Source organism: Molossus molossus, unplaced genomic scaffold (assembly GCF_014108415.1).
Source record: "Molossus molossus isolate mMolMol1 unplaced genomic scaffold, mMolMol1.p scaffold_m16_p_10, whole genome shotgun sequence".
NCBI classification, from domain to species: domain Eukaryota; kingdom Metazoa; phylum Chordata; class Mammalia; order Chiroptera; family Molossidae; genus Molossus; species Molossus molossus.
In genome coordinates, this window is record NW_023425345.1 from 4,218,400 (window position 1) to 4,332,578 (window position 114,179).

At 57.5% G+C, this 114,179-nt stretch overlaps 1 protein-coding gene across 1 annotated transcript; it reads right to left on the reverse strand.

Moving 5' to 3' along the window:
• Positions 1-5,509: 5,509 nt before the first annotated feature.
• Positions 5,510-100,375, reverse strand: CACNA1I (calcium voltage-gated channel subunit alpha1 I). The gene is made up of 36 exons (XM_036251178.1): positions 100,146-100,375; positions 82,077-82,188; positions 80,467-80,600; positions 63,806-63,903; positions 51,189-51,348; positions 48,012-48,327; positions 46,819-46,911; positions 43,613-43,925; positions 40,791-41,212; positions 33,721-33,872; positions 32,896-33,081; positions 32,488-32,605; positions 31,572-31,727; positions 31,022-31,115; positions 30,208-30,407; positions 29,090-29,560; positions 28,630-28,730; positions 27,822-27,945; positions 27,473-27,541; positions 26,749-26,933; positions 26,202-26,328; positions 24,810-24,935; positions 22,345-22,434; positions 20,870-21,062; positions 20,169-20,320; positions 18,494-18,603; positions 17,761-17,894; positions 15,767-15,837; positions 12,415-12,493; positions 11,754-11,875; positions 10,994-11,332; positions 10,611-10,754; positions 10,126-10,248; positions 9,397-9,562; positions 7,132-7,328; positions 5,510-6,326 (listed from the first exon to the last, which is right to left on the reverse strand). The coding sequence occupies exons 1-36, from the start codon at positions 100,373-100,375 to the stop codon at positions 5,724-5,726; spliced, it is 6,510 nt and encodes a 2,169-aa protein (XP_036107071.1). The 3' UTR covers positions 5,510-5,723.
• Positions 100,376-114,179: the final 13,804 nt, after the last annotated feature.

Consider the following 114,179-nt stretch of genomic DNA (forward strand, 5'->3'; position numbering starts at 1 on the left):
CTGCTGCAGACCCGGGCCTCCCTCTGGCGGGCAACAGGACAAGGTGGCAGGCAGAGAGGACGGGGCTGTGAGGCCCGACGGTGAGAGGTTGACGAGGCCTGGGGAAGGGCAGCAAAGGAGGGGCTGGCCCCGAGGGTCATGCAAGAGCAGGGAGGCAGTGACAGCCTGGGGACAGAGAAAGCAGAGTAAGGCTGGAAGAGGCTGCAGGAAATGACACAGAAATGGGAGGGGTGAGCCAGGTGGGGGGTCTGGACTTCATCTCGGAGGCAGCCCAGATCCCTGGAAAGTTGGGGACTCTAAGGGTCTGGTGGGAACATGGTGCTGGCTGCGGGGGCTGTGGACTGGGGGGGGAGGGCTGGCCCTGACACTGGGAGGTCCGACAGTCCAGGGCCCCCGGGGTGAGGAGACCTGGGCGGGCAGCGGCTGAGGGAGGAGAGGGAGGACGCTCAGGAGACCCCTGCGGAAGGTGGAAGGGCAGGCTGGGCAATGTGCTGGAGGAGGCAACAGAGGGGGGAGTCGTGGCCAAGGCCCAGGTGTCCAGGAGGGGGTGGGTGCTGGGGGGAGGCCATCTCCAAGTTTTGGACACGTGGAGTCTGAGGCGCCGGGTGGAGGAACCCAAATGCTCTGTCTCAAGGGCTTGGGAGAGGAGGGGCTGAAGCTGGGGGTCTCCCCAGGGAGCCAGGGCTGGCTGGGACCCCTCTCGGCCATGAGATCCACAGCTGGGCAGCTAGACCAGGCCTGTGCTTGAGGAATGAGGCTCAGGATGGGGAGCGGCTGGCCCTGGGGCTCACAGGACTAGACCTCAGCCTGCTCTGCGGAGGCTCTTCCCTGCCTCAAGCTTCCTCATCTGAAAATGGGGGAGAGCCCGGATGGAGGCAGGCAACCCGGGAGCTGGGGCCAGGCCTGCTCCCCCGGACTGAGGCACCAGAGCAGCTGCTGGTGTCTACACACGAGTGCACACACGCGGCCAGGTTCGGCCTCTCTCCCGGCCCCACCGCTCCGTCTAGGGAGGCAGACAGCCAGGGAGAAAGGCCCCTAAGGGGTCTCCCTGGGACACACCAAGCAGGCAAGCCCGGCGCTCTGAGCAGTCCTCAGTCTGCCTGACCAAGGGGCCCAGATGGTTGCAGCGGTTTCTCCATCATCTCCGAGAGCTGCAGCGGCTGCCAGAAAAGGATCACAAGGCAAACAGGGGACGCAGGGACCAAAGGATGAAGGATGATGATGAGACAGGGTCACTCAGGGCTGGGGGTGGGGGTCAGGCCTTCCTGCAGGATGGCCTCAGTTCACTCGTTCTCCAGTGTGAGTCGGGCCTCAGAAAGGGAGCAGCGGCACTAGAGGTCCCACCTGGTGTCCCCAGTTCCCGCCCTGGCCATGCCCCTGAGGAGGGGGGAAAGGACGCACAAGGGGGACAGGAAGCCCAGATGAGGTTGGTGGGAGCCAGGCAGGACCTCTAGCCACCACCAGATGTCCAAGTGACAGTCTCTAGACCTCTCAGGCCACTTCCCTCACCCTGCCAGGCAGGAGGACAGCTGCCCTTCCCAGAGACAACGCCACAGGGAACTTAGCCGGAGGCGGGGAACCCCAGGCTGCGCTGCCTTCCCCGAGGTCACTCCTTCCTTCCAGCAAGCACACAGCAATTTCCCTCGGCAGTTTCTCCTTTTCCTGTTCTCAGGCAAAGGTGCAGGTGGGCCACCCCCATCTCTGGACCTAAGTTCAGGCCTGGCCCATCAGAGCATGGCAGATTTCATGGACTTTGCCAGACGGTCAGAAAGAGAAGCTCTCATTCACTTGGGAACTGGAGGACAGGCCTGAAGCTAGGTCTGCTGGTGGCCACTAGGAAAGGAGGGAAGCGAACGCAGAAGGAAGCAGAACCAAGAGGCAGGAGAGACGGTGTCCTAAGTGATAGCTGGAGCCCTTGATCCAACTGTACCTGAAGCCAGCACCACCTTGTGGCTCTTTAGCTACTTGAGTCATTTCCTTCTTCTTTCTTCCCACCTTCCTTTTTTCTCTCTGGCTCTTTCTTTCTTATTCTTAAAGTCCTTTGAGTTGGGTTTTTATCCTTTGCAGTCAAAAGTGTCCTGATAATATGCATAATACATAGTCAAGAAACAGTGCCAAAGATGAGTAGGTTATTATTCCTATGTGACCCTTTCACCCAGATCCAGCATCTTAGCTATAGAACCAGAGCATGAGAGCCGGGCCCTGCCTCCTCCCCAGCCCAGAGGACCCTGACCTATACCCCGGCCTTGAGAGGACCCTTCCATGAGGCACTTCTCTCGGTCAACACCCACCTGTGGAAAGAACAGCACAGACACAGAAATTCTGAAATAGGCTTCTGGGTTTTTATTCAGAACAACACTGGTGGCGGCTGCCACTTGGTTTCTCTATGCCCAGGCCATCTGGGCCAGCAGGGACCAGAGCCATCAGCAACTAGGAGGGAGGTTCATTCACACCATAGAAACTATACAGCGACTGGGAGTGCAGTAGTCACAGCAGCAGAGCCAGGCCGAAGGCTTCTCGGAGGAGGTGGCCTCTGCCTCCTCCTCGGCCCCAGCTCATCCTGGCTCCACCAGAAACACTGATTATTGCACAAAGACAAAAAGAGTATGTGTATCTGGGCTAAACAGCAACTTCTAAGACCCCAAGCCCTTACACAATGCAGCAAAAGGGACCCTGGAAACGGGAGGCTCCAGGAAGAGGACCCGAAGGGAAGACAGGCAGATGGACCGGCACTGTGCACGCTTCGTCTTTTGGGGTGCTGCCTGGTGCAGGAGAGAAATGGGCAGGTGACAGGAAGAGGCTCTGGCTGGGGTAGGCCACAGCCCCAGGTTGGTCTTACGTCCATCTATACAGATACCAAGGTGCCTGCCAGCCACCACACTGCAGAGCCCAGCAAATAAACAGACTGGGGTGTTCCACACCAGCATCTCCACTCGGCCAGGGCCAGGCCCACGTAGGTTAGGATAAGTTTGTGCTTTTGTGATGGACAGGCCATAGGATCAGGAAAGGCAGAGGAAACATTCACCCAGCCCTCTCCATGCCAGCTCGTCCTGGCCAGCCAATCACAGTTCCTGTGTCCCCCAGGTCTTGGAACAGCACTGGGGCCCTTCGGGAACCAGACCTGTCTCCCCTGACTCCCAGGCAACGTTTCTCTCCTCTGGGCTCAGCTAGTCCCATCTTAGACATGCTCTGCTCTCTCCCACACGCTCACCTTCACGCTTGCGCTCAGGTAAGCCCCTTTGCCAGGTGTCTGCTTGTTTCGGGACCACGAGGTTCAGGGTAAAGGGATGGCTTCAAGTCAGACACCCGGGCTGCGTTTTCTGCCCAGCTGCTTATAACTGGATGACCAGGAAGTCACATCCCTGGTCTGTGCAAACTGCTCTGGGTCGCCATGCATATTAAACAGGATGACACGGGCACCCAGAAAGTAGAAGCCGCTGGCCAGTGTCAGACGCTGTCTCCTTGAACCTGAGCCAAGTTACCCAGTTATGTTAACCCAGTTAATTTCTTCCATGTGGTCTTCCCAGGTCCTACTGGCCCTCCTCCAGGCTCCAGCACATGAGTCCCTCAAGGAACATGCTGACTAACATGTGTGCAGCTCCCCTCTAACTGACTGCTTAGAGACCCCGTGGTGCTGGTCGGGAGGACCAGTAGAGCCAGACAGGGCTCCCTGTGCCCTCTCCTTCCCCAGACGAGCGCCCCATAATGAACCGATCAGCAGAGCAAGGGAGGCCAGTCCAAAGCTCTCTGGAGCAGCAGCTCTGGACTTGTGCCCAGCCTCCCCCACCAGGTATGGGGCCACCCCAGGACAGAAGGTGACAAGACCCCAGGTCCCCTGCTCCCCAAGAGGGAGAACCCGGCCAACCGCTCACCCTGGAGGCTGCTGTCCCGGGAGGGAGCCCAGCGCTTGGGCAATACTTCTGTATCCTCACCAAGGCCTACCATCCACACTTTGGGGTGAGGAGAGAGAAGTTCTGGGGGTGCAGGGGCAAATCCAGGTCTGAATGCCATGCCAGCCCAACTCCATGGTACCACAGAGCCCCTCAGTTGGGCTCTGCCTTCTGAACCCACCCTCTTTGAACACAGGCTGGTTTTTCTCATTCCAGGTACTCAGGTGTTGGCCCCCAGGGTACCTCAGCCTCTTTGCTACCTGGGCCCTGAGGGATCTTAGGTTGGCCACTCTGCCTCTTCAGGCCTCGGTTTCCTCATCTGTAAAGTGGGCTTGATCACCCTTCCCCACCCCCACCACCAGCTATTAAGAGAAGGGCTTTGCAGGCCACTAAGCCTAAGTCACTAACCTCCTTTCTTTGCTCCAGTGCCCAGACCCCAAGGGTCCCCAGTCGGGGAGACACCTGTCCAAAGAGCCTACCCCCACAAACACCACCATGCTAGGCAGGGCCCAGCCAAACCACTGGAGATCTCAAAAGCAAAAGGCCGGGTTGTAGCTGAAGTGCTGTGTGTCCCAAGCCTGCAGCAGTTCCCACCCCACGACTCTGCCACCATGTCCCCAATCTTCTTTAAACTGACCTAGCCACTCTTAAAAATTTAGCCTCGACCTAAGCAATCTCTCTGTGAAGTCATGGGTTCAGTGTACTGCTTTTTTCCTAATAAATACTGAAATAAGTGCATAACGGTTGAAAGGAAAACCGCAGGTCAGCAGACCACTTGAGAAGCACGGCTGTAGTGAAACCTGACCTGCAGCCTCAGGACGGTGGGGGGGTGGGGGGTGGGGGCTGTATCCAGGTGACAGGCTATGAAGGAGCTGGCCCCAGGCCCCAGGCAGGTGCCCCAACCCTGATCCCACCTGCAGGGTAAAAGGCCAGAGCCAGCACAGACCAGGCGGCAGGTACCTTGACCTTGCCAGTATCACAGCTCAATCCTTCACTTTCCCGTCTCCTGCTGCCTCCATTCCTGCTTCCTGGGGCCAGGCCATAGCAGACCCCGCCCAGGGTGTGCCCACGGGGGCAGGGGCGTCACCTGGGGCAGAGCTCTCTGCCAGCCTCAGAGCTGCTATCCACCCCGCACCAGCCCTACGAAAATACAATCATCACCCCTGCTTTTTCTAAAGAAACACAGCTAACTGGTTGACTAAGAGCTTGTGGACTCTGGGCGCCTACAAGACTGTTCACACAACTAGACAGTCAGGAACAAGACAGACACCCCAATACGTGGAGGAAGGGAAGGGCGGGATCTTAGCAGCATTTCTTCTTTAAAGGAAAAAAAAAAAATGCACCCTGAATGACACCTTTTACTGGGTCTGTCTCCTGGCCCACGGGACCCACAGAGGCCTGAGAGCCCTCTCCAAGCTACTCCAAACCCAGGGGAGACACCAAAAAGTAGGGGTGCCAAGCCCAGCAGGACCATCTGCCCCGGGGCGGGTCTGGCCTGGGTCCTCAGCCTCAGGCAGAAAGCTGTCTGGGCCCCGGCCGCACTCCCCAACTTGAGCACTTACTTTCTGGAAGTCATAAGCTCTCAGTAAAAAAAATAAATATATATATGTCTGTCTCTCTATATGCATATATACACACACATGTGTCTGCACGGAAGGCCCGCGGCCAGGCCGCAGCGGGCGGGGGCCGCAGCGCAGCCGGACCGGGCTGCAGCTCGGGCCGGGCCGCGGCCCTGCGGGTCCAGCCTGCGGACGGGACGGGACGGTATTGCTGTCTGCCCCTGGCCCCTGAGGTAAGACGGCGAGACGGTGGGCGGCGGGCGGGCCGGCGGCCTCATCTCTTCCTCTTGCTGGCAGCGTCCGCGGGCGGCAGCTCTCCCGGCGGCTCGGCGGCGCCCCGCGGGTCCTTGCGGCGCTCGGCGGCCCAGGAGGGGCTCCGGGCCAGGCCGGGGGGCGCGGGGGCGGCGCGGGCGCGGCCGGGGCCGACGGCCAGGCTGCTGGTGCTGCTGAACCTCCTGGCGGGCGGCAGCCCCGGCGGCGCGGGCGGCGCGCAGAAGAGCGAGGTGAGCGAGAGGCTGCTGAGCGTCTCCGAGTGCTCGCTGCCCGCGCCCCCGCCCGCGCCGCCCCGGCCCGCGCCCTCCTCGTCCGACGGGTCCATGGAGTCGTGGTGGGTGCAGCCCGGGCTGGTGGAGCCCCCGCTGCTGTGGCTGCGCTGGTGCGCCCGCAGCCCGCGCCGGCTGAACAGGCCCCGGCCCCGCAGGCTGAGGCGGCGGCGGGCGGCGGGGGACAGGCCAGCGCGGGCGCCGGGCGCGGGCACGGGCGGCCCCAGGGCGCGCCGCGGGCTGTCGCTCAGGGTCAGGCTGTCCTCCAGCGTGGTCTGCAGGCTGCCCGCCGAGCTGCTGCGGCTGGCCTCCAGCGACGTGTCGCTCCCAGTGGCCTGCGGGGAGACACGGGGGTGGGGCTGCCCGGGGTCCCCCACCCTGCTCCTCCTGCAGCCTGCGGACCCCTCAGGTACTGCCTTCGCCACACCCGCAGCTCCCCGCGGCTTCTCCCCTCCGCCACCCACGCCCATCTGGGCTTCTGGGTGGCTCGCATGACAGTCACTGGAGCGGCCTCGGACTGGGCGCTCCAGCCCACCCTGCGCCCTGGTCCTCGGGGCAGCCAGGGTCATCCTACTCAAACGCAGACCCTGGCCTGAGGCCCTGCCCCACCCTCTGGGACCTCACTCCCCGCCCCCCACCTCTGCTCTGCCTGCTGCCTGCAAAGCTCCTGAACTACCCGCGCCGGCGCCCCCACAGACCCCTCTCCTGTGCACTGTTCTCCCGGTGCGTCACTGTCAAATAGGCTATACTTTGTATGCCCTGATGCTGGAACACACCACAAACTGTGAGCCCCAGGGGCAGGGGCTCTGGAGCTGCTGCGGCCTCTGTGCCTGGCACTCAGCCTGGCACATAGTCGGGGATGACAGCGACTGAGTGAACAAATGCCTGCGAGAGTCCTGGGCCCAGACCGGCCTCCACCGCTGTGTGATCTGGGGCAGCTCCCGCCTCTCCCTGAGCCCTGGACTGCGACCCACAGAATGGGGCTCTCAGGTCTGCAGGGCCCTCTGCGTGCCCAGCTGGTGGCCCTGGCCAATCCAACCTCCCATCCCCCAGGCCTGCCCCTCCACCTCCACCCAGAACTCCATTGCCCCATCAGGTGTCCCCCACCGGGGAGCTCCGGGAGTCAGGGGGGTGCCATACCTGCCGGAGGAGGGTGCAGTTGACACTCGGTGACCGCAGGGATGCCCAGGAGCCCTGCAGGGCAATCTTAGGGAGGATCCCAGCACCGGCCGCCTTCTCCTGCCCTTTCTGGCTGGCGGACACAGCAGGGTGGAAGAACTCCGCTGGCATGGGCAGGAGTGGGCTGGAGGCCTCTGGGGAGAAGGGGCTCGAAGGTGCTGCTGGGGAGGGAGGAGAGGGAGGTGGGGAGCAGGCTCGGGTTGGCAGGCCCCTGGAGGCTGGAGGGGAGGGGGCTACCTAACAAGCTGGCTGTGAGCTTATGGGCAAAGCTCCCTCTCTGAGCCTCGGTGTCCCCACTGTGAAAGCAAGAGAGAAATAGTGAGCCTGCCCTGTGACTCCTGGGAGGACAGGCACTGGGCAAAGGCAGCGCTTTTGGAGTGAAGTGGTCCCGGCTCAAGGGCCCCTAGGTTCCTGCCTCTGAGAAACAGGGACCAGATGCCTCCTGCAAGCGGTGGAGAGGAGGTTGTAAGAACCAGAGGCGGCTGTGCAGTTCCCTGCCCGGTGCCAGGAGCACAGCAGACATTATGAGTGCCACCCTCTAGGGCCTAACACCCCACAGGGTCCGGCCAGTTCTGGGGGGCCCATCTAGAACAGCAGATAGAGTGGGCTGAGCAGACACATTGCCACTGGATCTGTCTGGTCTGCTCCACTGGGGTGTGGAGACAGGCAAGGACAAGATGAAGGGAAAATGCAGGCTGGGCAGTGGGGATGGCCAGCAGCCTCTGCCCACAGTCCCTTCAGTCAGTGCCTTCGAGGGTGAGGGTGGCACGAAATAATTGGGGAATATGTACCCAAGGAAGCTGGACAGCATGAATATCCCCAGGTGCAAGGACTTCTATTCTATGTCATCTTATTATTTAAGGAAAATGGAAACCCAGGGGATGAGATTTCATTCAATCAGAATGACTCTTGGATCCTGTGCCCTGACTTTTGGTTCAGGATGTCTGTTTGGTTTAGGTCCTAGTACCTAAGCCACCATATCCAGTCGGGAAGCCACTGGTTTTAGGATAGGTCCTTGGAAAAGCCACTCGACCCCCAGCTCCAGGAAGGTGTTCAGTGCCAGGCCTCCCAGAAGAGTTTGAGGTAAGCTCAGGGTCTTGGGGACCCTTCTGCTGAGTTCATCTCTCTGTCCCCTTTCTCAGCCAGTGCTATCAAACCAGATTCCCGTCACCCTCCAAGAGGACTTGAGGTGAAGGTGAGCCCTATGATGGACAGACCAGCTCAGTCCTCTGTTCTGGGGCCGAAGCCAAGCCACGAGCCCGAAGCACAAACAGGATGCCGAGAATAGGGCCCAAGGATAAATGTCAGGACATTTTACAAAAGGACTAGAGAACCCTGGCCAGCTCGGCTCAGCAGTTAGTGTGTTGACCTGCAGACCAAAGGGTCATGGGTTTGATTCCCTGTCAAGGGCATGTACTTGGGTTGCAGGTTCGATCCCCAGCCCTGGTCGGGGTCATGTGGGACACAACCAGTCGGTATGTCTTTCACCTCAATGTTTCTCTCTCTCTCCCTCTCTCCCTCCCTTCCACTCTATCTAAAAATAATGGGAAAATATCCTTGGGTGAGGATTAACAACAACAAAAAAGTACTGGTAAGGTCAACAGGCTTTGTTGTTCAACATCATCTTGTGTGAAGATCTGTGGGATACACACGCCTCAAATTCAGCTCTAGAAAAGCATCTCAGTAATTCGGCAGCTTGCTTTTTGCTTGATGATGACAACTGTGTGCCAATCTGGTTTCCTTTCCACCATAGCTCCCGGGAACTCAGCGGGAAGCCTCCCTTAGCCCAGGTTTTTCATGTAATTTTTTTAATCCTCACCCAAGGATATATTTTTTTTTTATTGATTTTAGAGAAAGAAGAAGGGCTGCCTCCGGCGCACACCCCAACTGGGGATCGAACCCGCAACCTAGGTATGTGCTCTGACTGGTAATCAAACCTGCAACCTTTGGATGTATGGGATGATGCTCCACCCAACCGAGCCACCTGGCCAGGGTTTTGGTATAACTTTTGTCTCTCCTCTCTGCAGCATTTGGCTCTTGATCTTTCATCATTGTTATATCAGCCCTGAGGTTCCTCTCTATTATTGTTAGTTAGTTATCTGGTTTTTCCCCGACTCAACATAATAGTCTGGGGAAAAAATACTAAGGAAAAAACTCAACCAGCTGTCTCTGAAGCAGCCCCCCGAGAACAGGGCTGTGGGGAGCTGGTGGGTGCCTACTCCTCACCTTGGATGCTGTCATGTTTCAGCCAGGACCGGACGGGGTTGAATGAGATCGCCTCCATCTCGCACAGAAAGTTCTCTGGACTCGAGGATACGGCCGTGTTAGACAAGGGGAAGAAGCATTCACCCAGGTCCCCCACACGCGTGGGCTCAGGTGGATCTGGCTCGCCCTGCAGGAAAAGGGAGGTGGATGGGTTAGGATGGTGGAGAAGGAGGAGGGGCCAAGGCCCTCACAGCTGCCTTCATGCCCTTGATCCACAGTCCTTTGCTGGGCCGCACTCGGTGCCTGGGATGGCCTTCTCCTCGCCCTGTCCACCTGGCCAACAATGGGCATCTTCCAAAACCCAGGTGAAAGGGCCCCACCTCCAGGAAGCCTCCCTGATGTCCCAGGCAGGTCACAGTTGACTGCTCACTGCCCTCGACTCTGAGATCCTTGAGGACTGTGAAGGGTCTTCTTACTTGGATAAAAAGTATCCAAAGCAACAAGGAGCAGCAGAGGCCACAGGATGCCGTGATTGGGGTGCTGGCTGATTGTTGCTGTGTGACTTCAGGTAAATCACTCCACCTCTCTGAGCCCCACTGCCCTCATCTGACCAACAAGAGATGAGAGCCTGGCACACAGCAGGTGCTGCTTAAATGGTGCACTGGGAAGAAGCAGTGTCCTGGCAGAGCAGGACAGACTCAACCTGCAAGGACAGACTCGTCTGTCCAGGAGTCCACCAGGGCTGCTCACCTTGCTGTCTTTAGAGCGAAGTGGGCAGGCTGTCGGGTCCTCGAGACTCAAGTCATCGCCCAGCAGGATGGATGAGGACCTGTCTGAGTTCAGGGAGAAGGCCTCTGTCTCGGCCAGCTGTACCTGCAGGGAGAGGTGGCAGCCTCTAGTCACCCACGGGGCTGGTCCCTCAGAAAGATGCAGGATGGTGGTGAGAGAGGCTCAGATCTGCTGAGCATGGATGAGGGCATGCCCATCCTGGGAAGGGGCCCAGCCTAGGCGGGGTGCAGGAGTGGAGACATGATGGCGGCACAGCCAACAGAGTGCCAGGCCTGGGCCGAGCCAAGGGCACGCAGGTGCTATGAGCCATGAACTCCAAAGCCGGTCCACTTGCCCACAGACCAGTGTCCCTGGAGGCTGGCCATCATGAGCCTCGCTGGCGGCCAGGTCTCTGCCCAGAGCTGGGCTCTGGCCTCAGGCCAGCTCGCTGCAAGGCGCAGCCTTACCTCCTGCTTGTGCTGACACTTCCTGCAGCCAGCCGGGGAGGAGTAGTGGTGGAAGATGGAGCCAGACAGGTTGTCGATGATGGTCAGTTCCCCGTCCAAGGAGTCCTTGATGATTAAAGAGACGCTGTCCAGCCACAGGTTCTCCTAGGCGGACAGGACGGGTGGGGACAGGTGGGATTATCACTAGGTGGGGACTGCGGGGGCAGGGCACAGCGGCCCTCTGGTTCTCTGCACCTGTGGCCTGGGCCCGACCCACTTGTCACAGGGTCACACAATGCTGAGCAGGGTGGGGCCCCAAAAGACAGAAGTCTCTACCCGAGGCCACCTGGGCCAGCTTCCCTGCAGCCCAAGACCCCGCCTCAGCGACCCCAGCCCCTGCCCACCTGGGCTGGAGAGTAGCAGCGGCGGCACAGGCGGCCTTCTGAGTCACCCCCGCCGCCTGAGCCTCCTGGCCCTCGGCCCAGTGCCCCCGGGGAGCCGGCAGGCAGCCGTGGGCCGGGACCCAGGCCCTGGGCCATCTCGAGCTCAAGCTCTGCGTCCATCTCAGCGTCCTCCTGAGCCTCCTTGTTGCTGTCATCCAGGTGCTTCATGAGCACGGCCACCACCACGTTGATGAGCACGAACTGCGCCGTGAGCACAAAGCTGACGAAGTACAGCGGCGACACGAACTGCAGGCTGCTCAGGCAGCTGCGCTCGTCGTGGGTACAGTCCCGCAGCGTGTCCTGCGCCGGTGGGGAGGGCGGTGAGGACCCAGGGGCTGTCCTGCGGGAGCCCTTCTCCCCACCCCAGGCCGGAGCCAGGGGGCCTCCACGGGGTGATGGGCAGGCAGCCAATGCCAGGGCCCTGGCCCCAGGAGGAGCAGTGACTGCAGGCCCTGCCCGGGCTGCGGGCCCCAGTCCCCTCTGGCCCTGGCACCTGAGCACTGTCCAGCATTAAGGGGTGGACAGAGAGCCCGTTCTGGCCTCATCTGCACCTCGCTGTGCTTCCGGTCCCGGGCAGGGCCCTCTGCCTCTCTGGGCCCTGCCATGTGCAGTCGGGCGCTGGGCAGACAGAGGCTGGGAGCCCTGACCGTCAGGACTGTCACAGGCCCCTTGCTCTCAGAACCCAGCCTGAGCTCTCCCTCGCCAGCTTGCCCACAGGTACCTTCATGATCCCGTTCCAGTTGTCGCCGGTGGACACCTGGAAGAGCGTGAGGAAGGCCATGCCGAAGTTCTCAAAGGTGGCGTGCCGGCTCATGCCCTCACAGGGGTTCTCGTCGTTGCAGACTGAAAGGAGAGGTCAGCTGGCCTGCTGCAGAGCCCACCCGGCCTCCTCTTGGAATCCCCAGCCCCCAGGGGGAGAGACTGAGGCTCAGGGACGTGGCACAGAAGCTGGGCTCAGGCTCAGGTGAGTCTGGCTCCTCCCCAACTCAAGTATCAGTTTCGAAGGGAGAGGATGAGGTGTGAGGGCTGCCGTCGACGGAGCCCTGCCTCCTGGAGCTGGTCCTGTGCTGCCCTAGCTGTTCTGCTTGTGGGGATGCCCTGGCCCAGGGTGGGCACTGGCTCGTGGAGCCGGAGGAGGGGCTCCAAGTGGGGTCAACGTCATAGGCCTGGGGTGTACATGGACCCAGGCTAGCACCTCTCAAAAGCTCCAACTCACACGGGAGAGGGGTGTGGATGGTGGAGGGCTGCCCATCCATCCGCCCATGGCCTGCTGTGGGACCTCTCTCCAATACAAAGACCCTGATGTGACAGTCTGGAGGGTTCCCAGCCCCCCACCCCAAGGCCCTGGTCCAGACCAGCCCCCCCAAGCCCGCTTCACTCACCCAGCTTGCCGAAGAGCTCCACCCCCAGGGCGGCATAGATGAAGAAGAGCAGCATGAAGAGGAGGCCCAGGTTGCCCACCTGCGGAGACAGCGGGTGGGGCTGGGCAGGGCCTGGGGTGGGGAGCGAGGCTGCGAGGCCTGGGGGGGTTGGGGTGAGGGCGCGCAGGCCCCGGGCCCCTGCCTGAGGGTCAGGGCAGCGGTAACATTTCACCAGGCTCTGTGTCCATGTCTGCCACCCCCCGCAGGACCTCCAGGAGGGCAGGCTGGGCCCGGCACAGGGCACAGGATAATGGTAAAATGCTTGTGAAACCTTTACTGTCAGAGGCCTGGATTCAAGCACTTCTTATTTATTAGTTCACTTATCCCACATGATGAACCATAAACTCTCGTTCACCCCATTCCTCAGATGAACAAAGAAATGTACTGAGAGGTGAAATACCCAGGGTCACACCACTAGTACTAGGGTAGGACTGAGATTCAAACCCAGCCCACTGGCCCCGGGGTCCATGGACACAATCACTGCCCCATACTCAGGTGTGTGGTCAGTGCCATCCCCAGGTGAATACAGAGAGGAGGGGAAGACTGTCTCAGCAACACTGCCACCTCCTCCACGAAGCCTGCCCAGATTCCTCCAGGCAGTCTGGGATGCAGTCTGACAGTGTGAGTGTAACTGGCGTGTCTCTGTAGCTCTGGGAAGCCTTCGAGAGCAGGAACAGGGCTAGATTAAGCCAGGTCTGCTTCCTCCGACCAGCACAGAGCCTGGCCATGGACACAGGAATCATGCAGGACTGAGGGCCCCAGAAGCCTCCTGAATACCCAGCCACCCCTGCCCCACAGCTCCTGTGGGAGAAAAATGACCCAGATTCCACACCTGTGTCAAATCTACCCATGTGCTAGAGATGGCCTTTAACTCATGCTATGGATAAGATAAGGCTCGAACACATTCTTGCCCCAGAAATGTCTCCTAGATCCCTCAGAAGGCCTGCATGAGTAAGTCAGAAGGTGTTCACACTAATTGCTGAAAAGTAAAGCACGTTCATCAGAGCCTCTTAATGTGTTTCTGCTCCAGAGGAGGGTTCCCTTCCAAGCTGCTCTACAATCACCCCGACGGTGTCCGACTAATTAAATGATACTCATTCATTAATGAAATGAGCCCTTACTGAGCACCCACGAGGCAAGGTGGGAGGCCCTGGCAGCCGAGGGGATCGTGTGCGTGGCCCCAGCGGCATTTGTGCACAGGTCCCACCTCGCCTTTCCTCAGCCCGTCCTCCGCCCCCAGCCTGGTCCAGAGCTTGCCCGGCTGCAACCACCTCCTCACCCACCCCCCTGCCTCCAGCCTCTCCCGCCAACCCACTCTCGCCAACCCACTCTCCTCTGAGTCGCCAGAGCTGCCTCCTAAAAGGGCGAGGCCTCTCCTGTCCAGAACCTCCTGTGGTGCCCACTGCCTGCAGGACTAAGCTTGAGTTTGCTTCCTGGCATCAAGGGCCTGGCCTGGCCCTGCAGACCCTCCCAGCCTGCTCATCCAGCCGTAAGGAAAACAGACCCCGTTTGCATACTCTGTTCCCTCTGCCAGAAAGACCCTCTCTGTCTATGACTGGTAAATGCCCCCTCCTCACCCTCAAAGCCCAGGTCACCAGTCACCTCCCCCAAGTAGCCTTCCCTGATGCCTCCTCCCTCTGTGTAGGAGGGAAAGGGCCAAAGTTTCATTGTTATAGCACTTTACAGAGAGCCAAGGCAATGTCCAGGGTCAGCCAATAGATTTTGAGACGTAAGCGCCCCTCCATTATAGTTGTTGACGTAACTATAATTACTACCGAGCCAGGGACCACCTGGGTTCTTCATGTGCTCTGTGCAAACTCAGGGTTGCCCTGGGGAACCACCCAAGCATACCTCGGGGTCAGAACAAGGGGAAGGGGGGAGGGGAAGAAGGCCAGTACAGCTGGGGGCACACACTCACCACCCCGTCTCCATCCTTAGCAGACTCTTATGTGGCACTTCCTATGACCTAGGTCCCGTTCAGTACTTTATAACTCTCACTGTTTAAACCACACAACGCCCTTTGAGATAAACACTGTTATCCCCCATTTCATAGGCAAGGAAACCAAGGCATGAGAAGCTGAGTCATGCCCAAGGTCTCACAGGGAACGAGGCTTTGATCCCAGGCAGGGTGGCGACAGGCTGGGCTCCACGTGCTTCCTGCCTGCACAGCCTGAAAGCCCAGCCCTCACCTACATCTTCCACCCGGCACATTCTTTTGAAGGGATTTAGTATTAGGAAAAACCACATCTTTGTCCCGGCCAGTGTGGCTCAGTGGATGGAGCATTGTCGCATGGACTGAGAGGTCCCGGTTCAATTCCCGGTTCATGTCTGGGTTTTGGGGGGCACCTGATCAATGTTTCTCTCTCTCTCCCTTCCTCTCTCTCTCAAAACAAAAACAAAAAACCCACATCTCTTTGAATGAATGTTCCCGCTTTTAATCCAGACCTGGTGAGAGTCATGTCACTTTCCCTTTGCAACTGGGCTGCTGGGAAGCTCACACCAAACTCGAGAATGGAACTCAGTAACGCTTCTCGCCTACGTCACTGAGAACTAGCTTTGTTTTCGTCTTTGCGGAGCTGTTCATCTTCAATCCTCATTTTTAGTGTGCTGCATCTGTGCCTTTTATTTTAAGGTGCCTAAAGTTCCTTGAGACTAGATAAGTCAGAACGAATAAAGGAATGTGCATGAGGTCCACCTCAGCACGGAGGCCCCCCTGAGAGGAGGCAGCAGGGAGGCCTTAAGTTGTCAGGACAGCAGGGGAGGGAGAGGCTGGGCCTGCAACATTCCCAGGAGGATGAACGATGACCCCGCTGTGGCCCAGACCCTGCGTCCCTCCCACTGACCAGTGGGATGAGGGGTGAGGAGGTGGCAGCTTTGCTGACTTCACAGGATCTGCACCCAGTCCAGGGTCTCATGCTGCCCCTCCTAGATTGTCAAAACAGAACCTCTCTGTCCACATCGCCATCTCCTGCCAAGCCACCCTGCAAGGTCAAGCTCAAAGTCCCCTGACACCTGCCCTGATCTCCCCACACTGTCCTGAGGCATCTGTCTCCCCTACCAGCCTGGTGACCCCTGAGGGCAGAATGTGGGTCCCCAAGGGCCAGCCCAGGGCCTGATAAAGAGCAGGGTTGGAGAGGACATGGTGACATCAGGAAGAAGGAGGCGGAGGGGACCTGTTCCATCTCTCACAGCCCAGGCTCAAGCTGCTTCTCTGGAGACAAAATTCTTCGCTGGCTCAGGACAGGTTCAGGACAGGGCCCAGGGTGACAGCCGGCCACAGGCAGGAGGGGCTGCGGAAGGGAGCGGCTCTTACCTGGGGCAGAGCTTGCACCACGGTGTCCAGCAGGGCCCGCATCCCCGTGGCCATCTTCAGCAGCTTCAGCACTGCGGGTGAGACCCAGCCCAGCCCACTCAGCCCAGCCAGTGGGGACGTGCCATGCACGCGTGTGCACGTGTGTAAATGCCACAAGAACATGGGTGCAGCTACAGGGTGAGTGGGGGTGCGCACGAAAACATGCAGCACCAGGTGTGGACACTGGTATAAAAAAGACCAAGAGCCCTGGCTGGTTTGGCTCATTGGTTAGAGCATTGGCCTGCGGACCAAAGAGTCGCAGGTCCAATTCCGGTCAAGGGCACGTACCTCAGTTGTGGTTCATCCCCGGCCCTGGTTGGGGTCATGCGGGAGGCAACCAATCAATGTGTCCCTCTCATGCCTATGTTTCTCGTTCTCTCCTTCTCTCTCTCTCTCTCTCTCTCTCCCTCCCTCTCACTCTATCTGAAGATAAATAGAAAAATATCCTTGAGTGAGGATTAAAAAAAAAAGACCAAGAGACTCATACAACTCAACAAAAGGAAGACAAAGAATCCAATTAAAAATGGGTAGAGGACCTGAACAGACACTTCTGCAAACAGGACATACAAATGGCCAGGAGACATGAAAAAATGCTCAATGTCACTAATCACCAGAGAGATGCAAATTAAAACAACTATGAGGTATCACCTCACACCTGCCAGAATGGCTGCCATCAACAAATCATCAAACAAGTGCTGGCGAGGTTGTGGAGAAAAGGGAACCCTAGCACACTGCTGATGGGAATGCAGACTGGTGCAGACACTATGGAAAACAGTGTAGAGTTTCCTCAAAAAATTAGAAATGGAACTGCCATTTGACCCAGTGATCCCACTTCTAGGAATGTATCCTAAGAATCCCAAAACACCAGTTAGAAAGAATATATGCACCCCTATGTTCATAGCAGCGCTATTTACAATAGCTAAGATCTGGAAACAGCCCAAGTGCCCATCAGTAAATGAGTAGACAAAAAAGCTGTGGTACATATACACAATGGAATACTATACAGCTGTAAAGAAGGATTACCCTTTGAGACAACATGGAGACACCTGGAGATGATTATGCTAAATGAAATAAGCCAGTTAGAGTCAGGCAAATATTACATGATCTCACATATATGTGGGATCTAATAAACACAATAAACCAATGAATAAAATTGAACCAGAGGCAAAGAAACACAGAACAGACTGACGAATCTCAGGGGGAAGGGAGGAGGGAGTGCGTGGGAAGAGATTAACCAACAAATTTATATGCACGAACTGCCCATGAACACATACAGTAGGGTGTTGAAGGCCTGGGGTGAGGTGGTGAGGGACAAAGGGGGAAATAGGGGAAACACTAGTAATACTCTCAACAATAAAGATTTTTAAAAGACCAAGAGAAGGAGGGGACACCCAGTGGGAACTGAGGGATAAAAAGCATGTGAGAGAGAAAAAAAGCGTATGAGTGACTGCCTAATTCACCGCACGGAAGCAAAAATGACCAAGTAAGTGCCCTCGTCTCTTCCTGCGGTTCAAGAGGCTCCACACACCCATCCCCACCTCGGAATCTGCAGGCCACAGGCATGTGCAGGAGAAGAGTAAGAGGCACCTGGGTGAGCACTGAGGTAGGAGGATTTGGGAAGAAGTGTGGGGACAGCCTTGGGGTGAGAGGGAGGTCTGGGAGAAGAAAGGGGATCTGAAGAAGCATCGAGGCCCCTGTGTCCCAGCTGGTGTTGGAGAAACACCAGTGAGGAGCCCGTCATCCCAACCTGAGACTGGACCGCACGGGTTGTGGTGTGATAAGGGGGGAGGCGCTGTGTGCTGTACAGCTCAGCCTGTGGGCAAGGGCACAGGAATGTGTACACACAGGAGCGAGTGTATGTCGGGCATGCAGGCCTCCTGGCTTCTGTTCTCCCTGCTCAGCAGGAAGCCCACTGTGCCCACACTCCCCTCCCCCTGCCTGTCCTCTGCCCTCACCCCGGGCAATGCGCAGAACCCGCATGATGCGGATGATGGTGGGGTTGATGGGCAGTGCTGCGTTGATCTCAATCTCCTCCAGCGTGATGCCCATGACCGACAGCAGCACGATGGCCAAGTCCAGCTGGTTCCACCTGCTCAGGGGACACAGGAGGCCCGGAGTGGGAAACAACGTGAGAGCCACTCTAGTTTAGACACACTTCAGTTCGGAGGAGCTGCCCAGCTCTCCACCCTCCTGTGGCTGACGGGGATGTGTGGCCACCCTTCCAGCAAGCCCCTCAAGACCCCACTGAATCTAATTCCTTCCCTGCCCCTGGACAGCCTCCAATTCCTCAAGCAAGGGGCTAACCAGTCTGAATAAATATGTCTGTCTTCCTGCAGAAGAAAAGGGCTCTGACTTCTGGCTGTGTGGCCTAGGCCTAGTCCATCAAGCTCTCTGAACCTTGTCTGTTCCCTCTGAAAAGGAGTAAGGAATGCCCTGCTCTGCCTGTGGAGTATGGAGGACCCCCAGGAGATGTGCTGAGGAGACTTGGTAGGATACCCTGCACCCCTCAGGAAGGACCATATCTACTCCCTGCTCAGGGCTATAGGCAGCACCCAGGGGCCACTGGCCATCAGTCCTCAGACACATTAATTTCCCTCCTCTGGCTGCTCCAGGCTTCCTCGGGGATCAAGACTACTTCCTCTTCCTGTAGCCCCTTCTGTGCTGCCATGGCCTGGCCCAGCCACTCACCGGTCCTTGAAGAAGCGCCTCAGACCAAATGCCACCAGCTTCAGCACAGCCTCCAGCACAAAGACGGTGGTAAACATGTAGTTGCAGTACTTGAGGGCTGTCTCCAGGGACTATGGGGGGAGGGCAAAGAGAAGCATGATCCAGACCCTATGACCTGCCCCCCACTTTCCTCCAGTCAGATAGTCTCTGCCTTTTAAGAGGAGAATTTAATTAATCCATTCACTTTGAGTGCAATGACTTATGTATCTACTTATATTCCTTCCATCTTATGTAACGTGCACTATTTATTTCACCGCTATTTCCTTTTCCTTATTTCTGCTGGTTTGGCCCAGACACCCCTCTTTGGAAGTAGTGTTGGGTAATGGTTAAGGGACATGGTTAAGAACCAGACTGCCTAGATTTGAATCCTGGCTCAGCACTTACTCCTTGTTCACTATGACTTTGGGCAAGTCACTTGACCTCTCTGGGACTTCGTTTTCCAATCAGTTAACTGGGGACGATAATAGTACCTTACTCAGAAAATTACTGTGAAAATTAAATGAGCTAATGGCCCTGCACCAGACTGGACTACATACTTAAACACTTGGTAAATGTGAGCTATTATTATTCCATTTCTTCATGTTAATTTGGAAGTTCTACAAATACCATCCCTTTCTGCCAGTGGTTGCCTTCCTTTTCCCTGCATATATAACATTCCTCTCCTATCATTTAAAATGAGATACTGCCCTGGCCGGTTTGGCTCAGCGGTTAGAGCATCGGCCCGTGGACCAGAGAGTCCTGGGTTCGGTTACCGCTAAGGGCACGTACCTCGGTTGCCGTTTGTCCCCTGCCCTCATTGGGGTTGTGTGGGTGGCAGCCACTCTATGTGTCTCTCTCATATCAATGTTTCTCTCTCTCTCTTCCTCCCTCTCTATCTGAAGATAAATGCAAAAATAAAAGTGTCCTCAGGTGAGGATTAAAAATAATAATAATAAAATGAATGAAACGAGACACTAACTCCTCACCTGGAGGCTCTGCTCCCCTCCTCTTTCCCCCATCTCTGACAAGCCTTTGGAATGCACTTGACCCTCTGAGCCCCACACATGCCCCTCGTGCACACTGCCTGCAACTTGCTGGGAGCTGGTCACCCTCTCCCACCTCTGTGTTTGCCTCCAACAGTTCTGTCCGCTGGACTGCCCCTCCCCCAGACCCTACATGCCCAGATAGCAGTGAGGGCCACATGACAGTCCTTAAATGCAAATCAAAGTTCCAGACCTGGCTCCACTACTTACTGGCTGACTAACCAGAGCAGCATATTTTACCTCTCTGAGCCTCAGTTTCTTCACCTACAAAATCTGGAGAAAATCCCCTCCCCCACCTTAAGGTCAATATAAGGCTGAGAGAGTTAAAATCTGTAGCATGTTCGGCAAAAAGTCATATTAAACACACCACAGCTACTGTTCTCCGTATTCAAGGTGGGGTTCAAATGTCACCTCCCCACTCACCAGAAATGAGAGACCTTTATCTCTGGCCTTTCTCTTTCATTCATCTGTCCTACCAGGCCATGAGCTTCCTGGGCATAGGGCCCGGCATGGGGGGACTGCTCAGGTGCTGCCCCCTCCTGTCCCTGGAGTGGGGTCCTGCTGAGGTCCTGCTCCCCATGAAACCTCAGGCCAGGAATAGGACTGGGGCTCACCGGTGGCTGGTTGTAGTGCTCCAGGGACATGGTGACCACATTTAGGCAGATGATGAAGGTGATGAAAATGTCCAGGTAGTGGCTGGTGCACATGGAGTGAATGAACAGCCGGGTGGGACAGTAGGTGGCATAGTAGGGCAGCCGCTGGGCCTCTGCCAGGGGTACATGGGGGAAGGCACAGACCACAGAGGGTGGCCAAAGGAGGAACAGAACATGTGGAGGGAGAGGCAGAGGGAAGGGAGGAAGCAAAGGGGAGAGATGTCAGTCCATCCAGGCCCTAATCAGTTAGGTCCCTCCACCCAGCCAGGGGCCACAAGGGAAATGGGTAAGATGTAGCGTGGGAGGCAGAGAACAGGACACTGATTCTCTCCACCCACCCCGGAAGTGCCCCTGGCAGGAGCTCCTGGTCTGCTCTGGGAGGACAGGGGGCCCACAGCTCAGAGTCAGGCATCCAGGCTCTGCCTTTGCTCTGTGCCTGGACTGTGACACCTGATTGGCATTGGTGTCACCATCAAGCTCCAGGTGGACATGGATAGGGCTCAGGTCACCCAGACAAGCAGACGCTGGGGCAAGGGGCAGGACAGAGCCACAGGGGCTGTGTCCTTCATCCCTTCCAGCTCCAAAGGCCCAGAGGCTGGTGTTGGGCCCAGGCCCCCTGGAGGATCGGCGGCGGCAGCGGGCAGAGGCCGCCACCCACTCACTCCGGCGCTTCTTTTCCAGGCGCCGCAGCCGCTTCTCCTCGCGCCGCCGCGCCTCCTCGGCCTCCTGGTGCTGCCGGCACTTGTGGAAGTTCTCCACCACGACGCCCACGAACATGTTGAGCACGAAGAAGCTGACGATGAGCAGGAAGGAGATGAAGTACAGCAGCATCCAGGGGTTGTGGTTGGGCACGGGCTGCGGGGAGCCAGACAGGGCTGATGCAGGCGGACCAGCATCGCAGGGCCTGCGGTGGCCGGCAGGGGGCACCCTACCGCGCGGAGCCTCGGTGTGGTGGTGATACTAACACAGGGCCCGCCCTCTAGGCGGCCGTGAGGTTTGAAGGAGGAAGCAGAGAAAGTGCCCACCTGGGCCTGCCTGGCACAAGAAAGGTGCTCAGCAAAGACAGCCCCTCCCCTTCCCTGCTCCAGCTGCTGCCTCCTGGACACATATCCACCTGTTGTCTTCCTCTCACCCACCCATCCCCTTATTCATTTGTCCACCCATCATCCATTCATCTATTCATCCATCCATCCACCACCCACCCATTCACTTATTCATCCATCCATCCACTACCCACCCATCCACTTACCCATCTGTCCACTCATCATCCATCCATCTATTCATCCACCACCCACCCATCCACTTATTCATCCATCCATCCACCCATCCATCTACTTATTTATCCATCTAGAAATAAGGCAGCCAGCAGAAGGGAAAGCACATCCCTTGTGGAGTCCGTGTGTCTGTGTGTGTGGGGGGGGTGTATGTGTGTGGTTGGGGTGGTGGGCAGGAGGGGTACACAGACTAAGAAGTGGAGAAAGATGTCTCCCAGTGTTCTCATTCCCTACCTAGCCCCAGAAGGGACCCCTATTCTCAGGAGGATCTTGGGAGCAAGAGCTCAAGCCTCCTACCAGGCCCAATCACCTCCCTGACCCCCTTCTCCCATCCCACCCTCAGATCCATCCTCACCCAGCAGCACAAGAAGCTCCCACAAGCAGACCTGAGGTCACTCCCTTGCTAGAACACCTTCACCGACTCCCACTGCGCTCAGATGGACTCCAGCCCTTGCCATGCCCGGACCACCCAGTCCTGCTCGCCTCCTCCTCACCTCCTGCCGTTCTCCTCGCTCTGTACTCCCAGACCTCATCGCACGACTCCCTGAATGTGTCACGCTCTGGTCTCAGGCCTGCACCTGCTGTCTCCCTGTCAGCTGACTCAGCCCCTCTGCACTCACAAGGCAGGAGCAGCTTGGAGGAATGTCCCTACAGAGCAGGGGGCTTCGCGAAGCAAATGGAACAATGACTCTCACTACCCAGGGAGTGGCCCTACTGGCAAAGGATTCAGACCAGGATGGTGAGAAGCGGGCTGCGGCTGACAGTGGGAGACACTGGGCTGTGCTTGCGGACACCAGTCTCAGACCACTGGGCCCCAAAGCCACCGTGTCCCTTCCCCGCTGACTGGCCCCTGCCACACCCACCTGCTGGTCCACAGCGACAGCATCCAGGCCGTTGTACATGATGTTCACCCAGCCGTCCTTGGAGGCCAGGACAAAGAGGGACATCAGGGCCTGGAAGACATGGGGAGGGGAGGGGATAGAGGTGAGGAACACAGGCCACTCAGGCTGCATCCACCCCTCCTCAGCTCTCCATTTTTCTGCTTCTGGGAGGCAGAGGGACAAGAGGCCTTCCCCATATGGAGGACAGACCTGTGCCCTCAACTGACAAAGCTTTTCTGAGGACCTGTGTGCCTGCCACATACCCTGCAGGCACTGCTGCAGGAGGAGCACTGGGCCAGGAGTCCTGGGTTCCCGTCTCAGCTCTGAAATTAACTGAGCAAGAAAATTCATGAGTTCCTGCCCCTCGCCCACAGGATGGAGCTAATACTTAAGTGGCTGCCTGCCAGGTTTGCTGGCAGAGTCAGCTGAGAAACCGGAAGGTTCCTGATAAACATGAGGCCCCTGCTACCGCCACTCCAAGTTTGCCTCTAGCTCATGAGAGAAGTCAGAAGCCTGGGTCACAGCCCCAGCTCTGCCACTAAATGGCTGGTTGACTGGGGGAAAGTTCCTTGACGTCTCATCTTTCTTGTCTGTAAATGGCAGTAATTACTATCACTAATGTGAGGTTTTGAGGCAGAGGTGATCCACAGGAGACAGCAGCCAAGGCTCCTACACAGACGGCAGCCAAAGCATCCTCCTGTCCCTTCAACAGGGCTACGAAAGTTAGTGGGTTCACAAAGGGTCCTGGACCAGCAGGTATCGCCCGGCAGTCACACGCCCTCCTCTGCACACCTCTCCCCTCCCATGCTCCCACCACACTGCTCATTTTTTCTAGCTCAGGGCCCTGGGCAAGGAAATGGCGCTCTGGGACGGGTCTACTGCCTGCACTGACCTCTCCTTCCAGCAAAGACCCGTCCTCTTCCATTGCAGCCGGGCATGAGGCTAAGGGCTTCCAGGAGAGGGCTCGGGCCCAGGAGCAGGGCAGGGGCACAGAGGAAGCCCTCCTGGCCAGGGAGGCAGGCGAAGCCCTCACAGGCCAGGGGCAAATGCCTCTGTAAGCCCTTGGACCACAGAGGCCCGAAGCACAGAGAGCCTGAGACTGGGAGTCACAGATCTGCCATCGTCGTCTCCATTCATAGATGGGGACACTGAGGCACAGAGAGTGACTGGAACGTGCCTGGGGCACACAGCTGGGAGTAGCCTAGCAAGGAGACAAAGGCCCTGGGCTGGGCTGTAACCCTCTTTAGCTCTGCGTGCCGAGAGCACCCTACTTAGGGGCCCAGGGCATCAGCCTGGCATCGAGCATGCTCGAAATGGAAAGGGCTGGAATGCTCCATGGGAGCTGGGGCCTAGGCCTGGTGCTGGGGCCAGGGGTTAAGAGCAAAGTCATCAAAGGCCCCCACTGGCTTTCCCTCCGCTTCTTGGAACATCTTTTTTAAAACATCTATCTTTCCAGCCACCGAGTTGTCAATAGCTTGGAAAGGCACTGCTTCTGGAGAATCTGGAGCAGATGGGAGAGCGGCTGTGTCCCAGGTCCTGCCCCCTTCCCCAGCCACGCACTGCGTCTCTGTGGCCCGAGGGGTCTCTCTGAGAGGGCATGGGGAGTGGGTCTCTGGTCATGTGGGGTGAGTTCCGGTGGGAACCAGCTGGAGGGTCCCAGCAGAGGGGCAGGGCATGGGCCCTGGACTACTTGGACCTCGATCCTGCTCCTTCCCTGTGTGACCTGGGGAAGGCACTGCCCATCTGGTCATACTCAGCCACCTTGGTGGGCCTTCCAGAAACAGGAGCATTTGGGAGGGAGGGGGAAGTTTCTCTGTAGGCATCTAGCTGGGAATTCTCATCTGGGGCACTACCCAGATGACCACGCCTGGCAGGCCACCAGGAGGGGAGACCAACAGCAAGGCAGGAACTGGGCAGGGGCCTGCCTGTGACTGGAGAGACAGGAGGGCAGAGGAGATGGGTGGTGGGAGAGGAAACCCACCGTGGGCCAGGGGCTGGGCACACTTTCATCTCTACCCCAGACTGTCTGGTGGGCTATAACATTCCCATTGTCCAGATAAGGAAACTGAGGCTCAGAGAGGCCACACTGACAGTAAGTGTCAGAGCCAGGATTGACACCCATGTCTGGCTGACTTTAAAACCTCTGTCAGAGTCCCATGGGTGGGGGCTGGGGGCCGGGAACCAGGGTCACTGAAGCGCCTATGAAGCACCAGGCACCTGCTGGACACTGCACTCAGGATCCCTAATCCTCACGCCACCTGGACGGTGGTGCTACTCCTATCCATGCTACAGCAGGGGAGCTGAGGTTTGGAAAGGAGAAGTCACAGGGTCATTCCTGCAGGCAGGACTGGAGGCTGGTCTATAAGCCCAAGCTGGTGGTATTGAAGAGCTATCAGTCCTCCCACTGGGGTGACCAGGTAAGGAAGGGGTGGGTGGGTGGAGCTCACCTGGCCCAGGTTGTCAAAGTTGTACTTGTGATGGACCCAGCGGTAGTTGGCAGCCATGCAGTCAGAACGGTTGGTGATGTTGCGGGTGTCCACACCTAGACAGTGGTAGAACTTGCCCTTGAAGAGCTGGGGGGAAGGGACACAGGGTGAGTGACCGTCCTGCCAAGGCTCCAGGGTGGGGTAGGGTGTAAATCAGGACAGAGGCTGCTCCTCAGGAGACCTTCCTCTGTGCACAGCCAGGCCACGCACTCAACTACACCATCACCCCAAGTCCCCAGCACGAAGTGGGGCTACCTCACCCCATCTCACAGATGAGGAAACTAAAGCCCAGGGCTGACATGTCGTTTTCTCAAAGTCACTTGAGATTTAGGAAGTGGCAGAGCCAAGGTTCACACGCTGAGCTTTCCACAGACCCGAGATCAGACCCCGTACCTGCACTGGAGATCAGGGCAGGGACCCCACGGGGCAAAGATGCCTGCACATCCCCAGGGGGACAGACTCTCTCTCTCTCTCATCAGGGACCCAAGCCCTCTCTGCATCAACTGCCAGGAAGGGGCAGGGCTACTGTCCACGTGGGGTCCACTTCAAGCCCCTCCTGCCCAGGTGGCTCCACCATGAACCTCTCAGCAACCCCAAAGGACACCTGTGCCCAGGATCCTCACCAGCTCCAGTTCCAGATGCAGGGCCAGGCGAGAAGCCTGGGATCTCGGGTTCAGCCACTCAAGAGATAGCTCAGACCCCAGCAGACCCAGGTCACTCTGGCCATCCCCATCACACACTTTATAACCCAACCCCTCCTCCCTGTCCAGCCCTGAGGCCTATCTTATACCTGGGCTGAGCTCCAGGCCGAAATCCCAGTTAATTCAAGGCCCTGCCTGTGCCAGAGACCTTCCAGAGCCAAGTCCAGGAGACGCCAAGCCCCAACTCCCTAACGGCCATTCCAGGTCTTTCCCCATTTGACCCAGCCCACTGTCTGGCTCATCTCTCTATGCCAGTCTGAGCTCCTGGGCTCTCCTCCACACATGTGCCCATCCTCTCCTGAAACATCTTCCCCCACCATGACCTGTCAAAGTCACCTCTCCTTCAAGGCACAGTGCAAAGGTCACCTCCTTCAGGGTGCTCCAACATCGTCCCTGGCCCAGCCCCCTGTTCCTGTGTAGCTTGGACCCCATTCTCCAATTTACCCGGTCAGCCTTGCACTCAGCCATTTTGGCCATGTTTGTCTCCCTCCCTGGACTGGGAGCTCCCTGTTGACGGACATGGCTGCTCCACCAGGGCCACCTGAGTCCCCAGGTCAACCAGCACAGGGTTGGGGGAGCTGAGTGGGAGTGAGGAACCTCTCCTCCAACCTTGGAACTGACCCACTGCCTGCCCAGCCTGCACACCCCTCACCTGCACCCCCAAGATGCCGAAGATGATGAAGAAGGCACAGCAGATGAGGACGATGTTGCCGATGGGCTTAAGGGAGGAAATGAGTGTCTCTACCACCAGCTTCAGGCCAGGTGCCCGGCTGATGACACTGTAGAGAGAGGGACCAAAGGCACTGTTAGCCCTCAGCCAGGCCAGGAGACAGTCCCAGTTGTCCCAGAGCCACCAGGGCAGTGGCCCCCAGGCTCCAGATCTATATGCACAGCAGGGCACTGTGCCTTCACCCCACCCTTGGGGCCCACACACCTTCATGTAGAGACTGAGGCCCAGAGACACCTGTGAGCCAGCCAGGGCTACACAGAGAGGGGGTAGTCGTCCAGGTGCCACCTTCATCCTTGGTCTTCCAGAACACACACACACACACACACACACACACCCTTCCAGGCCTGGTCCGTGACCCTGCTCAGCTAGTGCTTGGTAATGCTAGCGGAGGCCAGAGTGGGTAGGGAGGGCAGGAGTGAGCGGTCCACTTAGACCCCAGGAGCTTCCCCAAATGCGGAGGAGTCCTCACCGCAGGGGTCGTAGGGTGCGCAAGAGCCGCAGGACCCGGAGGACTCCCAAGATCTTGGCTCCACCGGCAGAAGCCAGGGAAACCACGATGTCGATGATCGACACGAAGACCAGAAAGCCGTCCAGCACGTTCCAGCTGCTGCGCAGGTAGGCCTGCTCCCCGAAGTACAGACCCAGCGAGACCACCTGGAGGCGGGGTGACAGCGGGTCTGTTGGACTCCACCAAAGAAAGAGGTGGGGAGACGTCAGGGGGCGGGGGGTGGGGTCAGGCAGGTGGGAGTGGAGCCGGAGAGTGTGCAGGGGTCGCGTGCCCCGCCGTCTACTCAGAAGGTGGGCAGTGGGTAGGGACTGGAAGGTCTGGGCGCTTGGAGCCGCTTCCTGCAAAGCAGGCCCACGGCCTGCTCGGAGCAGCTCTCCCCGCACATCAGGCAAAGCTAACTCAAAGGCACGGCTCTGGGAAGTGGATAGAATCCTTCCCCTGCGCCCATGCCTCCAGCAGCTACCTCCTTTACACTGTAAATGTTTCCCTGCATTAGCCTTTCTGACCCGGTGTGACCCCCACCCCCTGGGTCCCAGTAGCCCAGTGAGGGTACCAAGCGGGCATGGGTCTACGGGGCCCCTGTGGAATGTTGCTGACCAGCAAGTGAGTGACAAACCGAGAGAGGGTTGGGCCAGGGCCAACCCCACTACCCACCATGGGGGTGGGAGATGAAGACCGTAGCTACCTTTAGTGTCATCTCGCCCACAAAGATGGCTGTGAAGATGTAGTTGGACACCGTGAGGAATATGCGTTCCTGAAAGAGCCAGGAGATGCCATGGGCCTGGGGCTCCCAGAACTGCCCGGTCACCTCTGCCTTTGGCCAAAGGACGTCCAAGGGAAGCTGCCATGTCACAGTCCAAGGAGGTGTCCCCCCACCCAGAGATAAGCTCCCTGCCTCACCTTCCTCCACAGTATGGATAGCCACCTCGCTGAGCTCTCCTAGCCCCCTTGGCCCTGCACCCTGTCCCACAGCAGGCCCCAGTGGCCTGTCCCCTACCTGTCCCTTGCCCTGCCCAAAGGCCCCAGCCACTCACAGTGCTGCCGGCCTCAATCTGGGGCCGCTCCAGGGCGATGGTGATGCAGTTGAGAAAAATGAAAGCCAGGACGACATAGTCAAAGAGCTTGTGGGCAATGATGGTCTGGCACAGGACCCGGAACCTAAGCAGAGTAGGCAGGGGCCATGAGTGTTGGTTTGCCCCTCACCGCCGCTAGGAGGAAGGCAAAGGGCTTAAGCCTGAGGATGGCCTAGAGGAAGCTGACCCTTCTATGGCCACACAACAGGTAGCACCTTTACATCTGCTCAGGGTACCCACCTGGAGCCACCTACCCAATCACACACCCACGGCAACTCCTACAGCCACAGGATGAAGGCCACCCCCTGCCCTGGCACGCAAGGGTTTCCAAACACTAGCCCAAATCCCTGAGCCCTGCCCTCCAGCCACACGGACAAACACTGCCTGTTACCCTAAGCTTCTGCCCCAGACCGCCCCTCAGACCGCTCCCCCCACCTGGGCCAGCCTCCACCTCTTCACAGCCCTGCTTCACCTACAGAGAGCTGCAAAGGCCTCCTCTCGCAGGGAGCCTGCTGATGCCCCCTTGAGCATCTGTCCAACCTGTTGCCCCGCACAGGGTACAGGGATGGCCTAGACTACAGGAGATCCCCAGAAAGTCCCCATTCAATCACTCCCCCTACCCTGCAGCACCTCTACCCCAGGGGCAGGAGGGTCCCCTGAAGTATAGGGGCACCACCCTCAATGGCCCTACCTGGCTCTGTAGAAATCTCTCCCTCCCAGACCTGTTCACCCCCTAGTCTAACCTCACCCCAAGCCTGGCCATGCCCACCTGTTCTCAGGGGAGAAGAGGTAGACAGACCAGTCCTCTCGGATCTCGCACCAGTCAGGTTTGTAGACGTCAATCATCTTGCGCACGCGGAAACACAGAGTCTGGCAAGGAGAGTAGGGGAGCAGACCGGTCAGCACTGACCGCTGCCCATCTGCACCCACTCTAGCCATCCAGCAAACTGGGGCCTCTGGGTGACCTCCGAACTCTCCCAGCAAGACCAGAACCCTCGCCCCACCCATGGCAGGGAGGAGGCCTTCTCTCCCAGGGGTGGGCCCAACTCAGGTGTGGGCAGCTTCAGCCAGCCTCCTGCTCACCCTCCTGAGGCCCTGTCCCCCTCGGCCACGCCCCTTGGGTCATCCCGGCCACCCCCTCCCTCTCTAGCCCCGCCCGCGGCCCCTCCTCTTTCTGTCTGAGCGGACCTTCCCTGGCCCGGCCTGGCCCCTCCGCGCAGCCAACTCACGTAGTCGACCTCCTCCTCATCCTCCCCGCGGTCCCGGCGGTCGTCCATCTGGGTGAAGACCTCCTTGGCGATGCTGGGCATCCTGCCATTGCAGTCCTCGTGCCCGGGGACCAGGCCCGCTGCCCTCCAGGCCGCCCGGGGGTGGGGGCCCACCGCGGGCCCCAGCTCCGCCAGGTCCACTGAGTCTCTGGTGTCGAGGGACAGTGTCCGGCGGTGGTGGCGGTGACGGTGCATCGGGTGGGGACCGTGATGCGCGTGGTAGGCGTGCGGCGTGTGCAGGGGCGGGGCCCGCGGCGGCCCTTCCTCCCGGGCGCCCTCGCGGGCCTGGGCCCCTCCGCCGCGCTCCGCCGAGAGCAGGGACTCGTGCTCCGCCGAGGGCGGCTTGTGCTTGAGGCTGTTCCAGCTGGAGCGGCGGCTGGCCCAGGCCCCGCTGCGGCCCCACGGCCCATAGTAGGAGCTCCGGGAGCTGGACTGGGAGGAAGCCGGGGCGCTGGTCAGTGCCGGCCACACACGCCCACGGTTGTGACTGAAGACCGTCTACGACCCGCTGAGTCCTAAAAGGGCCCCGGGCCAGTGGGTGCCAGAACCAGACTCCAGGGGCCTCCCCCAACCCAGCTTCTCACTCCATCACATCCACGGGCACATGGGCATGTCCACAGTGTGGTTTTATCTCCCCCTGACACCTCACTTCCTTTGAGGAAGGTACAGCAAGGTGGGCCCACTTTCCTCTTTACAGGTAAGGAAACTGAGGCTCAGGGAGGGCTGTAACTTACTCATGGCCACATGGCTTGGAATGTCAGAGCCTGGATTCAAGCTTGGATCTGCCTGACCACCCCAAGCCCAGCTCTATATCCTATACATTGGTGCCAACATAAAAACCCCATTCTCCACACCAGAGCCACTGGCCCCATTCATTCATTCATTCATTCATTCATTCATTCCTTGTTGCCGGGTCCCACTCTGGCACTGGGAACCCAGAAATGCAACAGGGATGCCTGGCTCTGGCTAGACACTCTGGTGCCCCAAGCCTGGGTACCAGTCTGACGCTGGACTGGCAGGTACTTCTCAGCACACACCCAGCAGGGAGCAGCCATCCAGAGCTCCCCACAAGGACTCACCAAGGAGCGCTGGTCATAGCTCATCCTCCCCAGTGACATGACACTGCTCTTGCGGGAGCCCAGGGCCACCAGCATAGGGTCTGGCTGCAGTGACAGGCGGGCAGGTGCTGCAGCCCCAGCAGGGCCCAGATGTCCACCCAGCGGAAGATTGAGGTCCAGGTGTCCATTGGGGGTCATGGGAATTGGGCAGAGCTTGGGATCTGGAAGGGTGAGATGGAGACAGAGGGAAGGACAGACGGAAAGCCAGAACAAGAGCATAAGAAGCCATGAGACAAAGAAACAGATACGGACAATAACAGAAATGGAGAGTTTTTCTGGGGAGAACTGCAGGGATCTCAGCTTATTTTTGGATAAGTGAAACCCTTGCCTTCTGTGTTCGGAGAAACCACCGAGCTTCACCCAGCATGAGAACCTCACTCCCATGCCCGCTGGGGAAAGCAAGGCAGAGATCGTCCAGCCTGGTTACCAAGGTCATGGTGTGGGTTGGGGAGGTTGCTCCAAGCTGCCCAGGGGTGCCAAGCAGGACCAAAACCCAGGCATCCTGAGGCCCACGGCTCTTCCTACCAGGCCACACTGCGTGGAGGGGTGAGGATGGGCTGCAGCTACCCCTGTGGCTAAAATTCAAGAGGGGCATGAAGGATACTGACTTTTTGAAATTTAGCATTCTTTCAATTATGGATGTAAACAACGGGCCACAGAAATTAGCAGTCACAGAGCCTGGGCTTGAGGGGAAACTGGGGGCTGTGCCCTTTGCCCACCTGGATCTCTTGGGAAGGGTCCTAGCCCCCTAGGTGAGAAGTGCAGGTCTGTTTACCTCCGCTGCTGTCCAGGCCCTCCTGGAGCTTGTCAAATTCCTCCATGTTGGATAAACTCTGGTCCTCGTCCGAGTAGGAGCGATTGGCGTCACCCTGGGAGACCATCCCTCACATTGGAACGCAAGTCAGCTCAGCCCTTCCCTCCCTCGTGAACTTTGCAATGGGTGCTCTCACCCTCGTTTTACAAATGTGGAAACTAGGGCTCAGGAAAGGAAAGTGAGAAGCTAGTGAGGACCAGCCCACAAACCTACATCTGCCTGACTGCAAATTCCCCAAAGCCTCCAAGGACGGAGGAGGCAGGATCCGGAATCCCAGATCTTGGGGACTTCAGAGTCTCAGAAATGGATAGGCTTTGTCTTACACCCCCAGGAGAGAGGCAGGGATCTCAGATGCTGCCTCCATTTGCATGCATCTCATTGGCACCCCCCTTCTCTGGAGACTCGCCTGCTAGATGTTTGAATTGCAGCCCTCCCCCATCCAGACCCCCTCCCCTCACCCAGTCTCCTGCAGGTCCCTTAGGGGTGCTTCCTCCACCAGGGTCACAGTCACCTCCGCCTGGAAGCCTTCCACCAGAATGGCCACCAGTAGATTGAAGAGCACATAGTTGCCAAAGGTCATGAGGGCAACAAAGTACAGGGAGGCCCAGGGGGAGGTGGAGGCCATGCCATTGTAGAGAACGACGTTCCAGTCCTCCTGGGTGAGGATCTACGGTGGGAGAAGCACTCAGCTCAGTACAAGTGAATCCTCAGGCCCCAACTCAGCCCAAGTGCTGAGGGAACCCAAGAGAGGCACAGCTACAGGCACACGGCAGCCCAGGCACATCCACAGCATCCTCACAGGTGCTCAGGCACACCCTGGGACCTCCAGTATCATGGCTCTAGCTGAGGGCGTGCCCACCTAGCAAAGCCTCAGACTCTTGCGTGTGTGTGCGCGCGCGCACACACACACACACACACACACACACTGCTCTGCCTGCTGTCCCTAGCTTGCTCATACCTTCAAGCCCATGTCACACACTCCTGCCCTGACATTCACTCCCCACTGAGCAGTACTCCGTCCTAGCGGCTCCCACAACCCCATCCTCTATCCTGCACATGCGACCCACCTGCACCCCCAGCACAAGCCCACCCTTCCTCCTCCCCCTGCTCCTTCCGCCCCCACACCACTGTGTATACACACTCATTCAACCATGTCCATGTTACAGAGAGAAACAGTCTCAGGGAAGACTCCTAGAGTCTCAGGGTCGGAGCGGAGGGAGCAGGGATGAGCACCGGACAGTCAGTCCAGCTCCCAGAGCCTGTCCTGCACCTGCCTAGCCACACCCCCAGACCTGCCCACTAAGCCAGAATTGTGGGGCCTCCCTGTCAGGCCATGCTGTTCTCTGGATCCTCCAAGGCTGGGGGCACCAACAAAAAGCGATCCTGGGTGGAACGCCTTCCCCTGTCACACATGGATGCGTGCTCACCTGGAACACTGTGACGATGGCCCACAGCAGGGAGTCGAAGTTCTTCCTGTCGGGAATTGTGTCTCCCGTGTCTGTGCGAAGGCTGAATTTGCAGCCAAACATGTGCATCCCGAGCATGCTGGGGGGGAGGGGGGCGGAGGTGGCTCAAGGGACTCGCTCACCAAGCCCTTGCCCATCCACCTTGCGCCATTCTCTGAACCCAGTAAGATGGGACGGGGCCACATTGGTCCCATTTTACAGAAGTGAACACTGAGGCTCAAAGAGGAAGTACTCGCCTAGTGCCACACGGGATTAAGTGATAGTGGCAGGATTCACACCCAGGTCCAGGGTGTGGCCCAGAGAACTCAACCAACCATGCTCCCAGCTACAGCCCCAGCAGGTGTGATCCTCAGGATAGGCAGGGCTCACCTGAAGATGAAGATGAAGAGCATGAGCAGCATGCAGAAGGTGGCCACGTTGTCCATGGTCTTCATGAGCACCACGAGCTGGCGCCGCAGTGCGGGCATAAAGCGCACCAGCTTCAGCACCCGCAGCAGCCGGAACGTCCGCAGCACCGACAGCCCACCATCCGCCTGCCCCACGATCTCCCAAATGCTGCACAGGGGGAGGGGTCCCACAGGGCAGAGAGGGGAGAGAGGCAGGAGGGGTCAGGGCAGAGGAAGAGATGGGAGTTTCATTCATTCATTCAGTCATTCAGTTATTCAGTCATTCATTCAACCAATAATGTTTCACAGGTCATTGCTGCTCCAGGGCACCCTAAGTTGGGAGATCTTAACCTGCAGTCCATGGACCCCTCCCCCAAGATGTCTATGAACAGAATTCAGGAGGCCCATGAAGGTCACTGAGCTCTTTTTGAGATTTAACATTCTTTTGATTATGAATGGGAACAACAAAATACAGAGAATTAGCAGTTCCTATGACCTCGTGGTTAGTAGGAATCGCTGCTTTCACATCACCTGATGGCTGATGCAGATATTTTTAATATAGTTTATGCTCACCCCTTCTTTGGGACAATGGTCACAGACCCACTGCTAGATCTCACTATTTCCTGCATTCATCCAGAAGCATGTATATGGCTAAATCATAAATTTTAAATATATTTGCTAACTGTATTTCAGTGTAACTGGTTTCCTTTGACCTTGTGTACTTCGTTTACAGTCTGGGTCAACCCCCTCCTCTTCCTTCGCTCTGCCTGTGGGCCCACAGCCTGGGATTTGGGGGGCGAGGGGATACCTGATGATGACGATGATGCTGTCGAAGATGTTGTAGGGGTTGCGCAGGTAGTCGAAGAGCCCAAAGGCGGCCAGTTTCAGGAGCATCTCCAGGGCAAACATGCTGGTGAAGACCACATTGCAGATCTCCAGGACGTTGGTCAGCTCCTCAGGCTGTGGGGTGTCGGGGCAGGGACAGGACCCGAGTCAGGCAGGAGGCAGCCATGGATCCCGATGGAAGCCATCGGCTCTACAACCCCCAGGGAGATGGCAAGACCTGTCTCTGCCTCCCTGGACACATGGCATGGCAGGTCAGTGTCCTCAGTGGAGCTCCATCTACCCTTTACACCATGGCCTCGAGGACTTTGTAGTTCTCTTGCTCCGGGCCCTGAGAGGTCCCCTGAAATTGGTGGGACCCCCCAGGGCTGACCTCCAAATTTGGAAATGGTGCTGTTGCTGCACACCGGGGGAAGCACTACAATACCCGTTTTACAGATGAGGAAACTGAGGCTCAGAAGCTGGTCTAAGGTCACATGATGCAGAGCAAAAAATAGGAAATGCCCATTTTGCAGATGAGGAAGCAGGTTCAGAGAAGGCCAGTCTGCTGCCTGAGGCTGCACAGCTAGTGAAGGGCAGAGCCAGGATTCAAACCCAGGCAGACTGGCTCTAGGGCTCCCACCCTTGACCCCTAGCTGTGCAGACCTCCCTACCCACCCTTCCCCTCTCTCCGTCCGCAGCAAGGCCATCTCAGGACTGTGGGGACTGGAGACCACTATGCCCTGTGAAGGGAGGATGGAGACCATGCAGCTACTGGGTGCCACATGGCTCTTCGTTAACTCAGCACCCTGGTCAGTGGGGCCTACTTCACCCATTTCCCATAGGAGGATGCTGGGGTCCAGGGAAGTTAACGGGTAAAGTCACCAGCTGGTCAGAAGGAGCCTGGCCCCCACTGGCCACAGACCTACCCTCTGCCCCTGGAGCTGTTCGCCTCCTGGTTTTTAGCAACAGGTGACACTCTTGTAGTTGGGGCCACCTGATTAGCCCCAGTGTATGAAATAGGCCACACAATAGGCCCTAACTGGGGGCAGAGTTCCAGGTCCACCCCACTCCTCCTCGGCCTCAGCTTCCTCTCCCATAACGTGAGGGGTAGTGAAGTGTCTGGTTTCTGCTCACCATGGGCCAGGTTGCTCCTATCTGAATCACAGACAAGGGAAGGGCCATGTGCTGGGCCTGACCACGCACCCATGCTGAGCTTGACACCCAGCACAACTACTGATGCCTCAGACAACCTGTGAGGCCACGGTAGGCGGCCTCATTTTACAGATGAGGAGACGGAGCCCGGACAAGTGGATGGACTTGCTCAGTGTCACCCAGCGAGGATGTGGCAGAGCCAGGCACTGAACCAAGTCCGACTCCCATCTGCTCCCCTGCTGCACACACCGCGACCCTACCTGAGCTCACCCTCTCCCTCCTCCATTCATTCCTCACCAGCCAGCGCACGCACTCCATGCACCGGAGCCTCCACTCTGTGCGGGCTTGTGCCACCCGGGTGCCCAGGGTGAGTGTCAGGCTCTGGTGGCAAAGCCCAACACAAGTTACCTAACACACCAGCCGGTAGGTGCTAAAAATAGGAAGCTGGAGGGGGCTGGGGAACAGTGACAGTGGAGTCAGGAGCAGCTTCCTGGAGGAAGGGACATGTCAGCAGAGACCCAAAGCTGAGGAGTGGGTGACAGGGAGAAGACAAGGTGTCCCGGCCACAGGACCAGCCAGCAGCAGGGCGGGAGGGTGCGAGGGCTGCTATCTATCAGCGCCACCCACCCCAGCCTAACCACCTACCTAGCGACAGGGCACCTAAGGGGCCTGACTTTGATTCCATTTGGGTTAAAAGGAGAAGGGAAAAAAAACTGCTTCCTGCCTGGTGCCTGGGAAATATAATAAAACTGCCAGCTCCGCTCTGGCCAGACGAAAGAGGAAGCCCCATTCCCATCTGTAATTACATTTGACTCGCAAAATGGTCTGGAGAGCGGAGTGGGTGATGGGACCCTGAGAGGGACCCCTCAGTGGGGACGGGCCGGGGCGCGGCATTCAGGGCTAAGTCAGGGCCCAGATGCATCTGAGAGCCACCAATTTCCCATCGGCCAAACGACATTCGACATTCGGGAGATGAAAAATGTGGACGCTGACAGCCCGTAATTGCACATCAGCCCCTCTGAGCCCCACACGCTGCACACGCACTCGGCCGCAGTAGATGGCAGAGCCCGCCGCGCTCCGGGAAAGGTCACCCACTCGCCTCCTCCCCCTGGCAACAGCTGTTTCTCTAGTCAAGTGCACACCTGTTAATCTTTTCCTAATGGACCATCCATCACTCCCACAAGCATTTTTCTGGGGAAGAAGCAGTGAGTAGGAGAGACAGACAGACAGACGAATATAGACACAGTGAGGGAGACCAAGTGGCGTATGTGGAAAGAAATGAGCAACCATCAGAGAGATGGGCAGAGAGACGGACAGACAGATAAATACAGGCACGGGGAGTAAGAAGCAAAGGCAGGGTGTGGAGAGACGACAGAAAAACAGATAAAAACATAATGGACCAAGATCATGATGCTGTGGGAGTCAGAGCCAGAAAGTGAGAGCGAGCAGGCAGTAGACAGAGGCTGAGTAATGTGGCTGGAGATGGCAAAGACCCCCCAGTGGAAGAGGAGATGCCAAGGGCAGAAAAACAGGTTAAACCAGAGGCCAGAGGATAGAGGGCAGGTGAGGAGGGGCTGAGGGAGGGGGCAGGGGCAGGGCCAGCTCCTCCTTGCCAATCCCAGGCTTGGGAGGCACCAGGCAGCCCAGTCTCTGGCCATTTCTGCAGGGGTAGGTAAAGGACCAGCTGGGCAGGAGTCTAAACTGCCCCCAGGAACCCTTGAGCCCAGTACCATCCCCATGATAATAATGGCAGCTGGTGTTAATATTTCCCACGTGCCAGGCAGTGCCAAGCACTTGCCATGAATTACTTCATCGAAGTCTCAAATGTTACCCTGAGGCTCAGAGAGGAGAAGTGGATGCCAGGGCCGTGGCCAGCCCACGGTGGAATCGGATCTCAAACCCAGGCCTCCTCCCTGTGGCCACCCCTCTGCATGGCCCAGGCACCTGCCCCACTTTTATGGCTTCAGCACAGACATGTCACTGCCCTGCTTACAAGCCTCCCATGGTTCCCCACTGCCAAAAGCACAGAGCCAGCCTCGAGACCCTTCATGGGTGGACAGCTCCCCCCGCCTCCAGGCTGTCTGCCGGCCCTGTGCGCACATCCTCCTGAGGACTCGGGGTGGAGGCCTATGCTCCTGGTCCCTGCTCCTGTCCCTCCTGTCTCGCTGATGAAATCCTAGTCATCCCTCAGAATCTGTCTCCAGTGTCACTGACTCCAGGAGCCTTCCATGACTGCAGCCCATGGGGTTGTCTCTCTCCCCCAAGCCTCCATAGAGCTGGAATGTTGGGCACTAAGCCACCCCATCCTCATCTTCCCAGGGTCACCCCAGACCTGGGTCAGCAGTGACTTGGGGGCTGCCGAAGGGAGGATAAAGCCTGCTTTCACCCATCCACTGATCTGGAGGGCTCGAACACAGTGCCCTGGGAGCTGGGGCCAGTGGACTTGCCCAGCCCGGGTCACCCCTGCCCCAGGAGGCGCCCTGTGCCCCTGTCTTGCTGCCCTCTCAGCCCCACCCTGTTTTTTGTCATCCAACTTGGTGACCACCCTCCAGCTCCAGGACAGTCTTGCCCAGCTAAGGAGGGGTCACCGGCCTGGAAAGGCCACTACAGGAGAGGGAGAAGTACTGTGACACTGCTCCCAGGGGCGGTGCCCCATCCACCTCCTGTCGGCTTTGTGGAACCTACAATTCAACCTCAGGGTCCAGAGCTCAGCTTTAGCGGCCGCTCACCATGTCACCTGGGGCAAGCCATCCCACCTCTCCGAGCCTCAGTTTCCCCATCTGCCCAGTGGGGAGAAGACACTCACTGTGCCTACCCCTCGGGGCTGCCGTGAGGATCACCCTGAGGAGAGATGTGACCAAACATGACAGCAGGTGATGATGGGGGATCCGGTGCCCAAGTTGACCCCACCCACCTGCTTGTCACGTAGCCTCGGTCACGGACAGTTCTGGGCCCACTCTCCTGACAGGATGAGGGGAGGGTAGACTTCTACACGTCTGACCACCTCGTGGGCACAAGCAGGCCCCTGCCTGGCTGACTCTCCCTTTAACCTGTCACTCTCCCAGGCCAGCCCCTGAAGGGAATGACACCCGTGGCCACGAGGAGCCCAGTGATGCTCCCTCGTGATTTTGGCAGCAGTGACCGCCTAAAGGCCACAGGTACCTGTGATCTCACGTCTCATTTGAGCACCTTGACCAGGCAGTGGTGGCCCCCTTTCCAGATGGAGTCGGGAAGTAGTGCCCAGGCTCTGTCTCCCTCACCACCTGCCACCGTGGTGGCCACACCAAGCTCCCTGCCAGCAGAGTGGGCAGCCGCAGCATGGTGGGGCCCCCAGGAAGCCTCCCCTCAAGGTCACCATCCCTGCAGCTGTGCTCCCCTCCATTCTCTCCTGCTCCCCTCCGTCCCTCCGCCTCCTGGAAGCCCTGGGCCACCTCGCTCTGCAGGCCCCTCAGCCAGGGCAGCTCAAAATAAACACGGGGCGAATGGTTTCCCACGGAGCAGCGTCTGGGCGGCAGCGGAGAGGGAGCACAAAGGCCAGCAGCCCGCAGGCAGGCCCGCCGAGCTCTGCCGAACAACTCGGAGCGGCTTTCAAAGGAGCATTTTAAAAATCCTCCCTCCTCCTCACTTTTTCCTTAATTAATTTTTTGAGGCTCCAGACAGAAAATGGTAAACCTACCCCAAAAGTGGTGGTGTAAGGCTCCAAGAAAAGATTCAAAAACAATTCCTAACTAGTGAGCACCCACGTGCCAGGCTTCTTAAGGCTTCTCGCCCTCCCAGCCGGCCGTGAGGTCTGGGGCTCGGCGCACCCCGCAGGCTCGGTTCATGGGAGCCGATCCCTACGAGAGCAGGGGCACAGAGCTGGGATGCCTGCCTCGCAGATAAAGACTCGAGGCAGACCCTGTGAAGGGGCAGGAGACTAGCCGGTGAGAAGAGCTCTCCCAGCCTGGCGGGGGCCCGGGGGTGCCTGCAGTGCCAGAAAGAGGAGGCTCCGCCATATCCGAGGCTAGAAAGCTTGCTGGGACGGGATATGGCAGGAGTGAGGAGGAGGAACAGGCCAGGCAGGGAGACCCTGCGGAGGCTTGAGCAGGGACCATGGCCTGGCCTGAGACTGGGGCCGACAGGTAGAGGGAGAGACTGGACCCAGAGGACGGAGCTGCCCCAGCTGCTGTGCTGCCCTGGAGGGGCAGCTGAAGAGACAGGGACCAGCAGAACACTGCAAACCGGTCTCTGAAGAATAACCCTGATTTGTAGCCTATGCCGACTTCCATGGTGTAAATGCTTCCACCGTGGCCATTTCAAGCTACCAACTGTTTATAACAAGGGCCTTGCAAAATTCCTCACTGTTAGAAAGTTGTCCTTGCAAGCTGGTTCCAGCAAGCCACTGGCAGGGACAGTGCCCAGGCTCTGCGGCAGGCCCCCTTGGTGCTGCCCCGCTTGAACCAGCACCCCCACAGCTCCTGTTCCCTGTGGGGCCTTCCCGGGACCGCTGGCCTCCTGCAGGTCTGGGCCAGGCAAAGGCCACAAGGCTGGACCCCGGGCGAAGGGGTCCAGGATGCCTGTCTCGCCAGCTGTATCCTGCGGAGAGCCTGCCCCAGCCCTCCCCAGAGACCTTTTTAATTAAGCCGGAATGGCTGGCAAACCAGCGGCTCTGAAGAGAGTGTCAGGGCAGCCCCAGGGGGCGCATTTAAGTAAATTGAATGGGGCCTGTGCTTGGCGAACTAATGAGAAGGGAAATGAGAGTGTGACCCACTGCAGGGCACAGCAGGTGGCGGGGCCTCTGCAGAAGGAGGGCAGCAGGGAAGCAAAGGGGGCATCCAAATCCTGCTCCCCGCGGGGCAGGCAGTGGGACCTTATGCCCGTGACATTCCCACCCTGGGCCTCAGGGTTGCCCGTGCCCTCCCAGGGCTGGGGTCACCTATGGGCTGGGGGCACTGGGAGCCAGAAAATAGTTTTTCCAAACGGAGCCAGGGCTGGAGTTGTCATCCAAGCTGTCACCTGGGTGTGACCTATGAGCTGGGGACAACTGGGCTACCCACCCCCCGCACAGCCTTCCATCCTGTGTCCCTACACATAGTCTCCTCAACCTCCCATGTTCCTGCCACCTCCTTGAAGCCATCCTCTCTTCCATGTGCTATTCCCCCTTGGGGACCCCTTTTCTGAACTCCTCTCATCTCTGAACCCCAGCTGTACCCTCGATGGCCTAAGGGGCTTGGGACAAACCATTCAATTCAGGCAACACCCCTTGTACCCCCTGCACTGGAGCTGAGGACAGAAGAAACCACAGGGTTGGCCAAGAGGGAGACGGGTGACAGGCTCTGCAGGGCGACCACAGGACCACCCCCGAGCCGCGGGCTGTGGGGAGGGCAGAGCAGTGGGGGTATCAGGGACAGGAGGATGCCCTGTCGGCTGAAAGAATATTGTGGGCACAAGGAGACTTGCATGCCAGTGGAAAAGTCTGTTTGTGCCAAGGGCAACGGGGAGCTGCAGAAGGTTGTGGGCAGGGGAGAGCCCAGTCTCCGGAAACATCTCTTCAGCTGTGTGGGGAGAATGGACAGGAGGGCCACATGGAGAAGCAGTGAATGGGAGCTGGATGGGTGCCCTGGTGTCCGTGCCGAGATGCTTACCAGGAAGGACCTGCATCTCCCTCATTCTCGTCCCAAGCAGGCCAGCCCTAGCCCTGCTCTCTCATCCACTCATGCACCCACTCAGCAGACACCCTGAGCTCCTCCCTCCTCTGCGCTTGGCTCCAAGGCCCCAGCGACGAATTGGATCCCATCCTGGTCAATGGGGGAGACAGACACATGTGGGTGTTCGACACACCCGGGCTGGATGGGGCTGGCTTGGGCGCCCCAGCCCTCCCCCACCGTGCCCAGCGAGGCCCTGGTGCCCACCCCCACTGGCCTGCTCGTGGTGCTCGATGCCCATGCTGACGGTGTTGACCAGGATGGCCATCATGATGCCGCGGTTGAAGTACTTGCTGTCCACGATGCCTCGCAGCTTGGCTCGAGTCTCCCGCCACACGTCCCCACAGAGCCGGGCGGCCCCATCTGCCTGCTCCTCCTCGTCCTCCTTCCCGAGCCCCGAAGAGGCCCCATCCTCGCTGCTCCGTGCTCCATCCCCATCGGCCTCTTCCTCCGCACCACCAGAGCCCCCCGACCCCGAGCCCTCCTGGCCCGAGTCAGTGCTGCCCAGGCCCAAGGGCTGGAGGCCTGCTCTGTGCTGGCAGCGGGGGCAGCTGGCGGGGTCGGAGGTCAGCATGGCAGAGATGGGCTGCACCAGCGTGTGGGGCGTCGGGTCCAGGGGGCTGTGTCTGGGGCACAGCTCTGAAAAGCAAACAGAGGGCAGGGTTGGTGCTGGGGTCACACTCAAGGGTCTCAGAGGAGGCAGCACCCGTCTGCCCCAGGCCCTGGCCTGGCCCGGGGACACCCGCATGTGTGCATCAGAGCTGCTGTTCCCACGGGGTCTGCCTGGCATGTGCGAGCCCCCACCCCGGAGGCCGAGTGGCCTGTGGTCCCTGAGGGAACGGTGTCACCTTCTGGGCTTTGTTTGCCCCTGTGCCAACGTGTCGGCCAGGAGCACCCACCACGCAGGGCCGTGGGTCTCTACCGGCTAATGTGCGTGATACGTCTAGAACAGTCCTGGGGCACACGTAATGCCAGCTGTCCTTGCTTCATCACTTCCTGGCCTGTGGCCCTGGGTTAGTCACTGAACAGACTCCCCCAAACCCCAGCCCCTCCCCCCATCCTGATTGCTGACATCATGGAGTTTGGGAAACGGGCCAAGAGGTTCTCAAAGAGCCCGGCCGGTGTGGAGGGCGGACGCCCCTCAGAGGAAGCCAAGTGGCCTCGGTGTTCCTCAATCCTTCCGCCCGCACATGGGAAGAGAAGGCGGCAGGAGCCCTGGGCAGGGAGCAAGCCCTCCCCAGAAGGCCCAGGACGTCCTCCCGCGAGCAGAGTCGGCTGGCTCGGGGCAGGAGGCAGGACAGGCCCCTGGGTAGACGGGGCGCGGGCAGGAGCTTCCTGGAGCTTCCACCCCTTCGCTGCCCAGGCTGCGTGTGAGAGGCTGGGCCAGGCTTGGACCTGAGTGATGTGATCTGTAAACCATCTCAAGGGAGTCAGAGGGGTGGTTTGGTTTCTTCTTTGTGTTTGTCTATATTTTCCTAGAATAAACACATTTTGCTTGTGTAAGAAAAAATAATGTTAAAGGGAAAGAAAAATATATAATGCCAGCCTTCATTTTCACACTTGCCTCCAAATATCTCCCAATGCCCTGGACCCAGACAAGGCCTCTGACTCATTCATCCTGGGAGCCAGGGCAGGTCAGAAGTGGGTCCCACCTCAGCTGGGGGACAGGGCAAAGCCCTTCCTCCTCCCCCAAGCCCCCTAGCTCCACATGTACTCTGGGCTAGGCTGCCAACACCTTGTGTTGCAGGGGAGGGGGAAGCGCAAAGGCCCAGGGGCAAAGAACAACACCTCTCTCCAGAAGCTCCCGACTTCCCTCCACACAGGTCCCCTGGAGAGGGTAGTGGGCAGGCCGGTATCCCCTTGCAGTAAACACCCCTCCCCATGCCACCCAAGAATGTCAGGTGCCAGGCTGCCCAGAACCCAGCTAGCTCCTTCATCTGAGTGCTGGGCCAGCCCATGGGCCACCTGGAGCCTGCTCCCAGACCACACCTGGACATGCGGTGCCCAGGCCGGGCCGCTCTGAACATGAGTTCTTTAGCTTGCCTCCTGAGAATCTCGGAGGCCTAGAACGTGAGAGCTACAGGAACAGGGCCTGGGGGTGCCTGACCCCACTGCACACGGCCTCATCCTCGCTTTTCAGGGGGATACTGAGGCCCACAGAGGGGCCAGGGCTATCCCAGGTCACACACCTGCACCTGCTCTGGGGCACAGTTCCGACACCTATTGACTTCCTTCTTGGTACCAACTGGGTCAGGACTGGGCCTGGGGAGGGGCCCAACTACTGTGGCACATTAGCCTCCTCCTGGGGCTCATTTCCCGCTGGAGGTGGCTCTGCTGAGCCAAAACTCTGACATCCTGACGATGAGGTCTTGTCACTGACACTGTGCTTCCTACAGTGACTGCCTCCATCCCTGGGACAGTGCAGCTCACCGCTCGCTGTGCCCCTCCCGTGTCTGAGCAGAGAGCCCTGTCTGAGCCTGAAGTGCTGACTCCCAGAAACAACCAGTGACAGTTGGGACGCGCAGAACTGGACCTGAGGCAGATCACGGAGTGGCACCGTGTCTGCACATGCACCCCTTTGCAGGGCCGCCCGCCCCTTTGCTCCGGGGCCAGGCATCACTGCTCAAGTGTGCTCGCAAGCGTGTGGTGACAGCAGGAACAGGAGGGGTGAGGCTGGCTGCAGTGGGGGTGGATTTGAGAGTTTCACAGGACCGAGGACAGACAATTGTTCATGTCTTTCAAGTGTGAATCCCAGGGGCAGAGCCTGAGTCCACGTGCGCATGCCAGATGGGGATGGAATCCCTCCAGCGCCAGGGCTGCGTCCCCTGAGCCCAGGGCCAGCTCAGGCAAGGCACTGACAGGTGGACAGGAAACCAGGAGGGAACAAGGGGTGCAGGCTGAAGCTCCCAGGGGAGACCTGGGTTCTCAACCTGCTAGACTGGCCAGCTCTGCTTGTGCTGGGGGGACAGGAAGACATGCTTGTGAACAGTGTCCTTTGGGGGTTCCCCTCTGGAGGCCACAGGAGGCAGGACCACTTACTGAAATGCCTGGGCTCCTTGGCGTGGGGTCCGGGCTTGGTGGAGGTGGGGACGCCTGGGCCAAGGGCCTGGCGCCGGCTCTGCAGGGCCTGGTAGAGGCCAAGGGCGCGGCGCTTGGCCTTGCGCAGGATGTGGCAGACGTACTGGAAGATCTCCTCGTAGCAGTCGCCCGGCTCGGCGTAGCTGGCCACCGTGCTGGAGGACAGGTAGCGCTGCCGCTGCTCCAGCATCAGCCGGTGCTCCCGCTGCTTGGTCTCCGAGAACTGGGTCGCTATGACAACGAGGCACAGGTTGATCATGAAGAAGGAGCCCACCTGTGACCAACGGGAGGAGAGGACAGGGACAGAGAGGACAGAGGGGCGGGGAGAGGCAGAAGTGAGGGTGGGGTAAGAGGGAGACGGAGAGATGCAGAGCGACAGGGACACAGAGATGGAGACGGAGTGACGAGGCAGGGCACGAAGCAGAAAGGAGGACAGGAGGAGGGGCAGGGACAGATAGGAGACAAAAGGGAAAGGACAGAGTGGGAGTCGGAGGACCAGAGTCGGCCAGGTGCAGAGACAGGAACAAGGAAAGACACCGAGAGAGAGTGAGCCGGGCTCAGAGGAGACAGACGAAGAGGGCACAGGAATGCAGAGGACAGGTGGAGGCAGGAGGCGAGAGAGGAGGGGGGTGCGGGCCCAGAGAGACGGAGAGGCACAGCACAGGTAGGGACAGGAAAAGAGCGCTGAGGCCCTGCTCCCGAGCAGCTCAGGCCGGGGCGGTGCCCAGGCAGCTCCCGGCTCCACGGGGCCTGCTCCAAGCCTACTCCTCTTCGACCCAGGCTCTGGCCACCTCTGCCCTCCCACCCGGACATCAGCACTGAGGCCAGGGAGGAAGGCACAGCCCCCCTCCGGCTGCCTGGCCCTGAGGCCCAGGCCAGCCTTGCCCTCTCTCCGACCTTGCCTTGGCCCCAGCTGGGCATCCAGACAAGAACAAGGAAGCATCCCGGAGAAAGGGTTTGCTCGTGTGGCTTGATCTGGACTTGGATGAGGGGGGGCTACCCAGTTAGCGCGGGGAGTCCTTGCTACCTCAAGTCCCAGGCTCAGCTCCCGGGGCCCCTCTGCTGGTTTCCAGAGGGTGGGCCCCTCTGCCCTGGTTTCCAGAGGGTGGGCCCCTCCCTGGCATTTTCTGAGCCTTTGCCTGGGCTCAGCCCCTGCCAGTGAGGGGTGGGTGGATGGCTTGTATTCCTCTTGCAGGCTGAGTCCTCCTTCCCTCCTGTCCCTACGGCAGGGCCAGGGAGCTGGGCTTCTGGGGTGGGGGCTTCCAGGCTGAGAGGACTCTGGGAAACTTCCCAGGGGAGGACATGCCCCACTCATTCACGGTCTCGGTCATCTCTCTCACAAGCATGCCCTGGAGACCTGCTCCACACCAGCCTGTGTGAGGGTTTGTGTGAGGGACACAGACCTGCCCTCTGGGCGCTCACACCCGTTAGTCTACCCTGCTTGCCGCTGCCCCTGGGGGACCCAGCAGCTCCCCACCCCCTCCGGACCTCATTCCCCCACCTGTAAAATGGAAGGTGCAGACAAGACCAGCCTAGAACTTTTCCAATCAGAGAGGGCACTGGGGATCCGGGGCTGAGGGCTGAGGACCTCTCCCGGGCCGGGCACCTCGCCTCCCTGGGGTGCAGGCCCTCACCTGAGGAACAGCAGCAGGTGACACTGCAAGGCCAGGGTTGCGGGGAAATGACAGCATGGTCACTCAGGCTCTGTCTGGACTGTCACTGTTCCCATTTCACTGTGAGCTCAGGAGCAAAGGGCCTGCCCTGGGCCCACTGGTAGTTACTGGCCCAGAATCGGCCCTAATCAGGAGGAGCAGCAGAGCCTCTCCCTGGGATCCTAGGCATCTCTAGCAACCCCGGTGGTTCCCTGACCCCTGCAGGAGGATTCTGTCTGCTTCAGGGTCGCTGTGGACGCCCCCTGACCAGAAGGCTCACCCTCTGGCTGTCACATCCACCCCCCATTTCCCCTACCCTAAAGCCTTGAAGGCTCAATTCTGGTGTCACCTCCTCCAGGAAGCCTCCCAGTCCCCCGTCCCTCCTCTGAGCTGGTTTGAGGCCTTCTGGGCTGTCCGTTCTCATGGCTCCTAAGATGCTGTCTGCCGTAGCCCATCTGCCCCATGAGACGTGAGCTGCTCCGGGCAGGGCCCCATCTGACTGCTCAGCTCCCAGCACTCTGCCCAGGGCCTGTGCAGCGCAGGCTTCCCTGCACGTGCCGAGGGTGCCGAACCAACCTGCGGATGAACCGCAGCACTGAACAGTCTGCGTCCACCTCCTTTTACCTTGGTGTTTCCTACGGGTCCAAGGCCCCAGCCTCCCCAGGAAGGCATGGAGCAAAGCCCACAGCAGGTGCGTCTCAGGTCACCTGTCAGCTTGTCCTGAACCCCCAGGTCAAGGTCCCACCGGCCCGGGATGGGGTGCTGCGGGGAGGGCCGGGCGTGCCCTCTCCCGCCACCAGGAAGCCAGCTCACAGCAGCAGGGAGCCGGCAGCGGCTCCTAGGATTAAATCACCTTGACATTTGGGGACTGTGTGGGGACTGTGGCTGCAGCCTCAGTCAGGCAGGACACGTGGGTGTGCTTGCTCTGGGGAGACTGGGGGAAGGCAGGAGGGGCTGGCCTGGATGGGGGCCCTGCTCTGTGAGGCCGACGGAGTCCTTCCTCCATATCCAGGTCACCCCGACAAGGCAGGGCTGCCTGAGAGGTGGGGGTCCCTCCCAGAGTTTCAGGGAGCTCCACCAGGTCACAACAGCCTCGGTCTCGTCTCCAAACCCTGCTCGGGAAGCAGCCCCAGCCTCCGATTAGAGCATTTTGTCTTCCCAGCCCAGGAAAAGAGGGATAAGCTGGAGCCCTGGGAAAGCTTCCATCCTGGGGTTGCACCGACTCAGGTCGATGAAAAGCATGTATTCCCAGGGACTACAAGGCAGAGAAACAGGATTGAGAGCCAGGGGGTGGGCTCAAATGGCAGAAATGAGAAATGAAGACAATCCGAAGTGACAGATGCTTCCAGCGGCCACCGCTGGCGAGTCCCTTTGATCACCCGCTGCTGGCCCTCCTGCTCTCTCCCACCCAGCTCTTGTGGCTCTGAGGAGCTCCCTGGGGACTCCCAAAGACCCCCACCCTGGTCCGTGGGTCCTTGAGCTTGCCCGGAGAGCCCCAGCTTCTCTGACACTTACTATGATGAGCAGGATAAAATAGATGAAGTTGTAGAAGGAGTGCGCATCCATCACGTAGTACATGATCTCCACCCAGCCTTCCAGAGTGATCACCTGCAGCCAGGACAGAGCAGAAGGGGAGAGAGCCTGAGCTAGGCTCATCCTCAGGAAGGGCAGGCAGCAAAGGCAGTGCCCCAGACAGTCCCTACTGTGTGCCACGCCTACACACACTACCTCTCGTACAGGGCAGCCATGGCCATCCTCATTATACAGGTGAGGAAACAGGTTCAGAGAGGTTAGGACACTTGCTCAAGGCCACACAGCCAAGGAGTGAAACAGAGGCCCGACCTGGTCCCTGTCACGCCAGAGCCCAGCCCCTCTCCAGTCTACAACACCAAGACCGGAGAGCTGAACGTAGGGGTCCTCGGACTCCAGCTCCAGCTCACCAGCTGGCTGCTCTCTACACCCTAGCTTCTCTTCAGTGTGTGGGGCTAAAAGAGCCCCCTAGCAGGGCTGGCTGCAGCTCGGCCGAGCCTGGGGGTGTGGCAGTGATGAGGCTGGTGTGACTGTCCCCACGCACTCCGCGGAGAGGGAGGCAGCAGCTTTGGGCGAGACACAGGGGCCGCCCCAGCTCTGCTGTCTTGTCCGCTTCTGGCAAATGCACAAAGCAGGAGCCCCGCCCACCCTCTCCAGCCCGAGGCCCACAGTGCAGTCGCTGGCTCTGATCGCATCATGCCTGGAAGCTCCGAATGCTGTGATCCGCTCGCTCCCCACAGCAAAAGTGAGTGGAGCGGCCACCTCCGTGAGGCTGGCCCCCTCCTCAGGGGCTTCTCGCCACCACCCTCTGCTCCTGCCCCTTCCTTCTGACAACATCAAAAGGGAACCTTTAACGAGCACCCCCTGCACACTGGGCTGGCTGCTCTGCTCACATCATCTGGCTCGTTCTCAGCCACGCAAGGTGGGGGCACTGTCACCCATTTTAGAGATGTGAAAACCGAGGCACAGAGACATCAAGCATTACGCCCAAGGCCTTTGAGCCTCAGTGTCTCTGTCTGTAATGTGGGCATGATAACGCCTAGTGTGCCAGCAAGTTGGGCAGATTTCAATGGGACAAGTGCCTGCCCAGAGCCCTGCCTGCCAGGTGAAGCTGCTCACTCCACCCCAGCCCCCCGGACCCCAGCCCCACAGGCCCAGCAGGGGGGCTGGTGTCTCACCTGGAAGATGACAATCCAGGCATAGCCAATGTTGTCAAAGTTGATGGCACCCTTGTGAGGGTTGGCGCTGCCCGTGCGGCACACGTTGTAGTAGCGGTTCCAATTGACACAGAGCCCGCTGGCGTTGAGGTCCTGGCGCCCCGCCCCGAAGTCATAGACATCCTCCTTGGACAGGCAGCACTCATGGCCCTGCTCCTTGAGCGGCGGGATCTCATGGCAGCCCATGATGCCGTTGTCACCCGAAAGGGAGCAGATGAAGGGCATCTCGTCATCCTCCTCCGGTTGGTAGTAGGGGGGCAGGGCCACATCCCCTTGTCTGTCCCAGGTGATGGTGGGAAAAGAGGACAAGGGGAGGGGTCACTGCCATTGCCTCCAGGCCTTTGCACATGCTGTGCCCTGTGTCTGGAACACCTCCCCCCACCTCTGCCACGCTTACAAAGACTGCCCCTGAACCACTGGGGTCAGTTCCAGCGTCACCCATGCCCCAGGAGGCTTCCCTGAGGGGGCCTCCCAGGATCAGTCAGGGCTGATCCTGGCCCCACTGTGGCCAGACTGAACCCCACACTCGCCACCTCTACTGCTCCCACGCCCCCTGGGAGGCTGGGCTCTTTTAGGACAAGGGCTGGGTCTCAGCACCCCTAGTCCACACACACTGTGTGGTCAGCTCATCGAGAACCTTCAACCCCCCCGCTTTGGGGTCTCCCCGGGGGCTTGTGCGCCTGCAGGAACACAGTGAGCACACTCGTGGGGAGTCCGGACCAGGGAACCTGTGTTCTGATTCTAGCTCTGGCTGCCAAGTTCGCCCTGGAGCAAGAGGCTCAGTTTTGATCCCCGGGTCTCTTAGGCTCAGTTTTGATTCCCGGGTCTCAACAGGGGTCACAAGGTAAGCATTACGTCCAGGGCCTGTCACACAGGAGCACGTCACCATGGCCAAGTAAAAAACTGCCCTGGAGACGCCTAACAACCAAGTAAGTAAACTCACATATGAGGTCATTTCAGACAGAGTGACAAGAAGAAAACCAAGCGGGATCATGCAAGAGTGTCTGGGGGCGGGGGTGGTGGGGGAAGGCCTCCAGGAGGAGGCATCGCTGAGGCTGAGCTGGGACGATAGGAAGAGGTAGCCAGGGAGTGACCCAGGGACAGATCCTTGTGGCACAGAAGGACCTGGATGTGTCTCAAAACCCCCAAGCGGAGAGCTCAGACCTGTACGTCTCTATCTTTGACAGCCAGACCAGGAGAAGCAGGCGCCCCCTCTCCTGCCACCCCAGGCCCTGCCTCTGGGCCTGCTTTCTGCATGACTGACACAGTACAGGCCCCTCCCCACAGGACCCCACTGTTCCCCGGCAGTCCCTTCCCCAACCTTCACCCTGGCTCTGGTTTAGCTCCAGCTCTGCAACCGACAGGTTGTGAGGGATTCAGCCCATCCTGTACAGTGTCCCTAGGCCTCCTGCAGCAGTTCCTGATCCATGACAGTCACTCAGTGGAGGCATCTGTGACCAGCCCCCTGCCTGGGTGCCCCCCAAGGCAGGAACTCCATCTTCCGCTTTGGCACAGGTTGGCAGGAGCAGCCACGTGGGTCCACTCGCTGAGTGCAAGGATGAATGAAGTGCTTTCCTAGTCTCCCCAGCCTGGCACCCCGCAGGCGTGCACCAATGCACCCAGCAAAGAACCTACGCTCGTGTGCGGACACATCTGCACGCACACGCGAAGGCGTGGCGGACCCCCACCGCCGGGATTCTGCAGATGTCCACCTGCTCAGAATCTCAGCCCAGCTCCTCCAAAGCCGACGTGTGGTTTCTGTTTACACAGCTCCTGACAATCGTGTCTGACGAGTAGCCCGCTCTTGCTTTTAGACACAAGAGGGCCGCATGTGAGTCGACCTTTCCTTGGTGACTCAGAGTCACCAGTAGGAAGGAATGTCTGTGCTGCAATTAGAGAACCAGGTTCTACGTCTGCTTTTGAGGCTCTCTGTCTGCTTTCTCCCAGTTGACATCCCTTCTGCTTGGGTCTTACTGCCTTGGCCCTCCTCTCCGACCTCCTTCTGCAATGGCCCCTTAAACGACGCAGAGATTATACAGTTAAAAATCTAAATAGAACTGCCCTGGACGGTTTGGCTCAGCGGTTAGAGTGTCGGCCCACGGACCAATGAGTCACGGGTTTGATTCCAGTCAAGGGCACCTACCTCGGTTGTGATTCATCCCCAGCTCTGGTTGGGGTCGTGCGGGAGGCAGCCACTCGATGTGTCCCTTTCACATCGATGTTTCTCTCTTTCTCTCTCCCTCCCACTCAGATTTTCTATCTGAACAAAAATGGAAAAATGTCCTCAGGTGAGGATAAAAAAAAAATCTACATAGAACTTATGATTCCCCAAAAACTTAACTATTAATAGCCTAATAACATAAATGGTCAGTTAACACATGTTTTGTACTGTATTACATACTGCAGTCTTACAATGAAGTAAGCTGGGGTGAAGAAAATGTTATTAAGAAAATCCTGCCCTGGTTGGGTGGCTCAGTTGGTTGGAGCATTGTCCTATGCACCGAAGGGTCATGGATTCAACACCCAGTCAGGGTACATACCCAGGATTCGGGTTCAATCCCCGGACAAGGCACCTACAGGAGGCAACCAATTGATGTTTCTCTCTCTCTTTCCCTCTCCCTTTCTCTCTCTCCTAAATCAACTTTTAAAAAAGAAAGAAAAGAAAATCCTAAGGTTTGCCTGCAAGATTTTTCAAATTGTTGCAAATCTCCAAAGAATTTTCTAATATATTTATTGAAAAACTACCTGTGTATAAATGGACACGTGCAGCTCAAACCCGTGTTCTTCAAGGTCAACTACAGTTTGCTGCTTCCACTCTGTTGACGCCGATTCCCGATTACCAAGTTAAAACTGTATGAAGTGAGGGTCACTAGGAGCCGAATGAGCATCTGAGGGCCTAGTACAGACCGGGACTTTGTGATACCAAAGAGCTCTGAGGCCTTTTGTGCTCATTTTGGTGTCCAACCATCCAGGGCAGACCCGCCACCAACTCACCGTGGCACACCCATTGATCTCTCTGCGCCACTGGAATAAGGATTGGGACCAGGTGCTCGGTGGGTAGGCCTTCCTACCCCTAAACTACTCAGCACCACGGGTGCCCAGGTGAAGCTGGGGCCGCCGGGGGCGGGGCCGACTCACATGGTGAAGTTCTCCTCCAGGAAGCAGCGGTTGCGCAGCAGGCCCGCCCACAGCTGCACCCCAATGATGCCGAAGATGAAGAAGACAAAAAAGCAGAGCAGGAGGACGTTCCCCAGCATGGGCAGTGTGTCCAGGAGCAGGTTCACCAGGATCCGCATACCTGGGAGGCAGAGGGATTGTCAGACCCGGAGCAGAGGGCCCCAAGAGGAGAGAGGGAGAACAGGGCTAGAGAAACAGAGAGAGGGGCAGTGGGAGGAGAGGTGGGGACCCTGGCCCCGGCTCCTCCCTGCTCCCAGCCTGCTCAGTGGCCACCAGAGAGACCTTCTGCTTGGTATCTGCCCCTCCACCCAAAGGCCACGGAAATGGCTCTGGGCCCCACCGTACTTCCACTAGATTGGGGATAAATAAGCAGGCATTGATGGGGCACCTTTTATGTGCCAAGCACTCTTCTGGGCAATGCGCAAATAAGACCTCCTTCGTTGTTCATGACAACTCCGTGAGGTTGGTAACATTACCCCTGTTTTATAGAAGAGGCATCTGGAGGGTCACAGAACTGAAGCTACTTGCCCAGGCCGCACAGCTAGAAAATGGCAGAGCCTGGGTTTAAACCAGGTGTCCTGACACGGAGCCTAGCTCTCTTCCCAGTACCCAGATCCTGGGGCAGGGCTGGCTCACCTCACTATGCCCAGCACCCTCCCAGGATGGGCACAGCAGGTGCCTAAGGAATGTGTCCTGGATGCCCTTCATCTCCAGGGCAGTCAGAGGTCCCCTGAGCATGCGACCCCAGCCAGGACCAGTGACAGTCAGCCCCGAGACCTCCACTGGCAGGACAGGGGGAAGTGTTCTCTCAGCAGAGGCTGCAAGCTGAGAGGAGTTAAGCCTCGGACTGCTGCGGGCCTCTGGCCGGGAGGGCAGAGCCTGCCTGAGGTTGATGAAGCCAGTCCAGGGAGACAGAGCCCGTGACAGAGAGGGGACGCTTCCCGACCACAGCCACTCTCTAGAACGCAAATCTGGACGTGTCACCACCACACATGAACATCTCAGATTCCTGTCACCTACGGAAGCTGGGGGGTAGGTCCCTGGAAGGTGGTTCGTGAACCTTATGAAATTGTTGTAAAAGAGGCAGGCAGGCATGATGCCATAAATTTTGGGGGGAGAAGGTCCATGCAAGTGTCTGTGGCCCCAAGGAGGGTCAGAAGCTGGTGTGTCGCCCTTGATTGCACACCCCGCCCCCCCAAGATCCTGTGAGATCCAACACTGCCTACCTCTCTGGATTCATCGCTCTCTCTCTGACCAGTTTGCACCCTACGCAATACCACACGGCTTGGAGTTCCCTAAACATACCACAGGATTTCACACCTCCATGCTTTCTCTGTTACTCTCTCTTCCTGCCATCTCTCTTTTGCCTGAAAAACCCCTATTCAGCCCACACAGCCCAGTTGAAGCTCTACTTTCTGTCTGTGAAGCCTTCCCATACTATGTCTCATTCCATCCCAGGTAGAGTTCATCCCTCTGTCTTCTGCTCTGGGCAGTCTCGGCACCTCCGACAGCCTGGGCCGCGTGTACCCTGTGCAGGGTTACATACTGCACCGTGAAGGCCCGTCCACGTCCGGTCTTCTAGCCCTGGCGTGTGGGCCTGTTTACCCTCCCGTCTCTTCCATTGGGCTGTAAGCTCTCGGGGACACGGCCTGTGTCTGAGACTCCTGGGTGCTCCCGGAACCCTGCAGGTCCTGGCCCAGGACAGAGGCTCAGCCGACGTTTGTTGAATGGCTGCTTGTGAACTCATGGAGTGGGAAGTTGTGGGAAGAGAGTGGAAGGTAGGGGAGAGAAGGGTGGAAAGATGGTGATAAGGGGAACAGTGGCCCTGTCCAGATTTTTATTTATGCTGAGGTGGTTATTAACAAGGGTAATTATTTGGGATTTGCATCATGAGATCTGTGTGGAGTGGTTTCCAATCAATAATTAATGCCCACCCCCGCCCCCTCCACACCAAATTAGGTCAGCATCCTCCCAGGAAAGGCAGTGGGGCTCCCTGCAGGCAGTGCCTCCGACCGACCGAGAGCAGAGCACCTCAACTCCCCACGTCTGCCCCCAAAGAGGGGCCAGGGGACGGTGTGGGAGGGAAGGGAAAACAGAAGGAGGGCGCTGTGATCCGTCTGAACGTCAAGTAAGTCATCACAGGCCTTTCCGTGCCCCACCTCTCACTCATTCCTCAAACACCGCCAGCACCGCTGTGTGCCAGCTGCCCTGCTGGCCACGTGGCAGGTCCAAGGACCGATAAGTCCCATTGTCACCCATCAGAACTCACAGTCTAGCAGCGGGGTCAGGGGACACCGTGTTGGAGGGAAAGGACCACGCCTGGGGAGTGGGGCAGCTCTGGGCGCATTCCCGGAGGGGTTGACTTGAGCTGGGCCTTCCACCTGGCAGGAACTTGTGACAAAGGCACAGAGGAGTGATCAGCGTGCGCCAGGCCGTGCTGGGGGTCCAATGAGGGTGGGGCTCTGTGCTAGGTGACTGGTTGGGGAGGCCAGTCAACAGATTTCTAAGCAGGCTGAGCCCTTGATGGGCCCCACGGTTTAAATAAGAATGGGCAGCCTGGCCGGTGTGGCTCAGTGGTTGAGCGTCGACCCTTGCATCAAGAGGTCACTGGTTTGATTCCCAGTCAGGGCACATGCCCAGGTTGTGGGCCTGATCCCAGTGGGGGGCATGCAGGAGGCGGCCAATCGATGTTCTCTCTCATCGATGTTTCTATCTCTCTCTCCCTCTCCCTTCCTCTCTCTCTAAAATCAAACCAGGAAGAAAAGAAGAATGGGCAGCCTGGAGGCCAGGGCAGAGGCCAGAGGCAAGCGCAGAGGCCAGGCAGAGGCCAGGCAGCGGCTGCGAGAAGGGGCGGATCAGAAAGGCCTCCAGGAGGCGGCTCAGCACAGTCCCTGCCTGGCTGCTCCCCTGGGCCCAGCCTTTTTACTCAATTAATTACATTTCCCTTGTTCTCCAGGATATTAACATTCTGACAGGCTACTGAAAACCTGCCCGGCTGACTTCCCTGAACGGCAGTCCAATCCCTCCTCCCTCTCACCCCCTCTACTGAGCTGGGCCCCAGCCCACTGTCCTCCCTGGGGCCCAGGGAGTCCCAGGGCCATGGCGCCAAAGCAAATTAGCTAATTAGGGACTAAGAACGAGTTCATTACTTCCGTGCCAGGGATAACGAGCCCTGGAAGTAGGGAGTCAGGGGGACCCCACGAGACCCTGGCTAATTCTCCTTCTATGCCCACAGCCAAGGAATTAGCCAAGGCGAGTTGAATGGTTCCACTCTGCCCTCAGTTCCCCTGGCACTGGGCACAGGAGATGGAGGCAGAGAGAGGAGAGAGAAACAACAAGACAGAGAAAGAGAAACTGAAACGGAGAGGGAAAGAATGGAGAGGGAGATGGAGAACAGAGATGGAGAGAAATAGAAATTAAGAGAAACAGAAACAGAAACAGAGAGGATGCCTTCAAGGCCTGTCACCATCTGCTTCAGACCACTCATCTCTCTCCACATCTTCCCATCGCCAACTCCTCCTCCTCCAGGCAGTCCTCTCTGATTCTCACCCCAGGAGGGCATGAAGCCCTCCTACAGCTTACTAGGTTCTGCTCTCTTAGTGACTTTTCTGGCCTTTAGCCTGGCGTGGGAGCCAGCTAAGTTTTGATGCGGGCAGTCTGCAGGCAACCCCATAAGTGTGAGGGTCCTGCTTCCTCCAGCCAAGAAGGGAAAGAGGACCCTGGAGTCCCCAGGGCACCCAGTATAGCCCCTAACCCCGTGAGCACCCAGAGCACCAACCCAGGACAGAAGATCTGGGTCTCAGCTTCGGCTGCGCAGCTTCAAGCAGAGTTTGCCCTTTCTGGGCCCCAGTGGCCTCAGCTACAGAGAGGACGGTGGTCCCTGCCCAGGCTCTCAGGAACACCACAGGGTGGGGACACCTCAGTGGGGAGAGCCCCTGAAGTCAGAAGCTGCCGGCAGCCCATCCCCCCATGGGCAAAGTGCAAATCCTTATCCTACCCAACCCCTCGCCTGTCACAGGCCCCCACAGTCTGGCCCCAGCCTATCTCCCAGCCTCACCTGCCTCTGTCCGCCACACCACCTGCTGCTCCAGCCAGCCTGGCAGGTGCCCCCAGCACCTCCACTCCCACCTTTGCACTCACTGCCCTCCCCTTCTCCTCTCCCCTCCCCCACTCTCTGACATAAGGGCTCTTGTTACTATCACGCTGCCCCGGGTGGGAATTCTGGGCCTTCTTTCCAAGGTGGGGAAGGGGGGTCCATGCTGGTGGGACCCACCCAGACCGACACGCTTTCTACGGCTGTTCTCAGTCACCTCCAGGCCTGTGCACATGTTCAGAAGGCCACCTCTCCCCTTTTAGACCCCAGCTGAAAGGTCACCTCTTCTGGCCCCAGGCTGAGCTGGTGCCCTGCAATGAGCCACCACAGCCCTGTCCTCCCTCCATCACAGCATTTATCGCACTGCTGGCCCGTGCTGGCCGCGGCTCTGCCTGCCCTGTAAGCCAGGAGGGTCCCGCGTGCAAGGCCCAGGCGGGGAGCTGCCCATCCTCCGATCCAGCCCCGAGCCCAGCACAGAGCAGCCCCTCTGAGGACGGAGCTTGAACAAATGAAGAAGCGATGGATGAGTGGATGGGTCCATTACACAATGTGCAGTGAGGTCCCACTATGTGCCAGGCACTGTTCTAGACTCTAGGGAGGCATCAGATTTAAAAAAAAGAAAAAGAAAGACACAACCCCCTATGCTCATGAAGCGGACATTCCTGGAAGTAGGGAGAGACAGGCAGAAAACAACCAACAATAAATAAGCACATTCCACTAAATACTTTAAAACAAAAGGTGGAATGAGGGAAGGGGTGGGAAGTGCCAGGCTAGGGCCAGGGGTCAGGTGGGTACAAAGTGAGGTCCAAGAAAGGCCTCCCTGGAAAGATGACAGAGAGCAGAGACTCGGAGGTGCGGGGCCAGCTGTGTGCACACCTGGGCAGAGAGCACAGCCAGTGCCAAGGCCCAGAGGCAGGAGTGAGCCCGGCTCCCCAGGGAATCAGGACACCATGCAGCTGGGGGGAGCCAGCAAGGGCAGGTGACCCGGCAGGTGAGCGGGAGGACTCTGGCTTCCAGTGTCGTGGGCAGCAGAGCAGAGAGATCTGAAGAGCTTGAAAGGATTACCCCAGCTGCGGGGGAGAATGGATTGGGGTGACTAGGACGGAAGAGGGAGACCGGTTAGGGGACACCACCTGTGCGATCGTGTACAAATGCCACGTGTGACCCCGACTGCACTCTCATCTCTGGAAAGAGGGCCAGACTTGCGGGCTCCGGGGCCAGGAGCATGACAGTGGCCACTTGGTGGCTGCCTTCTGAAGGCAGCTTCCACCTAGGACAGAAATGGGGAGCACTGAGGGTGGGGTCCAGGGGAGATGTGGCCCAGCCCCATGCCTTCCCTGCTGAGGTTGTCCAGGCCAGACACTGGGCTTCCTCCGTGACTCTCCAGGGTGGAGACGGGGCCTCTGTCCCTCTGTTCGTCTCGGTCCCGCCCAGCCTGGCCCGGCCAGTGCTCACCTGCCTTCATGACAGTGCACATCTGGCTGCTCCAGATGACGAGGGAGGTGGGGGGCGTGGCTGGAGTCTGGAGACATTTTGAAGGTTGAGAAGAGGGATGGGATGTAGGTCTTAGGAATGAGAGGGGTTGGGACATCTCCAAGTTTGGGGGCTTGAGGTCAGAGCATGGAGCAGCCATCAGTGGAGATGGGGCTCCGTTTGGACATGTGGAGTTTGGGGTGCCTGGTGTATCTCCATGTAAAGTCGTTTTGTAAGATCTCGGGGTCGGGGTTTAGGAGAGAGGAGTGTGGAGTGTCATGTGGGGGGCACCAGGGTAGAGACCATCTCTGGATGGCAGACGGGCAAACTGATGGAGCCACTCGACAATTGCACCCCTTTTCATAAGGAGCCCTAGATGGGACCTCTGTTCCAAGGCAGCAGCCAGGCAGGGGGCCCTTTGTGGCAGGAAGGAGCCTGGGAGGGGATGGCAAGTGTGCTTCCTGGCCGGTATCTCCGCTCTCTCTCTGGCCTGACCAGGTGAGTGGAGGGTGCTGAGTGACCAGGAAAGGCCGTCTGCTGCTCCTGCCACTGCCGATGCAACTAATCAGGGGCACGGGGGTGCCCAGGAGAGTGGGCCAGACAGCATACAACCCAGCCTAAGGGCACAGCTGCTGTCCCAGCCCAGCTGGGGGTGCTAATGAGCTGATGAGGGGCCTCAGAGCCCACTCCTGAGATAGGAAGCAAACCCCAGCCAAGGAGTGTGCCCCCCGGCACCCTCCATCCCAGGAGGGGCCTTGGGCTCCTTCTCAAGGCCATCATGCTAATGCCCTAGGGTGGGGTCTGGCCCGTGTCCCACTGAAGGTCCCGCACCCACTGTGGCACAAAGATCTACTCATTCTTCAAACACTCTGTCCCCACTCTTCTGTGAAGCCTCCTCAAAGCACATGGGGGGCCCTCCCCTTGCCGCTGTTCCTTCCATTACAGCACGTGTCCCCCTGGCCCACAGCTCCTGGCTCACACTCTGCCTGCAGAGAAGGGGTGCATCCGAATCTTCCCTGTGACCCCACATTTGACCAAAGCCTGGCCCGGTGGCCCTCAATGGACGGACGGATGGACGGACGGACGGACGGACGGACGGGTGGGTGGGTGGATACATACATACATGGTGGCCCACTCCCTCAATCTGCTGTCCCACCGGGAATCACTCTCCCATGACGTGCAGAGCAAACGTGACCCTGGGGTGTGAAGGGGTCTGCCTTCACCCTGCCCCACCTCCCAGTATTTCTTCTTTCACAGTCCTGGCTTCTCCTTCTTCTTCCTGAGTCAGGTGCTCACCAGATGTTCTAACCAGAAGTTCTCCCACTTCCATCTCTTCGGAGAAGCTTGATTCCCTGGGGAAACCGGGCCCCTTCGCTTCGTCTTCCTCCTCTGTCCCCACTTCCCTCTTCCCCTGCCTTCCTTCCCCGTGGGAGCTGACGGGCCTTTTCCCACAGGGTGGCTTGAGGACTCCTTGTGGGTACCACGAACAGACAGCCCTGGGGTCCAAGGTGTGCCTGGGGTCACAGCCTCCTTTAGCTCCGCCACACCCCCCACCCTGACACCAGGTTCCAAGAGAAAGTACGGAGATTTTCATCAAGCTGTTTCAAAGTGCGCCTCCCAGCTCCCTTTCCAATAGATGGCCCCCGGGACAGAGTCCAAAAAGAAGTCCGGGCGCCTCCTTCCTCCGTCCTCAGCACGGCTGGCCTGGCCCAGCACGGACCTGGCGAAAAGAGCCAGAGCGGGCCTGGGCTGCAAGGGCAGGAGCCGGCCACCAGCCCAGGGTCCCTCGGTCTGATGGGCAATCAAAGGCCCTGTACCTCCAGGACCAAACTGTTCTGAGACTTGTCCTTCTAAAACTAACAAGCGAGGATTCTGCAGCTGGGTGATTCTAAGATTCTCTGTGATTCTCCGTAAGGCTCATTCCAAGATCTCAGGACTATGAGATTCCCACACCATCAATGTGCGGCGGTGGCACCTTCCCTGGGCAGTTTGCTGCCCCAAGGTCTCACGAGGGAGGGCTGAGACCCATTATATGGATGGAAAAACTGAGGCAGGAGAGGTGGCACCAAGCCACTGGACAAGATTGCAGGCACCAACCCTGTCTGACTGCCCTGGATGCTGCAGTCTGGCCCTGACACCGGGGCCCTTCCTCGTGAGGAAGCTGGGATGGGGCAGTTCGCCGGGCACCTGTTCTCCGCCTGGCACTGCAGACTAACCCACGTAGAGATGCTGTGTGTCATTCCCATTGTGCAGACAAGGGACCAAGGCAAGAGAAGAATCCTTCCGCTGGCCCTGCAGCTAAATAACAAAAGACCAAGCTCAATGCTGGGAGGGTGGTTCAGAGGCCACGCTCTGCACCAACCACTGTACCTCCTGCCTCCTGCCCTGACTCGTCTTCCTCGGGCCGCACAGGACCCAGTACCATGAGAACGCTGCACCCTGGCAGTAAAAGGCATTCAGAAGGGGCCTGGAGGGCATCGTTTCAGCCTTTGGGGCCCTTCTACATTGATCCTGAACGTGGGCCCTTCTTGATGCCCTGCAGACAGGGTGGGCGGCTGGGGTGCTACACGCTAAAAAAAAAGAAAGGAGGTCATGGAAAGGAGGGGAAAGCCCTGAGGTTGTGCAAGCTCTGCTCCTGGTTCCAATCCTGGCTCTGCTCCCGGAACCCAGCTCTGATAGGTTCCGATCCTGGCTCTGCTCCCGGAACCAAGCTCTGATAGGTTAAAATCCTAGCTCTGCTCCCAGAACTAAGCTCTGATAGGTTCCAATCCTAGCTCTGCTCCCGGAACCAAGCTCTGACAGGTTCCAATCCTAGCTCTGCTCCCGGAACCCAGCTCTGATAGGTTCCAATCCTGGCTCTGCTCCCGGAACCCAGCTCTGATAGGTTCCAATCCTGGCTCTGCTCCCAGAACCAAGCTCTGATAGGTTCCAATCCTAGCTCTGCTCCCGGAACCCAGCTCTGATAGGTTCCAATCCTGGCTCTGCTCCCAGAACCAAGCTCTGATAGGTTCCAATCCTAGCTCTGCTCCCGGAACCAAGCTCTGATAGGTTCCAATCCTGGCTCTGCTCCCAGAACCAAGCTCTGATAGGTTCCAATCCTAGCTCTGCTCCCGGAACCCAGCTCTGACAGGTTCCAATCCTAGCTCGGCTCCCGGAACCCAGCTCTGACAGGTTCCAATCCTAGCTCTGCTCCCGGAACCCAGCTCTGACAGGTTCCAATCCTAGCTCTGCTCCCAGAACCAAGCTCTGATAGGTTCCAATCCTAGCTCGGCTCCCGGAACCAAGCTCTGACAGGTTCCAATCCTAGCTCGGCTCCCGGAACCAAGCTCTGACAGGTTCCAATCCTAGCTCGGCTCCCGGAACCCAGCTCTGATAGGTTCCAATCCTGGCTCTGCTCCCGGAACCCAGCTCTGATAGGTTCCAATCCTAGCTCTGCTCCCGGAACCCAGCTCTGATAGGTTCCGATCCTGGCTCTGCTCCCGGAACCAAGCTCTGATAGGTTAAAATCCTAGCTCTGCTCCCGGAACCAAGCTCTGATAGGTTCCAATCCTGGCTCTGCTCCCGGAACCAAGCTCTGATAGGTTAAAATCCTAGCTCTGCTCCCGGAACCAAGCTCTGATAGGTTCCAATCCTGGCTCTGCTCCTGGCCAGTTGTGTGGACTTGTGCAAGTTACTCAAGCTCTCTGCCCGTTTCCCCATCTATAAAGTGGGTCAATATCCTGGGGCTATTGTGAAGATGGAATAATATCGCCTGTGACGGGTTTGTTGTAAGCCCCTGATCAATTGTAGCCATTTATCATTATTAGTACTTCTCTGAGAGATCTGGAAAGCCACCCCCGCTCTGTCCACCTGCAGTCCTCTGTCCAGCCAGCTGTTCCCGAGCTGGCTCCTCCTCTCCACCTTTCATGTGTGGGTTGCCTGCCAGGAACACCCTCCCAATCCTCTATGTGCTTGGTGAGCGGCTTCCAAAACCAGATTCTGCAAAGCCGTCCTGGTGCCACCCCCTCCATCCTCAGTGCTCCCAGCACCTCTTCATAATAGCAGCACCAATTAACCACTCACTGCATAGGAGGCTGTCCGCTAATTCACACACACACATTATGGCACTTTATCCTTACAAACACATGGAAATTGGTATTATTAACTCCATGTTATCATAGGAGGAAAGGAGCCCCCGAGAGGGGCGTGGCTCACCCAGGGTCCCACAGCAGGCTGGTGGAGGGACGAGACCCTGGGCCTGTCAGTGCAGAGCAAACCTCCAGTTCCTGGTCCTGCCGCTGGAGCTGACAGTTGACGGTGGCCTTTCCCACAGCACTGTCAGCTTTGCTGCCCTGTCATGTCATGGACCCTGCCCTGGAGCTGTCTCGCCACCTCTCTGCATCCCCCATCCCAGGCCTAGCCCAGAGGCCCCTGCATGGAGATGAGTTCTTGCTGAACCAGGGATTGCGGCTAGATGGGGATCTTGGGGGTGGGCAGTGGCCCAGACCAGGCTCAGCATCTCCCCCAGCTGCCCCTGAGCTCCCCAGGCCTCTGCACCTCCCCCTCCGCAGCCTGGGCCCGGGTGCGCTGTGGCCAGGTGCACATGTGAGCCAGCAGCTCAGACTCAGCTGGCTCAGGCTTTAACAGTGACTGCCCTACTTTCTCACTGGAGAATAAATTTTAAAAAGCACACTTTCATATTTAAGTGGCTTGGCCAATAGGCTTTGGGAGTCACTGCACAGGCTTAAGAGGCCTGGAGTCAGCTGGTGCCAGAAGGGGGCACTTTTAGAGATAATCCAGCCCCATCTTGTTAAGGCCCAGAAAGGCCCAGAAAGGGCTAGTGATTTATGAAAGGTCACACAGCACGGAACCAGAACCCAGCCTCCTGACTCAACGTCTCTTGCTTCCTTCCTCCCTCCCCAACCTCCTCCTCCATTCAGTCTCCTTTCCTTTATCCATCAATAGTTGAGTGACCAAGACAGAGACCAGCAGGGTGAGTTGGAGGGACATGTTTTACAGGGTTTTATAAAGAGCACCATGACTTCCAGGTTCCCCACCCATCCTGGACACAGTTTAAAACCACACATTTAACTGAGCCCTTCCTCCTGCTTTGTGCAAGAGGGGGACCTGCGGCCCAGAGACACAAAGGGACTTGCCAGGTCACAAGACAAGCTCCTGACAGAGCTGAAAACCAGAACTTGCATTCCCTGGCGACCCAGCTGAGTCCTCCTGGTTGATCGTGTTTTTAAACTACTTTTTAAACGGCAGGCAGCCACCCCCCACTCTCCACAGCCTTGTAACTAATAACCTATAATTTGACTTTGCCTATTCTCAACTCTCCAGCCTGCCATCTAGTGGCGAACTTGAAAGCTCTGGGCTACTGATGCAAAAGAATGAGTCTCGAGGTACAAGCAGCTCTAGAGAAACAGGGGAGGATGTGGAATGTTTCAGGGAAACATCTAGAAAAAAAGGAGGCAACCCACCAAACCTCTCTAGGAAGCACTTCAAAGAGACTGTGTCCCCCAGGTCATTCATTCCCGGTGACTCTGGGCAGAGGGCATGGCACCTGGGTACACAGCTGCCCCTCCTGTAAATGGGAAGCTGGATCAATGGACCTGCCCTAACTGCCTGAGGCTCCTGTCAATCAAGTTACTCAGAATATGAATTTACCTTAAGTCCCCTTTCCAAGGGAGCAATGGGGAGTCTCTAAGTCGGGGGGAGGGAGTGCACTGGTTTTATTTTGGATCCCAGAGTATATGTGCTCCCAGGACTCCCCACACCAGGTTCTGAGAGCGAGATTGCTCATCAGCTGAGGTGGGATCTGCTCAGAGTGGAAACAGGCAGCCCAGCTACGTCCACCACGAGCCTCCCAGTGCCACCTGTTAGCAGGATGGAGGCCCCTGAGGAAGGACCCACTCCTCTCTGGGCTCTTTGGTCCCTGCAGCCTCCAAAATGGAGCCTCCAGGAAGGAGCGCAGGGCCCAGCCTGCCCTTCTCAGAGAACCAGGCAGGCTGGCGCCAGGGGCTTGAAAGTGGCCTCCACAGCCAGGAGCCATCTAATGAGCTCCTGCACAGTGGGAGAGGGAGGAAGGGGACACACCTGCCCACACACTCCTTATGTGCTCATGTGTCACATATATGCACACCCCCACATGTGCACACCCCTCACATGTGCACACCCTTCACATGTGCACATCCCTCACATGTACACTCCCACATGTGCACACCACCTGACATGTACACACCCGTGTGCACATCCCTCCACATGTGCACACACACACCCGCACATGTGCACACCTTTCACATGTGGGTGGGTGATGAAGCTCAAGTTCTAAGTCACTTAGCACAAGTGAGGGAATCTGGGGACTCTCTCCTACATCATGTCCTCCCTCAAACTAAGCAGCTTCTTGCCCTGGCCAGTTTGGCTCAGCAGTTAGAGCGTCAGCCCACAGATCAAAGAGTCGCAGGTTTGATTTTGGTCAAGGTCATGTACCCTGGTTGCAGTTCGGTCCGTGGCCCTGGTCAGGGTTGTGCAGGAGGCAGCCAGTCGAGGTGTCTCCCTCACACATCAATGTTTCTGTTTCTCTCTCTCTCTCTCTCTCTCTCTCTCTCTCTCTCTCTCCCCCCCCTTCTCTCTCTCCTTCCCACTCTATCTGAAGATAAATAGAAAAATATTCTCGGGTGAGGATTTAAAAAAAAAAAAAACAAAGCAGCTTCTTTTCACACTTTGCCCTCTGTGACAACTACCTCCCCCCAAAGAACCTGGCTCCTGAAAAGCCAGGTTCCCAGCATGCTGCAATCCAAGCTCTTCTGGGACTCAGGCATTGAGGCCACCCATCAGCATCTTCAGGCTCCAACACACACACCCATAAGCCCTGTGGGAGAAGGACCAACATCTGTGTGGTCACTGAGGTGTCCCATGCCCAGCATGGGTGTGTGTGCACATGGGTGTGTACATGAAAGGTGCTGGTCAGTCTTTTCTGGGTGAATGGGTGTCTCTGTGAGCCAGGGGTGGGGGAGGGGCACCAACTCACTGGGAACACGGTTGATGGCTTTGAGGGGCCTCAGGACACGCACAGTGCGGATGGCGGACAGGTTGATGTTCTGAAGGTCCAGCGAGTACTCCACCATCCTGTGGAGAAAGGGGAAGAGAGTGAGGATGGTGCAGGAGGCCAGGCAGGGCCACGGGCCAGACACAGACGCCTCTGGCCACCCACACCCACCCTGTGTGCCTGCCTGGGAGGGGTAAGTAGGAAAGGAGATCAGAATCCAGGTTGTGCCCAGTCTGCTGTGTGGCCTTGAGCTGTCTCATTCTCTGTGAGCAGGGGCTGGTGACATCCTAGAATGCCCTGAGGACCAGTAGTTGTTGGGGGCAGAGAGACAGAGGAGCAGAGGCCCTGGGTCCCTGCCGTGTGCCAGCACTGGGCCAGGTGGCTCCTGTCCCCACTTCCAGAGCAGCCTCTGAAACAGGGAGGGTCAGGTGCATTCCCCAGAGGGAGGACTGAGGAGCGAGCTCCCTGGGCTGGCCCGATGGCCACTGGACACCACGGTCCTCATCCCTATCCGCTGAACACTTGTCTATGCTTTGCGGTTCTGTGCAGTTGCCCCTGGAGTCCTGGAAGTTCTTCACACGACAGTCCCCGCTGAACCAAGACAGTGCCGGTGAAAGGGAACCCGAGAATGACAGTCCCGGCCCCCACCCAGACAGGGGAGACTCAAAGGCAGGCAGCACTGGAGCCCTCACTGCGGCCCTAGTCCTCGCTGTCTTCCTCTGGGCTTCACCAAACAGGCCCGCCCGCCAGCCCTGCGGTCAGCCAGCCCTGCGGCTCCAGGAGGCACCTTGCCTCCTCCTGGATGGGTTCCCAGATCTCCACAGGAAGCAGATCTCGGGTCCCCTCTCTGGTTCCCTACCCTTCCACCAGATCCTACCTGTTCAGTTGCTCCCTGCCCCCCACCCCCACTGACCCAGGGCCTGTGGCCTCAGCCTGACCCCAGTGCCCCACTCACCAAACCCTTCCCTCAAACCCCAGCCCCACCCCAGGGTTCCAGCCCTGCTGCCAGCTCCACCTGTCACACCCTTAGCAGGAAGTGAAAAGGAAATGAAGGCTTTTTCTCCGCACCATGCAAACCTGTCCGATTGTTGTAAAGCCGCCACCCCCTCCCGCTGCTTGAAGAGTAATTGAGTGAAAGCTTCCTTTGCCTGAAATGCCTCATCCATCCCCCAGCTTTCTAGGGCACAGGTTCTGGCTCCGTTCTCTCCGTCTCTCTCTCTCTCCCCCTCCCTCTCTCTCCATTCCCCTTTACACACACACACAGAGAATCACACACCTGCACACAACCACTGGTGCACACACACTCTCACTCCTTGGACACCCTCATATGTAACACACACTCCTACCAAAGCCCAAATTCAGATGAGGGGGCGTGACCAAAAATAAAAAGTGACAGAGACCAGGAACTAGAGACAGAGACCTGGGTGATCACAGGAGGAGGGAGGGAGGAAGAAAAGAAGGGAGAGCCAGGGGTGCCAGGGGCAGCAGCCAGGCGGAGTGGGGGAGCTGAGGGGGGGTAGGGGGCAGTGAATGAGGGCAGAGGATGATCTGAGAAGGGGGCATTGAGGGAGTGGAGCTGTATGAGGATTCCGCGTGTGGGTGAACCAAACTGTCATTTTCCTATTTTGTAGAAAGAGCTCTCCAGGCAGCCAAGGAGATATGTGTGATGAAGGCGCTGCGGGGGTGGCACACATGGGCACACAAACAGGCGCTCCTACACTGATGCGCACACACACCAGGCTTAGGAGAGCCACCACTGCACCCCATCGCAGGCCGCCCGGGCTCAGCTCCAACCAGCCCCTCCCCCACACCCCACACCCAGGAGCTCAGCCCTCTTCCTCCAGCCCAGGCTCTCTCCATCCTGCCTACGGAGGCAGCACCAGGCCCTGGGGAGAGCTGGGTCACCCAGGCTGTTCACGTGCTGCTGAGTGTGCTGGAGGCAGGGTTCCAGCCCATGCCAGATTGAACCTACCCTGGTATTACGTCTCAGGGGCCCCGGCGCTCACCTGCTGAGCTCCAGCAGGTGCCAGACCAGAACTGGTTCCCATCCCCGTGAAGTCTCACAATAAAAATAAATAGACGCTTCATAGAGGCTGGTTAGACAGGAAAAAGCAAATGGGTTTTGCCCTGCCTGGTTTGGCTCAGCGGTTAGAGCGTCAGCCAGCGGACCAGAGAGTCCCGGGTTCGGTTCCCACTAAGGGCATGTACCTCGGTTGCAGTTTGTCCCTGGCCCGGTTGGGGTTGTGTGGGTGGCAACCACTCGATGCGTCTCTCTCACATCAATGTTTCTCTCTCTCTTACCCCCTCTCTCCCTCCCGCTTTATCTGAAGATAAATGCAAAAATGTCATCGGGTGAGGATAAAAAAAAAAAAAGCAAATGGGTTTTGAAGGCCTGCTGCCTGCCCAGGACTGTTCTCGTTCTCAGCCTGCGTTAACCTGTTTGAGCTTCCCATGTGACCTGAATCCACACCAACCCTTTTCATGCTCCCCTGCACCAGGGTAGGCCACAGCCACAAGCCACCCGGCAGAGCTGCTAGGAGAGCCCTCAGGACAACCCTGTCTGGTCTGACTCCCCATCCCACACTGCTGCCCGCGCTCCACGTCCCTCCCACAGAACCCACGGTCCAGTCTGGGGCTACTGGTTCTTCATTAAGTGAGGGGCATCCAACATGGCCCCTGCCCTTCACCGCTCTCCTGACCCTCTAGGTCTTCAGCGTGGGAACACACCTTCTGCAAAAATTCCCAAGACCTCATCAGTTGCAGCCCTCAGGGTCCCCACTGAAAAGCCCCCAAGAGAAATTCCTTGGAGAATAATTTAGTGTCAAGATCTTAGCTCTGTCTGAGCTCCCAGCCAGTCAAGTCAAAAGGGGAAGTGTGATGAATTACTGATTTCTTAGCAGCATGAACCATCTTGGCATTGTGGACCTTCAAGGGAATCCACTTGCTTAAACATTCCACCCAGGTTCTAATTCCATGCACCTTTGGGGGTGTTTGCTGCAGTTGCCTCCCCTGTGTGGGGGAACAAGCCCGGGTGTAAACGCATTCAGCGATAAAGAGCACACAGTAGGTGCACAGTAAAAACTCCAGGCATTCTCATTCTTCTCTGAGAGGAAGAGGATGCACTGGACAGGATGGGAAGAGATGAGGAGAGCATGGAGCTGGGAGAGAACTGTGGGTTTTACTCTCTGGTGTGGGAAGCACACCAACAAGCCCAACGTGGGACAGTCTGCCCACAGCTCCACCACCCCTGCCCAGGGCAGCCATCACTCACTCTTGACAGCCCTCCAGGTGGTCTCCTGCCTCCTGCCTCCTGCCTCCTCCCCCCACAGCCCATCCTCAGCAGGAGAAAACCTCCTAAAATGCAAATCTAGCTATCGCTCCCCAAGTAAAACCTTCAACGTCTCCCCACTGCCCTCATAGCAAAGACCAAGGCCTTGGCCACAGCCTCCAAGGCCTTCCAGTCGGCCTCTGTCCCCTCCCCCAACCCTGCTCCTCCTCCAGGCATCTGCCAGCCCCTCTGAGCTCCCTAGACACACCCTTCTCTGCCCCATCACCTCTGCGCAGTGCCCTTTCCCCTCACACCCATCCTTCCTTCCAAACACCTCCTCCCTGAAGCCTCGGCCACGCCCTCTTTGCACCCCAGGCTGAATTCACCCCTCTCTGCTCTGGCTCCTTCCACACCCCGGGTAGTTCGGGTTCTCCCAAGCAGGCCCCGGGGCCAAGGACTTGGGAGCAGCAGTTTATCTGGAAGGTGATCCCAGGGAGCACAGTGAGGGAGGAGGAGGAGGGAGAAAAGTCAGTGAGGGGCTGTTCACGAGGTGACCGCAATGGGCAATGAGGTTGCCATCCCAGCAGGACCCCCGAGAGACCATGTGGTCCTCAGAAGTGGACCAGTGAGGGCAGGGGCTGCGGTACCATCCATGGGTTGGTTGCGTGCTGGCCAGGTACCTCTCCTCCTCAGACACAGCTCTGGCACCAGCCCCTGGCACACAGCAGGTACCCTGGGAACAGGAGCAGGAGTAACACCTGTGACTGGTGCTCTCCTGCCCTCTTCTACCCCTCCTCCTCCCACCCTGAATGACAGCTGTAGGAGTGTCTCGCCCTAAAAAAGGGGGAAGGTAGCCCTGGCTGGTTTGCTCAGCGGTTAGAGCATCGGCCTGCGGAACAGAGTCCCGAGTTCAGTTCCCGCTAAGGGCACGTACTTCGGTTGCAGTTTGTCCCCGTCCCAGTTGGGGTTGTGTGGGTGGCAACCAGTCGATGTGTCCCTCTCACATCGATGTTTCTCTCTCTTCCCTACTCTCTCCCTCCCGCTCTATCTGAAGATAAATGCAAAAATGTCTTCGGGTGAGGAAATAAATACATACATACATACATACATACATACATACAGGGGAAGGTAAAGAGGGGCCCCTGTGGGTGAGTAACCACTGGACTGCCTTCCTTCAGGCCTCAAGACTTCGCTTGCGGGAGTGAGAAATTAATTCCTAATTACACAGTTACTTTATCACACTGCTTCAGTGCTAAAAGTCTAAAAGAAGTCAACAAAACCCCCACTACCTCCTGCCAGCTCCCCAGTGCCTAATGAGGTAAGTAATTTTGCTGTAAAGGGAGCACTTTCGTCCTGACATCACCCCAGGGGCAGAGTGGCTGCGCCGGTTCCCAGGTGTCATCTGGGGAGAGGGACTCAGCTGCAGCCATGCTGGGCTGGGGCTGGAGGGTGGACACTCGCTCTTGTTCCTGCTGCGGACCGCCCTCCTTCACTCCCCGTTCCCCCTGGGTCCAGGAGAGGCCCAGAGACCCAGGCCTAGTCCACCCAGGACGCAGTCCCCTGGCCACCGCGACTGGCTCCGGATGCGCACACGAGCCCAGGCACACCCAGCCGAGCAGGCTCCGCAGGGAAGAGGAGCCCTCCCGGGCTGAGCCACGGCCTGGAAACCGGAGGTGCTAATGGCCATCTTGCCTCTGTGGTGGCCTGAGAATGTTGCCAACACGAAGGGAGGCTGAGGCCAGCGCTGCAGAGAGGCAGGATCCTGACCATATGGTCCGGCCACTCCCTCCAGCTGTACCCGAATCCTGATCCGCCCTCTGTGCTTCCCATTTCTGCGCGCCAGTCTGTTCCCTTTGGGGCCGTGCCCGTCTGCACTGGGCTTCTGCCACTAGCAACTCCGAGTCCTGGCTGAGAGGGGCCCCTGGGCACTCACTGTGCCTGTGCGGAGCGCTTTACACAGCTCCCCGCGGAGGGATTATGGAGCCCCCTGCGGCCAGGAACTGAGGCGCAGAAGAGCTCAGGTCACATAGCCAGGTAGTGGGGGATCCAGGGGCTCTGTGACAATCCCCCACCTCATCAGTCACCAGGCCAGGCCACCTTCTGGCTCCTGAGCACCCCCTAGATGGCCAGTAAGTACAACACACATGGCAGCATGTGGAATGGGGCCAGCACAGGGGCGGTGCGTCCAGTGTCAGAGCGTGGGGCGGGACTCCCAGTGGTCAGAGCATGGGGCGGGGCGTCCAGTGGTCAGAGCGTGGGGCGGGGCGGCCAGTGGCTAGAGCGTGGGGCGGGGCGGCCAGTGGTCAGAGCGTGGGGCGGTGCGTCCAGTGTCAGAGCGTGGGGCGGGGCGTCCAGTGGCTAGAGCGTGGGGCGGTGCATCCAGTGTCAGAGCGTGGGGCGGTGCGTCCAGTGTCAGAGCGTGGGGCGGGGCAGCCAGTGGCTAAAGCGTGGGGCGGGGCGGCCAGTGGTCAGAGGGTGGAGCATGGGGCGGGGCGGCCAGTGGTCAGAGCGTGGGGCGGGGCGGCCAGTGGTCAGAGCGTGGAGCATGGGGCGGGGCGGCCAGTGGTCAGAGCGTGGAGCATGGGGCGGGGCGGCCAGTGGTCAGAGCGTGGAGCGTGGGGCGGGGCGGCCAGTGGCTAGAGCGTGGGGCGGGACGGCCAGTGGTCAGAGCGTGGGGCGGGGCGGCCAGTGGTCAGAGCGTGGAGCGTGGGGCGGGGCGGCCAGTGGCTAGAGCGTGGGGCGGGACGGCCAGTGGTCAGAGCGTGGGGCGGGACGGCCAGTGGTCAGAGCGTGGGGCGGGGCGGCCAGTGGTCAGAGCGTGGAGCCTGGGTTCCAATCCCAGCTCTGCTTCTAGTGCACCACGTGACCTCAGCAAGCCACTGAGCTGACCTCACAGGGGTGTGGGGAGGATGCAAGTGTTCCTGTGTGGACTCAGTGCTTAGAACAGTGCCTGGCACAAGCCGAGGCAGTGTCAGCTACATTACATACAGCACAGCCTCACTCGCTGCCTCAGGTCACACCTGCCCACAAATCACATGATGCCTGCTTTCACCCTCCCCTGGATCCGCCTCCTGCCAGAGAAAGCCCAGGCAGTAAGGGCCTCTGGAAGCTCTGGCACAATCCCAGCACTGCCCACCACTTGCCCTGCATTCGAGGGACATCCGAACCTCTCCAGCTCCCAGAGTGCACCATGCTGTTTCCAGACCACTTGTCTGGGAACTGACCATGCCCTTCCCCGCTTTCCAGATCCCACCCCGAGCAGAGTAGAGCTCTCGGGCCTGTGTCCCCCTGCGCCTCTATGAGGGCATCTCCGGCTCCGAGGCCTGCTCTGTCATGTCCCTGTTCCTCGGAGCCAGAGCCGGGGCCAGCTCACAGTCCCAGCTGGGTCCCCAGCGCCCCGCCCAGGGCTCCCCATCGCCAGCTTGTCAAACAAATAGCTTGAAGGACGAGAGATGGGAACAAAAGCTTGGAGCTAACATGAAACAACATCAATGACTGAGATTTAACGTCTTTCCAGGAAATACCCCTCCCAGGAGATGATTTCTGTGTGTTGCTGATAAAAATAGGGTGTTTCCTCAATCTTTTCAAGGGGCCCACGGGGGCTTTCTTAAAATGTAATTTAAGATGTAGCTAATGGAAAGGAAGCTGAGATGCTGGAGAGAGCGATCATCTGTCAGGAGGCAGCTCTGATGACTCAGGCGCCTGTTGGTTGGTAACTAGACCACCAGCCTATGCCTCTCTCCCTGCACCTGGCACGTAGGTGTTCAGTGGAGGGAGCGTGGGGGGGAGGAAATAACGGAGAGTGAAAATTAGAGAATAATGACATTAATGCTTGACTTTGGCCAGCACTGATTTATGGGTCATTTTCACTCATATATTATCACATAAATCCTATGAGACCAGAAGACCAGGGGTAATTAAGCCCACAAGACTGATAAAGAAAAGGCTGTTCTGAAACCCACTTAGGTCAAGTTCAGAGTAAAGGGGGAATTAAGGGCTATAAAGTTCAAGGACGGGCTGCACAGACAGATCCCGGGCAGGCGGGAACCAAGGCAGCTCCAGGGACCTCAGCAGCAGAAGACCCGGGACCCTCTCTCCCCAGGGTTCCACTCAGGTGACAACACTCCCGTGACTTTATCTCTGAGTAGAGTTGCCATATAAATACAGGATGCTCAGTTAAGTTTGAACATCAGATAAACAATATATGACTTTTTAGAATATGTCCCAAATATACCTTATATCTACCTCACGTGAAATTTAGCTTCATTTTCCCGTGGGATTCTTGGCACCACCGCACAATAGACACACTCTCAGCTCTACCAAGGGAGAAATGGCCCTCCCCAGGGACCCTCACCCCTCGGAGCTCCTCCGGGGCAGGGCGGGTAGGATATTTGGGCTTGTAAGGGTAAAACCCTCACACTGTGAGGCAGCCCAACTCTGCAAGCAGTTGCACCTGAGCACATCCCAGATCTGGCTCATACAGGCATGTGGGCTGGGGCGGCTGCAAATCTCTCTGAGCCTCCAGTTCTCATCTACAAAACAGGATTACCAACCCCAAGTGCTCAGGATAGCGAGGATGTCAGAGTGCCCAGCCCAGTTAGCAAATATGAGTTCTGGTAAACCACCTAAGAGGAAGTGCATGGTTAATGCCTGCCCCAAGGTCCTTTCTCTGCTCTTGGGGTAAGAATTCTGGGATTTGTCCAACCGGTATGGCTCAGTGGGTGAGCGCTCAGTGGGTGAGCGTCAACCCATGCACCAAGGGGTCGCTGGTTCGATTCCCCGTCAAGGCACATGCCCAGGTTGTGGATCAGGTCTGGGTGGGGAATGGGGGAGGGGGGGATTCAGGAGGCGGCTAATCAATATTCTCTCTCATAGATGTTTCTATCTCTCCCTCTCCCTTCCTCTCTCTCTAAAATCAATAAAGGGAGAAAAAAAAAGAGTTCTGTGATTCGCCAAGCCGATCCTCCCCACTCCTAGGCCACATAGCATGGGTGGGGCAGACCTCAGACCAAATGCTGCTGTGGACCTTGATCTAGATCTGGCCAAAGTGCTGCCTCATTCTGGCCCCGGTGATTGGTTCAGAGATGAGCACATGACCCACACCAGCCAATCCAAGCCCAGCAGGGTCAATTCTGCACTCACTGGAGTGGCCTGGAAGGAAAGGAGGCTTTGTGTTGAACCTGAGGAAGTAATCTGTGAACCCCAGGACTACCGGCCACCTACCACCCGCGAGAAAAGCAGCCAGAGATGGAGGTTGGCACAGAGAAATGAGCAGTGGTGGGATGGGAGGACACACTGGTGACGTCTTTCAGGATTCTGGGTCAAGCAGGACTTGAAGCCAGAGACCCCTTCAGCTTTTGGTAAAAATGATAAACTACCTTGAAACAGGTTTGGCAAATTCCCATCCTGTATAACAGAGAGAGCCCTGCCAGAGTCATGACTGACTGGGGTCTGGCTTTTCAACTTGTGGCCTGAGAATGTCTGCTGACTAACCCCCCTCCCCCATGGCATCTAGCATCCTGTTTCCATAGAAACGGACCTGAGCAGTGATCATCACTCTCTCTCCCACTCTTCTCCATATGCAAATGAGAAATCATCCACACCAAGGTTCCCACTGGAACCTTCCCAGGTCCACACCCACCCAACAGTCAGTTGAGCTCAAAGAAAATGGCCCCAATCCCCTCCCCTAGCTCTGCGGTGCCTGGACACAACAGATATGAAACCAACGTCATGGAGCTGGCCAGGGGGAGGCTCTGGGGACTCCAGGAAGATGACTCAGCCTCAGCCCTGCTCTCGGAGCACCCAGTTCTTATTGGGGACAGACCTGTACAACCCTTACAAATAAGGGTGTAAAGTCGGTGTCATGGCCTGCAGGGTGCTGGGCCTGCTGACACACAGAGTATTTCCCTGACCCACAGATAATGCACAGAGAGCCACACAGGAGGGAGGCTGGCTGCAATGGCCTCTGGAAACAGCCCCAGCAATGACCCTATCATGTGCAGAACCACAGCCAGGTCTGCTGGCAGGCACAGACCTCTGCGGAGCTTGCACCAGTTGGTATTTGACTTTAGATTTTTCAACAGATTACACGTCATGCCCAGTCTGAAGACCCAGACCAGGGCTTGGAGACATGGTAGGGCCACAGCTTTGGCTGGGAGCAGACTAAGAAATTTAGGCCCTGGGAGAGGAATGTAGCAGACTCTGAGAGGTGCCCACCCGATATGCATTCTCTCCTTCCAATCTTGCCTGGCCCCAGAAAACAACTCTTGGTTGATTTAGCCAAATTCAGTGGTGTTTCCTATTTCCTAGCTTCCCTTGCAGCTAAGAATGGCCATAAGACCCAGTTTTGGCCAAGTGTGCTGCAACTGGGGGAAGGATCTAGGAAAGAAAATGTTGTTTTCCTGATCCAACTGGACAAGTGCAGCTGGCATAGCCCTATGTCCCTGTCTCCCTGCCTTCGATGCAGACATGATGCCTGCAGCTTCAGTAGCCACCTTGTGACCATGAAGAAAGGCCTGAAGCCTGGCCAATGTAGGTCAGTGGACTGAGGGTCACCCATGGACTAAGAGGTCCCGTTTCGATTCCCAGCCAGGCCACATGCCGGGGTTGCAGGCTTGATCCCCAGTAAGGGTCGTGCAGGAGGCAGCTGATCGATGTTTCTCACATGGATTTTTCTATCTCTCTCTCCCTTCCCTCTCTCTTTAAAAAATCAGTAAAAACATACTTAAAAAAGGAAAAAAAAAGAAAGGCCCGAAAAGTCACCAGGACATCACATAACTACCACTAGTTAACCACCAACCTCAAAACTTCATGTTATATCAGAAAAAACACCCCAGAATTTGCTGGAGCCACCGTTGATTGGATGTTTGGTTACTTGCAGCCAAGTGCATCCTGACAAGTACACCCAGCAGTTTACACAGAACCAGGACTCGATCCCAGCCCGTGGAGCCAAGCTCCCTGTGTTCAACTCCTGCTGTGCCCTTTACCAGCCCGTGACCTTGAGCAGGTCATTCCCTGTTCCTGTGCCCACACCACCCCACTCCCATCTCCCGTGAAATGGAACTTACGCGAGTCCCTCCCGCACAGGCTAGTTGAAAGACTAGACCAGATCACACCCAGCATCGGCCCACAGTGAGTACTCAGCAATCAGCAGACGCTCTTATTTTTATCACACCCCGAATGATGCCTAGGAGGATTCAATTCCCTTTGCTTTTTAAAGTCCCACTGATGGGGCACTTTGGACAAAAGGAACTCTCAGCAAGCCACCGCAGAGCAGACGTGCCTGCCTGGTCTTTTCAGAAAGCTCTAGTCCAGGGCTGAGGAATAATTCTTATTGACGTTTTGTTTCCCAAGAGCCTGTGAGAGTCGGTGGGGAAGCTGTGCGCACGGGAGATGTTTCCAGAGCGTGACAAATCCTGCTCCGGCCTCTCCTTCCTGCTCCTTGGCCAGGTGCTGAGTGACTGACATTACTGCTATTTGTGTTAATATTGTTAATAATAGAAATCCTCACGAGGAGTCCCCCTGTTCTGTTCACAAAGTACATTTACTTGTCACGAGAATTAATTTGGATCCTGCATGCAGATCAGAGAGGGAGCCCTCCCCAGCCCCCCCCCCCCCCCCCCCGTGCTCCCAGAATCCGAGGGGCCAGTGGACGAGCGCACCTGCCGCAGGGCCACCGGAGCAGCTGGCTAAACGGAGCTTCCCAGGCCTGCTGTACCTGCTGGGTCCGGATCCCCGGGGTGAGGCCCAGGAATCTGTTTTAACCTGGACGCCAGTTCTCTGTTGTTCCTTGAATTTTGAGGAGCACTGAGGAGGGGTGCAAGGCTCTGCATGTATTTGAGGTTTGGGGAGGTTGCCCTTTCCCAATCTGCTCACACTTGTCCCTCAGCTGCTCCATTTGACGCTTCCCAGCCCCAGTCGGAGCTCTGAAAGGCTTTCACGGACTTAGGGTGGCTCCTGTTCCGCCTCGTCTGAGGTGGGGCCCACGCCAGCCATGCCCTTGGCAAGGCTCTGCCTCCGCCTCATTCTGGAGAGGTCCCTGCAGCCGGCCCTCCGGTCCTGGTTCCCCCTAGAGACAGCAGTGGAATTCTTGGGGAAGGTGTGTGTGTGTGTGTGTGTGTGTGTGTGTGTGTGTGTGTGTTAATCCTCACCCGAGGATATTTTTTCCATTGATTTTTTTTTAGGGAGGTAGGGAGGGAGGGGGAGAGAGAGAGAGAGAGAGAGAAATATCAGTTGCCTCCCATACATGCCCTGACTGGGGATCAACCCCATGACCCTCAGTCCAAGGGCCGAAGCTCTAACCACGGAGCCACACTGACAAAGGCATGGGGAAGCTTTTAATATGTAGGTGCCCAGGCCCCTCCCACAGCTGGCAATGGCCATTTCATGTTTTGGGTTAGGGAAGGAGGTAGAATTACCAGCATGAGGCACCAGGGGAGATATGTAGGTAAAGAATATCTCAAGTTCAACAAGAATGTCACTGAATATTTCATGACCCCCTAATGGACAAAGACAGAAAAATGTAGCTTAAATAAGACAGTGAGATGGGCTTAACTACTGTCCAGTGATTGCCAGGCTGTCATACACTGGAAGGGTCTCCTGCCGTCCTGGGCTGACCCAACCCAGAGAGTAAACGTGATGAGTCAGGTCTCCAAGTGGTCATTGGAAGACGAAATTAATAGCAATAAATGCAAAGTTTGGTATTTGGTTTTTTAAAAAATCAACTGTATTTAGTTCGTTCCAGGGTGGGAGAGACCTGGCTTGGAGGTTGAACACCACCTGGGGGTGACAGAGAGCACGGCCACTCAGCAGGTCACCACAGTCCCACACCACCCTGGGACAAAGGCCATCCATTCTGGTAAGTCATCACTGGGAGGCTGGGTCCTGCTCCCTGGCCAGGGACCAAGACTGCCTTGGTCACTGAAGTGAGTCCAGGATGTGAGGCCTCCTTACCTGTCCTTTGACAAATGGTGGGAGGTGCGGGGGACATTTCATGTGGAGAACAGGAGACTCGGGGAGGAAGGGAGTCACCTGCCAAATTCTGAAGGAGTCATGGGTTTATCAGGGACGCTCCTGACCGCAGGCTCCAGGCCTCCCTGTAGGATCAGGTCCCTGCCCTCCTCTCTGGCTTCATTCCTCAGCACCCACCTACCCTTGGGAACCCTGGGCTCCAACATACTCTCTGCTCTGCTCCCCCATCCTCAAATAGCCCCTTCAGGCCTTCTGCGTGCTGTCTCCTCTGCCTGAGATGGCCTGCCCCCACTGCCTGGCCTCTCTCCCTCTGAGGGCTTTGCTGACACCCCTGCCTAAATCGGGTCTCTATCCCATGCCCTCATGACCCTCTCTACTTCTTTGGTATAGCACTGATCCCAATTTAGAATTTATTTAGAACCTTTTTATCCGTTTTGCATACATTTTCTAAACCGGGAGCTCCGTGAGATCACAGTGGCATCTGTCTTGTCCCCACTGCCAAGCACAAGGCCTGGCATGTAGTAGGTGCTCAATAAACGCTGATTTTGTGATGAATACATGGATGAATGGTTTCATCAGGTGGGAGCTACAGGAAGACAAAGCTGAGCTCCGTGAAGAAAAAACTTTCTAACGTATCAGACTGTCCCAGGCTGGGAGCAGCTGGCTTGTTCTCGCGGTGGCAGGGTGGGAGCAGGAGGGCTGAGCGGATGGGAGAGCAAGGCTCTGACCTCTAAGGAACCTTCCAGTGTGGGGGCTCTGTCTCCTCTGGAGCTTGAAGGAGCCAGTAATTTGGGGAAGGGGCGGAGCAGGAAGGAATGAAAAAAAAACCTTTGGATGTCAGGCTTGTTACTCGGGAAACAGAACATTTATAGCACCAAGCCTGGCTGGGACCGCGGGGGGTGAGCGGGCAGCTCTGGGGACAGGTCTTGAGTGGGAGCAGAACTGAGGGCTGGACTCTGGAGCCTGGGGTTGTGCCTTCCCATCCTACCTCTTCACTCATGCGCAAAGGATGGAGAGGACCTTGGGGACAGGGCTGAGTCACCTGGTCCCCAGCATCCCACACATGGGTCTTCATGGTACCTGCCCCCAGCCAGGACCAGCCACATAATCTGTGAGGCCCAGTGCTAAATGAAAATGCAGGGTCCCTGGTTCAAAATGTATAAAGAATTAATGAATGGTGACAGCCAGGCATTAAACCAAGCATGGGACCCTACGCAACCCCTCATGTGCCCAGCTCTCCATAACCCCCAGGAGGATGCTGGCCCACGGACCCCACCCTAAGGACCAAGAAAAAATATCAAACAGAGACCTCAACACAGTGCTGAAGCCAGGCCGGCTCTCTGCTCAGCTTGGGTCCTAATTTATAAATGTGAGCAGAGGCGGGGATGACTGAGCAACAGAGAAGACTCAAGTCAGAGGGCAGGGGGGCACTCAAGGGAGGCAGTGAGCGGAGCCAGCAAAACAGATGACTTCCTTGAAACAGGAGTTAATCAAAATTCTCCTAAAAGTTGGAAAGAAAGCAAAGGGAGGGCAGTATTTCTCGCGCGCGATGTCGTTTCTGAGCGTTATTTAACGGACTCCTCTAATGATGATTTCATGAGGGGGATAGACCTTTGATTCACCACTTACTGTTAATTAAAGGCCTGGCTGCTGTGAATTTACATATTAACTTGTAGATTTTCATTAGTGATTTCTTCCCAATAGAAGAGATCGTTCCAAAGGGGACGGGCTTATCACCCTGGCGTTTGCTAAGCGGCTCTGATTCTGACCTGGGGCTCTCATCCCACATCTTGCTCCAGTGCCCATTTTCCTCATTCCGTGATCACCGCCCTGCTGTTCCGCACAGGGAGCCGAATAAACCCGTGATACATCTTCTTGCTACGATTGGTGTGAGGGTCATTTTTTAAACTTCTTGGAAATTATGCTTTGGCTTCAGGATCAAGAAAGGACTTCTAAGGACCCTAAATTAGGATCCATAAGGAGGTGCTCAGGAATATTGCATCCACGAAACAAAAACAGACCCAAGCGGCTCTGAAAAGTAAGAAGCCCAGAATGAGAAGCGGTCTCGGGAATTAACAAGACGCAGAGGAGATGAGCCTGTCACCGGCGCCCCCGTGGGGGAGGGACCCTGGTCAGTGACTCACACGGCCGCCGAGTCCAGGAACTGCCCCCTCGCACAGATGAAGTCTGTGAGGGAAAAGGGGAAAGATGTGGGGAAGAGGCAGAGGAGGGAAGTACCCAATTAATGGGAATTTCAGGAGAGACCAGAGGAGAAAGGACAATAATCAAAGAAGAAATGAAAGAGTTTCCTTTCCTCACCTTGAGTTCTAAAAGGCCCCACGGGGAGCCTTTCACACCAAGACCCACCCTAGGGAAACGTCTGCATCACGACGGGAAGGAGAAAACCCTCCGAGCTTCTGGCAAGAAAAAAGCAGCTGTCTCCCGAGAAAGAGGAGCCAGCCCAGTCCTGGACTCCCCAGCAGCACCCCTGAGATTCCAGTGGCACTGTGTGCCGGGTTCTGCGGGACCCAGATCCGCATCCGGACAAAACCAGCCTTCTCTCAGAGATCAGAGGGAAATGAGTTTGCAGAGGCAAGACTGGAGAATGACACTATCCAAATAACTTTTCTTTTAAAAAAAACGACTTCAGGATGTCCTCCAGCCAAACCAAAATGAGAACCACAATGAGGAACTTGGCAAAGGGGGGACGCGGTTCACAAGACGCCACGTCGGCCGGCCTCGCTCCTGGTTAGGTTGGAATCACTGCTGACAGTGTGGTCGTGACACTGAATGCAGCTCTCAGAAAGGATGCTCAGAAGAGGTGCGACACTTCTGTGAACACCAGTGGACACATCATTTCACTTCAGAAGGCACCCGCGGAATTTCACAGCGACTGAGAGCTCCCGACTCCCCTCTCAGTGTGCCTGTCTACCCTCCCTGCCCCTTCTCACTGGCATCGCACACACGCATATGCTCATTCGCACACTCTCGTGTACAATGACACCCATACGCTCTCGCATGTTCACACATAGGTACACCCACACACACTCATAGGCCTCCAGCCCTTTTCTCTCCCCCATCATCACTTCTGCCATATTGATGCATTACCGGGCATGGCTAACGCCTGCTCCTCCTTCAGCTCTGTGCGTCACTTCCTCAGGAAAGTCCCCGAGCCCCCGAGCCCCGAGCCTGGCTCAGAGATGCTCTCAGAAAACCACAGCGGTTTGCCAGAGCCCTCATCTCAGTGTGTGTGACACGTTCACCCTTGCAGCTGTTGGGGACACACGCTGGAGAAGGACAAGGCCTCAGCCTGGGTTTGCTGTCTTCCACACCCTGCTGTCCTGCCCAGTCTGACAGCACTGGCCCTGGTCATTGCATGAAAGCGTGGATGGGCCACCAGCCTGGTTTGACCCAGGAAACCAGGAACAAGGCACCGAGCAGACTAAGACACAGGCAGTACCAATGGGCTAAGTTGTAACCTGGCCTCTCTCTGACTGTAGCTGTGTCTTGGTAGAAACCATCGTAGTTTGGCCCAGCTAGTGTGGCTCAGTGGTTGAGTGTCGACCCATGCACCAAGAGGTCACCGGTTTGATTCCAGATCAGGGCACATGCCCAGGTTGTGGGCCCGATCCCCAGTGGGGGGCACGTAGGAGGCAGCCAATCGATGTTCTCTCTCATCGATGTTTCTGTCTCTCTCCCTCTCCCTTCCTCTCTCTCTAAAATCAATAAAGGAAAAATATTTTTTTTTAATTCAAAAAAAGAAACCATCATACTTTGGAGTCAGACGGTGCTTGAACCTGTGCCTACCTCGGACTTGCTGGGTGACCTAGGATGATAAGAGCCGCTAGCGCCCTGGCCGTTTTGGCTCAGCGGTTAGAGTGTCGACCTGCAGTCCTGAGAGACCCGGGTTCGGTTCCCGCTAAGGGCACGTACCTCGGTTGCAGTTTGTCCCCGGCCCTGGTCGGTTGTGCGGGTGGCAGCCACTCGATGTGTTCCTTTCACGTCGATGTTTCTCTCTCTTTCTCTGTTCCTCTCTCTCCCTCCCACTCTACCTGAACAAAAAATGGGAAAGTGTCCTCGGGTGAGGATTAAAAAAAAAAAAAAGAGCCACTAGCATGTATTGGGTGCTCATTTTGATGCAGCTTCTATTATTATCCCCACTTTACAGACGAGGAACCGAAGTTTAAAGAGGGTGACTGGCTTTCTCAAGTCAGTCAGTTAGTGTAAATCAGACAGCGCCAGCTGGCAGTGCAGGACACACGACTTACCAGAGAGGGGACGGAGGAATGCCCGTCAGTCTCAAATTGCCACGCAGCTTCGTCCCTGTCACCAGGATGCCCCACGGATTACTGAAATTAAGTCTGGCAAGCACCAGAGGCTCAGACCTGCCTGGTGCACTACCTACCCAGCCATGACAATGAAGAAGTCCAGTCGGTTCCACGTGTCCCCAAGGTAGCACTTCTTGCCAAAAATGCCCAGGGCTACCATCTTGAGCACCATCTCCATGGCAAAGAAGATGAAGATGAAGTCATCGAAGACCTGCAGGGCAGGAGGAAGGCAAGAAGCAAGGGACAGTGTGAGGTTCCAGAGCAGGACCCAGGGGTTGGAGCCACAGTGTGAGGTGGAGACACAGTCGTGGACACAAGGGAACTGGGGAAGACCTGGAAACTCCTTCTCCTGGGCAGGAAGAGAACCTCAGAGATACTAATCCAATGCAGTCATTTCACAGATGAGGAAACTGAGGCCCAGAGAGGGGAATGAAGAAGGTAATACAGCCTATACTGTTTGTTCCCTAAAACCAGGTATGATGACAAGGGACCCAGATGGGGCTAGGACAAACGCTCTCCCTAATAATTGCCAAGCACTGGGCTGCGTACCTGACTTGAATTCTCCCTTCTAATTCTCACAGTGACCCCATGTATAGTCCCACGTTACAGATGAGGAAACTGAGACTCAGAGAGTTTAAGCGACTTGCCTCAGGTTACACAGCAGGTGAGTGGCAGAGCGGAACTGACTCTCAGGTCTATCTGACTCCGAAGCCACGTGGAAGGAACTTTCTCAAAACAGGCCTGGCGCACACGCCAGGCGCAGGCCTCGGTGCTGCCTTCCGCTGCTCAGAAAGGAGCCCCACATGTGTCCCCAGCCATAAACTGGGGTGAGTATCTCCCGAGGACAGGACCTGGGTGGAATTCCCCTTTCCAGGATAGATAAGGGCTGCAGTAAATTCAATTCAACAAGCGAGCCCTGAGCACACCTACTGTGTGCCGGGACAGAGGCTGGGTGCCGCGGACACAGACGCGGCACCCAGAGATGAGTCCTCAGTGAACTCGCCCACTGGAAGGGAAGCCAGCCTAGTACCCGCTGAGGCTAATCAGTGGGAGCTTGTCCCCCTTTGGACCCCAGACCCACCCCAGAGCTGCTGATTCTGCAGGTTTGGGCTGAGCCAGGGATCTGGATTTTTACCAGGTGCCCCAGGGGGTTCTGAGGCCCTGGCTGCCTGGGATCTGCTGAGCCCTGGGAAACACCGGGCAGAGGGCTCGCTTTCCTAGGGAGACGACATTAGTAAAATGGGTATAACCCTAACCCCTGCACTACGGTGTGCACGCACTGCACAGCGTCCCGGCAGGTGCCGAAGGTGAGTCCCGCCCAGGACCTCAGGAGATGAGAACAGGAGGGACCAGGAGAGGTACTGGAGGCCCACTCATAAAGGGCACTGAGAACCCGTTACGGAGCTTGGCCTTTATTCCAACAGCACTGGGGCGCGAAGGGCAGGCTTTCCGTAGAGGAATGTTGGGGTCTCCAGACACTGGGGAGACCAGGAGGAGGAAGTGGGGGAATATGGGGGCCTGGACTAGGGCAGGGGCCTGGAGACGAGGATCATGGAGGGAACTGGGTAAAAGCAGCTGGGAGTGAGGACGGTCAGTTCAGTGAGGGCAGGTCGTAGGGATGTGCTGCATGGGGTGGGCGGGGCATCGTGGGTGGGGCGCAGCGGGGGCGGGGGGCGGGTGGCCTCACCTGCAGGATCTTGCAGCGCTCTGACAGGCAGTCCATGTCATCACACGGCTGGTACATGCCAAGTGTCACGCAGTTCAGCAGAATCACCAGCATGCTGACACATTCAAACCATGTGCACGGAGAGTCAAGGACAAGACAGTGGGGATTGTGGCCATGAGGGCAGAGTGCACCCTGGAACATAATACCCACCCCACTCACCCAACAGGCATACACCCCATTCCTGGTTCTTCCCCTGTCCTGGCTCCTTCCCTGAATGGGTCAATGCCGGAGTTCTCAGAAGACCTTGGAGCCAGCCTACCCCCCTCACAACAGACATGGCCACACGTGCCAAACCCACCAGAGAATGCAAACCCCACCAAGCCACCACCTGCCGGGACCCCCACCCCAGTGCTTTGCCCCAGCCTGAGAGTTTCCCTAGGGCCAGGAAGGACGAGGTCCCCACAGGCCTGGCTGGCAGGCATCTGTGGACTACCCATGCCTCTGCACCTCTGACCACCTTCCTCTGACTGTCACCGCCTCCCTCCCCTGACCACCTCTCTCTGTCCCCTGCCCTGTCCCCTCCATCTCTGCCAAGGCTGGATCTGTAGCCTGCAGAGGGCCAGTCCAGTGTGGCTGAGGTTGGCTGGATTGGCTGGACACCCCTGTCCCGCTCTCCTCACCTGTAGCCGGTACGAGCTCATCTCGACTCCAGAATGTCTGTCCCAGGCCCTCCCAGCCCCTGCGCCAAGCAAGGTGGGGCCCAGCCTCCTCAGGCTGCCCTGGCAGAAAGTCTCTTCACCCAGCCTTGGGCAGGGCCCCTGGGGCGCCCGCTTGGAATCAGGATGAGTGGGCGCTCTCCGCCTCCCCCGGCCAGGCTGCTCTCATTAAAAGCCTCCTCTTTACCTTCCCTCCTGGTGGCTCCTCCCAGCCTTAGAACTCAGCCTACTGAGGTCCAGTCCCATCACTCTTAACCCACCTACTCCTAGAACCACGGGCCTCAGGAAATCTGTGCCTCATTCTAAAGAGGTTGACCCAAGGTAGACTGGACTTAAGTCACTCCCTGTCTTTAAGAGGAGGGGCTGCGATAGAACTCAGCATCCACTGCCTGCACAGCCCCGCTGCTGCCCCCAGAAACTGAGCCAGGGAGCGGACTGCAGCTCTTTGCAGCTGTGAACACCAGGGGCCGGCGTCTGAGCTGCAGCCAGCACTGCCCGAGTCTGAGGCCCAGGGCAAGCCCTTTCCATCTCTGAACCTGGCCTCTCCCCACTGGAGGACCAGGAGCGCCCTCACCAGCCCCACACGGCCTGCTCTGGCCCCTCTGGGCCACCTTCCCTGCAGCAGCAGGGAGCTATTGAAAACCTTGGCCTCCCCTGCTCCGAACCCTGGCACGGCTCCTTGTCTCTGTCAGCATAAACCAAAGCCCTCGCTGTCCTCTGCAAGGCCCTACCTACCACCCCATGCCGTCTCATCTCGCCCTGGTTCTCGGGCTCTTTAGGCACACTTCACCCCAGGGCCTTTGCACCTGCTGTTCCCTCTGCTTGGGAGACTTCCCAAGACCTTCAAGAACTCCCCTTTCTGACCCTCTAGCTTCATTGTCACCTCCCCTGAGAAGTCCCCATCCAATCTCTCTCCCTGCAGTGGTCACACTCTCCCAGTTTCATGGTCTCTGAGAACGTATGCCCTAACTTTGTGCTGTTGGTGTGCTCCTTGTCTTTGTCCAGAGCTCTGACAGTGACAGGCATCTAGTAAATGTCTGTTGCGTGAATAAGTACATCTCTCTGGGCCCTGCCCACTCTGACATCCAGTGATTCTTGAGTGTCTCCAAATGGAAACCCTCACTCCTCAATTTCACAGCCTTGCTCTAAGCTCAGATGGAGCCACACCAGCCAGACCCTCAGCCAGACGCCACCCAGGGATGCTGAGCACCCCTTGCCTGATGGGAGACGGACCTGGTTTGCCTGGCAGCAGCCTTCCTCCCATCCCGGGGCCCTTGCTCACCTTGGGATGCTGCCTTCCCTCCACCTTCCCCTCAGACCCTCCTTGCCCCAGCCCTGCTCCTTCCTGTCCCCCCACCCTGCTGCCACTCTCCCACCACAACCTGTAATTAATTCCAGTAGCTGCCAGGGCCCCCTCTAGCCTGAGCCTGGCTCCAGCAGCAGCTTCCTCACTAATTAACTTTTTTGAAGTTCACACGTTCTAATTACCAGCGAACGTCCCCCATCCCCGAGCTTTCCCCACTGCCTGCCGAGCTCTCGCCTTCCAGCCTCCTCCTCTGCTCCCTCTGCCCTTCCTGCCAGTTTCAAGTTCAGAATGCACTTCACAGAGGTCCCCCAGGAGCCTGAGCAGTGGAGGTCAGCAGGCCCGTTTCACAGAGGAGAGAAACTGAGGCTCAGAGACCTAGGGGCCTGTCCTGCATCACACAGCTGGAAGAGTCACCCAGGCCCGCTGGACTCCCAGGCCAGTGCTCTCCTCCGTGCTCATGGCCCGTCCCTGCCTGTGGCCACCCTCCCCCGGCGGCTCTCACTGGACCCGGCACCGCCTCCCCGTAGCGCCCAGCTGCTCTCTGCCCTTCCGGTCTGCCCCACACAAGAACCAGGCACGCTGTGCGCCCAGCACTATCGGAACGCTTGGCCTGTGTTATCTCGGTTAATCCTTGCAGTACTATTTTAAGTCCCGTTCACAAATGAGGAAATTGAGACAAAAAGGGGACCGTGATTTGCCCAAGGTCACCAGCTGGAAAAAGGCAGAGCTGAAATACAAAACCAGAGCCTGCGTTTCTCGTCCCCACGCTATGTGGCCACTGCCGAATTAATCTGCCTGAACACAACCCTGAGGATGCCTCTCCTGCGTAGAAACCTTCCAAGATCCCCGTCACCTTCCTCAGCCTGACACCAAGGTACCCAGACTCTGACCTCAGTGCATTCCTCCAGCTTCACCTCCCTCTGGCCTTGGCACGCACTGAACTTGCTGTCCCCAAGCATACCCTGCATGCACTAGCCCTTCTCTCTACCCTCTCTACCGGGCAAACTCCTACTCATCCTTCACAACCCAGTCCACTTGTCACCTCCTCTTAACGCTTCCCTTGAAGCACCTTTTCCCGCTCACATGGTAGGGGTTCAGCCTTCTCTCTGGAAATGCTCCCTACTCACCTGGTCTAACTGGTCATAGTAATAAACTTGATAGTAACCCCAACTACTGCGTGCCAGACCCCTGGGGACATGGCCCAAGCTCTCATCAGAGCCCTCTCGGGGCAGGTGAGAAACAGGCCCGGAGAGCTGGAGTGACTTGCCCAAGGTCACACAGCCAGTGAGCACCCCAAATGGTCTGACTCGGTGGTGCCCGGAGCTGCTGCATGGCACCACCTCTGTTGCCTGTCCAGTTTGCCCAGGGCACTGAGACCCTGAGGGGGGCAGGTGGATTGGCTTCCACCTCTAGATTGCGCAGCTGCAGACATTCAGAGATGGACAGTCTCAGCCTTGCCCTGAGGCACTCGGGGAAATCCCAGATGGTAGAGCCTGGGCCCTTTCCAGCAGCCCGTGAGGCTCAGAAGTCGGGCCGGAGCTGGCATCGTTGCCCTGGTTCCTGACACGCTCCCCGCTGGCTGGGGGATCAAAGGCACCAGCCGTCCTTGAAGTCGAGCCCATCACGCAGCGTGAGGAAGGACAGTCAGAGGGAGTCGCGGTCTCCAGGCTGCCGGCTCCACGGCCTGGCCCAAGGTCTGATGTGTCCACTGTTCGTCACTGCAGAACTCTGAGAGCAATGCTGGGCAAGCTCTGGTGTTCTGGGCACTCTGAGGGCGGGGGCCCCAAGAGGGCGCACAGGATTTCTGGGTGGTAGGGAAGGGAGGGGTCTGAGTGCCAGCTCCGTGAGGACAGGGGGTCTTCAGTGACTCCCGCTGCCTCTCCCGCCGAGGCTCAAAGCCCCGCCTGGCATCTGAGGCCATGCAGGTGAGACCCTGCCACCTTGCCTACTTCATTGCTCAGACCTTCACTTCTGTCGGGGTGACCTTGTCACAGAACAGCCCCACCAAGGTCCTCACAGAGCATCTGGTCCAGTCGCCCATGGCGCTGATGGGAAACAGAGGCTGGAGAGCCATCCACGAGACACAGTGAGCCCGAAGCGAAGGGACCTTCAGACAACAGACTCCCCACGCAGGCGTCCCTGAGCCAGGCTGGATATCAACTGCACTGAAACCCCATGTTTCCCCAAACGCCAGGCTTCGTGTATGTGTCGTCTGTCAGCATGGCCACATTCGGTCATCTGGGGCTAACCGGACCCTGACGGGCAGCACAGGTGCCTTGGAGGAACACAGATGGGGAAACACATCGATGGCGATCCGGTCAGTAGTGTCCTCGGCAGGACAGCCCTCCCCAACACCCACCTGGCTGGGGAAACAACCGAAGCATCCTTAGGGCTGCTCTGAACCCCGACCCACACCCCCAGCTCAGTCCCACCTGTGCAGCCAAGGCCTAACCCCACCCTCACCCTGTTTCCCTGCTCTGCCCACAGTTCTCATGTCCTCAGACCTGGGGCCAATGAGCGTGGACTGTGTGCCTGCTGTGTGCCAGGCACCGGATTAACAACGGTGAAGACGGCAACAATGGCAAACATCTCTCAAGTGTTCCTGAATGTCTGTTTGCCAAGGAGCTTTCTAATCAAACTGCATGTATTACCTCCTTTAAACCTCACAGCAAGCCCACGAGGCAGGGAGCCCAGAGGCCCCACACGGGCCCATGGAGCCGCACGTGCTGTGTGGCAAAGACAGCCCCTCTCTGCCAGCCTCTCCCGTAGAAGGGCCCAGGGCCTCTCGTTCTTTGGCCTTTGGGGAAAAAACAAAAAACAAAAAACCAACCTCACCAGTAGAGGACTGAGAAGCCCGTGCTGGCGTTGTCTGCTGATTACTTAGCATGACCTTGAGCAGGAATTAGAGATGCTCTCCCTGCCCCTTAGACAGATGTCTGCCCCACAGCCTGCTGAATCTTCCCTCCTAGCCTTCCAAAATGCTCATCAATGCAGGCCTGGCAAGGCAGAGAGTCGCCCCAGAACTTAAGCAAAGTTCCCTGAAACTGGCAGGTACTCCTGTTACCCCATTTTACAGATAAGGAAGCTGAGGCGCTGAGAGCTGGTTTCAGGGCTCCACACACAGCTGCCCAGGTCCATACAGCTGCTTTGTGGCGGGGGCAGGATTGGAACCTGCCTCTTGCTGACGCCAAATCCCACATTCTCATCCATGTGCTCTGTGGACCCTGGGCACAGGGCCTGGAATGCGAGGGACCCTGGCCTGCCGTGTGTTCAGTAAAACACTCATTCGCTTTTCCCTTCTTGCCCACACTGTCTCCTCCCGAGTGGGCCTGGGTCAGCCGTGAGCTCGGCATCAGCCTATCTGTCTGTGCCTAGTGGGATCAAGAAGGGGGAGATTCCACCCCGCTCGTGGCTGGGAGGAGGGCCTGTCTGCAGGGGGAGGGGCAGGGGTGCTGGTCTCAGGGCCCCCAGTGAGGAGCTCAGCTGGGTCAGAACATAACCCCGATCCATGTCCCAGATGCTGAGTCTTAAGAAGGCTGGAATGTGAATTGGGGGTACAGAGTCGACAGGGAAGGCACCATGCCAGGGATCCCCTCAAACTGGCCACTTCCCAGAGGGAGGAGTGACCAAACGGAAGGGCAGGGCCTGACACCCAAGCAGGCCCCTCGGGGGCAGCCTCCTCTCCAGGAACCAGAGCCAGAGGCCTACACAGTTACCATGGCAACCACCACCCTCTATCCTGTAGGCCCAGCTGACAGTCACGGTTTCTGTAATTGAGGGGGCTCTGGAAGGGTGGGTGGGGTTGAGAGTGCTGGGTTTGGCTGGGGCAGCCAAGTTTGTTTATATTTTTGTCAAATCCGAAATGTGATCCATTTCCCAGAGTTGGCCTTAGTTGTCTAAATAAATCAAGTGAAGAAAGGAGGCTGGGGGCTGCATCCTCCTGGACCAGGGGGGCAGGGCAGCTGGGCCAGCCTCTGTAGGGGGGTCCCTCCCCTATTGGTCCCCAGTGGCTCCAGGGATGGGAGCTCAGGCCTTGGTCCTTCGCAGACTGGGGCCTGCGGGTCCAGACTCCAATTCCTGGTCCAGGTCCGTGCTCCTCCGGGACCAGGTCCACAAACTCTGTGCAGTAAGCCTGGGATGAACCAGGCTTATTCCTGCCCTGGAGGTGCCCAGGTGTGTCCCTGTTCCAGGGCCCCGTGAGATGCAAGGCGGTATAACCTGCACTGTGGTAACGGTGGCTGCCATTCTGAACGTCAGCTATGCCCCAGGCCCTGCTCTATGCCCCACTCTAAAGAGGATATCTACTCACTCATTCATGCATCCAACTTATCTTTATGAACAATGACCAGCTTCTTGGCAGCGCCTATGAAAGCCCAGGCTAGGATCCAGCAGTGCCACTCCTGGGTCCACACTCCAGAGAAATGCCAACAAAGTCTGCCAGAAGGCACAGAATATTCCTAACAGCCCCAGCCAGGGAGCAATATAAGTGCCCCCCAAAAGGAGAATGAGTCAGGCAGCAGATTTCAACTGAGAATGATTGTGACCCCCAGGGGACATGTGGCCATGTCCAAAGACATTTTTGATTGTCACAACTTGGTGAGATGGGCACTGGCATCTAGGGATTAGAAAACAGGGATGATGCTAAACATCCTGCAATGCACAGAACAGCCCCCCACAAAGAATTATCAGCCTCAAATGTCAACAGTGCCAAGGCTGAGAAACCTTGCGGTTCCTCCATTGAATGGAATACGACACAGCAATGAAAAAGAACAAACTACCCATATGTGCAACAACATGGATAGCATTGAAGAGCATAGAGTGTATGAACCCAAGTATATAAAGTGAAAAATCAGGCAGAGTTCATGTACATAAGGGAAGTCTGAGCAGCGGTAAGTTGGGGGGAGTATCCATCAGGGACTAGGAGGTGGAAGCTTCCAGGGCTGGAGACATTCTTCTTGGTCTGAGTGGGGTCGTAGGAGTGTGTTTATTTGGAAAGATGCCTTGAGTTGGACATTAAGATTTGAGAGCTCCACTGCATGATGTTGGGCATCAATAAAAAGTGCAACAAACAATAATGAAGCGCAGCTGCTACAAAGAACAATAAAAATGCAACAATTAAGAAAACACAAGCACCTGCTGGGGCGCCTGCTGTCACAGGCCCCCCACTGGGACCTTCACCACAACCCTGCAAGGTAGGGTCTCATGACCTTGCCCAAGGGCACAGCTAGTGAGGGGCAGAGTCAGAATCTGAACCCCACACACGTCTTCCACTTGTTTAAAGATTTGTTCTGCTCGTGCCCACAGCAGCCTTAGGGGACAGGCATGGTAGTCTTTATCATGCCCACTTTACAGATAGAAAAATGAAGTCCCATAGGCGGCAGGACTTGCCCAGAGTGACAGAGTGGCTGAGCTGGGACAGAAAGTTGCTTCACAAAGTGGACAGACCTGCCGGGCAGGTGGTCCAAAACTCTCTCCACTTACATGCCTCCAGCGACAGGGAGCTCACATGCCACACAGCCCTGTCCAGGCTGACTGGTTCTCCTTATAAGCCATGGAGCCCCAGTGGGCTGAGATCCCTTACGGGGAGGGGATGAGGGAGTGAGCTTTCCCTTCCTTCCTTGTCCCTGCCCCGAGCCCCACTTCTTTGAGTCCCCATAATTTGAGAACTCACTGAATTTGGCCAGAGCCTCCGGCTCCCAGATGTCCAGCAGGCCACAGTGCCCAAGCAGACAGCCGGAGTGGGGGAGGCAGTGACGAGGGAACAAGGGCTGCCAGCGTGGAAGAAAACCCCGGGTGGATGGTCCCTGCGAAGGAAGCTCCAGCCAAAGGGGCGCTCCAAGCACCACCACCCCAGCCACTGTGGAGAGAAGGGCCCGAGGCCCACTGCCTGCAGGCTGGGCCAGTCTTGGGAGCCCACCGCCCAGAAGAAAGATGAGCCTGCAGGGAAGCCTCCTAAATCCCCACGGGACCTTGGACATCCCCCCTTACAGCTATGAACTGAGTGTGGTCTGTCCTGGCCTCTCATCCCCAGTCAGGCTGCGCTTTCCAAGGGCGGAGCATATCCATCCTTCCCTGTGCCCAGAGCCCTACCTGGAGCAGATGATCAGGGGCATCGCAGTCTCATGAGGAAAGGAGACCCCTGTCCCTTGCAGGCACCAAGGAGGCTGAGGAGGGATTTCGGGACTAGAGGGCTTTGCAGCCTCCCGGCCCACCCTGCACTCCCGCCGTCTCCCTTCTAAGGTCCCCTGCTCTGTACTCAGCTACTCAGCACCCCTCACTGGGTGAGGCCTACGCTGGAAGACATGGTCCCTACCCTCCAGAAACCGTGAGGACACACCCAGAGGAGACACAGAGAGGGTGGGGACTGGATGGAGAGTGATGACATTCTCCCTCAGCCTCCTGGGGGCCTGTCCCCCACCCCACGTCTCCCCTGTGTGCCCCGACCACACGCATGGACGCGTTCACGTGGGCACCCCTTCCCGCTCCTGCACACACCGGGCACACACCGGGCTCCTGCACACACCGGTCACGGCCCACCCGCTCACCAGCAACAGCGCTTCTTACCCTTTCCCGTGCCCCCTGGGGAAGCCCACGAGCCCAGGCTCAGAATATTTTGAAGTGCATATATTTTTTTTAATGCTTACGATGAGAAAGGAAGGAAGCCAGTTGTGTTAAAATAATTGTCATAATATTTTTTAAAAAAACAAATTTGTGATAGAGAACTCTATGTGCTCCATTGTCAACGCGATGAGTAAGCGGAGCCGCGGGGGGTCTGACGCGGTGTCTGTGGGTGACATTCGGAGAGCTGTGCCACACCAGATGTGACAGGGAAATACCGGTGACTGCTGTGGTGACAGTTACAGGCACTGCCACTAATCCCATTGTGGTTTGTTACCTCCATCCACAAGTGAAAGAAATGCTGCATTTCAGTCAGAGGTCAGTGAAAAGAAACATGCAACTTGTCCCCATCCGAGTTCACAGACTCAAGACTCTGTTCTAGAAACTCTCTCCCTCTTGGGCTCTGGGGACACCACCAGGCCCTGGGCAGGTCCTCCTCCTACTTTGTGGGCTCTGTCCCTTATATGCTGGCCCTTTTCAGGCTGCTGAGCCCAGTCTCCCCTCTCCTGTCCCTGGCCCCACACCCACTCCCAATGACCATCCCTGGGCTGACCAGTCCCTAGCCTGTCCCAGCCCCAGGCTTACTCACTGCTGAGCAGCAGGCCTCCCAGACACTGCCCTGGGACATCCCTAGGAACCTCAAATTCATCGTGTCCAAAATGGGCAGGTCATATTCTCCCCAGATCACCACACTTCCCCCTGCACTGCCCACCCCCATGAATAAACCCCCAACTACCACCAATCCTGGAAGTTGTCCAGATAAGAACCCTCCAGAGTATCCCTCTCCTTTGTCCCCACATCCATCTCAGAGACCTATCCTTTTCAGCACTTAAATCTCTCCTCTCTGTCCACTCCCCGGCACCCCCATTGCCTCAGGCAGGCGGCACTCTCTCATTCATGAGTCTCTCAACAGCCTCCTCCTGCACCCTTGCCTCCTATGATGCATCCTTCACAAAGCAGCCAGAGGGCTCCTCCAAAACCAAAAGGCTCTGTGGCTCTCCATGCCTTCCAGAGAGTTTCCAAACTCCTTGGCTTGGCATTCAAGGCCTCTGTAGAGGTGTCCTTGACTACACAGGTGGGAAAGTGGGTGGATGAATGCACGAATGTAAGGGTTGGGTAGACGGATGGGGTGGGTGGGCAGATAAATGGAGAAGAGCTAGGAAGATAGATAAATGGATAGATGGATGGATGGATGGATGGATGGATGGATGGGTGGGTGGATGGATGGTGGGTGGATGGATGGTGGGTGGATGGATGGACGGACAAGTGAGTGAGCATATAAATGGATGGGTGTGTGGAAGCCTTCCCTACCACTTCCTGGAGTAGCCAGGCATAGCCCGTGGGCACAGTGCTCTGTCCACCTCCACCCCAGCCCTCTCCCCACCAGCCCAGTACCCAGCTCTCACAGTCAGCCAAGCCTTCTCCTCCTGCTTTCCAATCTAGATGGAAACTGGTGCCCAGAGAGGCCAAGTTGTTTGCTCAGAATCACACAGCAGTAAGCACCAGCGCCAGGATTTGAACTTGGGGAGAGAAGAGGAAGTCCAGAGGAGCAGAGCAGAGCTCCACAGGGCAGATGGGGATGGACTGTGGAAGGCAGCCCCGCAGGAGAGCTGGAGAGAGGTTAGCAGGAAGACATTCTGGCTGGTTAAAAAGACATATTGATTTCTCTCCGAGGGACACAAATGGTGCTGTTTTTCTCCCAACAGGACAGCGAGATGGTCTGAGGGCAGCAGCGGGTCAGAACTGGCTTCTCACACAGAAGCCAGAGCCCAGGCCCGATGGACACGTAAAATCCAATCATGTTTTAAATGCCCCAGGAGGGGCGAACTCCTCATTAGACAGCCAGCCCTCTTCCTAATTCTCTGCTCTATATCAATTACAACGAGACTTCCTGGCAGGCTCCCGGGGCTGCACGGGCCAGGGCTCTGGCCAAGTTCCACTCAGTCACTGGCAGGTTGGGTGGCCTGGACAAGCACTTCACCGTTCTGGGCCTCATCTGTCCAGTGGTCACTCTCTAGAGCCAGCGTGAACTGTACCCAGCACATAGTAGGTCCTTAGTGAATGCCAGCGCCCTCCCGGCACAGTCCTCCCCTTTGCCTTCCAGAATCTGGACACCAGATGTCCTTCCACACTCAGCCCCCACTCAGGCTGTGATCCGAGTCCCTGGTGACCCAGTTCAGCTCAGAGCCCTTGACCAGACTGTTTCCTCTCAGGTCTAGGACAGTGTCCAACATATAGCTGGCTTCAATAAACACTTATTTAATCAATCAATCAATCAATCAATCAATATCTGTTGCAGGAGCTTCCTGCCTGGTCTCCAGACCTCAGTCTCTATCCCTCAAGCATCTTCCATTCTGCTTTAGGAGAAACCATTCTAGCAAATGATTTTTCCACACCTCATCTCTGCTGGACACCCCTCAATGGCTTCCCAGTGCCCACATGATCAAGTACAAGTTCTAACCTGACATTTCACACCCTTCTATCCAGCTTGTCTTACACTGTTCCAGCCACACTAAACACTGTTCTCTGTTCTCTACACTATTCCCTCTGCCTATAATATTATCCCTCCACTGGTCTCCTGAAAAACTCCTATTCCCGCAGCAAGACCCAGGCCAAATGTCCCCTCCTCCAAGTAAGCTTCACCAATGCCCCCAGGTCGGCAGGGGCAGCTTCTGCACCTGCAGCTCTCTTTACACAGAAATGTCCATGTGACAGTTCCTGAGGCTGCCCTGTGGCTCAGGCTTGCCCTGGCCCAGCCAGGCTCCTCTGACTGGCCAGACCGGCCGCCCCATGACCAATGCCAGTGTCGCATCTACGATGGCCAGGGCACAGCTTGATGCTTTTACTTTGGAGAAAAACAACCTTCTCTATACCAGATGGAGGGAAACGGACAATTTCCCAGACATGTGTTGCTTCTTCCAGCAACACTTGTCGCCCGTCTGGGTGTTCCCATTAGGCCAGGGCTGAAGGAGGAGGGGACAGCCTCCCCCAAAGAGCCCCTTCCTCAGCCATGAGCACTGGCAGTTCTAGGCTCTTGTTCACCCTGGCTTTGCTGACTACTTAGCATGGGCAAGTCATGCTCCCTTCCTGCGCCTCAGTCTCCCCAGCTATACAATGGGGAGTTAGCACACTCGCAGGCCTGCCATCTGGCGGGAGGTGCGGAGAGGACCTGAGAGGTCCCAGAGGGCGGGAAAGTGTTGTGGGAACTGGGAAGTGATGCACAAGCCCATCGGGGCTGGGGGAGATTGGGCAACAATTCCCCCGAGGCAGAAGGTAGCAGACTAATAAAGGGCTGAGGGGGTCTAGAGGGAAACAGCTGGAATCCAGGAAAACTTCTTGCAGGTGGTGATGGGAAGCTGGGCCTGGCGGGGGACAGGATTTGGAGCCCTGGAGGTGGGGGACAGGGCACGGCTGGGGGCAGACCCAGCATAAGCTAAGGCAGGGAGGCAGGGGCTCAGGAACCATCCGCAGCCTGTCTGGGTTTCAGGACAGAGTGCAGGAGAAACAGCGGAAAGACGGCCGCACAACCTGGAAGGCCCCAGATCCGGGAGAGGTGAGGCTAATCCGGGGTGACAGCGAGCTACTGAAGACCTTTGAGTGAGGAGAGAAAGCAGGCAGGGAGGGGGACACAGCCCCTCCTGGGCACACAGCACTTGACAGACGGTGTTTACACACAGAGGGGCCCCCGGACCTCCTGAGGGGGAGGCAGGTCTGGAGGAAAGAGTGGGCCCAGGGGAGAAGTATCACCCGAAGTGGCACAACTTTGGGCTCCTGGCCTGGTGGTCTGTCCACTGTGCAGGGGAAGAGAAAGAGGGTGACACCAGCTGTCACATGGGACAGGATGGGGAAGATCCAGGGAGCTGCCTGTTTATACAGGAAGCAATGGAATAATTCAACCCCAGATATTCCCAATGGCCACACCCGGGAAAGGGCCCAGGACAGGAGGGATGGAGGTTAGATTAAGGGGGAACTTCCTGATAGTCAGGAGCCCTCAGAAAAGTCCTAGAGGCCTTGGTCCAGTGGCCCAAGGCCCCAACTGGTGGCTCAGGGCTGAGAAGTAGCCTGCAGAGGTCACAGGGCAGCCCAGGCCTCTCAGACCATCCTCAAGGGCACGGGGCTCAGCTCCACCGGCCTTCAGGACCCTGTCCAGAGGCAGGACGCCTCCCTGCCAGCCCCACCACCAGCCCCCATGTGCACACAGCTGCCCTCCGGCACCCAACAGTGTGCTGGGTCAGTACTTGCCCTGCATTCTCACTTGACCCCTTGACTTTCCCAGCTGGGGTCACCGTGATCCTCCTTTCCCAGACGAGTAAACAGGGGCTCAGCAAAGGCAAGAGCCTTGTCCAAGGCCCCTCAGCCAAGCAGCCAGGATAGGTGTCTCTTCACACAGCCATCGGCCACCGCCCGTGTCACCTGAGTCCTCGCCTCCAACACCGACCCAAGGCAGCCCACCTCCACTCGGACCCCTCTCCAGGCCCTGCCAGCACCCTGGGCCACCACCACTCCTCCATCCCACAGGCGCCTCCCCATGGTGGTCTTCCAGCGATGTCTCCCCACGGGAGCCAGAGCAACCTTCCCCTGCACAGCATGGCCATGACTGTCCTCTGCACAAGCCTGGTACACAGCCTGCACTCGATAAAGGCTTGCTGAATGATCTGATGAGTGAGCAAGTGAATGATGGATGCATGGGAGCCCTCCGACCCAACAAACTCCCTGGACCCTCACCGTGAACAACACAAGACTTGGCAGCATCGAGCTCCAATGAGGCGGTGGGCCAGCCCTCTTCCTCTCCAGTGATGGGCGAAGTCGGGGGGTCCCAGAGGCAGGGATCTAGGCCAGGTGGACTCGAAGTGAGAGTACCCTCGGACCCAACCTAGCAAGCAGAGGGCCAGAGCCAGGCAGGGGGTCAGAAGCAGATAGAAGGGACAGAGGGGCAGGTGGAAAGCAGAGGCACGGCCACAAAGGCAGAGCAAGTGAGCCCCTGACAAGGAACCCGGAGCCCAGGAGACATGACAAGATGCTTCCTGAGCAGGGTGGCAGGGTGGCAGGGAAACAGGTGCCCCGGGCAGCCCTTTCCTGACCTCGCTGCCCAACTCTCCCATCCTGCAGACAGGGAGACTGAGGGCTAGAGAGGAGGCGTGACTTGTCCAAAGTCACTGGCATTTGGCACCTCCTGCCTCCCCACTAGACTGACATCCTCCCCCTGCCCAGCAGAGAGGCAGCCTCCACAGCTGACTGGCTTCCCACCGTGCATGAATGATTCCAAAGCAGAGGAAGTGCTGGCTCAGCCCTGGCTGGAGGGGGAGGCAGCGCTCTAAGCATGCTGGGGGGGAGGGGGCTGCAAACTCCTCAAGGGGGTGGCCCCCAGCAGGCCCCAGCGAGGTGGCTGCTGAATGTAGATGCTGGAAGCCAGGGAGGCCCTTGTCTGGCTGTCCGGAACTGCAAAGCAAACCTCCCTGCCCCACGGAGCATGGAGAACTCGCGAGCTGAGGCTAGGGGTGCAGGCAAATGGAGTCTTCACCCCAGCTCTACCACTTCCTGGCTGTGCAACCCTGGGAAGTTTTTCAACCTCTCTGAGCCTCACTTTCCTCGTGTGTAAAATGGGGCTACCTCTGGGTGGTTATGAGGGTTAAAGGCGACAACGCAGGCCAAGAACTCAGCACGGTCAGGGGCAGCTCTCATTGTCATCCCTGAGCTCCTCCTCTGTGCTGGCCATACCACTGGGTGCTTTCCGCGAGATACATCTAACTCTCTTAAACGGTCCCATTACAGAGAGGAGAAACTGTGGGCTCAGAGCGGGGAAACCAGGCTCTCGGAGTCTAATCTACGTGCAAAACGGGTTTCCAACTGATTGGCTCTGCAGCGGGGGCCGGCTGGAGGTGCTGTGATGGATTAGCCATGTCTGCACGGACGAGGCATGGCTACGAGCAGCGTGACCGGCACAAATTTACCTAAATCACAGGAGATTGAATCTGATTTTCCTTGGAAACAATGTCCGCTGAAAGCGTTATGTTCTATCTAAGGACTTGCTGCCCAGTGTCTTACTGAATCTACCACGAGCAGAGTTTACTCAGCTACACTCAAGAGTCCTGTTCACCTTTCGGGCACAGAAGATACGAATGATGACCGCACTGTGGTGGTTTTCTGGTCTGCACCGTTCCATTTCCGTAGGTTCCTAGGCAACTGCTGTAGTCTCCACTGCAATCCTTGTTTGGCAACTGGGAAACGAGGGCTCAGAGAGGCTAAGAAACGGGCCCGTGGTCACAAAGCAAATAAGAGGCAGAACCAGCCCCTGGGTCTGTCTAACGCAGGTCCACATGCCATACATCACTTCTCCACGAGTCCAACATGCAACCAATCCCCTGACATTTCAGCCCCAGAGCCCTCTGGCCGAAACCCCGCTGACAGTGCGTGCTCAAGGCCCGGGCAGACAGTGCTGCTGACATGTGGGTGCGTGAACCCCCCCGCTCACCAGCTCGGGGTGCTCCAGCGAGGCAGGGGCGACTCGGGGCCTAGCTCTGGGCTGGATGAGGAGCTGAGTCAGGGAGCAGCAAGCTTCACAGGGCCCTGGCTCTGAGCCAGGGCCCCTCAGCGCCAGGGACACCAGGTCTGAGGACAGCCTGTCTGTGGCAGACCTCCCAACTACCCTAGGCCTGCTTGCTGGTCACGAGAGCTGCTCCCACTAGTCTGACCCTGACACCCGCCCACCCAGCATTCCTTGGGTTCTTGGTGGTGAGCAGACTCCTGCAGAGCCTGGGAAGTTGAAGGGTCATTTCTGGTTGTCACAATGATGGAGGAACACGGCCTTCTAATATTACCAAACGTCTTGTAATGTACAAGACAGCCAGGACCACAAAACATGATCACACCCAAAATGCCAACAGTGCCCTCACTGAGGAGCACCAGGCTCAGCACTGCTCCTCCCCTGAGCTCCCTGCTGAGCCCAGGAGAAGGGGTTCTTCTCAAGCAAGAATCCTAGAGCCCTCAGCATCCGATCAACGACACTAACAAACACACCAACCCCAATACAACCCAGTACACGCACCGCACAATCGAGTCTCTGCTGCCCGAGTCCCTGTGGACACGCAGGTTTCCTGAGCCTGCATTTGTAGAAACCCAGCTTGGCCTCTCTCCCACTGACCCAGCTTGGGCTATGGAATCTTAGGACCGTGGCATCATATTCCCAGGGCCCAGAAACACAGGTCCCCCAACTCCTAAACACACACCACTGCAGTCAGACACATATTGGAAACAGAACTTCATCGTTTTCGGCTCACAGAAGCTTAGAATGTTAGTGTCTCTGAGCTTTGACTGTACACTTTGAACCCTCAGCCGCAGTCACAGAAGTCTGGAGCCCGAGAGTCCCAGGGCCGGGGGGTTTCTCCTAAAGAGGGGGCTCCATGCAGCTCCACACGCTTGGACCCAGGGTTCTCCTCAAGACAGATGAGGACCAAGCCCAGCTCTGCCTGGAATTGGGACCCTTTTCCTCCCCACAGTTGTCCCCAGCCCCAGGCTCTCACAACCCCTGAGGGTGGAAGTCGAAGGGGTGATAAGGACAAAAGGCAAAGGACACCAGGGACTCTGTTTGCCCAACAGGCCAGAAATGTGGCAACCTCGAAGGGTCTCTGTGCTCTCTGATCAATGGTCAGGTCCCAGGCTGCCTGAGGTCAAGGGTGTGGGTCCCAGGGCTGAAGGGGGGCACCTCATCCAGTGCTTCCTTTTTAGGTAGAGTGGAGGCGCTGACTCAGAGAGAGGGGACTGTCCAACGTCACACACCTGCTTCGTGGCAGACAAGACTCAGACCTACGCCCCGTCCAGGGGCTTCTCTGTGGCACTTGGGCCACTCAGTGCTGCCCCAGCCCAGCCAGACCTGCCAGAGCTGTCAGAAGGTGAGCTGGGTCAGACTCCCCAGCCAAGGTCCTCTGAGCTGAGCCTCTGCCTGCAGCCCAGAGCAGTACTGACCACCTAGACCACGCGGGGCTCAGACAGGTAGTGTCTTTTCCCAAGGTCACACAGCACCTCAGTGGCAGAGCCAGAATCAACCCTGTTGTCTCACCCAGGCGAGGTCCCTGTGACATGTTCCACTGTCTCTGCTCCCCCAGCCAGCTTTCTCTCCCTGAAGGGCTCCAACGGTCTCCCCTTCTCTGGCCCAGCTGCCCCCCAGCTCACACACCGTAGGCCCGTTTTCCCCAACATTCTGTACTCCCGTGGGTGGTGCCTGCACCCTCCACTCCCAGGGGCTCCCCAGGGCGGACCAGCTCTACTTCTCCATCCTTCACGATCCCAAGGCAGGTGTCGGGTGACCCTCTCACAGTGCCTGAGACCTCCCGAGCTGTCCCCACAGAATGAACATCAAGGTTTTTGGCCCCCACCCAGCTGGGGCCCCCAGCTCTGCACTCCACCCACTCCAGAAAAGACCCTCTGGTTTCCCAGATCTGGGGGGCATCTGGGCTCATCATCACCTCAACACCCAACACAGCAGGGATGCCAGCAGATGTGAGCTCAGCATGCGCTTCTCCCAGACTTTCTGGGGCTAGCCTCACCACCGCTGCCAGCATCCAAGCGCCCCAGGCATCCGGGGCCGGGCTCAGGCCCCAGGCTGTGTGCCCTTGAGCACTGGCAAGGACTCCGTTCTGTTGGTGGACCCCAAAAACTATAAGGCCACCACGCCTGGGTCCCAAAGCCTCCACCTCAGCACCCACCAGCCACAGGCTCACCCCTGCAATCCATTCTCACACCATAGCCAGTGATCCTTCTAAAACGCAGATCTCGGCCCAGCCTGTGTGGCTCAGTGGTTGAGCATCAACCCACGCACCAAGAGGCCACTGGTTCGATTCCTGGTGAGGGTACATGCCCAGGTTGTGGGCCCGATCCCCAGTGTGGGGCAAGCAGGAGACGACCAATCGATGTCCTTTCTCATTGATGTTTCTCTCTTTCTCTCTCTCTCCCTCTCCCTTCCTCTCTCTCTAAAATCAATAAATCAATAAAAATAAAACACATCTATCAGTGGTCCTTGGACCCGGTGTGTTGGGATCAGCTGCCTGGGGCCCACAGGTCCCCATCTCAGCTCTCATCACCTGTGGTCACCAGCCATCCAATAGCTGTCACTGAGAGCTGGGCCATGAGCCAGGGTCTGACTTAACTCTTGCCTTCAGTTCCAGCACAGAACTGGGGTTCACACCTGAGGACTCTCCGAGCCAGCCGGCCACTGGACGGACTGAACTCTGCAGTCAGCAACTTCCAGAACGTTCGCATCAGCAGAGCACCAGGTCCTCGTCAGTCCGACCTCCACGCCCGATGCCTCCCCAGGCCCCACCGAGCCCTCTCCCACCAACAAGGCCCAGTGGCCTCAGGCCTCCCGACCAGAGGCAGATGTGGCAGGCGGGGTCCATCGGGGAGCAGCGTGGCCCCGGGCAGGGCCCCGACAAGCCCAGGCCACACAAAGGATATGGGTTACACACCATCTTGATACACCAGTTGCGCGGGCTGGTGGTCTGTCGCAGACAGAAGAAGGCGACGGGCGCCAGGTCCGGGTGAGGGATGTCTGGGTCAGGTCCATCCGGGGGCTCCTCCAGGCCTGGAGGGGAGGCAGGGGGGCTCCGGGGCCCCGGCTGCTCTGCGACCCCTGGCTCAGGGGCCAGGGCCACTGCCGAAGAGGACAGTGAGGAGCTCTCAGCCATGTCAGCGCTGAGCAGGGAGCCTGGGGGAGAAACAGAGGTGACACGTGGCGGGGGCAGGCCTGGCACACGCTGTCCGACCAGCCTCCCCCGAAAGGGGACAGCTCAGCCTCCGGCCTGCAGGTCCCCCGCCCTCACTGGGGCCGAGAAGACTAGGAAAGAACTGAAGGCCCAGATGCCTGTGAGGTGGAATCCATTGCCAGTGCGGGTGGTCTTGGGGCAAGTCTGGTCAACCTTGCCGAGCCTCGGTTTGGGGAGATAAAGAGTGGACAGAATAAAACCTGCTTAGATTGTGGTTGTAATATTCGTTGTTTTAGGTTTTTGTGGGGATTTTTTTTTATTTTTATGAGACTAGAACTGTGTGTTTGTTGCATCATCAAAGGTAAAGAAAAAAGGGAACGTTACTGTAAAGACAGACATTATTGCCAGGATGACACGTGTTACAAAGGAAAAGTCGGGGTGCTGTGGGACCGGAAACCAGGGGACCTGGGCAAGCAGAGAGGAAATCAGGGCAGGCTTCCCCGAGGACAGCTGAGAACTGCCTCACAAAGCTGAGAACCCAGGGGTCTTACACACCAACCTCTTTGCTTTACAGACGGAGAAACTGAGGCCCAGAGAAAGAGCAGGACAGACACACAGCCAGGCCACAGCAGAGACAGAACTCCAGCGGGCTGGCTTCCTGGGGGTCTGGCCTGTGCAGCTGCTCAGGGCCCCACGGTCAGAAGGGCCTGTGTTTGAATACTCTGCCGTCACCAACTTGAAATTTAATAATGTTTTATCAGGGGCCCCACATTTTCATTTTGCACTGGGCCCTGCAAATCATGTAGCCAGTCCTGACTCCATCTCAGGGGTACTCCACATCCTGGTCTCGTCTGATGCTCACAAGCACCCCAGCGGGGTTATTATGCTCACTTAGCAGATGGAGAAGCTGAGGCCCAGAGAAGGAAGTGGCATGCCAAATCTGCACTCTGGGGCCTGTTTAGAGGCCAGAATCCCAGCACCAGCCCTCCAGACTCGGGGATGACTGACCGTGGCCTCGCTTGGCCCCTTCTACGGCCAGACAATGCCAGGGTGGGAAGAACAGCGCTTCTCAGGGCCTGCCCCTCACCACTCCTCCAAGAGGCTACCAATCCCTGAATCTTTTTCCATGGGGTCCTCCTGAATCTCAGAACCCTGACAATGCCAGGCTGAGCAGTGGGAGCTGGAGATGAGGCCCAATCCCTTGTGCCCACCCGGCTGCCACCCGCAACTGCTCAGCTATCTGCTGCACTGCCCAGAGCTGATGCCTTTGGGGGCAACAGGCGGGAGTTGGCACCTCCTGCCACTTTGCCCAGTTGGTCAGGAAGGCAGAGTTCCCTCTCCAGCTCAGGGCTTTGCTCTTGGTTCCAGAAAAACAGCCACAGCCTTACATAAGTTCCCAGGCACTTCAGCCCACCACGTGTCAACCCCTGGGCTGAAAAACTTCCTCCCTGGCGTGGCTCCAGGTCTGCCCACCACTGTGCCAGCCTTGGAGTCCACTGGTCCCTCACTCCAGCCAAGCTGGACCTCCTCAGGTCCTAGAGCACTGGCTGCCTCCTCCAGGTCTCTCCCTGGAGCACTTGCTCCTTCGTCTCCCATGCCCTGTTCTCCCAGGCCCTGGAAATATTGTCCAACAATATGTCCTGAGCGCCTACTATGTGCAGACACTGTGCAGGCTCTGGGGCTATGCAGGTGAATGAGCCAGACTTGGCACCAGCCCTCATTCGCAGCGCTGACTCTCCAGCAAGGGAAAAAGACACGAGTCAATTAATCTCTCTCTCTCTCTGGGTTTCCATAGCTCTTATCACTACCAAACATACCGTATAATTTATGTATTTCCATTTTTATGATTTAGTGTGTCTCCCCACCTAAAAGAAGGCTGTAAGAGAGCAGGGACTGCGGTCTGTTTTGTTCACTACTGTAACCCCCAGTGCCTGGAATATACTAGGTGCTCAATAAATATTTGTTGAGCAAATTAATAAAAAGTGCTGGGAAGTAAATAAACAAGAGAAGGAGGTGGGAGTGGGGAAGTGACCTCTGTAAAGAAAGAGGTATTGAAGATAAAAACAAGAATGAGAAGGCTTCGTGGAGAAAGAGCCCTCCAAGTAAACAGAACCGCATATGCAAAGGCTGGGAAGCTGGAATAAGCTCGGTGCCTTTAAGGAACAGAAATGAGGCCAGTGTGGCTGAGCCTGGGGCAGGGAGGGGGTGAGATGGAGAGTTTGGCAGGCCCATTGCGAGGCCATAGAAGAAGCTTGGGTTTTAGCCCAAGTGCAACAGGAAGCCATGGAAGGGTGTTTATGTAAGGAGTGGTGTGCTCTGGTCTGTGCCTTCAAGCCATCCCTCCGAGGGTTGAAGGAAGAGTGGGTGGAGGAGCAGGGGTGGAGCAGGGAGGGCCAGAGGAGGCTGGAAAAGGGGGCTGGCCTGGCCTGGGATGCTGGTGGAGCTGGGAAGAAGGGGGAGAATTTGAGATAAATATTAGAGGCAGAAGAGCCAGGCCTTGTATTGGCCCAAGGCCACCCCATTCATTTGTCCGACAATATTTCCTGAGCACCAACTACGTGCAGACTCTGTGCAGGCTCCCACGCGGTACCGCCAAATCCCTTCCTGTATCCACACAGGTGGAAAGAGCTGCCATGACCTCTGGGACCACATGTGATCACCCCTCTCCTCGTTTCCTGTTTAAAGCTGTCACGCTGTGTTGTTGTCCTTTGTCCTCACATCTCTGTGGGGCTACTACTGACCCCAACTACCAAGGTCACAATCACAACCCACTCCCCAGTGCTCACCAGCCTCCACCCTCTGACGTGCTCCCCAGTGACCACCCAGCCTCCACCCTCTGACCTGCTCCCCAGTGACCACCCAGCCTCCACCCTCTGACCTGCTCCCCAGTGACCACCCAGCCTCCACCCTCTGACCTGCTCCCCAGTGACCACCCAGCCTCCACCCTCTGACCTGCTCCCCAGTGACCACCCAGCCTCCACCCTCTGACCTGCTCCCCAATAATCACCCAGACATGCTGCCCATTCCCAATGTCCTCTGCCCCATGCCTATGGCCCAGCTCCTGTCCCCAGCTACCCACGTACCTACAGCTGGAAGCTTCTGGAGGTTGGCAGCTGGGCTCACCTGGGCTCCAATCTGTCTGCAGATGGAGCCTCACAGAGTTGAAAGGACTTGCATTAGTGGCAGCACTGGTGGACTCAAACTAAGGTCCATCTGGCTCCAGAGTCAGAGATGCCTCCACATCCCAACACCTTCCTCTGGATGCTCCGAGGAGGACCCACCCAGAGTGGTGCGGGTAACTGGACTGGCCTCCATGAGCAGAGGCTGGGGCAGAGCAGGACCCTACTGTGTCTGGAACATACACCCACCCCTGACTCCATCAGTCTCTTGGAGTCTCAGCTTTCCTCTCTGTAAATCTTGGCTCTTCTGCCTGCCTCACGGGCCTTTGTGAATCCATGATGTGGATGTGAATACATGAAGGGGGAAGGAAAGGCTCTCCAGCACCCATGAATGTGGGTGTCCAAGCATTCATGGAGCCAGCTAAGCCATCCCCAGGATCTGCCACCTCAACCCTCTCTCTGCCATCACGACCATTGCTACCACCATCACCACCACTATCACCATCGCCACCATCACCATCACCACCATCACCATCACCTCCATCACCACCATCATCACCATAACCACCATCATCATCACCTCCATCATCATCACCTCCATCACCACCACTATCATCATCACCACCATCACCATCACTTCCATCACCACCATCACCATTACCTCCATCACCATATCCACCATCACCTCCATCACCACCACTATCATCATCACCACCATCACCATCACCACCATCACCATCACCTCCATCACCACCATTACCTCCATCACCATAACCACCATCATCATCACCTCCATCATCATCACCTCCATCACCACCACTATCATCATCACCACCATCACCATCACTTCCATCACCACCATCACCATTACCTCCATCACCATATCCACCATCACCTCCATCACCACCATCATCACCATTACCTCCATCACCATAACCACCATCACCATCACCTCCATCACCACCACTATCATCATCACCACCATCACCATCACCACCATCACCATCACCTCCATCACCACCATCACCATTACCTCCTTCACCATATCCACCATCACCTCCATCACCATAACCACCATCATCATCATCACCTCCATCACCACCACTATTACCATCACCACCATCACCATCACCATCGCCTCCATCACCACCACTATCACCATGACCTCCATCACCACCACTGTCACCATCACTTTCATCACCATCATCACCATCACCATCACCTCCATCACCACAATCACCACCAGCAACATGGAGGCTCTATGTCTGATTGTGCCAGGCAATGGGCAAAGGACTTTCTATGCATTGTCCATGTCGATTCAGCCACATGATATACAGACCATGCTCATTCCTACTTTGTGGGCAAGGAGATGGAGGCCCAGGGAAGTCCAGCAGTACCGAAAGTCATCCATTTGGTATAGGGCAGAGTCTGGGTCCCAGCTCAGGTCCCCCACTACTGAGCCCAAGCACTGACTCTGGGACAGGGACAGGTGCCTTGAAACCAGGGCTCTCCTCCCAACTGAGTCACCAGGCAGTGGAGTTACAGCTACTGGTCCAGCCCAGACTCCCAGTGTGGACAAAGAGACCCTCCAAGTGTTCGAGTCTGTGGGGAAACCTGCCTCCCGGAATCTCCCAGCTGGCACCCCAAAGGCCTTGGAGCACCACGTAAGGCCTGTGCCTGCACAACTCAGTCTTGGTGGAGAAGGACCTGAGGCCTGGTCACCCCAGGCCGTGTGTGTGTGTGTGTGTGTGTGTGTGTGTGTGTGTGTGTGTTTACAGCTAGAAAAGCATGTTTGTCCCTTTGTCAACAACCACATATCAGCTAATGTCACAGCTAGAAAAACAAGCACCAAAGTCATTCTGAGAATACCAGTATTGAGGAATCTCAAAATCATATCTTAGAATCACGCAGAATCTCAGAGGCCCAAGATAGTAACCTTAGGCTCCACAGTGTGGTGTTTCAGAGGATGGGAGCTAGAAGCACAGACTAGGGTGGGAGTCCCAGCTGATACCAATCCACCTTGGCACACAACTCAGCCTGGCTGGGGTCCTCGGTGACCCTTCTATACAAGGAGGGTGACAATTGCTCTGTAGCAGGGTTGCTGTGAGGATGAACTGGGGTAACACATGATCACACACCAGACACTGGGCCAGCAGCAGTGAGCCCGTCATGGTCTCCCGTGTGTGTTGGCACCACCGGCCGTGCAATTCCAGATCCCTGGAATGCAGGAGTCCCAGAAACAGTGTCTAGTTTCAGACTCTTATGAGCTCCTGATCTTCACAAAGGGAGTCTCTGAAAAGATGGGACCCCAAAGTGGCCTAATCTGTCACCACACACGTGACACACTCACACAAACACAGATACACAGACACATAAAATCACACACACTCTCTTACACACATAAACATCTCACATACTCACTATCACACTCACAGAAATACACAAACGGATATATACTCTCACACAGTTACACACACTCACATTGACACAGACATACAAACATAACACACACACACACACACAGGGCACCATTCACTCACACACACACACACAGAGCACCATACACACACACACAGAGCACCATTCACTCACACACACACACACACTCACACTCACACGCACACACAGAGCACCATTCACTCACACACACACACACAGAGCACCATTCACTCACACACACACACACCAATGCAGAGGCTACACCTGGTGGCCTCTAGAAAAGTCTTTGTGAGGCTGCAGGAAACCTGCCTTCCAGAATCTTCCAGCCAGCGTCCCAGAGCCCCAGAATCCTCTGTCTGCTCCTTCTTCTGCATGACAGCCCTGCAGATGCTTGACGACAGCCCGCCCACCCCAAGCCTCATCTACCCAGGCCTCTTGTCACCAGCTTCCTCATCCGTTCCTTGGGTGACAATTCCAGATCACCTGCTCCTTGGGACCCATCCCCAGTCACACTCAAGTTCGCCCGTTTTCCTCCTCCAGGTTTCCACCAAGTCATCCAGAGTAGGGCAGACAGGTCACCCGCCTGGTTCTGGAGGGGCACTCTCTTGGTGCAGCCTGGGAGCCCCACAGCCTGCTGGCAGCCCAGTCACACTGCAGCACCTGTGGGACATGTGGCCCACCGGTCCCCTCAAGCCTTCAGAGGAGCTGCAGCAAAGGCAAGGCTCCTCTAGCCACAGACGACCGATTGCCATGTGACCCCTGAGTGCATGCCCTGACACAGAACCTGCTCTGGTCTGGCCAGGTGAGCCCGCCCCCATATCACAGCCATCTTGGTCCTGTCACCAGCCCCCCCAGCTCTGCAGCGTTCAGTGAATCAGGTTAGCAGCCCTCCGGCGGCCAAGAGTCACGGACGACCTTCTTCGCCAAGCACTTCCTGTGCGCCGGGCACCTCGTTACCACCCGGTGCAGCCAGCGCTTTCACTCCCCCTGCTCCATAGTCGAGGAAACGGAGGCACAGAGAAGTGAAGGGATTTTCCCAAGGTCAAGAAGCACTTGGTGAAAGAGCTGGGATTTGGATTTGGGAAGCCTACATCTAAGTCACCAGTTAAAGGACCGGCTGTGGACAGGAGGGTGCAGCCCCTCCCCCAGTGCTCGGAGGGAGAGCCCAGCTGTGCTTGATGCATGGGGTGCAGACCACAGAAAGCTTTGAAAGCACTAGGTGTCCGGGTGCCCTTGAGCAAGTTCTGGGTGTTGTCGGGCTCCAGAACACATGGGTACCTGTCCATGTGTCTGTCACTAGGTGTCATTTGTTTGTCAGCTCTAAGCCTTATGACAAGTGCTGGCAAGTGACGCTGTGTTTGAATCTCCATCAGTGTGTTTGAACATTTCCCAGCAGGCGTCTGCTGATCAGTTTTTACTCGCTCTGCAGTAACTAGGGCCTTGGGTCTTACTTCGGCTAACAGATCAGGGTAGACAAGGCCCCTCGTGGGAGGGAGGGTATTCTAGCAGAAAGAGCACTGGACCCAAAGTCCCAGGGCCCGGGTTCGAATTCCAGCTCCACCCTCACTGCATCGTACAGTCTCACCAAGCTCTATGTCCTCTTGCATAAAATGCAAACATGATTCTTTCTCTATCTCACAAAAAAAGATAGCAAACTAGAAAAGAGATTTGGAAAGTACCTTAATGAAAGAAAAACAGTATCCCTGTACCAGGCTCCATGCTAGGCACTGTAGAGACACTTCTAAACTTCACAAAAATCCTTTAAGGTAGAAGGTAGTTTCCCAATTTTACAAGAAGCTGATGCTCCCGTGATGCTAAGTGCCTTGGCCCCCTGGGCCATGCTCACAATCATGGCCTTGCTTGTGTCTCTCCAGCCTGAGTCGTCCAGGGAGGAGGACTAGGTTCCTGGACCAGCTGAGAGTGGAGTACAGCCCTCGCTCGCCATCAAGGCCAGTGGTCAGGGATAAGGAGAGGGAAAAGCCGATGCTCTTCACATAATGCATCATCAGTGAGAGAGCCCTGGCCAGAGCGCTGAGGAAGAGGGGCTGGTAGAGGTAGGGCCTCTGAGATAGAGGCAGAAGGCTTGTGAGGCAGGGCCAGGTCCGGGCTAACCTCCAGCCCTAAATGACTGTGGCCTCCACACTGAAGAAACCACTTCCTGCTCATCCTTTCCTGCTCAAGGAGCCCCAGGAGCTCCCAGCTCCTGCTCAAGGGCACCCAAACATTTTGTGCATTCAAAGCCTTCCATGATCTGCACCCTCATGTACCAAACCCAGCCCAGGTCTCCCCTCCAAGAGCACAAGAGGAAACCACATGCCCACATGGCACCTGGCAGAGGTGAGACCCTAGGACCCGCCCAGGGGCACAAAAGCTCCAAGAGGAAGATTTTGTCTGTTCCCTTCTGTTCACTGCAGTGTCCCCCAATAACCAGAATAGGGCTTGGCACATAATAGGTGCTTAATAAACATCAGAGAGAAAGAGAGATGGAAATCAGATTTGTTTTCTTCTTTCCTTACACTAGCAGCAATGAGGGGAAGAGACTCAGCCCACATCTTCCTGAACGCCAGGGTCTAAGGCCCACAGACCTCTGCACCCACAGATCCATGAAACCACATGTCCATAGGTTCGTAGACACATACACCCACAGACCTGTGGATCCACGGATCCGTGGACCTCAAGGCCCCCAGACCTCACACACTCACACACCACAGATCCGGAGCATGTGCCCGTAGACCACACGCCCCCAGATCACACACCCACAGCTCCCTACCCGGGATTTCTGGGGGCACGGGGTTGAGGGTCCAAGGCAAGAGCACATCCTGTGCATGTGTGGGAAGGAACAATCCTGCAGGAAAGAACAGGAGGGAGGGGAGGGGTCGGAAAGGACAGAGGCTGGGAAAGGGGACAAGAAAGGAAGAGGAGGGCAGGGGAGGCAGAAGGAAGGCTCTGCAGCCCCTGGGCCTTCCTGGAGCCCTGCACCCAGCCCAGCATTCCCTCTTTCCAGATGGAGCATTTGAGCACCTAGAGTGGGGGTGGGCACTCAGAGAACAAGGAGAGACAGAGGGAAGGAAGGAGCCCCACAAGGGCCTGTTTCTTACCTTGGACAGCGCTCTGAAGCTGCCGGGTAGAGCCCTCCAGGGTGGGGGAGGGACAGACTCTCCTAGGAGGGCTAAGGCCCAGGGGAGCCCCACTTGGGGCTCAGGGTGAGGGTGGTGGAGATGGCACTGGAGGAGGCTGGGGGAGGGGAGTCTGAGGTGGCCCCCATGGGTCCAGGGTGTGGATCTGGGATCAGAACCACAGCAGGGCTGCAGTCACACTGGTCCCTGGAACTGCTTTCAGCTTGGCTGCAGGCTCACGAGGGGCAGGCTGTCTAAAGCCAGTGACAGAATGTGGGAAAGGAGGGGTTCTCCCAGCAACCTCAGCCTCCACCTCCCACCCAAGGTCAAAGGAATCAGGGAGCAGGGACAGGGGAACCGCTGCTTGGTGCCTCCTGGTGGGTCTAGAAGATACCCTCTCAGAGGTACCTGGAATAGGGGGATGGGGAGAAGGGGTCAAAGAACCTTGGTCAAAGGAACCAGGAGGGGCCTTCAACCAGGCCTAGAGCCCCTCCTCCAAGCAGGCCATCATGGTCCCCAGGGGCAGGCCTGGCCAGCTCTGAGTAGTCAGGAAGTCAGGAGGGGAGCTCGAGGCGGTGTGGTGCCTAGGCCCTGTGCTGGATTCTGAGTTTGGTGCCAGCTCACCGCCCCCCCCATGTGCTCTTCCCTTTTCCTCTCCCTCCCCTCACTGCAGCCCCAGAACTCCTCCCCACTCAGTGTCGTCCTGCCCTGTCACCCACTGGCATCTCTTCCCTCTGGCTCAGCGTGGATGGTGGTGGTGGGAAGGGGACAGGAAAGACTCTGGACTCCCCACCCAGTCCCCATCCCAGCACATTCCTGGAGCCTGAACAGAAAGTTTGTCCTAAAGGGTGGACAAGAGGTTCTAAGCCAGTTCTTGGAGCTATGAGAAGACATTGATCCAAGAGGTAACCCAACAGTGCGGGCAGGGACTGAGGACTGCAGCCAGAACTCCTCAGACAGACCTGTCCCACAGGGCAAAGCCACGGACCCACACCCTCTCCTCACGGCATTCTGCCCTGGCTTCCAGTGCCTGCTGGGTGAACCTCCCAGGTGGGCAGAGACAGAGGGCAGACTGGCTCCCTGCTCAGGCCAACCTGAGCATTCCAGCCTCTAGGACACTCCTGACATGGAGTGTCAGACCCCGTCACACCACACAGGCACAGACGCAAGCAAGCTTGCGCTCTCTCTCTCTCACACACACACACACACACACACACACACCTAGCCCAAGAACACAGACTCCCAGAGCCAGAATGTAGCTCAGGGGTCTCCCCACAGCCAATCTCATCCACAGTTCAGGAGCCCCCAGGACACTGAAGGGGAGAACGACAAGGCAGAGCAACAGACTGACGCCTCAGCGGGGGCCCATCCCAGAGCCCCCTCCTCCAGGTATCATGACCACCTCTCCCCCAGGCCTTCCCACCCCTTGCCAAGGCTTCTTGTCCCCTAAAGTCCCCCACACACACCACCCAATAGACAATTAAAATCCAATCATCATAAACACTCATTATATAACCAGCCCCAACCTGCCGAGGATTCTTTTACCCCCTAGAGTCTCAGCTTTGACCCAGGCCTGGCTTCATGCAGTGAGGCCTTGGGCACCCCCTGGGGTGCTGACCAGGGAAGGGTCCGCAGCCACCCGGGCCTCTAGGAAAGTTAAACGTTGCCTGGGATTCCCCCGTTCAATCCCCTGCCGCCACCCTCCCCTCCCCACACTCCAGCTCTGCCCCCTGGACCCTGGCACCAGCCCCGGTCCAGCCGGCCGCAGAGCCGCAGCAGCGGAGGGGCAGCGGGACAGACAGACTGCCTGGGCCCCGGCCGGCATCCTGACTTGTTGAATAAATTTCTGCAGCGCTGGCTCAGCTGGCTTCAGCATTGGCACGGAGAGAACTTTCGTGGTCTTGGAGAAGGGACCGGTCAAAGTTTCCTTTCCTTCCTCCCAAGGCACCTGCCCGAAGGCACCGGCTAGGGGTCCGACCTGGCGGGCACGCGCGGGTGGGAGGAACAGTCCTCAGAAATAAATAAACGCCTCAATCAAGCAAGAACCGCCGCGCCAAGAAACTGGCGTCGGAGCTGAGCCCTCCCTTTCTTCGTCTCCCCACCCCCACCCCCACCTACCTGGGAAGGGACTTGGCGGGGCAGCAGGGGGTCGTCCAGGTTAGAGACGCAGGGGCGACGCGGTCCCCCCCAAGCCGGAAATTGAGGGGGACCTCCAACCCCGCCACTCGCCCCGCGTCAATTCAGGATCAGCTGAGCCCCTGGGGCGCCAGGGGCGGCGGGCGGTGGGTGGCGGGGCCCGGGGCCCGGACCATGGCGCGCGGAGGCGCGGGCTGGCGGCGGGCTGGCGGGGCTCCTGCGGGCGACTACAAGCCGGCAGCGCGGACGAGCCGCGGACAGAGCCGGAGTTGGGGCGCGCGGCTGGCGGGCGCGCGGCGCTCCGGAGCCGGGGCCGGGGACGGGGACGGGGGCGCTGCGGGGACTGAGCGGCGGGCAAGTGCCCGGAGAGGACCCGTGTGGCGGCGGGCGCGGGGTCGGGGCCCCGTCCCTGGCGGGATCGGCTGGCGCCTCTGGCCGGGGGCTTGAGGCGTGGGGGCTGCGCGGTGGGGGCTGCGGAGGAGCCCGAGCGCCTGGCGGTGCGGGGACGTGCGGCGGCGGCGAGACCCAACCGCGCCGCGTGCGAGGCAAAGCCGTCCTTATACTGACACCAAATGTCTTCGGGGAAAGCTGCAGGCGCGGGACATTGGAGGGGGAGGCGCGGAGGTAACAGACAAACTGACAGGGGCTGGTGAGCCCCCACCCCTCTCTGAAGGGCAAGAGGCCCCCAGGCTTGTGGCCACCTCCTTAAAATTCAGGGTTGTGCCTGGGGGAGTATCCTACCCCCTCAGCAAGGGGGCTGCGTCATGTGTAAGAAGGGAGGGACCCCATTACTGACCACCCCCATGTCCAAGGTATCTGGTTGGCCACATTACACTCTGGATTCTCACTGAGATGCTGTGAAAGGCAAGGGGTGGGGTCCCCCACTACTCCAATGTGGGGCTGCGCATCTAAAGCCACAAGCTCTTAAATGGTGGAGCCAGGCTAGAACTCACTCCGGTGCCCAGGCGGCCTCCCCCGCTCCTCCCCCCCATCTCACCCACACTGGTGTTCTTCTCAACCTTCAAGGCTTGGCTGAAAGACCACCTTCTCCAAGGTTTCCAAGAGGGCTCCCAAGTGTAACATATGCCTCTTTCTCCAGCTATAAAGGCCCCAGCCTCACCACTTCCCCTGGACAGCCTGGGCCACAGGAGCCTGAGAGCAGGGACCTCAGCTGAGCCATCCCACCCCCACCCCACCTCATCTCATCTCCTTGGAGAATGTACAGTAGGGGGCAGGAACTGGGCTGGGGCTGGGGTGGAGGGATGCTGAGGCTTGCCCTGGGGCTACTTGGTCTGGCAGATGTGCAGAGCTTTGGAGGAAGGTGCACTCAGAGTGTGATCCCAGCTCTGCCCATTCCGATTCCTGGCCTGGGGCAAGCCCCTTAAAGTCTCTGTGCCTCCAGTTCCTCATCTGTGAAATGAGGGTAAAAGTTCACACTTTGCAGAATGAAACCAGTTTTTAAAATACTTAGCACTGAGCCTGGCACAGAGTAGGTGCTCAACAAATATTTATCCTGTCCTACCTTTTTTTTTTTTTTCCTTTGTTTATCTTTAGAGAGAGAGGAAGGGAGAGGGAGAGAGAGAGAGAAACATCAGTGAGAGAGAACATCAACTGGCCGCCTCCTGCATGCCCCTCACTGGGGATCAGGCCCACAACCTAGGCATGCACTCTGACCGGGAATTGAACTGGATCTTGGGGCATGGGTCAACGCTCAACCACTGAGCAACACCGGCGGGCCTACCTTTTAATCTGTCCAGGGAGACACGTCAAACCTTTGTCTCCAGACCAAGGCCATGTAAGCACACTGGAGGCTAGGAGGTGCCTCATAGGTATGGACTGAGCAGGCCAGAAGGTGTCCACAGGTGGGATGGATTTATTTCAGATCAGTAGTCTTCAGGGAAGACCCCATCAAAGGCCAGAACCTCACACTGGGCCTTGAAGGCTTGTATAGGATTGAGACAAGAGGAGAGGAGATGGGGGTAGAAAGTACATCGCCTAGAAGGGAGAAAGGACGTAAGCAAAGGCATGGAGGCAGGAATAAGGTGGCACGGGCAGGCACTCCATACCCTGACCAGCTGAGGGCCCTCCGGGAAAGCCCAGGCCTGGCCGAATGAAAGCAATCTGGTGGCAGAGCAGAGAGAAGATAGCAACCATTACTTTCTCTCCATTCTCCTTTGGCAACATTTTCATAAAGTTCCAAAGGCTGGACAGGACTTTGAGAAGCCACCAGATGGTGAATTCTTAGAACTGGATCCTTTCAGCTACAGCCTCTCAAAGTGACCACCCGGCCCTTGCTTGCACCTGGGTGGTGCAGATGTCACCGCTTCCTGGGCAGCCACTCTGTTCTCTGGGCATCTCTGATCATTCCAAGTTCTTTTCTTATATTTATGGAGAACATTGCCCCCCTCCACGTTTTGTGTCCTGGCAGGACTAACATCCCCTCTGCAGCCTTCTTTAAGCATCCACACGGGCAGGAAGTCCTGCTTTGTGTCCAACCTAAATGCTTTATGCTTCAATTAAAGCCTTATTGTCTATTACTTCATTCTGATGCCCACCACACCCCACCCCTCAGCAAGGAGTGGGCTCTGTGGACATGGAGGGTACAGATAAACTAAAGGTCATGACAGAAGTGGGTGAGAGATGATCCTCAGGCCCACAGGAGGATGGGATTGCAACTCAGGTCTGAGCAAGAAGCAAGGCTGCGGCAGTCCCTCCCAGAGGCCCTCGCTGGCTGCAGGAGCTTCATTTATTCATTATTGCTATTTATATTGTGCCTGGTATTTGCAGAAGGCTGCAGCAGCCGCACACACTCATTAGGCCCCACCATGTCCTGGGAGCCAGGGCCTGCTAGGAGGTGGGCAAGATGGAGCCTGACCTGAAATCCCCTAGTGCGCCCACCTGGCCACTGGGCCCAGCTCCTATTCCCTCCCTCGGGGACAAGGCCCAACCAGGCAGGCCCTCACTCACTACTGCAAC

Bases quoted from the DNA above. Each gene is read 5' to 3' on its own strand.
- CACNA1I (XM_036251178.1), bottom strand. From the start codon at position 100,375: ATGGCTGAGAGCTCCTCACTGTCCTCTTCGGCAGTGGCCCTGGCCCCT. The intron at 15,838-17,760 runs GTGAGGGCAGAG...TCTCACCCGCAG, and splicing joins GGTTCTGCGCATTGCCCGGG to TGCTGAAGCTGCTGAAGATG. The intron at 10,755-10,993 runs GTGGGCAGGGGC...CTGTCCGCCTAG, and splicing joins GCTGCTACTCTCCAGCCCAG to GAGAACCTGTGGCTGGACAG.